The sequence below is a fragment of the Lepus europaeus genome, chromosome 17 (assembly GCF_033115175.1).
Source record: "Lepus europaeus isolate LE1 chromosome 17, mLepTim1.pri, whole genome shotgun sequence".
NCBI lineage: Eukaryota > Metazoa > Chordata > Mammalia > Lagomorpha > Leporidae > Lepus > Lepus europaeus.
In genome coordinates this window covers 29,008,704-29,138,877 of record NC_084843.1, presented here as the reverse complement: position 1 = coordinate 29,138,877, position 130,174 = coordinate 29,008,704, and the positions used below count along the sequence as shown (strand labels likewise).

At 47.5% G+C, this 130,174-nt stretch overlaps 3 protein-coding genes and 3 pseudogenes across 3 annotated transcripts; 2 read left to right on the top strand and 4 right to left on the bottom strand.

The window, feature by feature from the left end:
- The first annotated feature begins 292 nt into the window (after positions 1 to 292).
- LOC133776157 (stearoyl-CoA desaturase-like) lies at positions 293 to 13,927 on the top strand. The gene is made up of 6 exons (XM_062214886.1): positions 293 to 877; positions 1,334 to 1,616; positions 3,982 to 4,112; positions 5,877 to 6,082; positions 7,465 to 7,697; positions 9,955 to 13,927. Exons 1-6 carry the CDS (start codon positions 854 to 856, stop codon positions 10,152 to 10,154), a joined length of 1,077 nt encoding a protein of 358 aa, XP_062070870.1. The 5' UTR covers positions 293 to 853; the 3' UTR covers positions 10,155 to 13,927.
- A 21,391-nt stretch (positions 13,928 to 35,318) lies between these two features.
- Positions 35,319 to 35,933, bottom strand: LOC133775767 (cell division control protein 42 homolog; annotated as a pseudogene).
- Positions 35,934 to 76,873: 40,940 nt separating this feature from the next.
- LOC133775766 (phosphatidylinositol-glycan biosynthesis class X protein-like) lies at positions 76,874 to 87,205 on the top strand (annotated as a pseudogene).
- LOC133776281 (SS18-like protein 2) lies at positions 86,407 to 86,637 on the bottom strand. The gene is given in 1 exon segment (XM_062215139.1): positions 86,407 to 86,637. A coding segment is annotated over 1 exon segment (231 nt).
- Positions 87,206 to 89,679: 2,474 nt separating the features above from the next.
- Positions 89,680 to 102,743, bottom strand: LOC133775619 (stearoyl-CoA desaturase-like). The gene is made up of 6 exons (XM_062213980.1): positions 102,708 to 102,743; positions 101,601 to 101,883; positions 98,156 to 98,286; positions 96,537 to 96,742; positions 94,939 to 95,171; positions 89,680 to 89,971 (listed from the first exon to the last, which is right to left on the bottom strand). The coding sequence occupies exons 1-6, from the start codon at positions 102,729 to 102,731 to the stop codon at positions 89,772 to 89,774; spliced, it is 1,077 nt and encodes a 358-aa protein (XP_062069964.1). The 5' UTR covers positions 102,732 to 102,743; the 3' UTR covers positions 89,680 to 89,771.
- A 24,953-nt stretch (positions 102,744 to 127,696) lies between these two features.
- LOC133775859 (interferon-inducible double-stranded RNA-dependent protein kinase activator A-like) lies at positions 127,697 to 129,085 on the bottom strand (annotated as a pseudogene).
- Positions 129,086 to 130,174: the final 1,089 nt, after the last annotated feature.

Sequence of the window (130,174 nt, the reverse complement as noted above, 5' to 3'; positions counted from 1 at the left end):
GAAGGATCGGGGGCTCCAGTCTCCCGAGCTTCAGTCCCGGGAGTGGAAGTCAAGCTTCCCCTTCCTAGGGTCTGGGGAATGGAAAGACTGCAGGCAGGGCTGAGCGACGCGCGCCGCCGCAGCTTCCCGGGTATTTCCTGTGCAACCCACGCCCCGCTCCCCCATTCGCTCTGCACGTTGGCGCCACCCCTACTCCAGCACCTGGTCCTCTCCGCGTTGCAGAGAGAAGGCTCGGAGCACCTCCGAGGCCGCAGGGCGCCGGCAGGAGAGAAAGCGGGAGGGGGAGCGCGGCGCAGGCGGACGGAACAGCAGATTGCGCCGAGCCAATGGCAGTGGCAGCCGAGGTGGCACCAAATTCCTTTTGGCCAATGACGCGCCAGAGAGTACTGAAGCCTCATTAGCATTTCCCCGGGGGCAGAGGCTGGGCAGGGGCGGCGCGGCGCTGCTGTCCGCAGCATCTCTGCGTGGCTACAGTAGTCGCTGCCGCCCCACCTTTCCGTCCCCTCCCTTGTCCCGCCCTCACCTCCACGCGGGGCTCCTCGGTCACCCAGCCCTGCGCACTTTGCCCCTTGTTGGCCGCGGATGAGAGGGGTCTGAGGAAATCCGGGACGTGGGTATCAACTGCCAGCTCTTAGCCTTTAAATCCCCAGCCCCGAGGAGATCGCTGCACAGCTGGTTCCGACGCGGACACGATCGCGCGACTCGGCTGCGGGGAAGCCTTCCGACCCATCGCAGCGCCAAGATCGCCGCGCTCCAGCGGGCTCCGGATCCCAAGCCTACCTTCAGTCCCCCGTTCCCTAACTCCACTCCTCACTCTCAGCCTTGCGACAGGGATCAGCAACCGGGAGGCAAGATGCCGGCCCATTTGCTGCAGGAGGTGAGCTTCCCAGCGTCCGCCCGAACTCGGGAGTCGCTGGTGGGGCTGGGACTTGCAGGTGACTGGGGAGGGGGCCCAGCCCAGAGCCATCTGTCCTGAGGTGTACCGGCATCAGCTGCTTACAGATGTGGGTTCGACTCTGGGGGCTCGAATCCCCAACCTTTGATTCTTAAACTTTAAATCAAGAAAGACGCAGTCCTTCAGGTAACTGTGTACCTAAGACTTTTCCTCAGTGTGTCCTCGGGGGTGCGAGTGCTTCACTCCTCCTTCCTTCTTCCTTCACCTCCAGGTTTCACCCCAATTCCTCCGTACAGTTCTTGGGAACTTCTGCCTCCTGCACGCGCACAGCACCCACTTTCCCCTCCCCCCTCTCCCTTGCTGGATTAGAGAGTGAAGTGGCCTCTGCTGCCTCCACTGCTCCTGCTCTGACCCTCTTCCTCTTCCCCTCCTGGCCAGGTCTCTGGCTCCTACACCCCCACCACCACCGTCACCGCACCCCACTCCAGGCTCCTGCAGAGTGGAGAGGGCAAGTTGGAGAAGACGCCCCTGCCGGCGGAAGAAGACATCCGCCCTGAAATGAAAGACGACATCTACGACCCCAGCTACCAGGACGAGGAGGGCCCCAGGCCCAAGCTGGAGTTCGTCTGGAGGAACATCATCCTCATGGCTCTGCTGCACGTGGGAGCCCTGTACGGGATCACCCTGGTTCCCACCTGCAAGTTCCGCACCTGGCTCTGGGGTAAGCAGCATCCCTGCCCTCCTGAGCCCGCGTCCAGGCTTCTCACTGCCCTCAAGTGAGGCAGGATCCCTGGGTTTTCCCAACCAGTTCTCTGCAGTTGGCTGAGAGCCTGACCGGGCTGGGAACGGAATCCAGGAGGACCAATGGGATCCCTGCGGGTCAGTTCTGGGGGTCCTTTAGCTTGGGTTTTCAGGAGGGAGCCCTGAGACCATGTGCCATGTGACTGAAGAGTGGACCTGTGCCAGAGCCAGCTGTCCCTGAGAACTTCTCTGAGTCGTTTGCTTGGTTCCTGAGCCAGCCCTGCCAGCCACAAGACAATCAGGACCCCTACCTGGGAGGCCTGGGAGCCTGGTGGAGACCAGGGTCTGTATGGTGTATGAGGAGCTCGCTCAGGAGATGGAGCAGGGGGAAGCTGCTGAGGAAGAGTTCAGTGTAAAGGAGGCAAGGCGAGGCTGTTACCCAGGGAACTATTTCAGTCTTCTCTCCTGGCCAGACCAGGCTCCGTTTTTTATGGAGGAGGCTGAGGAAGGCTCCTGTGTCAGGCACGGTACATGGAACACAGACGTGGTGCTCTTTCGCTCATGTTGTCATGTTGCCGCACAGCCTAGCAAGTGTTCGGAAGCTGAAGAAGGCACGCGCTTCACGTTCCATCTCCTGTGCCGCCCATTCCGGGCCCTCTGTGCTCATGCTGTGAAGCTCCAAGGTCCCAGCTCTTCCCACTCTCCCCTAGTTCTGTGGCTCCCTCCCGTCTCATCAGGGACAGCCTGACCGGGTTAGAAAAGAAAGCCCTGTGCAACTGGAGCCTGGAGGCTGCTGGGGGCAGGAGCTGCCCACCAACTTGTCCCTGACCTTCCCTTAGCTCATCTTGTTCAGGGATGCACATGGCCGGTGGGGGTGGGGTAGTCCTCACAGCAGGGCTGTGTGTCTTCAGTCCACACACGTGCTCTCCAGACAGTTCCTCTGCCCCCAGAAACCTCAGTCTGGATAGGGCTCCAGGAACCTCTGCAGACCCAGGTTAGGAGCACTGAGCCAGGAGTCCCTCTTCAGAAGACAACGTGAGGTTTTCCTGAGCAGTCTCCTGCGGGCGTACTTTCTCGCAGCCCATTTTAGCGGGTGGATCTGTGGACGGGCAGGTCGGTCTAATGGAACCCAGCAGCTCATCCCGAAGCTGTAAGAACAAACTAGAAAAGTCCTCAGCCTTTCCATGGGAAAGACCACAAGTGCTGCCGTGAAATGCTGCTGCCAACATGTCCTTTCTCGGGATGTCTTTTCTGTTGCCCTGGTACCAACTGGGGGCAACAGCACTTCTTCCCGTAGGCACGTCCTACGTCTTAGGTGATGTGGGGCTCATCGCAGCTATTCTCATGACTGAGCTATGTGGAGAGGCTTCTACCTGCTTCCTTGTGGAGCCTCAGAAGAGCCCTTAGGGCAGGGCTGAAGAGACTCCTCTGGCAATGTTGAGGGCCACAGGAAAAACCACCGAGTCTTTCTTAGGACCAGAGTTACGAGGTGTTGCTCAACCACCTATGTGTGCATTAGTAATCTCTGCCAGGGAGAAGGCAAAGAACAGCGACTCCTGGGTTCTATTTGAAAATGCTGCCAGGAAGGCACCACAGTGCTGGGCTCTTTTCCCAATGGCCTGTTAATAGGGGCTGTTGCGTGCTTTTTCTGTCAACTCGCCAGGGTCGTCTGCAGCGTGAAGCAACTCTGGAATCTTCTGTGCTTCCCAGCAGGTTGTTCCTGCTCTTATGCCCAAAGCCATTTTCTTTCTCCTTGGTGAATGCAGGGCTGTGGCCCAACGGCGGTTTTTCCGGGTACAGGGGCAGTCAGGTTGTGTTTCTGGGAAGAAGTTATCAATCACCACTTGGTTTGAGGTCACCAAGTCCCCTGGGGCCTAACTTGCAGCTCAAGGGAATGCGACGAGAATTGCCACTGGGCCACTCTGCCTCCTGTGGGAGGGGGAGTTGGGTGGGGGAGGAGGAGGCTGTTTAGGAACTCCTCTCTCTGGCTGCCGAGGCACACAGGGCAGTTCCAGTGTGCTGTGACGTGTGGTATCGCTACCTGTACTAGTTCCGTAGTCACCCACCAGCTAGCTCTTCCTTAGGAAACAAACATAGTTCCCAGTTTCTACCAAGGCTCAGCCCCTGCCTCTCAGGCTACTGAACAGAGAGAGTGATGGGTACACCAGCAACCTACTTCCCAGTTGGCAATTACATCTGGTACCTCCTGAGACCGCAGGCCTGGACAGAAGCAGATGCTCACCTGAAGCCTAGAGAAGACACAGACTCAAGCATCAGAACAGCGTCCTTGACTTTCTCAGGCAGGACTGGCATCACTCGCTGACACCCACTGTCTTTCCCGGCAGGGCTATTCTATTATTTCGTCAGTGCCCTGGGCATCACAGCAGGAGCGCATCGCCTGTGGAGCCACCGAACTTACAAAGCTCGGCTGCCCCTGCGCTTCTTCCTGATCATTGCCAACACCATGGCCTTCCAGGTAAGAAGCTGGCACTGCTCAGCCCTTGCTTCTCCACCCTCTCGATGGCCTGGGAGCAGAATGGAGGGGTGGGCACCTGGAGAGGAGCTGCACCAACAGCTGTGGCACTTTTCTCTCCCCTGTGTCACATGTGCTGGCTCAGTCCTGAAGTCCACAAAGCATGCAGACTGCTCTGGGTCGCTGGGAAGGGCAATGGGGATCAGCAGGACACACTCTTGATGTGCAGGATTGGTTTTGAGCCTAAGGTCCCCACGTTATTCTGGCCATTGTGTCCCTTCATCCCAAGCAGCCACAGAGCAGTGACTGAGCCTGGCTTTCTGGGCAGATGTGGACTGGAAATGCATTCTGTAACTGGAACATTTTAGGACTCCATGGGATTAAAATCGGTTTCACAGAATCATGCAGTCTGTGGTTTTCAGATAGAAAACAGATTTATAGCAAGGATCATGTACTAGGCACTCGTCTAAGCTTTTATTGACAGATTAATTCATCAAATCCTCACAGCACTCTTATGATGTAGGTACTATTATAATCCCCAATTTAAACTGAGTCTTTGACAGGCTCATAGCCCAACATTGTAGTCCTGTGTTGAGCTGCCTTTATGGCTAAGTCAGGAATTGAAGATTCTCAGGCAAAGAGAACAGACAGAATGAAGGGAATTGTGGAAGAGAGACTCTGAAAGTTATTAAGCTATGGCAATGGGCAAAGGAGACAGCAATAGTGTGGGGCTTAGCTTGGAGCAAGAGAAAAAGAAAATCAACTTAGTTCTATTTATCATGGCAATATCCAGGCTACTTAGCACATTTATGTAATCGTCTCCACTATAACAACTCATACCTTGACAGTTCCTATCAAGAAAAAGATTTGAACCCCGGCACTCTGATCTGGATGCAGCCCTTTCAAGAGGCATTGTAATCACTGTGCCCTATGCCAGTTGCTGGTACCTTCTTTAAGGGAGGTGGGAAGAGTCCAGAGAAGCCCAGAGGTTCTTGGGCAATGTGGTCATGACCATGATTTACATGCCAGCCTTGGCACTGGGCAGTGTGAGCTGTCTCTTGCCACCAGAATGGAGCTCCCTGCAGGTTTTTTTAAAGATATATTTATTTATTTGAAAGTCAGAGTTACGCAGAGAAAGAGGGCTTCCACCCGCTGGTTCACTCCCAAACTGGCCGCAATGGCTGGAGCTGCACTGCTCCTAAGCCAGGAGCTTCTTCCAGGTGTCCCACATGGGTGCAGGGGCCCAAGGACTTGGGCCATCGTCTATGCTTTCCCAGGCCATAGCAGAGAGCTGGACTGGAAGTGGAGTGGCCAGGTCGCAAACCGTCACCCATATGGGATGTTGGCACTCTAGGCAGCAGCTGTAACATTACACCACAGCGCCGGCCCCTCCCTGTAGTTTTATCCCCTGACCAGGACGCTAGCACACAAAATGGCCTGCCTTGTATCCTCAAAGCCCAGGAATCAGGCTGTAAGCTTCCTTATTACAGAAGTGCAGTGTTCACTCCTAGTGAAACCATCCGGGCTCTGCGTGCTTCACCTCGATTCTACCCACCACGTCACCTGCAGGGGGCACAGGCACAGCCACGTGGTCGCGGGAGCATGAGTGGCCCTTCCCCTTCAGCCTCAGTGGCAGGGGTGGGCAGAGGGGAGGCAGCGCCAGGACTCCCCAGGGCCCAGACTCCTGGGTGTTGTGAGCTCTGCCTGGAAGACACCTCTGCTGAGAGGACGTCCCCTCAGGCTGAGTCCCTTCCTCTGTCTCTCCAGAATGATGTGTTTGAATGGGCCCGAGACCACCGTGCCCACCACAAGTTCTCAGAAACCGATGCGGATCCTCACAATTCCCGCCGTGGCTTTTTCTTCTCGCACGTGGGCTGGCTGCTTGTGCGCAAACACCCTGCGGTCAAGCAGAAGGGCGCTCTGCTGGACTTGTCAGACCTCAAAGCTGAGAAACTGGTGATGTTCCAGAGGCGGTGAGTGAGGGGGCGATGGAGCTGGGGATGTGCTCCCGGCACCTGGGGCATGGGGACCCCAGTTTTCCTCCAAGGGCTTGCAAGTTCAAAATCACCATTTTAAAACCCCAAACCTTAACATCCCACAGGCCCACCACCATAAACTATGGTACTGGTTCTTCTCTGAGCTAATTAAACCAACTGAGTACAAGAATTCATTGACGTGGACACATTAATGGCACAAAAATGCATGTAGCTGAGTCCTCACCTTCAAGGAGTTTGTAGTCTAGGAAGGCTGGAGCGGTAAGCCGAGGTCCAAATAGCCATGGCGCAAGGCAGAATAGTTTCTGAACCACCAGAGGCACAGAAGACAGAGAGGTGGCTTGGCGAGAACTCCAAGGGTTTATGAAGGAAGCAGGATGAGAATGCACTGGGGGACAGGGATGTTCACTAGCGTGTGTGCACAGGGACAGTGCACACAGAAAGAGGACAATGAGCTGCAGCACCCAGGTGTCCCAGCCATGGGTGCTCCTGCTTGGAGGACAGGGGGTGACAGAACCCACACTACAGACAGACTGTGTCCCTCTTACCGGGTCCTAAAGGCAGACCTGGGCTGTGACTCAGGGCGCAACAGGAAAGCACTGAGGGGTCTGAGCACAGAGTGGCAGCGTGAGGTCTGCTTCAGAAGGGCCACTCTCAGGACAGGGGCCAGAAACCAAGGACCAGAGAGGAGAGGCAGGGACAGCAGTTAGGGGATCAGGGGATCCATGCTGGGGAAGCAGGGGCAGGACTGGGGAAGGGTGTGATGCATCGAGGATGTGACTGCTGAAGGAGGCAGGGAATCACTCCACCGAGTGGCAGTGGCAGGGTCCCCAGGGAGAAGGAAGAGTGGGACAGGCATTCAGACGGACACACAGGTGATCAGGGCCACTCAGTGCCTCTCTGGAGGCAAAGAAGGGCAGAGAATTAGAGGGCGGTCACAGGAGATGGAGGCACAACACCAAGCAGGGACTTGTGCCAAAGAGCTCGATGGGCAAGAGCAAGGAGCCCAAAGGCAGATGGGCATGGGCTCAGGCTGGGGAACTCTGATCCAGAGTTGGGGTTTGGACCTCAGCTGTGAACTTTGCATCAGGGCCTTGTGTGCAGTGGAAAGGGGCTGTGGACCAGAGCCAGGAGGCAGGCATTCCAATCTGTGCTGCGCTGGTTCCCAGTGACCCCAGAGAAGTCCCGTACCCTCCTTATCTCTCTATCCACAAAGTGAGGGCCTATCACGGCATGCCCAACAGATGCCCACCCCTGTCTCACAGCCAGGGAGAAGAGGTGGCCCAGCCCAGGGGGCATGGACAGCAGGGGCAGGTCTGGATCCCCTGTGCCCTGGCTCAGCCTGTGATTTCTCCACGCAGGTACTACAAACCCGCCGTCCTGCTGATGTGCTTCATCCTGCCTACGCTCGTGCCCTGGTATTTCTGGGGTGAAACTTTGCGACACAGCTTGTATGTGGCCACTTTCCTGCGTTATGCCATAGTGCTCAATGCCACCTGGTTGGTGAACAGTGCTGCCCACATGTTTGGATATCGCCCATATGACAAGAACATTCAATCCCGAGAGAATATCCTGGTTTCTCTGGGAGCTGTGGGTAAGTCGGCAGTGCATAGCAAGACCATGTCCAGTGGTCTGCTGGTTAGGGTTAGCCTAGGAATTAGAAATCACAGATTAATCTGCTTTGTGGCCACTTTTTAATCTCACTTTTTCCACTAAAATAAAGTATGCAGTAATATGAATGGCAATAGGCATTGAGGCAATAGGTATTATATGAAAATTAAAGGGTAAAAAATAACTGGCTGTGATTCTAGGTTTCCAAGCCATCTCCAAATGCTGGATATTTTGAGTTCTCTTTTTCCCATTCTCTGTTTTACTGGCCTAAAGTCTTACATGGCCAAGGGGAAGCATAAGACAATGGGGTCATCACAGTGATCCATGAGACAAATGCTTTCTATTTAAACATGCCATATAAAATGTAGAAATAACTGATTTGATTAAGCCATGTCCCACTGAATGTATTTTTCATTTCCCTGTTATATTCATGCGCACCATATTTTCAAGTGGGAGACATGCCTTATTGTTTGGTGATTCCAGCATGAAGGGCATCAGACTCCCAACTTGTCCCTTCTTCTTTTTTCCCCTTCTTATCTTGTATTTTTCTCTTGTCTGCTTCTATTCTATCCTAGGAACACTGATTCTCCCAGCACGGCTTAGGGAATTCCTCCATAGAGAGCTAGTTTGATCTCAAATTCTTGCTTATTGATCTAATGTTGCCTGTTCCTGAATTTATTTCTCCCCATAACTCCAATCCTAATTGTCAGAGATGAAGGTGACAGGATTCTCTATCAACTGTCTCCATTATTTTTTCTATCTCTCTTTCTGTTGTGTATAGATTTGGACTAATGCCTCAAGTTAGTTTTTCCTAAGCAGACTCTGTGGCCTCCTTCAGCAATGATCATTGCTAATGATCATCCAATAAAACCTAGGCAAGTACACCACTCGCATTTATGCCCATCGTTGCCTAACACTCATCTTTTTCTTTAATATCTTCCTTTGTATTCACAACCTGCTCATATTTACCATTTTATTAAAAGCATGTTTTCTCCATCACTTTTGGCTTTCATTCAGCTTCCTTCTCCTTCGGGGCACCTTCTCTCATTCAGCGTGTTCTTACTTTGAAATAAATCACCTATGCTGTATATACCTCAGTTGCTTATAGCTATGGCATTTTCTGCACTGAGATGTGCCCTGTATTGTAAATGTGCCTATGGTGAGCGTCCTCCACTGCGGCCTGTTGAAGATACCAGTTAACGTGTGCTCATGCACTTCTCCATGCCTGCTGCTTTCCTCCCTATCTCTCATCCTCCGCTCTTCACTGCCCTGTTTTCTGCTTTTCTGTTTTGCTTCTGGACACACCTTCCTCAGGGTCATGTGCTTATCCTATCTACCACAGCTAGCCTTCTCCCTGAGCCTCCCTTGGGCTGTCTCTTGCTGCCCTGATCCTTACTCCACCCGTTGATCCTCCTCTGTTCTCTCTGCATCTGAGTCCCACTCCGTGTTAAGAGTGGTACGTGCTCACTGAGAGCCTTGCTGCAAACTCATGTCAGGGGCTCGGCAGTCCTCCGTCAGCACCCTTAGCCTTGGGCTTGCCCACCCTCCCCCCAGATCCCACTGGGGGTGAGCAGCATCACACAGGAAGCACACACCTTGAGATGCCCTGGATGGGGTCACTGCCTTTGCAGGACAGGCTGCCTTGCTGGCCATCGATGTCATTCCCTCTCTATCTGCACAAGGCCCAACAGCCGCTCTGTTGGCTTCCCTTTACCCTGGCCTGACAAGGGTCAGGGTGCCGTTGTTGGACGCAGCTCAGAAAGGGGGGTCCTGGGAGTCGGCAACCTCTCTCTGCAGAGACTCCACAGCTTTACCTACTACAGGAATTGTCCTCAGTCCAGAATTTCTCTTTCTCTGTCTGTCCATGTGAAACTCTTGTCCCAAAATTCTCAGCATCTCGGAGGTCAGAGGGAGTATTTCAGCAATTTGGGTCAATTTCAGGCCTTGGGTCAATGCTTCCTGAAGCTCTGGAGGTTGCCAGCCTACACTGCATTCTCAGCAGTAGTCCCTTCTCTATAGTCAACTCATGCATGCTCTGAGAAACCAAGTAGGGGTGACAATGGCCTCATCTATCATTTCTTAAGGTGCTTTGGGGGGGATCCACTTGCTATAGAGTAAGAGACCAGATCCATCCCTCTGTCCATCCTACAGCAGCATATTTCTGCGGGGTTCCAGGAACACTGCTAGGAAGACAGCAATCCACCCAAGCTCCATGACATTTCTCCTTGCTTTTGTTGCAGGTGAGGGCTTCCACAACTACCACCACTCCTTTCCCTACGACTACTCTGCCAGTGAGTATCGCTGGCACATCAACTTCACCACATTCTTCATCGACTGCATGGCTGTCCTGGGCCTGGCTTATGACCGGAAGAAAGTATCCAAGGCCGCCATTTTGGCCAGGATTAAAAGGACTGGAGATGGAAGCTACAAGAGTGGCTGAGTTCTGAGTTCCTCCACTTCTTTGCCAAAAGCTAGCCAGGCAGAGGTTCACTGTTCTGTTTATTAACTACTGAATAATGCTCCCAGGATGCTAAAGATATTGACCTTAACCCATTCCAGTATAGTATTCTTTAAAAAATGCAAAAATTTTGATAACTTGTTTAGGTAATGCATATGTTAATTAGCCAGGTTATAATCATTCATATATATGTATATACATATATATACTTCAAAATATCATGTTGTACATGAGAAACACATAAAATTTTATCTGTCAGTTTTTTAATCATGAGAATAAATTTGAGCATTCTTTAAAAAAGTATTGGAAACCAACAACTATACCTTATGATGCTAAGCTGATACGTATTTCTTGTCTTACTTCCTCTATTTTCTATTCCTATTCTCTTCTTTGCTTTGTTCCTATCACCTTCCTTTCAATTCTAATTGCCTCTTAGACAAGAAGCTGGTCAGTCCTTGGTTGGTGTCCACCTTCCAAAGCCTACACAGCCTTTTTAAGATTTCAAAACATAGGTTAACTGTTTTTTCCTTGTGCTGTCAGAACTTTAAGGTAGGTGGCTTGAGCCAGAGGACAACACAGTCTTCTGGGAAATCCCTTGTTAATTATTATCAGCCAGACTTTGCTAGATAGAATGGAAGAATAACTTTACTAGGCACAAAGCTTGTATAGTAGGTAAATTGCAGTTAAACTGTCAGGGACAGGTTAGCTAACATGGCATGACTGATAAGTGAGGGTGGGGTCGAGGTGGGAGATGAGCAGAGAGGAAGGTATTGCTGTGATGAGACATGCAGCTGTCTACCTAGCCAGGACTTTGAGCCCCTCCTCACATTTTCCTTTTTCTCCTGACTATGAGTAGGGTGTGGCCTGGAGCTTGGCACTGGTAGAATACAAAGGCAATTCTCGGTGCCCCTGCGGGCTTTCGGTAAAGAAACATTTAGTATGTAGTAAAAATGTTCATGGCTGGGGAAGGAGCTCTTTAATAAGAAGGAGATTTTTTATTTCATGGAATAAGAAGTTTTGAGGTTTGGTGTTGGTAGGAATGATGACTATGGCATTTCTAAATATCCAAAAATGGAAGAATTTCAAGAAGTAGAGTTTGGTCAAACAAAAATACATAGAGATATATATGTCCTTTGTTTGGAACATGAAAATATTTCCCCTGGAATATTTTTCTTTGAAAAAGGGATTTTTATGAAACCCCAAGGATAGGAGGAATTAGCTGATTTGTCTGATCCTCCCCCCTGTGACCACCTCCCTCTGTGGCTGGCAGAGAATGGAGAAGCTGACAACAGGGTCTGTAGGCAGCTTGTAAGTGATAACTTCCCACACTGCCATAGGTTCAGAAGAGAGTAGGTCATTGGGTGTCCTAATGAAACAAGTTCAATGTCAGGTTTATTCATTAGTTCCAGCTTCTCCTGGGAATCGGTAACATCGTGCAGTTGTCTGTCAACAACATGAGCCTCTTCATTCACTCTTTGCTCTTTTAAGGTCTAGCCTAGAGTATAGGAATGCCTGGGAAGCAAGGTAGTAATCTATTTGCCACAGTGATTCTTGATTTCTGGCCCTGCTCTATCTTATTCTTACTCTTCTCTGACATCGTTTCTGACTCTGGTCAGGCAGCCTTGCGTGTGTTCAGAGGCAGTGACAACTGCTGTCCAGGCAACTCCTCCTGCAGACACAACACTCTGGGCCCCAGACCTCTGTTTCTCTTTAGCAAGGACAGCTGCTCCACTTTTCTGTGCCTCTAGAGGCCTTGTACCTCCTCTCTCTGCCACACTGATGGCTCTGGACAAGGCTGGCAAAGCCTCCCAGAACTATCCTGGTTTCTATCTCATGACACACGGCCAAGCCAAATGCTCATGCTGTGCCAATGAGGCTGCCATGGAGCCAAGGAGGGTTTGTGTCTGGTCAGAGCAGAGAACACGCTGAGTGCCCCCTGTTTGCTCAGTCAGGTGGCCCCACTGAGCAGGGCTCCCAGCTGACAGAGCAATGCTTGTAGAAGGAGGAGGATGCCTAGTCCTTGCAAGGAAGCACAAGCAGCAAGGCCCAGTTCCCAAGTGCCTCACTTTCAAGGAAGACCCTGATCCTGGAGCAGGCTGTGCTGCAGCTTTGGTTGAGATGTGGTAACTGAGAAACCACACACCTTGCTGAACAGACTCTCTGTTCTGACTAACCAGCATTCCCTACCACACAGCCAAAGGCAGACAACAGGATAGAAGAATCTAGGAAACACAGAACCTCAGTGTTTTAGATCCTTGGACTCATGTCCCGGTCCCTCAGCCATTAGTGCAGAAGCCTGGCTTTGCTCTATCACCACTGGAAGTGCGCAGTGTCACACACTGTCCACTGCTGAGCCCTATGGTGGGAGGGAGAAGGGCCCTTCTTCCTGTGTTAATTGAATAGAGGCCACAGGGATCAAAGAGGATAAAAGGCATCTTTGTCTTTTGAGCTGTTCAACTCAATAGAAAGGAATCTGATGGCAGATCACTGTTTACATCTGCTGAGCTCTCTGCCTGTCGTCTGGAAGTGTTTGTAGGGCAGTTCCTTTGTACAGGTCATCAGAAGCCTGCTTTAGAATACATGAACAATGTGATCAACTTTCTCTTCTATTCCTGTCCCATGGATTTGATTTATGGTATGAATCCTCACAGGGCTGAATGGAGACCTCAGCCTGAGGGCCTCTGGGCGTGGAAGCCTGGGTGTGTCTGCTGATTTAGGAACAATATTTTCAAGCTTTTAAAGTTACACATTAATGAGTAACTCAGATGTAATCAACAGGAGAATTTCTAATAGTCCTGTGTTGTGGACGTGCTGACAACTTATTCTAGTGCCTTACATTTTTTCTAATCTGTGCTGCGCATGAGCCGGCCCTCACTCCCACAGCGGAATCTCTTTGCACCTGTGAGCCCACAGAAGTGGCAGGTAGACAAGGGAACCTGACTGGAGAGTGTCTGGTCTAACAATTTTCAGGAGTCCCTTGGCTTCATTTGGGAAATTTTCCTGAGGGCTGCTTCAGCTAAGTGCCCACATTTGATGGACTGTGGAAGTAATCTGAATGTATTCAATTCACAATTTGTCTTTAGATTTAAGGATGCCTGTAACATTTAAAAAGGGAAGTTTCTATTTGGTTTCCTAGGATGCTCATATATTCTCTGTAAGTGTACCTCAAAAGGGTCAGTGTGAAAGGAAAGCAAGGTGGCCAGATTACGCTGGTGGCTAAGGTCAGGCCTGCTACTGTGCCACTGACTTGCTCTGTTACCCTATTTAGGTCATTTTATTAGAATGTGCCTCAATTGTCCTTCTGTAAAAATGGGTATCATAATGCTGACTCACACCAAAAGGCAGTTTGATGCAGGACTAATAACTTTTTATAAAGAATTTTGGGATCCTTCAGTAGAAGAATTCTCCAAGTCCTGAGTATCTCTATGGTAGCAGTGTCCACCATGAACTTGTATGTTCTTGTGTCCCAGATGCTCACTTTAGTGTACAATGTTCTCTCCTGAGACTGAATTAATCTATTAGATGGGTAAGGGCAGTCAACTGCTCAGAGATGTGAGAACCATCTCAGTGCCATGAAAGCAAGTGCAGGACCCTTTTCCCTTGCTTGGGTAGATTTTCCCTTTTTATGTGGAACAGGAGTTATCTGTGACCTAAGAATAATTTTGCAAGAATTCTATTCATGTCAACTCTGAAGCTAGTTGTACTGATTGGACACTGTGTTGGTTCACAATAAAAGGGAAACGAATCTGATTGCACCATTGTCTGGGAGTTTTGTGGCTCTGATTCAGTCTCCTAGGACCTGCCCCTGTGGCCTAACACCCTGTCTCTGTGCTGTGCCTTTAAAATTAAAAAAGTTGAATCTGCCCCGCCCTTCCTAGAGGTAACTTTAGGTTAAACTCTAGGCAGAAGCAAACCTGAGGCTGCTGCCATTAGATCAAACACTAACACCTGCTGGCGCCTTAGCCTGGGGGTAGCCAGGTTGCTCCTGTGTTGTCAGATGGTCCCTTGGACCCAAGACAGAGACCATGAGGGAGTAGGGAAGCAACAGGAGACACAAGGCCTGGGAAATCCATTCCTGATCTTGCAACCTCCTCTGGGCAGTCCAGCTCATTTCTGTCTAAAATGTCATCCCCTCCAGGGAACAAATCAAGTCCCAAGCATTCTACGGCACCACAGCAAGCAGAAAGGAAATGGAGTCAGAGAAGGTTTGTCATTTCCAGGAGCAAGGAGGCTTCATGAGCACAAGGCTTCCTTTGACCTTTAGCTTTTGCTACTTGGACAGTCCTTGTGTGGACATTTTCCACTTTGAAGACGCTCCAAAACCCAGCAGGTGCCACCTCGACCAATTCGGAGGCACCTAAGAGCTCCTGGGAACTGTCAGAGCCAGAGTGCTTTCTAATCCAAGGCTGCCCTCACCTTAGGAAGAATGAGTCTCAGAGTAGTTATGAGTGAGACTCTGAAGTCCCAAGTATCCAAATCAAAAGTGCATATAAGGTGTTGCCAAACTTTAATAGCATCCATTTATGGCGACACATTCTTCACCAGTGAATATCTGGCTTGCCACCTTGGGTCCCTTTGTTTCTTCCACGTAAAATGTTCTGGCCAGGGTGTTTTTCAGATGTTCTGTGACTGCACTATTCCTGCAAGTCTCTGCTTCCTGTGAGCCGGCCTCCAGCACACAGCCTGTGGCCTCCCTGTGCTCTCAGCTTCCTCCTGTTCCGTACCTGCCTATCCTCCCTCTGATGCAACACACCTCCCGGGCATCTGTATTTTGTGTACTTGTTACTTCACCCTGGGTTGTTTTATTTCTTTCTCATCTTTTTATTTTTTCTTAAGATTTATTTATTTTTATTGGAAAGACACAGAGAGAGAAAGAGAGAGAGAGAAAGAGAGAGAGAGAGGTCTTTAATCTGCAGGTTCACTCCCCAAATGGCTGCAATGGCTGGAGCTTGGCCGATCCAAAGCCAGGAGCCAGGAGCTTCTTCCAGGTCTCCCACATGGGTGCAGGGGCCCAAGGACTTGGGCCATCTTCCCACTGCTTTCCCAGGCACATTAGCAGAGAGCTGGATGGGAAAGTGGAATAGCTGGGACTAGAACTGGCACCTACACAGGATGCAGGCATTGTAGGCCAGGGCTTTAACCCACTGTGCTAGAGTGCCAGCCCAGGATTGTTTTCTTATTCCTCTCTGCAAAATTTCTAAAAGATGAGTGGAAAAGGGAGAGAGAGATCTTAGTGCCAGAAAACAGCAGATTAGCATGGTGGGGTGAATCGAGGGAGGGAACAGTGATGAACTGCCGTGGAAGGGTGAGATGTAGAATAAGAGGTCATGGGAGGCAAAGAAAGGAACTGTTTTTCACATGCTTTGAATAGGAAGATATAAAGTGATCAAGGTCCTGTTAGAAATCAAGGTTGAATCCTGGGGCAAATGGACAGAAGTAGGTTCAGATACTAATGGAGAAGAACATAGAGGCAAAATTCCCAGTGTCCGATGGCAGAATAAGAAATGGGCATCCAGGGGCCGGTGCTGTGTGTGCATAGTGAACCAGCAGATGGATGATCTCTATCTCTCTCTGTCTCTGTCTCTCAAGTAAATAAATAAATATTAAAGAAAAAAGAAAGAAAGAAATGGGCATCCAGATGAGGAAGGAAGAAGTGAACCATGCCTGTTTCCAAATGATATGACTTTCCTTATACAAAATCCAAAAAAGTACATACACACAACTATTTGAGCTAATAAATGAGTTTAGTCAGGCTCCATATACTTTTTTTTTTTTTTTTTTTGACAGGCAGAGTTAGACAGTGAGAGAGAGAGACAGAGAGAAAGGTCTTCCTTTCTGTTTGTTCACCTCCCAAATGGCTGCTATGGCCGGCGCGCTGCGGCCAGTGCATCGCGCTGATCTGAAGCCAGGAGCCAGGTGCTTCTCCTGGTCTCCCATGCGGGTGCAGGGCCCAAGCACTTGGGCCATCCTCCACTGCCTTCCTGGGCCACAGCAGAGAGCTGGACTGAAAGAGGAGTAATCGGGACAGAATCTGGCACCCCAACTGGGACTAGAACCCAGGGTGCCGGCGCCGCAGGCGGAGGATTAACCAAGTGAGCCGCAGCGCCGGCCCATATACATTATTAATATACAAAAATTAATTGTATTTTTACAAACTAGCAATGAGTAATCTGAGAATGAAACTAATAATTCCATATTTATTCTAGGAATAAATTTCACAAAAAGTGCACAAGAACAGTACACTGAGAACTACACAATGCTATGGAAAGGTATTAAAGGAGGTCAAAATAAATGGAGAGAAATCCCATGTTCATAGACTTCCAATCCAGGAACATGGATATATAAGAGTTATTGCTTCAGAGAGAGAGAGAGAGAGAGAGACAAAAAAAATCCTCCATCCTCTGAGTCACTCCCCAGATGGCTGCAGTGGCCAGGGCTGGGCCAGGCCAAAGCTGGCAGCCAGGATGGCTGATCCTCTTCTGATCCAGCTCCCTGCTAATGCACCTGGGAAAGCAGTGGAAGATGGCCCAAGTGCTGGGGCCCCAGCACCCATGAGGGAGACCCAAAAGAAGTTCCTGGCTCTGGACGGCACTGCAGCTCAATAGGCTAATCCTCCGCCTGCGGTGCCGGCACACCAGGTTCTAGTCCTGGTTGCGGCGCTGGATTCTGTCCCAGTTGCCCCTCTTCCAGGCCAGCTCTCTGCTGTGGCCCGGGAGTGCAGTGGAGGATGGCCCAAGTCCTTGGGCCCTGCACCCGCATGGGAGACCAGGATAAGCACCTGGCTCCTGGCTTCGGATCAGTGCAATGCGCCGGCCACAGCGTGCCAGCTGCAGTGGCCATTGGAGGGTGAACCAACGGAAAAGGAAGACCTTTCTCTCTGTCTCTTTCTCTCACTGTCCACTCTGCCTGTCAAAAAAAAAAAAAAAAAAAAAAAAGTTCCTGGCTGCTAGCCCCTGGCTTTGGATTGGCCCAGCTCCTGCCATTGCAGCCATTTGGGGAGGGAACCAGTGAATGGAAGAGCTCTCTATCTCTCCCTCTCTCTATCTGTAACTCTGCCCTTCAAATAAAAAAATAAATCTTAAAAAACAAAAGATACTACAGTATCAAGAAAATAAAAAGGCAAGACCCAGAATGGGAGAAAATACTACTTGCAAATCATATATATGATATAGAGGATTAATAACTAAAGAATAAAAGGAACTCTTACAACTCAACAGAATGACAAGTAACCAATATAAAAATAGGCCGAGTGGAGGGCATATTTGGCCTAGTGGTTAAGAAGCTGGTTAGGACACTGGTGTCCTTCATCAGAGTGCCCGAGTTTCACTCACGGGCTCCAGCCCTCAATTCCGGCTGGGAGACAACACGGGTGGTTCACTTAGTCCTTAGCCTCATTTAGTCACTGGTCCACTCCCTAAATGGCAGCAATGGCCAGGACTGGGCCAGGCTGAGGCCAGGAGCTTCCTCTGGGTCTCCCACATGGGTGCAGGGGCCCAAGCTCCTAGGCCATCCTTTACTGCTTTCCAAGGTGCATTAGCAGGAGCTGGATTTGAAGCAGGGCAGCCAGGACTTGAACCAGTATCCCACGCAGCTATTTAACCTGCTACACCACAATGCCAGCCCCACACCTTTGCTTGTAATCCAGCTTCCTATTAATGTATCCTGGGAGGCAGCAGATGATGGCTCAAGTGCTTGGACCTCTGCCACCCATGAGGGAGACTCAGATGGCGTTCCAGCCTCCAGGCTTCAGCCTGACCCAGCCCTTGCTATCTGTGGGCATTTGAGTAGTGAATAAGTAGATGGAAGATCATTCTCTAACTCTTGTATTCTCTGTCACTCTGCCTTTCAAATGGATGAAAATCAATAAACATTAAAAAAAAAAAAGATAACAGATGATCTAGCGTTTCAGTTCCTAAATATATGGCCAAAAGAACATGTCTACACAGAAATTTATACATGAATATTCATAGAAGCATGATATAAAAACCAAAAAGTAGAATTAACTTAAACGTTCATTAACAGATGAATACATATATATGGTAAGCTTATGCAACAAGATATTGTTCAGTAATGAAAAACCATGAGGACTGATACATGATATAACTCAGATAGAGCTTGGAGTCACCACTCTAAAGCAAACCACATTCTCCCTGTGCCTCAGGGAGAAATCTGTGAGGGAGTGAGCCCGGTGCTCTGATCTGGCTCCAGAACCATGATCCTAACACCTGGCTCTCCTGGGCGTGGAGCAGATGACAAACTAGTGAAGCCTACATCTCTCACATCCAAGTACAGGCCCGGTGATAGTCACTAACACTCAGAGGCAAAGCCTGGCGTGGCCCCTCCTTGGGGAAGCAATGGCAGGGAGCTTCACTCATGCACACACTGGGAATGCCTCCTCTGCCAGGAAGACCCAACTCACTCCACCCAGGGACCCACCTTCCTCCTCAACCGTGTCTGAGTGCTAAGTGGTCCTGTCAAACCACAGCAACTTGCCTGACCTTTCCTCTCTCTTTCCCAGCACCCCCCACTCTCCTGCATGGTCTTTCTTATACTCTGCAAGGACAGCCTCCTCTTTCAGAAATGACTCCCTGCGCTAAATAGTCAAAGAGTTGGAAAGATTTCATGTCTTGTTTTAAATTCTGACTGCGTGATTCTGTGAAATGTCACAGGGAGTGGGAGTCCTATTCTGTGACTTGTACTTAACATTTTATGCCACCGGCAAAACACTGATTCTTACACATTAACTTTGGGGCAAATGCCACAAGCCCTAATCACAGGCTCCAAGGAATTCCATGGGGTTCCTGGAAGCACGAGCCTCCCCACTTTGGGGACCCAAGTTAGCCCCTCTCCCACGGAGTCCTACCCAGTCTGCCACACCCAAACCACAGAGGGCTCACAAGGGCTCAGTGTAGGCTCTGCTGACTCACAGGGTTCTCTCGCCAGGCCGGGACCTCCTCAATGCAGCCAAAAGGGCCTCTCCCTTGAGCCATTTCCCATAGGGAGCAGTGAGTAGTGAGGGCCAGATGAGGCTTTAAAAACCTTGGTGAGGGGCCAGCACTGTGGTGTAGTGGGTAAAGCTGTCACCCATTTGGTAAAGCTGCCAGCATCCTATTTGGGTACTGGTTAAAGTTCCAGCTGCTCCACTTTTTTTGACAGGCAGAGTGGATAGTGAGAGAGAGAGAGACAGAGAGAAAGGTCTTCCTTTTTGCCGTTGGTTCATCCTCCAATGGCCACTGCGGCCGGCGCATCGCACTGATCCGAAGCCAGGAGCCAGGTACTTCTCCTGGTCTCCCATGGGGTGCAGGGCCCAAGGACTTGGGCCAGCCTCACCTGCCTTCCCGGGCCATAGCAGAGAACTGGCTTGGAAGAGGGGCAACCGGGATAGAATTTGGCGCCCCAACCGGGACTAGAACCCGGTGTGCCGGCGCCATAAGGCGGAGGATTAGCCTGTTAAGCCACGGCACCGGCTGGGCTGCTCCACTTTTAATCTGGCTCTTTTCTATGGCTTGGGAAACAGGTGAAAGATGGCCCAAGTGCTTGGGCCTCTACACCCACATGGGAGGTCAAGAGGAGGCTCCTGGTTCCTGACTTTGGATCAGCCCAGCTCCAGCCCTGTAGCCATTTGAGGAAATCTCGCTCTCACTCTCTCTCTTTCTCTCTGCCTCTGCCTCTCTGTAACTCTGCTTTTCAAATAAATAATTAAATCTTTTAAAAAAGTATCTTTAAAAAATAAAATAAAAACCTTGGTGAACAAAGAGAGGAAATGAGCAAAGAAGAAAGTGAACACTTGGGCCGTGAAGGGCCCAGCATGATCCACGGCTGTTTTCTCATTCCTTAGATAATTCTGGACAGTAGAAAATCATCTTTCAGTGAGTTTATTTATTTCTTTCAGATATATATACATGCATAAACATTTTAACTATAATGGAATTTACATAACACAAAACCATGTTAAAGTGTATAGTTTTGTGGTATTTAGCACATTCACTACATTGTGCAACCATCACCTCTACTTTCAAAACCTTTTCACCACCCCAAAGAAAACTCTGTCTATTCAACAGTGACTCCTCATCTTCTTCCCACCCCCACGCCCATTGCACCCCCCCAATCCCTGGCAAACACTAATCCGCTCTCTGTTTTATCTAAGAAGTTATCAGTTCTGGATATTTCATAGCAATGGAATGTGACATCATATGCTGGGTTCCTTCTTTAAAATAATGTGACTGATGGTCACCCGTGTTGTGGGTAAGGATTGGTACTGCATGCCTTTCATTGCCTCCTGCCCCAAGTGTGTGCTGGTACCTCGGATGGTGGTTTACCAGTTCATCCGCTGATGACCGTGTGAGCTGTCACCCTTTTTTGCTACTGTGAACAGTGCTGCTATGGACACCTGTCTGCAACTCACTTGGGTTTCTACCTAGGCGTGGAAGGCTGGGACACAGGATTATTCTGTGTTTAATGTCTCCACAGGGGCTGACCCCACTGTCACAACACCAGCAACGCACCAGGTCACCCCTGTTCCTTCATGTGGACACATCTGTCCCTTTCTCCTCCCTAGCTCCAAGAAAGCTGGTCCCCAGAATGCCCTTCTCCCTGGGGTAGAGGGTGGCCACAGTAGCACCTCTGCCAGAAAGGTTCCCCGGGGGCCAAAGCGTCCACTCTCGCCTTGTCCACCCTAGGGCCCAAGGAGCCTGAGCAGGTCAGGCCACAGGCCCCCTCCCTGTGGTCACTGGGGCACAGTCATGACAGCCACCCACGTGGCCATAACACCATGCCCCAGCCACCTCCAACACATCTGTCCACACACAGATCCACACCAAACTCTCCCAAACACGCAAGGCCCAGTGCACCAAGTCAGCGGCTCTGCGTGGAAGTCCTGCGGGAAGGCACGCAGCACTCAGCTCCAGCTGAACATCCCCAAGCCACCGCCTGCCCGGCTCTCGCCCAGCCCCCTCTGCTGAGGGCGGGCCTGTCTGAGCCTGGCTGGCGGCCAGCAGGAGCCTGAGGACAGGCGCGCGCCCCGCCCCTCCCACCGGGGTTACTGTCGGTCACAGACCCAGGTCCTGCAAGCTACTGACACACAAGCCAGCCAACAGCGCCTGACCCGGCGGAGCCAATCAGCAGCCGCCAAGCTTGTCTGATTCCGTCTGCTCCAATCAGGAGGCGCGATCGTTCCAGCCTCCCGCTCCTGTGAAGCCCCGGGCCCTGGTGGCAGTTTTCCTTCCAGGGCGTCTGCCTCAGGCGCTCCTCTCCCAGCCCTCAGTCTGCCCTCCCCGGGAATGGGGAAGTGCGGGCGCACTAGTGGGTCGGGGTTTCACGTGCACCGCAGTGGAGAGCAGGTTCCTTCCCCGCAGAGGGCCCCGGCTTCTCTGCGGGGCAGCCGCAGACAGGGCTGTGGCCTCGCTCTCTGCCCGGCCTCCCCCTGCGGTTCCCTCCCCTGCGCCTCTGGTTCCACAGCGGCCTTGGAGGCCCTGTGGCCCTGGCTGACCGGGACAGGCCACCAGGCAGAGCTCACTGCAAACAGCCGCCGGGGAGCAGGGAGAGGGGCCGAGAGTCAGCGGAACAGACAGCGGGGTGGGCACGCGGAGAGCACAAGTCACCTTAGTGTAATCTGAAAGGCAATGAGAGAGGAAGAGGGAGATGGAGACATCTTCCATTCGCTGCTTCACCCCCCAAATGCCAGCAACAGCCAGGGCTGGCCAGGAGAAAGCCAGGAGGCTGGGACGCAATCCCAGTCTCCTGGGGCCTCCCACGTGGATGGCAGGAGGGACTCGGCAGCTGTCATCTGCTGCCTCCAAGGCTGCACGTTAGCAGGAAGCTGGGTCTGAACTGGAGGAGCTGGGACTCCAACCCATGACTCTGATGTGGACTGCAAGCATCCCCAAAGGAGTCTGAAGGGCTGCAGACTGTGACAAACCCTGCCCTAAGGAGAGGGGGAGCGAAGGCACAGAAATCCCAAAGTGTTCAGGATCTGCCTGGCTGCAGGGCTGGAGCAGGAAGTGTGTGAGGTGGGGAGGCAGGGAATGTGGCAAGGCGGCTGTGGGACCGCGTGGAGGGTGCAGCCCAGCTTCTGCAGGTGATAAGGAGTCACCAGACGTTCCAAGCAGGAAAGAACATGATTGGCCCTGGTTTCAGAGAGGCAGCTGTGGTGGGCAAATGGAGAGCAGAGAGGGGCCAGGTGGGGGCTGGGGCACCAGTTCTCAGGTTACTGTCAGACTCAGATGAGGGATCCTGTGGTCTCAACCTAGAGTGATTGTTATGGGGAAATGGTTATGAAGAAAGGTGACCTGGTTCAGGTAGAAGAATTTCAATGCAGACAGGACAATGAGAAAAGCAAGCAAAGCAGCAGCCAGGAAGGAGGCTCGGAGAGAGGGAGACCCCAGCTATCATGTCCAAGTGCTGTCTTTCAAGCAAGCATTAAGTGGGTGGGACAAAGCCCATCAGAAGACTGGCATTGTAATCCTATCTAGCCAGGTCAAGATGAAGCAAAAAAGCCATCAGAGGGATCATCCTATTCTCATGATAAAACTAGAAATTCACAGGGCCAGCACTGTGGCCCAGTGGGTTAAAGCCCTGGCCAGAGCACCGGTATCCCATATGGGCGCTCGTTCAAGTCCCAGCTGCTCCTCTTCTAATCCAGCTCTCTGCTGTGGCCGGGGAAGGCAGTGGAAGATGGCCCAGGTCCTTGGGTTCCTGCACCTATGTGGGAGACCCGGAAGAAGCTCTTGGCTCCTGGCTTTGGATCAGCGCAGCTCCAGCTGTTGCGGGCATCTGGGGAGTGAATCAGTGGGCGGAAGACCTCTCTCTCTGTCTCTGCCTCTCTCTGTAACTCTGTCTTTCAAAAAAATAGATGTTTTAATAAAATAAAATAAAATCTAAAATAGTGGAAGTGAAAAAAAGGAAGAGGAAGCAGGAAATTAAAAAGAAAAGAAAAAACTCCTGTATCTGTGTTGGTTAAATAATTCATCAAGAGGCTGAAGCTGTCGCTCAGTGGGTGAAAGCCCTGTCCTGAAGCACCGGCATCCCATATGGGTGCCGGTTCTAGTCCCGGCTGCTCCTCTTCCGATCCAGCTCTCTGCTATTGTATGGGATAGCAGAAGATGGCCCAGATCCTTGGGCCCCTGCACCCATGTAGGAGACCTGGAAGAAGCTCCTGGCTCCTGGCTTTGGATTGGCCTAGCTCCGGCTATTGCGACCATCTGGGGAGTGAACCAGCAGATGGAAGACTTTTCTCTCTGTCTCTATTTCTGTTACTCTGTCTTTCAAATAAATAAAATAAATCTTTAAAAATACTAATAATTCATTAAAGCATCCATTTGATGAAATCTGATTTGGCCGTGAAAATTATGTTATAAAAATACATTGATTGTGGGGCCAGTGCTGTGGTGCAGCAGGTTAACGCCCTGGCCTGAAGCACTGGCATCCCATAAGGGCGCAGGTTCAAGACCCAGCTGCTCCACTTCCAATCCAGCTCTCTGCTATGGCCTGGGAAAGCAGTAGAAGATGGCCCACATCCTTGGGCTCCTGCACCCATGTGGGAGACCCAGAAGAAGCTTCTGGCTCCTGGCTTTGGTTTGGCACAGCTCTGACCATTACAGACAATTGGGGAGTGAACCATTGGATGGAAGACCTCTATCTCTCTGCCTCTCCTCTGTCTGCATAACTCTGACTTTCAAATAAATAAATGAATCTTTAAAAAATATAGTCATTGCTATCAAAAGATGTTCAATGTATCTTAAGAGAAACACTGAAATTAAAAAGTAGTGTGTGAGGGTTTTAGGTTGTTGCAACTGTCATATTTTGAATGAGGTGATGGGTACATAGGACCAAATATTCTTAAACTGTAGTGCTTTTATTTAAAAGGGGTAGAGAAGGGGTAAAGAGGTTTTCTTTTCTTTTCTTTTCTTTTCTTTTCTTTTTTTTTTTTTTGACAGGCAGAGTTAGACAGTGAGAGAGACAGAAACATCTTCCTTCCATTGGTTCACTCCCCCAAATGGCCACCATGGCCGGCGCACTGCGCCAATCCGAAGCCAGGAGCCAGGTGCTTCCTCCTGGTCTCCCACACAGGTGCAGGGCCCAAGCACTTGGGCCATCCTCCACTGCCTTCCTGGGCCACAGCAGAGGGCTAGACTGGAAGAGGAGCAACCAGGACAGAATCCAGCACCCCAACCGGGACTAGAACCCGGGGTACCGGTGTCACAGGCGGAGGGTTAGCCAAGTGAGCTGCGGTGCTGGCCAAGTTTTGTTTTGTTTTGTTTTGTTTTTTTTGTTGTTGTTTTGTTTTTTGACAGGCAGAGTGGACAGTGAGAGAGAGAGACAGAGAGAAAGGTCTTCCTTTGCCGTTGGTTCACCCTCCAATGGCCGCCGCGGCTGGCGCGCTATGGCCGGCGCACCGCGCTGATCCGATGGCAGGAGCCAGGTGCTTCTCCTGGTCTCCCATGGGGTGCAGGGCCCAAGCACTTGGGCCATCCTCCACTGCACTCCCTGGCCACAGCAGAGAGCTGGCCTGGAAGAGGGGCAGCCGGGACAGAACCGGCACCCTGACCGGGATTAGAACCTGGTGTGCCGGCGCCGCAAGGCGGAGGATTATCCTAGTGAGCCGCGGCGCCGGCCTTTTTTTTTTTTTTTTTTTTTTAAGAATTATTTATTTATTTGAAAGGCAGAGTAAATAGAGAGGGAGAGATTTTCCACATTCTGGTTCACTCCCCAAGTGGCTGCAATGGCCAGGGCTGGGCCAAGCTGAAGCCAGGAACCAGGAACTCCATCTAGGTCTCCCCCATGGATGGCAGGAACCCAAGCACTTCGGCCATCACCCACCGCTTTTCAGATACATTAGCAGGGAGCTGGATGGAAAGTGAAGCATCAGAGACTTGAACCAGCTCCCACATGGGATGCAGACATCGCAGGTGGCAGCTTAATCCACCATGCCACAACCTAGGAGTAGGGAGTTTTAAAGCAGCTACATGCATATCAGAGTGCCTGGGTTTGAGTCCCTGCTCTGGCTCCTGACTTCCGCTTCAGTGATGGCTCAAGTGGTTGTTTCCTGCCACCCATGTGGGAGACTTTGGTTAATCCCCACCTCTTGGCTGTTGCCAGGAATTTGAAAGCAGAGCTACTAGATGGGAACACTTTGTCTGACTGTTGAGCATCCCTAATCCACAGGGGTTGTGCTGAGGATTCAGCGGCAGAAGAGAGCACAAGGCCTGGAACACAAGGGCTCCATCAGTGGAGAAGGGAAAGTTCACTGAGGACAAGTGCAGGGAGGAGACAGGGCTGGGAGCAAGGCCTGGAGGAACCACACACAAGCTACAGAGAAGCAAAAGACAATGAAATGGGTTGGACAGAAAGTAAAGTTGAAAAACTTGAGTACCTTTAGACTAAAAAAGGAAAAGTGTACGAGGAGACTTAGCTTTCGACTTATACCACAGAAGAGGAAGTAGACCTATTTCTTATTGCTCCAGAGGACTGAATAAAGCAGTTAAACTATGAGGGTATTACAGTGTGGTTGTGGAGAGGAAGGGAGAAGGGTCAGTGTTAGGTCTAAATAACGTGAGCTGTTCTAAGATGTCTTGGGATGGGTAAGCCCCTCCTCTCCAGATCTGTTCCACCTGTGCCGAATGCTGTGTGAAGGGTCCTGCACGGGATGAGGTAATGGACTAGATTTTCTCTTAGATTTCACCTACTTTTGAGACCCTGTGATTTCAAATTCATGAAACTCCTTCAACCAAACATAATGCAGTAGGTCTTAGGTATCATTATTTTCGGTCTGTGCAATGGATGTCAACTTTGTCTCCTTTAATCTCTAGCTATTTACCATTCCTTCATGGTTTCAGCAAATCTGTTCAAGCTGTCTTTAATGATCCAGACTAGATGAGCTTACTGTTATCAGACCTAATTGATAAACCACTAATTGCTTTTCAAAATAGGCCTGTGGTAGAAACTTAACAATTTGGCTTGAAGATGAGTTCTCACTACACTTCATAAATGTGTCATTCATTTTGCAAAGTAGAAGAATCTTTAGACCAAAAGTCATTATGATTTAGTTTTAAATGTTCTTCCCATTGCTTACTAAGTCCATAACTTCGGCATTTAATGCAGACATTTTCTTTTCAAGATTCATTTATTCGAAAGGCAGAGTCTCACACAAACACACACACACACACACACACGAAAGATCTTCCATCTGCTACTTCATTCCCCAAATGGTTCCAAGAGCCAGGAATTTCATCCTAATCTCCCACATGGATGGTAGGGCTCAAGTACATGAGCTATCTTCAACTGCTTACCCAGAAGCACTAGCAAGAAGCTGGATCAGAAGTGGAAAAGCTGGGCCTTGAACCAGCACTTTGATATGGGATGCTGGCATCACAGGTGGTAGCTTAACCCACTGCACCACAATGCTGGCCCCCAAGCAGAAGTTTTCTATGTGAGGTCTGTGGACCCCTGAATTCACCCCAGTGACTTTTCAGGGGATCTGCGAGGCCACAGTGATACACATAATAATATTTGGCTTTTATTTGTCATTTTCCACCATCATGTTGACATTTGTATGGGGAGTACCAAGCAGTGGTGGGTCGGCCCCTGTCCCCTAACAAGAATTAAGGCAATAGCACCAAGCTGTAGCAGTGGTCGTTTTCCTTTTCACTGCCATGCATTCAAAGATGAATTCACTTCCATTTAAGATGTTCTTGATAAAGAAGGAAGAATTATTGGTTATATTAAATATTGATCTTTGAGAATACATCCTTTTAAAATTCTGTGACTTGAGGCAGGAAGTACACCTAAAGCAACTTTGATACCTGCCAAAGAACCACGGTTTTAGTTGCAAGATAAATTAACCACTTTTTCCTGTCTCATCACTTTTTCTTGAAAGAATGAACAAACTATGGTTAGACACAGGTATTTGGGAGATATTTCTCAAATATTAGTAAGGTAGAATCATTATGTCTAAGAAACAATATGCAATATCTATTCCAATGATAAAATTTGAGCCTCTGATAAAGATTAGAATTTTAAAGTCTTTTATGTGGCATTGTTCACAGATTCCTAATGCTTAAAGACTCATCTGATAAAATATTAACAGATGTGACTTTTGATATTGAAAATTAAATGTGTTGGCTGGCGCTGCGACTCACTAGGCTAATCCTCCACCTGCGGTGCCAGCACCCCGGGTTCTAGTCCCGGCTGGGGCACCGGTTCTGTCCCGGTTGCTCCTCTTCCAGTCCAGCTCTCTGCTGTGGCCCGAGAGTGCAGTGGAGGATGGCCCAAGTGCTTGGGCCCTGCACCTGTGTGGGAGACCAGGAGAAGCACCTGGCTCCTGGCTTCGGATCGGCACAGCGTGCTGGCCGTAGCCGCCATTCGGGGGGGGGGGGGGTGTGAACCAACGGAAGGAAGACTTTTCTCTCTGTCTCTGTCTCTCACTGTCTAACTCTGCCTGTCAAAAAAAATTAAATGTGTTGATATTTCAGATTTTCCTTATTTATTGAATTAATATTTTCCAAATGGACAATATGACAAATCACACATGGATAAATGATGAGTTCAAAAAGAAAGCAAAGAAGCCGGTGCTATGGTGGAGCAGGTAAAGCTGCTGCCTGCAGTGCCGGTATCCCATACAGGCACCGATTCGAGTGTTGGCTGCTCCGCTTCCCATCCAGCTCTCTGCTATGGCCTGGAAAGCAGTAGAAGATGGCCCAAGTCCTTGGGCCCCTACACCCATGTGGGAGACCAAGAGAAGCTCCTGGCTCCTGGCTCCAGATGGGCCCAGCTCTGGCTGTTGCAGCCATCTGGGGAGTGAACCAGAGGATGGAAGACTCTCTCTCTCTCTCTCTCCCTCTCTGTCTCTGCCTTTCTGTAACTCTGCCTTTCAAATAAATAAATAAATCTTAAACAAAAAAAAGCAAGACCAATGGACTCTGATGGAACAGAATAGGAAAAGTTTAATGATATAATTTGAGATTCCACATTGCAACAAACCTTAACAAACCTTAAGTAATGACCCTTTTTTGGAGTTTGAGTATTACATCAAAGGCTAGCCACAATTCTCTCTCTCTCTCTCTCTCTCTCTCTCTCTCTCTCTCTCTCTTTCTCTCTTTTAAAGATTTATGTATTTTACTTGAAAGTTAGAGTTACACACAGAGAGGAGAGGCAGAGAGAGAGGTCTTTTGTTAGGGGGCTGGCGCTATGACATAGTGGGTGGGGCTGCCACCTGCAGTGCTGGCATCCCATGTGGGTGCCGGTTCGAGTCCCAGCTGCTCCAGTATGGCCTGGGAAAGCAGTACAAGATGGCCCAGGTCCTTGGGCCCCTGCACCCACGTAGGAAGACCTGGAGGAAGCTCCTGGCTCCTAGCTTCAGATCGGCGCAGCTCCGGCCATTGTGGCCAGCTGGGGAGTGAGCCAGCGGATGGAAGACCTCTCTCTCTCTCTCGCTTTCTCCCTCTCTGCCTTTCCTTCTCTCTCTGTGTAACTCTGACTTTTAAATAAATAAATAAATCTTAAAAAAAAAGAATCCAATAGAATATTTTGCTCTTTGCCAATAACCTGTGTGGGATTAGTTTTTCTTCATAAACACCCCTCTCAGTGAATATTTTGGAAAATATAGCTATTTCCATAAAATTTTGTGATTTATGTTTATATTTTCTGTTTGTTATTAAAATAGATTAATATTTAGAAGATATTTATATTTTCTTTTTAAAAAAGATTTATTTATTTATTTATTTGAAAGGCAGAGTTACAGAGAGGCAGAGGCAGTGAGAGAGAGAGAGAGGTCTTCCATCTGCTGGTTCACTTCCCAAATGGCTGCAATGGCTGGAGCTGGGCCGATCTGAAGCTAGGAGCTGGGAGCTTCTTCCAGGTCTCCCTCACAGGTGCAGGAGCTCGATGACTTAGGACATCTGCTGCTGCTTTCTAGGCCATAGCAGAGAGCTGGATCAGAAATGGAGCAGCCAGCACTTGAATCGGCACCCATATGGGATGACAACACTGCAGGCAGTGGCTTTACCCACTATACCACAGTGCCAGTCCCTCTATTTTAATTTCTAATTGGTGAATTTTTAAAAAAGATTTGTTTATTTTGAAAGTCAGAGTTACAGAGAGAGTGGGAGAATCAGAGAGAGAGAGAGACAGAGAGAGAGACAGAGAGACAGAGAGAGAGACAGAGAGAGCGAGCTTCCATTTGCTGGTTCACTACCCAAATGGCAGCAAAGGCCCACACTAGAGCTTCATCCAGGTCTCCCACATGGGTGGCAGGGGCCCAAACACTTGGGCCCTTTTCTGCTGCTGTATCCAGGCCATTAGCAGGGAGCAGGGAAGCTGGGACATGAATTAGTGCCCATTTGGATTCCAGCAGCTTTTTGTTTGTTTGTTTGTTATTTGTTTATTTGACAGATAGAGTCAGACAGTGAGAGAGACTGACAGAGAGAAAGGTCTTCCTTCTGTTGGTTCACCCCCCAAACGGCCCCCATGGTCGGAGGTACGCTGATCCGAAGCCAGGAGCCAGGTACTTCCTCCTGTTCTACCATGCGGGTGCAGGGCCCAAGGACTTGAGCCATCCTCCACTAACCTCCCGGGCCACAGCAGAGAGCTGGACTGGAAGAGGAGCAATTGGGACTAGAACCCGGCGCCCATATGGGGTGCCAGCGCCGCAGGTGGAGGATTAACCAAGTGAGCCATGGCACCAGCCCCAGGCAGCAGCTTAACCCTCTATGCCACAATACCAACTCTTAATTGGTGAATATTAATAGATATAACCCACATAAAAACTATTCAGGGTCTTCTACAGTCTTTTAGAACAGCTTAATGAGCTATAGTTTGCATACCTTAAAATCTTGAAGTTTAAAGTTCAATGGTTTTTGGTACATTCAGAGTTGAGCAACCATCATCACAATGAACTTTCACATGTTTCAGTTACCCCCAGAAGAACACAGTACCCATGAGTGCTCACTCCTCGCTTCCCCTCAGTGATCTTCTATCCTCAGTCCAACCCTACTTTCTGCCCTGTAGATTTGCCCATTCTGGGCATTTCACATAAGTGGGATCACATGATATGTGTTCCTTTGTGTCTGGCTTCTTTCACTTAGTTCAGTGTTTTCACACTTCATCCACTCTGTAGCTTGTGTCAGCATTTTTTAAAGTTTTATTTTATTATTTGAAAGGTGGAGTGAGGGGCTGGCGCCATGGTGCACTAGGTTAATCCTCAACCTGTGGCACTGGCATCCCATATGGGTGCCATTTCTAGTCCCAGTTTCTCGTCTTCCAGTCCAGCTCTATGCTGTGGCCTGAGAAAGCAGTGGAGGATGGCCCAAGTGCTCGGGCCCTGCTCCTGCATGGGAGACCAGGAAGAAGCACCTGGCTCCTGGCTTCGGATTGGTGCAGCGCCGGCTCTGGCGGACATTTGGGGAGTGAACCAACAGAAGGAAGACCTTTCTCTCTGTCTCTCTCTCTCTCTCACTGTCTATAACTCTACCTGTCAAAGAAAGGTGGCGGGAGAGAGAGGGAGAGACAGGGAGAGAACGAGATTTGTCTCCTAGTTCATTTTGCAAATGGCCATAACAGCTGGGACTGGGCCAGGCTGAGACCAGGAGTCAGGAACTCCACCCAGACCTCCCACGTGGATGACAGGGGAACAAGCTCTTGGACTGTCTTCCACTGTTTTCCCAGGAACACTAGCAGGGAATTGGATCAGAAGTGGAGCAGCTGGGATTCAAACTGGTGCACCCATATGGGATGCTGGCATTGCAAGCAGCAGCTTAATCCACTGCACCACTATGCCAGACCCATGTTGCTCTTTTTTTAATTGTTGACTGATATTCCATTATATGGATATATCTCTTTTCATTTATCAACTTGTCAGTTAACAGACATTTGCATTGTTTCAACTTTATAGTTATAATGAAAATTGCTACTATTTCAAGTATTCATGGGCAATTTTTTTGTGTAGACAAATATTTTCAGTTCTCCAGGAGAATCACTGGGTCACAGGGTATCTCTATGCTAAACTACTGAGGAATTGCCCAACTCTTTTCCAAAGCAGCTGTACCAACCTCCATCCCTAGCACTGGCATACAAGTGTTCCAAACTTTTCAAATCCTACCCAACACTTATTAACTCTGTTTTTTCATTATACTAATCCAGGTGAATGTGAAGAGGTGTCTCATCAAGGTTTTGGTGGACATTTTCCCAATGACTAATGATACTGAGCATCTTTTCGTGTGCTTATTGGTCACCTATATATCTTTGGAGAAATTTCTAGTCAAATCCATTCAAAAATTGGACTTTCTGTTTCTTTAAGGTTTAATTGTAAGGATTCATTATCTATTTCAGATAATCATCCTTTACCTGATGCTATGATTTGAATGTGATTTGTCTCTTCCAAAATTCATGTTGAAATTTATTCCCAATATGGCAGTGCTGAGAAGCAGTGGGACAATTAGGAGATGGTCAGGTTATTAAGACAGATTAAAGCACTGTGGCATAGCCGGTAAAGTCATGGCCTGCAGCGCCAGCATCCCATATGGGCACCAGTTTGAGTTTCAGCTGCTCTACTTCCCATCCACCTTCTTGTTAATGCACCTGAGAAAGCAGTGGAAGATGGCCCAAGTGCCCCTGAAACCACATGGGACACCCAGAAGATGATCTTGGCTCCTGGCTTCAGCCTGGCCCAGTCCTGACCATTGAGATCATTTTGGGAGTGAACCAGCAAATGGAAGATCCCTGCCTCTCCTTCTCTGTAACTCTGACTTGCAAATAAATATTAAAAAGGAAGAAGAGATTAAAGCAGTTCTTGGAGGACTGTGAGAATAGGTTGTTATATGGTGCAGCAGCCTTGAGTCTGTCCTTCTCCACTCAGCAGGTGCCCTCTGCCCTTTCCCACGGCTGCCGTGTCACAGTGGGACGTGCCTGCCCAATATTGGACCTCCAGCCTCTAGAACCAAGTAAGCTTCTTTCTTCTCTAAATTACCCCATTTCAGATATCCTCTTACAGCCACAGAAAACAGACATCAGGTGTGTAATTTGCAAGTATTTTTCTCCCATTCTATGGGTTGTCTATTCACCTTTTTTCCCCTTCCCTCCCTCCCTCCCTCCCTCCCTCCCTCCCTCCCTCCCTCCCTTCCTTCCTTCCTTCCTTCCTTCCTTCCTTCCTTCCTTCCTTCCTTCCTTCTCTCTTAGGCAGATTTACAGAGAGGCAGAGGCAGAGAGAGAGAGAGAGAGAGAGAGAGAGAGAGAGAGAGGTCTTCCATCTGCTCGTTCACTCCCCAGATGTCCTCAATCACCAGAGCTGTGCCCATCTGGAGCCAGGAGGTTCTTCTGGGTCTCCTACATGGGTGCAGGGGCCCAATGACAAAGGCCATCTTCTACTGCTTTCCCAGGAGCTGGATCAGAAAGTGGAGCAACCGGGACTTGAACCGGTACCCATATGGGATGCCAGCACCGCAGGCGGTGGCTTTACCCACAGCATCGGCCCCATCACCTTTTTCATAGTGTCTTCTGAAGCACAAATGTTTTTAATTTTCAGGTAGTCCAAATTATCTATGTTTTCTTTTGTCGCTTATGCGTTTGGGGTCATATCTAAATTATTGCCTGATTCCAGGTTAAAAAATTCATACCCAATCTTCTTTTAAGACTTTTGTAGCTCTTATATTTATATATTGATTTTTATTTCATGTATGTATATATTGTGAGCTAACTCAATGATTTTAATGGTGCAAAGGGGTTCTGAGAGCTATTTGTTTGCAAATCACTGGTTTAACTTCTTTGAGCCTCAGTTTTCCCATCTTTAAAATGGTTACTGTATTTGATTTATCAACTCATAGAGCAGCTATGAAATCAGAAGGGGTAACATAAATGATTAGACAGGATAAACTGAAGCACTTAAATGTAAGTTTCCATTACTGCCATCAATTTTTATATATGTGCTGTCTGTTCAGCTGTTGAAAGATCCTTAAGTTCTTCCTTTTTGTTTTGACCTGACACAGCAGCTTCCTGGAACAAGACACACAGCAGCTCTTTAGTAAATATTTACTGGTAAACTGGTTGATATGGCATCAACAATCTTCCCTATGTTCTCAGGAAAGTACAAAGAGAAGACCTTTGTTGTTGCAATCACTCCCTAGATGCTTGATGCTGTGAACTTGTTAGGCTTCCAGTTAGCCAAGATCCATAGCCTTTTTCACATGAACTGATATGTTTTCCCCATTATGTGCTTAGGAAATGAATATTTTGATCATAAATATGAAACTTCAAATGTAAGTTTGGTAAATTCCATTGGTGAAGCCTAACTTTGAAACCTATTGAGAGTTTTTTGAATCCAAATTCATTCCTCCAAGCTATTAAGTATCCCAGAGGGCTTTGTTTAATTGACAATAGAAAAAACATACCTTCTCGATAGTAGCTAAGAGGGCTGTCTAGGTCAGAGGTGAGGGTAGAATGGAATGTTTTGTTTTGATCTCATCTAAAACAAGATGCTTTGCTCCCTTGAGCACTGTGCAGTAAATGGAGGAGCCACCTGGTCTACCAGGGTCATCCTGACTTTGTCCTCCCAAGAGTCCCCCTATTAACATCATGGACCAGCCTTAGAATCAGCAGAAAAGGCAGTGAATAAAAATGGAAATATTCTAGAACTTCGTACAGAAAAGTCTTTAAAAAAATCACAGCCAATAACCCTTCTGCCCTTTATGCCCAAAGAAAGCAACAAAATGAGGTGAAAGGTCACAATAGAGGCTGTAACCCAAGTGTTAAAGTCTCCACAAGTGTGAGTTCCCCCAAGGGCAGCCATTCCAGCCTCTAAAGGAGGAAACAGGGGCCAGCACTGTAGCACAGTGGGTTAACGCCCTGGCCTGAAGCACCGGCATCCCATATGGGCGCCAGTTCAAGACCTGGCTTTGGCTGGCACTGCGGCTCAATAGGCTAATCCTTTGCCTGCGGCGCCGGCACACCGGGTTCTAGTCCCAGTCAGGGCACTGGATTCTGTCCCGGTTGCCCCTCTTCCAGGCCAGCTCTCTGCTATGGCCCGGGAAGGCAGTGGAGGATGGCCCAAGTCCTTGGGCCCTGCACCTGCATGGGAGAGACCAGGAGAGAAACCTGGCTCCTGGTTTCAGATCAGCGCGGTGCGCCAGCCGCAGCAGCCAGTGGAGGGTGGACCAACAGTAAAGGAAGACCTTCCTCTCTATCTCCCTCTCTCACTGTCCACTGCCTGCTCAAAAAAAAAAAAAAAAAAAAAAAAAAAAAAAAAAAAGAAAAGAAAAAAAAGACCTGGCGGCTCCACTTCCAATCCAGCTCTCTGCTATGGCCTGGGAAAACAGTAAAAGATGGCCCATGTTCTTGGGCCCCTGTACCCACAAGGGAGACCAGGAAGAAGCTCCTGGTTCCTGGCTTCGGATCAGCACAGCTCTGGCTGTTGAGGCCAATTGGGGAATGAACCATCGGATGGAAGACCTCTCTCTCTCTCTCTCTCTCTCTCTCTCTCTCTCTGCCTCTCCTCTCTCTGTGTAACTCTGCCTGCCAAATAAATAAATAAATCTTAAAAAATAAATAAAAAAAGAAGGAAACAGTAAGAAAGGAGTAGAAGGTGCTTTTATAATCAAAGGTTTTAGAACGTATGGGAGAGCAAACACACTAGAATAAATCAAGCTGGTTTTCATATTTGTACTAAAATTGGAACCTCAGTAGAAAAACTTTCAATTGCTCAGGGAGAAATCATCTAATGGCCCTGGCAGAGCAGATCTCACACTCATCCCACGGTTCCCTTTATCTCTCTTATTTTTTTTCCATTATTGCAATGGTGAATTTTAATTTTTTAATTTTTTTTGGACAGGCAGAGTGGACAGTGAGAGAGAGACAGAGAGAGAAAGGTCTTCCTTTTCTGTTGGTTCACCCCACAGTGGCCGCTGTAGCTGGCACGCTGTGGCCGGCTCACCGCGCTGATCCGAAGCCAGGAGCCAGGTGCTGATCCTGGTCTCCCATGCGGGTGCAGGGCCCAAGCACTTGGGCCATTCTCCACTGCACTCCAGGCCACAGCAGAGAGCTGGACTGGAAGAGGGGCAACTGGGACAGAATCCGGCACCCTGACTGGGACTAGAACCCGGTGTGCCAGTGCCGCAGGCAAAGGATTAGCCTATTGAGCTGTGAGCTGGCTGTGAATTTTAATTTTTAATCTTTAGAGTTAAACATTGCTTGCAGTATGATGCCGACCGCAAGTGTGCAGAAAGGGCTCTGGACAGTGTTTGTAGCAGCACACCTGCAGCTCTTCAGTTCTGGTGGCTCCAGGGCAGCCAATTTAGCTTCATCACATGCGTTCTTCAGGCTTGTCTGTGTGCTCACAGAATGCTCCTCACACCTCTGGCTTCGGAGCCCGGGCCAGCTTTTTAGCAGTCTCTGGAGTGCCAGCCTTCTGTTTGTTCCTGGCAAGTTTCTCAATAGTAGAGGGGTCCTCTCTGAGATCCTGGCAAACAAGACAAGAGTCTTTGGACAACGAGTTATCTCAGGCACCCACTTTTCTTTCACACTTTCAAATGAGGATGGAGAATCCACTGAAAAACCGACTAGAAATGCATCTGTTTGCAGCAGCTGACATCTATCCTAATCCTCTTTCCCTGCAGTATCAGAAAGTTCGAGAGTATATGGCTCTCCACGTCTCATAACTGTGACTGCATAGTTGTCAAAAACAATCGGCACATACAAAGATAGAAGTTTGTTGTGTAGGAATCAGGAGACACGTGTTGCCAACTGCACCATTGCCACAACACCACACTCAATTGTCTGCATTGCTGAAATAGTTTTGTATCAACTTTAAATATTTCAAATTTGATGTTGACCTCAGCTTCTCCCAGTTGTTGGCAGCACTGCCTCCCTTTCCTCTCTTATCAGTCCCCTCCAGCACTGTGGTCGGGTAGGGACAGGTGGGCGGGGAAGGCTGGTGAGATATGAAGACAGTGCTGTCCCCACCTACAGACTGGGGGAGGGCTCTGTTCACTTGAACACCTTTGTGGCTTCCGTGTATTTGTTTTTATTCTGTGCCTAAATTATACTTGTACAGTTTAGAGTTAAGTAGTTTTATAAAGCATGTTTTGAGAACAGCAGTGCCCCATCCTCCTCACCCTTTTCTGCCCCTCAGAGGTAACCACTTCCCTCTGTTTTTAGCTGACTCTGGCATTTCTCTCTGTATCTCTAAATGACAGGATTGTATGCCTACTTACTGATTTCAGTTTTTTTTTTTTTTTTAAGATTTATTTATTTATTTGAAAGGCAGAGAAACAGAGAAAGTGAAGGAGGTGGGGAGAGACAGAGAGAGAGAATTCCAGGCATGGAAAGCCAAGACACTATTGCAAAAAATGACCTAAGTGAAAGATCTCTGTGAGTGAGGTCCTGGTGGAAAGAAGAGGCCATCAAAGAAGGAGGTACCTTTCTCTGAAGGGAGGAGAGAACTTCCACTTTGAGTATGGCCTTGTCTAAATAAGTTCGGAGTTTGTGAACTCAAGAGGCTTCCATAGCCTTGGAAGCTCATGACAAGAGCCTCGGGTGATCACTGATGTCATAAATAAGAGTGTCAATTGTTAAATCAACAACAGGAGTCACTATGCACTTGCTCCCCATGTAGGACCTCTGTCCTTTATGTGTTGTGCCATGAGAGTTAATGGCAAAACTAATCTTCCAACAGTACTTTATACTTTGTGTGTCTGTGTGGGTGCAAACTGTTGAAATCTTTACTCAGTGTAGAGTTGATCTTCTGTATATAAAGATAAATAAAAATGAATTCTAATGAAGAATGGGGTGTCCTGCGCCACGGCTCAATAGGCTAATCCTCTGCCTGTGGCGCCGGCACACCAGGTTCTAGTCCTGGTTGGGGCGCCAGATTCTGTCCCGGTTGCTCCTCTTCCAGGCCAGCTCTCTGCTGTGGCCCAGGAAGGCAGTGGAGGATGGCCCAAGTCCTTGGGCCCTGCACCCGCATGGGAGACCAGGAGGAAGCACCTGGCTCCTGGCTTCGGATCGGCGCAATGTGCCTGCTGCAGCAGCCATTGGGGGGTGCACCAACGGAAAAGGAAGACCTTTCTCTCTATCTCTCTCTCTCTCTCACTGTCCACTCTGCCTGTCAATAAATAAATAAATAAAATAAAATAAAATGAAGAATGGGATGAGAGAGGGAGTAGGAGATGGGATGGTTTGCAGGTGGGACGGCAGGTATGGGGGAAAGAACCACTATAATCCAAAAGTTGTACTTACAAAATTTATATTTATTAAATAAAATCTTTCTATTAAAGAAAGAGAGAGAGGTCTTTCATCTGATGGTTCACTCCCCAAATGGCCATAATGGCCGGGGCTGGGCCAAGCCAAGCCAGGAGCTTCTTCCGGGTCTCCTACGTGGGTGCAGGGGCCCAAACACTTGGGCCATCTACTGCTCCTTTCCCAAGCACATTAGCAGGTAGCTGGATTGGAAATAGAGCAGCCGGGATTCAAACTGGCACCCATACAGGGTGCGGGCACTGTAGGCAGAAGCTTAACCTTCTGCACCATGGTGCAGGCCCCTGATTTCAGTTCTTTAATATGTATTTATTTCTTCCCACCATGAAAAGTGATAATTTCATCTTTTTCCTCCTGATACAGCTGTGTTGCAATCTTGGTTTTATCACTAGTCATTGTTTATATTATGGTGACTGTAAATATTGCTCACACAGGAGCTATGTCACGTACCCATAATTTCTCTTGCACTTTTTTTATTTTTGGCTCCAGATTCAATAATGGTCTTTTATTTTCAATTTTCTAATGTGCTTATCATTAATTCAGCCCAGCCTCTCCACCAGTGGTCTCCATCTTTTCTCAGTATATTTGGTCCCATCGGGTATGTGCATTTCCACACATCACGGAAATTTGGTGGCCATTTCCAGATTCCTTTGGGTATGACACCATCTTTCCTAAATCTCTCTTACAAGGAGAACAAGGGTAAGCTGCTGGATCCCATTCTCTTCCTAGAAGCTAGTTCCTGTGAGCTTCTACCATGAGGGAAAGAACAGCACAAGGAGAATCATGGAATTAATTATAATGCATTTTAATACAAATGAGATATTGCTTCTCGGCCTCTTGGCTAAGATCAAGTGTGATACAAATGAGTGACACAAGCTATGTATTTTTGCAGGGAAAAATATTCAGTTTATCCTGGACTTGATGTTTCCTTTGGTGTATATTAAGCAAGCTGGTTTGATCTTATGATTCCTATTCACCCATCTCTTAAGCCCCAATCCACATTCTTGCAGGCTTGTGCTCTGTTCAGGGTCATAACCAAAGGCAGTAAATTTAAGTGAGTACTTATGTACCCAGGATTATGTCTTCTACAAATATTGAAACTCACAACAACCTGGCGAGACTTAAATCACTAACCTTATCTTCAAATGAGGAAACAGAGTCTTCAGAAACTCAGTGACCTGAAGTCCTCCTGCTGATGGGTGGCGTGGCCCAAATTCAGCCTATGACAGCACAATGGCTACTGCCCGGCTTTCCTGGGACTTTCCCCCAAAGTTGCCTTGGGAAAGTTTTGTGATTCATGGATAGATACAAAATTGAAGTTTTTGAAATGAGAATAAATGATATTGAAGAAAGCAAAGTGCAATCCTGTTTTATGTGTTAGGTATATTAGTCTGGGTTGGAGAGAGAAAAAGAGGCGCTGTAAGGAACTGGCTCATGTGATTGTGGAGGTTGAGAAGCTAGATCTACAGCTACCAACTAGCAGATCCAGGAGACACAACGGTGTGAGCTGCTTCAGGTCCAAGGGTTCGAAAACCCAGAGAGCCAAGTGTAAGTTCTAACAGGAGTTCGAGTCTGAAGGCAGAAAACTGATGTTCCAGCTCAGAGACAGGCAGAAAGAATTCCTTCTTCTTCTTTGGTTTCTAAAGATTTATTTATTTATTTTGAAAGTCAGAGTTAGAGAGAGAGAGAGAGAGAGAGAGAGAGAGAGAGATCTTCCATCCTCTGGTTTATTCCCCAAATGGCTGCAACAGCCAGGGCTGGGCCAGGGTGAAGCTAGGAGCTAGGAGCTTCATCCAGGTCTCCACGTGGGTAGCAGGGGCTCAAACATTTGGACCATCTTCTGCTGCTTTTCCCAAGCCATTATCAGGGAGTTGCTTTGGGAGTGGAATAGCTGGGACATGAATTGGTGCCAATATGGGATGCCAGTGTTGCAGGCAGCAATAGCTTTACCTGCTATGTCACAGTGCTGGCCACAAGATTTCCTTTTTTTTTTTCTTTAAGATTTACTTATTTGTTTGAAAGGCAGAATTACGGAGAGAGAGAGGGGAGAGAGAGAGAGAGAGAGAGAGAGAGATCTTCCATCTGCTGGTTCACTCCCCAAATGGCCACAATGGCCAGGCCAAAACCAGGAGCCAGGAGCTTCTTCTGGGTCCCCACATGGGTGCAGCGGCCCAAGCACTTGGGCCATCTTCCACTGCTTTCCCAGGTCATAGCAGAGAGCTGGATCAGAAGTGGAGCAGCTGGGACTTGAACTGGCGCCCATATGGGATGCTGGCACTGTAGGTAGAAGCATAACATTTTACACCACAATGGCAGCACCAAATAAATCTTAAGAAAATGAAACAGGGCCAGTATTTTGGAGCAGTGAGTTAAGCCACTGCCTGCAATGCCATCATCCCATATGGGTATGGGTTTGAGCCCTGGCTGCTCTACTTCTGATGTGCCTAGGAAAGCTGCAGAAGGTGGTATGAGTGCTTGAGTCTCTGCCACCCGTGGGGAAACCACAATGGAATTCTAAGCTTCTGGCTCTGACCTTGCCCAGCCCTAGTGATTGTGGCTATTTGGGGAGTGAACCAGTGGATGGAAGATCTCTCTCTTTGTCTTTCTTTCTTTCTGGAACTTTGACTTTCAAATAAATAAATAAATCTTTAAAAAATAAATAAAAAGAAAAGAAAATAAAAAACATACAAGAATTCTAGCACAAAACCTTCAAATCTAGGAGCTGGCATTGCCAGGTAGTGGGCTAAGCCTCTGCCTGTGGTGCCAGAATCCCATACAGGCGGCAGTTCATGTCCTGGCTGCTCCACTTCCCATCCAGCTTTCTGCTATGGCCAGGGAAAGCAATAGAAGATGGCCCAAGTGCCAGTGTGGGAGATCTGGAAGAAGCTGTTGGCTCCTGGCTTCAGATTGGCTCAGATCTGGCTTCAGGTCAGCTCAGCTCCTCCCGATGCGGCCATCTAGGGAATGAACCAGCGAAAGAAGACCTTTCTCTCTGTCTCTCCCTCTCTCTGTAACTTTACCCTTCAAATAAATAAATAAAATCTTAAAAAAAACTTTAAGTCTAAATTTTTTTCTAAAAGATTTATTTATTTATTTGAAAGGCAGAGTTACAGAGAGGCAGAGGCAGAAAGAGAAAGAGATAGAGAGAAAATTCTTCCATCTGCTGGTTTATTCCCCAAATGGCCGCAACAGCCAGAGCTGGGCCTATCCAAAGCCAGGAGCCAGGAGTTTCTTCCTGGTCTCCCATACGGGTGTTGGGCCATCTTCTACTGCTTTCCCAGGCCATAGCAGAGATCTGGGTTGGAAGTGGAACAGCTGGATCTCAAACCAGCATCCATATGGGATGCTGGCACTGCAGGCAGTGGCTTTACCTGCTATGCCACAGCGCTGACCCCAAGTCTAAATATCTTACATTTACTGTTTATTCCCAGGCTTCAAATAAATTTAATTAATTTTGTCTTTTCCACTGGTCTAACATGTATTACACGGATTAGGAATATATAGAATCTGTCCTATCCAATTTGGCAGTGGATAGATTCAGATCAAGGGGTTCCTGCCCTTTCATTGCCTGATCATCAGCTTCCAGCGTAGCTGAGGGGTCAGGGGAAAGTGCAAGCCAGGACCTTCCCTGTCAATGACTCTTTTTTGTCTGTTTTATATACAATACAGAAAAGAAATCCTTTAAATGGAAATATCTTAGGAGTATTTAAGCTTTTGTATAACATATATACTTATTTTCATGACATATATCCTGTTTATAATACAGTCCATCTTCTTCTGAAAAGAATTTTTTTAAGGATATATTTATTGGAAATTCAGAGTTACACAGAGAGAAGCAGAGGCAAAGAGAGAGGGGGGGAGGTCTTCCATCTGCTGGTTCACTCCCCAGCTGGTCGCAATGGCTGGAGCTGGGCCGATCCAAAGCCAGGAGCCAGGAGCTTCTTCCGGGTCTCCTATTCAGGTGCAGGGGCCCAATGACTTGGGCCATCTTCTACTGCTTTCCCAGGCCATAGCAGAGCTAGATCGGAAGTGCAGCAGCCGGGACGTGAACCAGTACGCATATGGGATGCCAGCACTGGAGGCGGATACTTTACCTACTATGCCACAGCGCTGGCCTCCTGAAAAGAACATTGCCTATACTTAGCCAATGTCTGACAGGTAGATAGGGTGAACACAAAGATAAAGACTGAAAGCTAGGAGCTGGTGCTGTGCTGTAGTGGAGCCTGGCTGCTCCACTTCTGATCCAGCTCCTGGGAAAGCAGTTGGAGATGGCCCCTTGGACCCCTGCACCCACCTGGGAGATCTAAAAGAAGCTCCTGGTTCATGTCTTTGGATTGGCCCAGCTCCAGCCATTGTGGCCAGCTGGGGAGTGAACCAGAGGATAGAAGATCTCTCTCTGCCTCTGCCTCTCTGTAACTTTGCCTTTCAAATAAAAAAAATTTTTTTTTTTAAAAGAAGACCAAAAACTAATGCAGTGAAAGAGTTAATCATTCTGTCAGAAATTTTGGCTTGGAATTTTAAATATCATAAAATAAAAACAAAGAAAATACAATTCAAGTTACATATGATGTTTCCCAAAATGTATCTATTGCTAAAAAAGAAGTATACCTTCTACATTTGTAATTGTTAGTTGATCATGATAATGATAGGATTAAAGGATCTTCAAGTAAATAAAATTTTTTAAAGAACAGAATCACAGCTATTACATAAATTTAGCTGCTTTGAATTGGTCTATTGATTTACTTCTTGAGATTTATTTATTTATTTGAAAGACAGAGTTACAGAGAGAAAAGAGAGAGAGGAAGAGAAAGAGATTTTTCATTTGTTGGTTCACTTTTTAAATGGCCACAATGGCCAGGGCTGGGCCAAGCCATAGCCTGGGCCCGGAGCTGCTTCTAGGTCTTCCACATGGGTGCAGGGGCCCCCAAAACTTGGACCATTCTCTGCTGCTTTCCCAGGCATATTAGCAGGATGCAGAAGTGGAAGTGGAGCAGCCAGGACTCGAACCAGCATCCATATGGGATGCCAGTGTTGCAGGCAGTGGCTTAACCTGCTATGCCACAATGTCAGCCCCTTGAATTGGTTTAATTGATCCACACTTAGAAAACACCTCCTATGGGCCTAGTATTGTCCCAGGCACTGGAAATACAAAGATAAGCAACACAAAGACCTTGTTCTTCTTCTTCTTTTTTTTTTTTTTTTTTAAACAGGCAGAGTTAGACAGTGAGAGAGACAGAGAGACAGAGAGAAAGGTCTGCCTTCCATTGGTTAACCCCCACATGCCCGTTACGGCCAGCGCGCTGTGGCCGGTGTGCCACGCCAATCCGAAGCCAGGAGCCAGGTGCTTCCTCCTGGTCTCCCATGCGGATGCAGGGCCCAAGCACTTGGGCCATCCTCCACTGCCTTCCCGGGGCCACAGCAGAGAGCTGGACTGGAAGAGGAACAACCAGGACAGAATCCGGCATCCCAACTGGGACTAGAACCCGGGGTGCCGGCACTGCAGGTGGAGGATTAGCCTAGTGAGCCATGGCGCCGGCCAAAGACCTTGTTTTTTAAACACAAAAGTCTAGTAGGATGGTCAAAGAAATTTAAGTAGGCAAAAGAAGAATCTCTGCTTTCCTACAGTTACTGCCTTTTTAATGAAACCAGAGCTCCCAATGAGACAGCCTGCATTAATGACACGGTAGGGTACCTTGATGAATGGGTTCTGGAGCCAGGTAGCCTGATTTGACTTCAAACACTAGGATTTCCTTCTAGCACAGGGTTCTGGAGCAAGTCATTCAAGTTCTCTTGGCTTCTGTTTCGTTGTAAAATAGAGATGATATCAGCACATATTTCATATGTCTGTGACGAAGATGGAATGAGATAAAACACATGCCAGGTGTTTCGAATAATGCCTGGCACATGAGACAACTGGCAAGCATTCGCTAGCATTTAGCTAGTATTGCAGAATACATGTTCTTTGTTTTTGACTATGTTGCAAACATATTTATCTTGGAAGCGCTTAACAGAAGGTAAAACTAGGAAAGATGGCAAAGTGAAATGGGGGTACTTTATGAAAACAGATGCAATAAGAAAGGAATAGCAAGAGAGGACAGAAGAACCTGGAATCAATTGATAACAAAAGACTTGGACTTGGAAAAAACCATCCCAAGCTTTCTGCAAAGGAAGCTACCGGCCTTGGATGGTTTTGAAGGAAGAGTGTCAAGGGTCAGAGACAGAGGGGATAAGAGGAACCCATCTCATCCCAGTGGCTGAGCGTCACCTCCTCAGTGCCTTCTCCCAGGGCCTCACCCAGCACTGCTCAACCTTTAATGCCCTTTTATTCAATAGTTAAGACCTGCACCATGTATTAAAATAATACCACAAAATACACTTATATCCTGCACCAAGTTTAGAAGAGTTGAGGGTCTTATACTTAAATTCTCTGATCACATCTCTAGTCTCGAATGTAAGGTTCATCCTGCCAGGTATGTGTATGTGTGTAGGCTTCAAAAAGTTCATGGAAAATGGAATTAAACTAGATTATAAAATTTCCAAGAACTTTTGACCCCCGCCCCCCCCCCCCCCCCCCCCGGAAGAAGCTCCTGGCTCCTGGCTTCAGCCTGACACAGCTCACACTGTTATGGCTATCTGAAGAAAGAACCAGTGTCTCTGTGTCTCTCTTTCTCTGTAACTCTGACTTTCAAGTAAATAAATAAATCTTTAAAATTTTTTTAAACTGGCTGGCACCTCGGTTTACTTGGCTAATCCTCCACTTGCGGCACCGGCACCCCGGGTTCTAGTCCCGGTTGGGGCGCCGGATTCTGTCCCGGTTGCTCCTCTTCCAGGCCAGCTCTCTGCTGTGGCCCGGGAAGGCAGTGGAGGATGGCCCAAGTGCTTGGGCCCTGCACCCACATGGGAGACCAGGAAGAAGCACCTGGTTCCTGGCTTCGGATCGGCGCAGCGCGCTGGCCATGGTGGCCATTTGGGGGAGTGAACCAATGGAAAAAGGAAGACCTTTCTCTCTGTCTCTTTGTCTCTCTCACTGTCCAACTATGCCTGTCAAAAAAAATTTTTTTTAAACTATAAAACTCCTAGAAGATAACAGGGGAAATCTACATAACTTTGAGTTTGGTGATGGTGTTTTGATATGATTCCAAAGGCATGATTCATAAGGAAAGCACGCAGAGGCTGGACTTCATTAAAAATAAAAATTCTGCTTTTGTAATTGTTGAAAAAATGAAAAGACAAGTCACAGACTGGGAGTAAATATTTGCAAAAGATATATAGTATAAAGAAATGTTATCCAAAATATACAAAGAACAACTTCATTAAAAATTGGGCAAAAGACCAAATAGACACCTCATCAAAAAGAGATATACGGGGGCAGGGTTATGGCATAGCATGTAAAACCACTACATTCAAGCCAGCATCTTGTATGGGCACCAGTTCATGTGCCGGCTGTTCTATTTCAGATCTAGATCCCTGTCAATGGCCTGGAAAAAACAGAAGAGGATGGCCCATGTGTTTGGGCCCCTGCTACCCATGTGGGAGACTGGATGAAGCTCCTGGCTTCTGGCTTTGGATTGGCTGAGCTCTGGCCATTATAGCCATTTGGAGAATGATCCAGTGGATGGAAGACTTTCTCTTTCTCTCTTTCTCTCTTTCTCTCTCTCTCTCTCTCTCCCTCTCCCCCCCAACTCTGCCTCTGCCTCTCTATAATTTTGCCTTTCAGATAAATAAATAAATAAATCTTTGAAAAAATTCATGAGAAGTACAATTAAGATAAGCTTACTTTGCCATAAAAAAGTTTGAAATCTAGGCATGCTTGTTAACAATCTGTGTTCTTTTTTAAATTATTGGTCACAGTTCTTTCATCCATTTATTTTTTATTTTATTTGAAAGAGAAAAACAGACAGATTGACCTTTCATCTGCTGATTCACTCCCCAAATGCCTGAAACAGCTGGGACAAGGCCAGGTGAAAGCCATGAGCCCAAAACTCAATCACATGCACCCTGGGGGAAGCAGCAGCGGATGGCTTAAGTAACCGGGTTTCTGCCAACCATATGGAAGACTGGAAATGAGTCCTGGCTCCTGGCTTGAGCCTGGCCCAGTCTTGACTGTGGCAGGAATTTGGGAAGTAATTTGGTGAGAGATCTTTCTCTCACTCCGCCTTTCAAATGAATAAAATTTTAAAGAATTAAATATGAGGTTTTAGTAACAACAGCATTTACTTAGATTTATAGGACAGTGTCAGTGCCTTTGCTCTCACGTTGCTCCCAAGCCCGTGTAAGGCAGCCACAGCTACACATGGCAGAGACTATTGGCATTCAGCACTGATACAAAGTGAGTGCTCATTGCCTATTGAACTGGGGAGTTTGCTTCTGCCCTGGGGTTTTGTGAGAAGTGTATATTAGCTTTTAATTACTGACCTGTATGGAATAGGGGATATTTTCCCTTAGCTTTTTTATACTTATCTATTGAATTACATGATATAGATCAAATCAGAAAGCTATACCAACTTAGGTAAAAATATTTCATATTGGTTTTTTGAGTTAGAAACTGATCTGCTTTTTAACCATTTCAATTAAAATCTTGACATTAATCCAGGTATAGGCTTAAATCATATGTAGGACATAGACAAACTACATTTTCATCATTAACCCAGGTGCAGCCTATCTGCTCCCAAGCTTGAGTAATCATGCTAGGGGGTTTCTATGTTCTGCCAAGTGTGAGGCAGGTTGCCAAGTGTGATGTAGGGGACTGCTATTGTCCGAGTGCTTTAGATCATAGTTTCAGACCATAGTCTCACGGTGGGGGGGAGGGCTGCTGTCTCAAGATGGAGTCTCAGGTGCTCCAAAATGGAGTCCCTACTGTCAAGATGTTACTTCAAAACAGAACAAGCTTGTGAACTTCCAGGACAAAAATGATACCGAATAACTCTCTTTTCCTGGGAACAAATGCCTATGTGCCATGTCAAGAAAAATAAAGAGAAGGAGACAAGGAAGGGAAGGTGAGAGAGAAGTTTTAGAACCAGAGGAAGGACCAGAAAGGCTGCTGTCACAGAGCAAAGTTCAGTTCAGTGTGGAGGAATGCGACAGCAACGCGCCCACCCTGAGAGGCAGGAGGGAGTCAGGGCTGGTCCTTCCTGGGTCAGACCACCTGCAGGCACTGGCCTTTGGCCCTGAGTGACTGCTTGGCATGTGCTGACGTTCCCGTGCCAACTTGGCCCAGGAAAGCTGCACCAGTAGTTTAAGATATTGTGACAGGCAGATAGGCCCAGCGGGCTTCTTAATCCACAATTTCCCAACTTCCCCTTTTAGGATGACGGAGAGGAAAACAAAGGACCCAGGAGCATTACCCCAAATCTGTCCCAACACTGGCAAGGCCACAGGAAGAGAAGACAGAGGCCCACAAGCACAGGTTTAGATGTTTGCAATTATAAACCAAGTAATGGGGGCCAGTGCTGTAGCACAGCAGGTAAAGCCACTGCCTGCAGTGTCGGCATCCCATATGGGCACTGGTTCAAGTCCCAGCTGCTTCACTTCCGATCCAACTCTCTGCTATAGCCTTGGAAAGTAGTGGAAGATGGTCCAAGCCTCTGCACTCATATGGGAGACCTGGAAGAAGCTCCTGGCCCTTGGCTTCAGATTGGCCTAACTCTGGTCATTGCAGCCATTTGGGGAGTGAACCAGCAGATGGAAGACCTCTCTCTTTTTGCCTCTCTGTAACTTGCCTTTGAAATAAGTAAGTAAATCTTAAAAAAAAAAAAAAAAAAAAAAGAAATTAAAAAAAGTAAGCAAAGAAATGTTCATTAAAAGAAGACAAAGATTATCCTTTCTTGATACCTTGACACGGGAGCCTACATGGCCTTGAAGCTAGATTTAGGGTGGGAATTCTCTCTCTCTCACTCTCTCTCACTCTCTCTCTCTCTCTTTTTTTTTTTTTTTTTTTTTTAAAGATTTACTTATTTATTTGAAAGGCAGAGTTACAGAGAGGCAGAGGCAGAGGCAGAGGCAGAGAGAGAGAGAGAGGTCTTCCATCTGCTGGTTCACTCCTTAGATGGCTGCAACGGCCGGAGCTGTGCCGATCCAAAGCCAGGAGCTTCTTTAGGATCTCCCATATAGGTGCAGGGAACAAGGACTTGAGCCATCCTCTACTGCGTTCCAAGGCCATAGCAGAGAGCTGGATCAGAAGTGGAGCAGCTGGGACTCTAATTGGTGCCCATATGGGATGCCAGCACTGCAGGCGGTGGCTTTACCCCTACGCCACAGTGCCGGCCCAGGAATTCTCAAACTGCTCAGAGATGCACACCAGAAGGTGGTGGCATGGGTGGAGCCAGCCCCAGCCCTGGAGCCAGTCCCTTCCCCACCCCGGCCATGCACAAGGGGAGGGTCCCCAACTCTTTCCTGGGATCCCTGTAGCTCACATGGCTCAGTCCAGCCACAGCCCCTGCACACAGCCACTCGCTAGGCCTGGCCAGATATGCACGGGCAGTGCAGTCCCCGGAGAAGGACTGAGGCGAGGGAGAGGCCCACGCAGGCTCTGGAAATGGCACTGGGGACATCTTACTTTCTTCTTTGTTGAGAAGATGAGCCCACACTGGGTTATTCACTGACCGTGGTAACTGAGAACGCAATCTCTCTAGGTCACGTGGCAATGACTTGCTGGGCTGGGATGAAACACTGGCAGTCAAGGCCACTGCCACCTCCGCTCCGTTACCTTGGCCTGGCTGGCTCCTGCCTCGCGTTTAGAAGACATGGACAGTGCTGTACAGTGTGGCTGAGGGCTACTCTGAGCCCCAAATACTGACTGGCAACAAAGTCCCACTGGCCTGTCACATCTGCACCGCCCCTCTGCAGGCTGTGAAACGCACGTGACTCGTCGCCCAGTGTGGGAAGGAAACCGAGAGCGGCAGCACGGCCCTGGCGTTCAGCTGCAGGGAGCCTGTGTTGACGCACGTGCTCACCGCCCCAAGACGGCGGCCACTGAGGCCAGAGAACCTCAAACGCCCGTCTCTGATTCATGACACAGGTTTAATGAGCAAACAGCTGCCGCCAAGGCCCCTCGGGCCAGGGCTGAGGGGAGGTGGCCGTGAGCCTGGAGAGCAGCTTCCTGTCCTCATGGGCCTTGCCAGTAGAGTATAACGGGTGCCCAACGCCCGAGACCACAGGGGCCGTGGACGGCTGCGGTAGAGAGAGCTGCCTGGTAGCTCCTGGAGCACTGAGGGAGCAGGAATCAGTGCAAGGGGCAGGGGGGCGAGTGCGCGCCACAGAGGGTCAGAGCCCCCGGCCCTTCAGGAACCCCGGGAGGAGAGGGACAGGGAGCAGGGGTGGCCAGAGATGAGGCACAGCCACCAGCAGGGGCTGGACGGGCCGGGGCCGGGCCCACAGGGCCTTGTGGCCAAGGGAAGACGCGCCAACGGGCCCCACCAAGGGCGACAGAAACCAATGCAGTGACTTCAGTTGGAGGTGCGGCATGGGTTTGCCTATTTAGAAGTTCACGAAATCAACCTAAATGCCCGTCAACTGAAGACTGGGCATTTAGGTGAGATATGTACACTACTACTATGAATACTACACAGCAGTAAAAAAGGATAAAATCTGGTCATTTGCAACAAAATGGAGCAAGCTGGAAAACTTCACACTTAGTAAAATAACCCAGTCCCAAAGAGACAAATACAATATGTTCTTCCTGATTTGGGAGAATTAATAGCGCTCCTAAAATGGAAGCTACAGAAGCAAAACTGACACTTTTAGAATCAATGACTTGAATAGTCCTTGATCTGACTATCGAGGGACAGTTTATTATTGTTACTTTTTATTTTGAATTTCCTTTTTTTCTCTTTTATTTTTTTCCTTCTTCATACTATATGTTGAACTCTTTATGTAACAGAGTTAATCATACGTATATTAAGTCAATTGAAAAAAGATCCCAGTAAAAAATAAGAGGGTGAATGAGAGGGAGGAGGTAGTCTATAACTGCAAAGCAGTATAGTTCTGCATACAGCCATACAGACTTACTTCTAAGGGTACAGCCTAGGCCGGCGCCGTGGCTTAACAGGCTAATCCTCCGCCTTGCGGCGTTGGCACACCAGGTTCTAGTCCCGGTTGGGGTGCCAGATTCTATCCCGGTTGCCTCTCTTCCAGGCCAGCTCTCTGCTATGGCCGGGGAAGGCAGTGGAGGATGGCCCAAGTGCTTGGGCCCTGCACCCCATGGGAGACCAGGAGAAGCACCTGGCTCCTGGCTTCGGATCAGCACCATGCGCCGGCCGCAGCGGCCATTGGAGGGTGAACCAACGGCAAAAAGGAAGACCTTTCTCTCTGTCTTTCTCTCTCTCACTATCCACTCTGCCTGTCAAAAAATACAAAAAAATAAAATAAAATAAGGGTACAGCCTAAAAACTTGTCATGGGACTCCAAACCCATTAAAATCGGTGGTGTAAATGCCACCTTAACTGTCAAAATGATTGTATTAAATGTTAAAGTCAACATATAGATAGGTTTAAGTGTAAAAGTGATCATATAAATAACATTAAGTGCCTGGTAATAATAGAATTAAAAAGGAAGGAAAGTCCAATATGGGAAGCAGTCCACACAGCAGACTCCTAGAATGCCATTCGCTGTAAATAGTACTCTGACCTCAGAATCAACCCTTAGGCTTCCTGGTCTGGCTGAGAGGCCTGTGAAAGCATTTCAGGCATGGAAAGCCAAGACTCTGTGGCAAAAAATATTCTACACGGAGGATCTCTGTGAGACCTCAGTGGAAAGAAAGGGCCATCAAAGAAGGATACACTTTTTTTTTTTCTTTTTTGACAGGCAGAGTGGATAGTGAGAGAGAGAGACAGAAAGGTCTTCCTTTTTGCCGTTGGTTCATCCTCCAACGGCCGCTGCAGCCGGCGCATCTTGCTGATCCGAAGCCAGGAGCCAGGTGCTTCTCCTGGTCTCCCATGTGGGTGCAGGGCCCAAGTACTTGGGCCATCCTCCATTGCACTCCCGGGCCATAGCAGAGAGCTGGCCTGGAAGAGGAGCAACTGGGATAGAATCTGGCGCCCCAACTGGGACTAGAACCCGGTGTGCCGGCACCGCAAGGTAGAGGATTAGCCTGTTAAGCCACAGTGCCGGCCTAGAAGGATACACTCTTCTCTGAAGGGAAAAGAGAACTTCCACTTTGCTTACGGCCGTGTCCAAACACTGATGGAGTCTATGGTCACAAAAGGCTTCCATAGCCTTGGCAGTCCATGGCAAGAGCCTTGGGTGATCACTGACATCATAAATAAGAGTGTTCATTGTCAAAAGAACTACAGAAGTCACTGTGCACTTACTCCCCATATAGGATGTCTGTCCTTAATGAGTTGTACTATGAGAATCGACTGCAAATCTTGCTCTCAAACTGTGTTCTATATGTTGTGTGTGTGCATGGTTGCAGACTGTTGAAGTCTGTGCTTAACACAGAGTTGGTCCTCTGTATATAAAATCAAACTAAAAATGAACCATAATGAAGAAGGAGATGGGAGAGAGAGGGAGGTGGGAGGGTGGGTATGGGGGAAAGAATCACTATATTCCTAAAGCTGTATCTATGAGAAAACACATTCATTAAATAAAAAAAAAAAGTTCACATGGACTCTGCAGAGGCAAGGGCGCTATCGCAGGGGTGCTGGTGAGAGCCGCGGAGGGCAGTGGTGGAGAGAAGAGGACGATGAGATGTGGGGAGGCAGCGTGGCCGGGACAGGCGATTGAGCAGGGGGAGAGAGACGAGTCCCGGCTGGTTCCCTGTCTTTCCCTTGGTAGCACCTCCAGCGGTGGAGCACGCAGTTGGCTGGGCCAGTCTCAGCTCCGTCAGCTCTGCCTCCCCTCAGGTTCTATGCAGCCCCAGGACAGGGACCCACTTCAGTACAGTGTCCCTGGGGCATGCGCCCCAGAAAGGGAGGCCATGCACTGTCCCCTGAGCCTTTGTTGGCTAAGTTCTGTTTTGGTGATGAGCCCCTGAGCTTATGGTGTGCCCTTGACCGAGCAGGGACCTGGAGGAGGAAGGAGAAGAGTGAGGGGTGAGCGTGGTGGGGACCACGCAGAGCGCAAGGAGCTGGGAGACACCCAAGCTCTGAAGTCCTGCAGCCGCTGGGGAGGGGACCCTGGCCTCAGGTGGTGGCAGCGGTCAGGAGCATGGACAGCACATCTGAGTGGCCGGGTTCGAGTAGAGCAGGAGAGGAGAGGCGGGGCCAGCGCTCTGGGAAGACAGCAGTGAGGACTCCTTGGGGGACGGAGTCCTGAGCACCACGGTGGAGTCCGTGTGTCCTCGCATCTGAGAATGCGTACAGCACAGGTGAGCCCGCCGGTCTCGGCACAGGGGTGGGCTCCAGCAGGCTGGGGGATGGGGGTGAAGTCAAAGTGCAAAGGGAAGAAGTGGAAGCCCCTCGTTCTTCATGCCAGATTTGCCAACCATCAACCTTAAAGGCCTTAAGGGAAGAAGTTGGATTTCTAATACGGAAAAGCGTAGTGCGAGACACTACTGGAGGCTGGTGAGGAGGCAAGGCCAGGTTCAGAGCAAGGGGAGGTTTGCAGGGAAGCCCCTGGCTTGGCCTGGCCCAGTCCTCCTGTTGCAGCCTTTGGGGAGTGAAGCAGCAGATGGCAGATCTGTGTGTGCATGTGTACATGTGTGCGTGTTAGTGTGTGTGCACCTGCATGTCTAGCTCTCTGCCTTTCATGTAAACAGATCTTTCAAAAGAAGTAGGAGGGGCGCAGGAGAGAGAGCCTCATGCTGTCATCATTGTCCCGACACCGGCCCTAATGCCCTCCTTCAGAACAGGGAAATGGGTCACTGGCAGGAGTGAGCGAACCAATGAAAGCTCACCTTGCAGAAGGAGCTGCCACAGGTACCCACCCAGCAGCCACTCCCTGATCGGCTCGTGCTCTCTCTGCCAAGAGGCTGCCCAGTGGGGCGAGCGAGGCGGATTCAGACCAGCAGGGCTGCCCATCTTTCCGGGGAAGTGGGGTGCTGAGGTCACAGCGTTTCCCAGTCCAGGGAGGCGACTCGCTGTGCAAATTCACCCCTTGTCTGGCTGCAGGGGTGTGGGAAGATCCATGGAACCGTTTCTGTGGAACGCATTAAACCTCCAAGGCAGGGATGAAAGTTCCAGGCGATGCTTCCTTTCCTTGGGGTTAATAAATTAAACATTAACCTCAAGGGCCAGTTACCACTGCGGGCTTATATGCTCAGCTTGTTGCTAACTCGACACTCCTTAGCAAAGGGAATGATAAATTCAGGATCCTGTCCCTGTTCCCAAAGTCTCTGAAACTGTACCATCAGGACACACGCATGTGGAAAGGCCTCTCCAAGCCTTGAGAACAGAAAACCAGAGGCTCAGTACAAGCTGAGTGCCCAGGTCTCACTGACCTCCAAGCGACCTTGGACCCCAGTGCTCTGCAGGCAGGAGCTGGGCCCTCTCCTTCCTGTGCGCTCAGCTCCTCTGCTTCCTGGGCACAGCATCCTCCTGGTCTAGGAGAGAGGCTGGGCTCCTCTCCCTGCACTCTCTCTGTGGACCACTCTCACCCCCGCAGGCCTCACTCCTGCCTGTACTTGTGGCTGAGCCAGCAGGAGAGCAGATTCCAGCTGAAACCTGCGCCCCAGCGTGCAGGCAGCCACATCTCCACCCAGAGAAGACTCTTACTGTCAGAGGGTTTGCTCAGGGACCAGGCAAAGTCAAGCACCGACGGAAGCAGAGGAAACTGCATACCTGCCCCGTGCTGTGCCCCTCACAGAGCCCTGCTCCCAGGGCACGCTGCAGGCCGGCAGACTAGAAGGACTGGGAGGCAGGCTCAGACCCACCTACGGAGGACCCTCCTAAGCTTGGGCTTGTCTCCCAGAAACTTCTGCCACCTTTCCCTCCCCAGTGTTTCCCGGACACAATAAACTCCCTGCCGTTGACATTTCCTTGATTACAGCCTGAAAGAGGGCCCTCAGGTCTGGTCCTAGAATTCTTTCACTCAACATTGACCTCTGCAGTTCCTGTATGTTCAACATGGTGCCACGCACAGCAAACACAGGTGTGAATGACACACGGCCTCCAATTCAAAGCACCCTGGTCAGTGGCAATTCAGGAAAAGAAGTGAGAAGAATTCGGGAGACCCAAAGCCCTGGCCTGCCTTTGAAGATGAGCGCCAGCTCCTGCCTGTGGATGAGTTTCCGTGACTCTTATGCCCTGTGTGGGCACAGCACTGAGGCCTGTCTACCCCATTAAATTTTAAACTGATCCTTATATGGAGGCTTTGGCAGCAGGTCCGTTCTTAGCCTTGTCTCTCAAGTGTTTCTAGACACTGAAGGACTTATCCGATGCCCAGGTGCTCGCCGGTTCTGAGCCAAAGGGCGTGTGTGACAGTAAGGACAGGGCACAGTGGCCAGAGTGGCTGATCCCAGGCTGGATAGCTTCGTCTGCCAGGCTTAAAAGGCATGTGCTTGACTGTAACGCAGAAGGCATAGTTAAAGCAGCTTTGCAAAGCAGGATTTTGACATGTTCTAGTTTGTGGATTCCTTGAGCTCTCTGAAAAGGTTTTACAATTTAGCCTCCAGGCTCCTAATGTCAAAACGCTTGGTGTGTGGAACTGACAAACACAGCCAAAATGGGAGCCAAGTTCCCAGGGCTTGACCACAGCAGTTATTTAATATTAGCCTTTTTTGTCCTCGTTTCTGGCTACGCACTCAGTGTTGGTGGCAATGATTCTGCCGGGGAAGGTGCATGCTCTCCGTCATGAGCTGCAGGGATGATGGGGGCTTGTGGTCACCCCTTAATTCCAAATCAAGAGGCCTGCATGCAATCAACACTGCACCTTGCTTTCAGTTCTTCATCAGCACACACTTACCGGGGCCTTCTCAGGGCAGGTGCTGGGTTTCAGTGCTGGGAACCTGCCGGTGAACACCACAGACAAGAGCCTGCCCTGTGCCGCTGACATTTTGTGAAGTTTCTGTGAATTTAATCAAGAAACCCAAATACCCCATTTTGAAGGTGAGGTTCACCTCCATAGAGCAAGGGACACGAATGACAAACATCCAAACCACTGGGAAGCTGAAGCAGCCACACACAGCACAAGGGCCACTGGCATTGCCATGGGGAGACCCTGGTTGGCTGTCTCCCAGCCGGGCTGATCCTCCTTGCCATCCCTGGTTCTTACTCATCTCCTCTGTTCAAGAAGACACAGTTTCATCATCTCCCCAGTCCCTTACGGGCTGAATGTTTGAACAGTCCATATGCAGTAGACATTCCTTTACTTAGTTAAGACAAATGTGCCTACCATGCAAGACTGTCCACGGGAACTTGTTTTTAAGTATAGAAGCACCTGGGATTTGTGCTCCACTCCCAGCCTCTGCTGCCACAGCCGGCCCAGAATCATAGACTGCACTCCCAGTGGTGATCCCAAGCCCTGACTGGCACTGAATCAGGACTTAATTATGTGTATTAGCCCACTTATTAAAGCAGAGAAACAGGGAATTGAGGAAGATTTCCACCCCATAGTTAATCAGAAACCCAAGTAACCAATATACCTTCTTCCAAGCTTTTACTGGCTTTAGTCCTATTTATTCTTCTTTACAACCACGACCAAATTGCTGATCAGACTCCAGTCACCCGAGGTTTATAGGAGCAAAGTCAAGGGATTCCTCCTCCCTGCAACAATATGGAATGCTTCCCGCCTGAGCAGTCACTTCAGAGACAGGAAAGCCATCATGTGAATAAGCAATGGACAGTAGAGAACTGATAGTTTTGTTTTGAAACCTTCCAGCTGTATTCTGCTGAGTGTAGCTGCAATTAAAAAGCAAGTGAAAAGGGGCTGGTATGGAGGCACAGGAGGTAAAGCAACACTTACAAGCCACGTCAGAGCACCGGTTCAAGTCCAGGCTGCTCTGCTTCTGATCCAGCTCCCTGCTAATGTGCCTGTGAGCAGCAGATGAAGCCCAAGCACTTGGGTCTCTGCCACCAACATGGGAGACCCAGATGGCCTTCCAGACTCCTAGCTAATGGCTGGCCGGGGTCCGTCTACCATGACCCTTTGGGAGTAAACCAGTGGGTGTCTCTTGTGTGTGTCACTTGGCCTTTAAATATGTTTTTTTTAAAGATTTATTTATTGAAAGTCAGAGTTACACAGAGAGAGAAGGAGAAGCAGAGAGAGAGAGAGAGAGAGAGAGAGATATCTTCCATCCACTGGTTCATTCCCCACTTGGCCACAATGGCTGGAGAGCTGTGCGAATCTGAAGCCAGGAGCCAAGAGCTTCCTCTGGGTCTCCCATGTGGATGCAAGGGCTCAAGGACTTCAGCCATTTTCTACTGCTTTCCCAGGCCACAGCAGTGAGCTGATCGGAAGTTGAACAGCTGGGACTTGAACTGGCCCTCCCATGGGAATCCGGCACCACAAACCCGCTAGGCCACAGTGCTAGCCCCTTACATATTTTTTAAAAAAAGACTATAAAATTTCTATTTTATAAAAGCAACTTAAAAACAAGAAATAAAATACCTGTCTTCCAAGCATCCTTAATTTCAAGGTTTGAGTGGTCACTTACACAGCTCTAATTCTACAGCACCACAATGCATGATTTCAACATGGCTTCGTATTCGATATTCAGGGAGAATTTGACGCTGGGCCTGTGGTATTAAATCTGCGTTCATCCATCCAGCGGAACTCTTTCCAAAACGGCAGCCCTCTCTCCCCGCACACCCTCAGGCCATTCACAAGGAAGTCTCATTTCTCTGCCCCTGAATATGTCCTCAGTATTCTTACTGTCCCAGGAGCATTTCCCCTTGGGGAACAAGGAGCCCCCCAGCACCCTCCCTGCAGGTGGCCGCCCGGTTAGACCTCCTCTGCCCGTCTCCTGTCAGCAATGGCTGCCTTCCTCGGCCAGGTCAGGAAGCGCCCTGTTTAACTCCTTTCTCTCGCCTGCTTAGCCCAGACCTCCTCGCCGCTGCAGCTCTCAGCCTAGACCCTTGTACGGAGCACGCGGTGTCGGTGCAACGGTGTGGGAGGGGAGGGTTCCCGGGACACGGGGGTCTGGGCCCGGGGCCTCCAGGCTCAGTGCAGTGGGGACAGCAGACAGGTGGTGGTGGTGGTGGGGGGGGGGGCACGCGATCCTGGCAGCCCTGGGGCGCGCGCCATGAACAGGCGAAGCAGAGCAACACAGCCAAGGCGGCCCTCGGCCAGGAGACGGGCAAATCTGCATGGGCACACAGCCTGCTCCGCACCCGCCGCGGGGCCACGTGCAGCTCCAAGTCAGCAAGAGGCCGAGGGCAAGGCCGCCTGGCGCGGTCCCGCACACTTCCTAACCTCGGAACCGATCTGCCGTCCACAGCACGGAGCGCAACGGGACAGTGCTCAGCCATGCGCAGAAGGAACCCCGGGGCCACGCGGATGGACCTGGGGCGGACACGGAGGGAACGCTGCACGGCCCCTCATCCGCGGGAGCCACGCGGTTCTCACGCAGGGAGGGCGCGCAGCCCCGGGGTGGGAGCCAGGAGGGCTCCGCTGAAGGGCGCCACGCAGCAGGGCAACTACAGCACGGGACAACTTTCGACAGATTCTGAAGGATGGAGAAGATTCTAAAGGTTCCCAGTGCATAGAAAAGGTGAACGCGCAGCAGACGGGAAGGCGTTGCCCGGATGTGACCACCGCATTGCCCGGATGTGACCGCCGCATTGCCCGGATGTGACCACTGCATTACCTGGATGTGACCACCACACGCGGTACGCGGGTATTGAATTCCTACTGGGTAAAGGAAGTTTTGGAGAAAGAGGCCTGTCCGATACAAACATCAGCACAGTCTGTGAGTGGAAGGGACGGGGACAGACGGACACGGAGACCTCGCTGCGCGGCCTCCTCAGAGACACGGCCAGCACGGCCGCCCGCCCGCTCCTCCACCGCCACTGCCCGCGGCCCGCGCCTCCTCAGACACAGAGCCGGGCCTGCCCCTCAGCTCCTCGCGCACGAAAGGAACTCCAGCTCGGTGGCAGCCACACTGGCCGCGGGGCCACCCCGTCAATGTCACGGGCGCTAGGGGACCGCCAGCTTCAGCCCAGCCAGTGCCACAGAGGCTGGCTTCCCCTCGGCACAGCGTGCTGCGCCCCGCGCTTCACTCTTCCTCTGTTCACTCACCTCGCGTCGCGTGGAGGTGTGGATTCCAGATCCGGCCGGGCTGCACCCCATGCCCGTCCGGGGGATGCTCACAGTCACCCGTGTGGTGAGGGCAAGGCGGATCCGCACGGAAACGTAGGCACGTGCTGCCCCCTGCAGGCCAGGATGGTAACTGCAGCCCCAGTGACCTACTGGGACAGCGTCCTGCGCCGCCCTAGCGCGGTACTGCTCCTGTCCACGATGTGGCGCTGCTGCTCCAAGTGCCACTTTACAGGCGTTTTAGCGTGGTGGAGACTTGGTGACAGAGTGAAGGACAAGGTAGGAGAGGGGTCAGGAAGTAGGAGGGCTCTTCCTGCCAGATGGGGCTTCCCTGGCACCCCAAGTCTGACCCACTGGTTTAGGCAAGGTACCCCCTTCTCCAAGGGCTGGTGTCAGCCATTAGGTGTTGTCCCCGAACTTCCTGACCAGGAGAACCTCCTGGCCAGCTCTGCAATACACGCAGATTCCCAGATTTTATCCCAAGAAGCCGTGACCCGTACATGCTGGGAAAGTCATGGGCCTTAAGTTGGGGGCTGGTCCAGAGCAGTGGGGTTGCAGCCACTCCCTCAGGGTACAGACTGTGTTCCTTCTCCATCCCACTGCCTAACTTCACCAGCCTTAGTGGGGGGAGAAAGGGGAACAAAAGCAACCCTGCCTGGAGCATCACTGGTTTATTCAAGATTTGGAGGGGAACAATATTTTTTTAAAAAGATGTATTTAAAGATATATTTTAAAAGATGTATTTTTAAAAAGATGTATTATTTGAAAGGCAGAATTACCAACAGAGAGAGAGGGGGTTGGAGATAGAGATATCTTCATCCCCTGGTTCACTCTCTAAATGGCTGCCAACGATTGTGGCTGGGCCAGCCTGAAATCAGGAGCCAGGGGCTTCATCCAGGTCTCCCATGTGGGCGCAGGGCCCCAAGTACAGGGCCATCCTCAGTAGCCTTCCCAGGCAACATTAGCTGGGTGCTGGATTGGGAGTGGAGCAGCCAGGACACCAACTGGCATCCATATGTGATGCCAGTGTAGCGGGCAGCAGCTTAACCCATGGTGCCACAACACAGGGTCCTAGGGGAAAAATAATTTCAAGGGGAATCAGGCCTCCCAGGCCTCATAGGCACAGCTTCCATTTCTCAATTCAGCAGCCACAATAGACAGACTTACAGAGGCCCTGTTGCGTACCAGTGAGTTCAGGACAGAAGCACACAGCGTGATGGGCAAGTGTGTCACGGACAGCCTTTAGCACCTGCCTCCTCCCCGGGCCTCTGTCCAGGGCTTCCTCCAGCCTGCTGTGGGCAAAATGTCTGGCCCAGCACATTAGGATCCCTGCATGCCAGCCCCACTCTCCCACCCAGGGACTGGTGAGGGGAACAGGGCGTCTGCTGTGTTCAGCATCCTTTGGAACTGGGTTTGACTCCTCACTCAACAACACACTTGCTGTGCAACAATGAAAACGTCACCTGACCTTTCTGAACTCTTATTTGTAACAGGAGGTGACCATTGATTGCTGCTGCTGAAGGCTGTTAGAGACTCAGATGAGCCGCGACAAGGTCCTTAGTGTCCTGCCCTGCGTGTGGTGCCGGGTAAGTGTGAGTTGTGAACAGAGCAGTGTCCACCCCAGCGGTCCCCCTTGTGCCTGGGTCTCCAGACCTCCCACTCCCACCTGGCTCATCTGAGCCCCACGTGCCTGCTCTGCTCTTGTCCTAATGCCCGTGTTGAGGGCTCTGCTTGGCCTCGCCTCTCAGAAGCTGCAGAGAAGGCAAAGTGAAGAAAGTGCTGGTCCCTCCCCGGAATCCCTGCAGGTGGAGGCCACAGAGGTGTGTCTCAGTCCTCCATCCCCTGGCCGTCAGGATGGGGTGCTGGAACTCACTTAGCAGGAGTTTGCCAGCATCAGTGAGGGGAGTCACCAGGGGCGTGAGTGGAGGTGCAGGTTCCTGGCGACTCCCTGTCCTGGTGACATAAATGTGGCATGGAGCCCGGGAACTGCACTTGAATAGCTGACACTTGAGAGACTGGCCTGTGAAATACCCAGCCCCAGGGCATCACACCCTGCATGCCCCGGGGCCGGGGCCGGGGCCAGCGCCAACGCACTCAGGGGCAGGTGCAGTGCAGGAGAGCCTCGGGGCTGAGTGAGTGTGGAGGCCAAGTGCCTGCTCTAATCTTCCTCGCTTTTCTGAAAGCACACTTCCGGGCACCTGGAACAGAGTTCTCCACGGAGAACATTTGTCTTTGACCCTCAGGCCTGAAGCGATGGCTCAGTGTGGTTCGGCCATTGTCTCTCCAGAGCCTCCAACAAGTATTCTCAGAACCTAATGCAATCCTCTGGTGCCTCTCACTCTGCTCTACTTCCAGCCCAACTTCTTTGCCCTGTGCTATAATTTGGAAGTAGGAGGAGATATCATTTCTCACCCTTGCATTTCCTGCCTAGCTGGGTGACCTGCATAGATCATTCACTACATATGACTGGTTTCATGTGAGATTCTCAGTGGACCTCATTTTTGTATCAAAAGCAAGAGTTTTCTGGGAAAGGAAATAAGCCTCTATTCTTGACAGGCTATAAAACTAGCAGGTCTGGGTGGAAAAGATAAACTTGCATATGGTTCAGCAGAATGTACTGAATTTGTTTTTTAAAAACCCAGTGGTATTCAATGTGGAGAGTGTAGTATCTTCAACAAATGATGCTGGAACTACTGGATGTGCACAAGCAAGAGAATGCTCACCAACAAACATCACATGCCTCATTTAATTCAGAATGGATCACAGACCTGGATACCAAACCTCAAACTGTGAAATTTCCAGAAGTGTATATCGAAAAGTATCTTTGTGAGTTTGAGTATGGCAAAACATTATGGAATGTCCAAAGCATGTTCCATATAAGAAAAAAATAATAACTTGAATTTCTTCAAATTGAGAATTGCTGTTCTTTAAAAGAAACCAAGGAAAAAATAAGTAAGAGAATGAGAGAAAACATTTTCAACTCACATATCGGAAAAAGGGCTTGTATCCCAAATAGAGAACTCACAAAAGTTGTAAAAGGAAACAAAGAACTCAGTTTTCAGATGGGGAAAAGAAGACACATGGATAGCAAGGAGTCACCCAGAATGTCGCTCTACATCATTAACCAGCAGAGAAACACAAATGAAAACCCTAGTGAAATAGCACTGCAGGGGCCGGTGCTGTGGCACAGTGGGTTAACGCCCTGGCCTGAAGTGCTGGCATCCTGTATGGGCGAGGTTCAAGACCTGGCTGCGCCACTTCCGATCTGGCTCTCTGCTATGGCCTGGGAAAGCAGAGGAAGATGGCCAAGTCCTTGGGCCCCTGCACCTGCGTGGGAGACCTGGAAGAAACTCCTGGCTCCTGGCTTCAGATCAGCCAACTGAGGAGTGAACCACTGGATGGAGACCTCTGTCTCTCTCTCTCTCTGCCTGCCTCTCCTCTCTCTGTGTAACTCTGACTTTCAAATAAATAAATAAATCTTTTTAAAAAATAGCACTGCACACTTACTTAGAAAGCCAACCATAGGACACCGAGCCACTGGACGTTACATCACAGCTGGTAGCTGTGTAAAATGGCAAAACCACTTTGGAAAGAAAAGCTTAACAGTTTCTGAAAATATGTAGCACACACCTACCTTGTGACTCAACTGTTCCATCATTTCTAGGTATTTACCCAAAATAAATGAAAGCCTATGTCTATACAGGACTTGTTCCTAATGGCTAAAAGCAAACAAACCTGGAAACAATCCAGTGACCATCAACAGGTGGATAGGACAGAACGTGGTGCAGTCATACAATGGAATAGTACAATGAAGTATGAACCACTGACCCAGGCAACAACCTGCAAGAATCTCAATACATTGTACTAAGGAAGCCAGACGACAAGAGAACACACTGCATGATTCCATTTATCTAACATTGTAGAAAATGCAAACCTACCTGGAGTGCCAGATCAGTGGTTGCCTGGGGATGGGATGCGGGAAGGGAGGGAGGACTTGCGGAGATGAATGAGGAAGCCGAGGCTTGATGGATGTCCTTGACCTCTTCATTGTGGTGATGGAGTCACAGGTGCACACCTGTGTGAAAACTTACAAATTGGACACTTTACCAACTGTGCCTACCTTAAAGCTATTACATTTTTTTTTTGAAAAAATAATAAAATGTCATAATTCCAACTGCGTAGTTGTAGGTGATGTGTGTGAGAACAGCCATGCATGTCCACTTAAGGGACCGCGACTCAGGAAAGGCAGAGAAAGGAAGACTTACTAGCGATCTTCCGAGATAGGGTGCCTGGTGGGCTGTTTATTTCCTAGCACGCAGGTCCCTCCCCCAGTTCCTCACTGGCTGGGTAACTGTGGGCTTACAGTCTTCCCAGCGTTTGCTTCATCTGTTTTGGCCATTCCCAGCATCCTGTTTATCTCAGAACTTTCCAGGTGCATGTAACCTAAATGTGCTATCTAGGTCTGTGTAACGTTCCAGGCATCTGCAGGTTGTTACGCTAGCTAGTTGTCGACTCAGCCAAACACTTTCCTTTGGAAATGACCCAGACGTTTACTTCACACGATACGCTGCTTCATGGGAGTTCTCATCTTCTCAGAGTTTTAGATGGTTACTTACTAGAAATGAACTAACATGGCTCTCCTTAGAAAGCTAATGCCTACGGAACAATGGTCATTTACTTTGTTGACGCTCAATAAACAGGTGATTTTGGAAGGCAACATTGATGGGAGTAGAGCCTCTCACCCAGTTCCCAGCTCTCTCCATCTGGGGATTGCAGTGTTCTCAGAGTGAGGGCCTGGGGAGCGTCTGATGAGAAGGAATAGCCGTGGCTGATGGGAACTCCAGCATTGAAACGCGCTCACTGGGAGCCGTCCAGGCTGGGGCTCAGGAGGATCTAGGTTGCTAAACGATAAAGACAGTGGCCAGGCAAGGAACCACTGACGTGCACAGGTGAGGTGACTGCTTCACTCCTTCCTCGCTCACTAGCAGAGGTCCTAGCAGTAGCAGGTGGGGGCAGCTTTGGGTATTACTTGGTGCTCGTCTTTTTGAAAATGCGGAGCATACTTCTTCAGAAGCCCAGAGTGAAATAAAATCCCAAAGGGTTTCTACAAGAGCTGGCTTTTGGACAGGCTCGCGGGGCCACCAGACCTCCTGTGTACTCAGCAGCATCGGAGCTGAGTGGTTGGCATGTGTCTGTCTCCTTGACCTGTCTGCGATTCACCAAACTCAGGCCTCCCCCTCCTCTTTCTCTGCAGCCTGGCCTTTAGCAGTTGCTGTTGCTGGCAACGAGAATTTGCCTTTATTATTCTTTCCTTCTATTGTGGTTAAACATTTTTAAAAAGCACATCAAACTTAGCATTTTAGCCATTTTTCAGTGTATAGCTCAGTAGTGTTAAGGAAATCCACATGGTTGTGAAACAGATCTGTCCTCTGCCCTCCTTCCCCAAACTATCTTGTTCCTGATACCCCCATTTTCTCCTAGTAGGCAGAGCAGTCATCCAGATTCAAAATCTCAGCACCAACCCTCAACTACTTGTACCCCACTTATGAACTCCTATCAGTTCCAACTGCAAATTCTGTTCTTTGAATCAGCCTCCAAATGTCTTTCATCTCATCCTTCCCTTCCTTCCCAGTCCCTGTATCTCTGTCCTTGTTTAATGCTATTGCTTCTTGCATGGACAGTTTCAACAGTTTCATAAGCAATTTTCCTGTCTCTAAAATGTCTCCCCATTGACCCATTCTTTACCAAATTCACTGTCTTTATAATTTTTTTGGTCATGTTATCTCTGTTCAGACAAACTTTCAATGTCTCCCCCTATGAAATAAAATGAAGTGTCCCCGCCCAGCATCCCAGCTCCTGTGCAGTCTGCCCTGACTTATCTATCTAGCCTTGCAGCCATGTGCATGGTGTGACTTCAGGGAATTGCCTAGAAGAAAGGGCCATTGTCGATGTACAAAGCAGGGAATGTGTCTCCAGCAAGCCCCTGCCATAACACCAGTGTGACACTGATTGGATTGGTGCTTATTTCAAATGCCTTTCCTATCCCCAAACAATGCCAGTGTGCACACCATTGTGAAATCACTGAGAGTCAAGTGTTCATGTTTCTTGCTTGTCTACATTAATTTTCTTTTGAAAATAATAGAAATACAATTCCTTTGAAAAGTCATACAACCAAACTACTAGAAGAATCTTGTGACCTCTTCACTTCCCTCTATGCCCTTCCTGAGCCAAAATACCATCATCTCTCACTTGGCCTACTGACTGCTCCTCTTCCACCCCCTGCAATCCCTTCCTCAAGCACAAGCAGATGACATTTTTCTGAGAAATCCACAGTGACATGATCCTTCCCTGCTTAAGCCCTCCGACAGCTTCCAGTTGCTCTTAGAGTTACCCGCAGGCTGTCCCTGGGCGCTGCAGTCTGCCTCATTGACCTTATCTCTAGCTCCTCTCCCTCGGTGGCATCTCCTGCTGCAAGCATGCAGCTCTTCTTAGTGCTGGGCACCTGCCTGATCTCGTGAAGCCTCTTCACCTCACGTCTAGCGTCCAGCGTCTAGTGATCCTTCTTTTGGGAATGCTCTTCCCTAGCTCCGCGCCGAAAGCTCCTTGCTATCTTTCAGCTCTCATTGCCCTGTAAATTACTTCCATGGCCACATCTAAAGAAGGCCTCGGTTCACTCTCTGTTAAGTCTGTTGTTTCATAGCATGTATTACTTGAAATTATTTTGCCATTTGTTCACCACCACCACCTCCCCTTCCTCCTTCACAGCTCGGCTGCATCTGCAGTGCATGGGGCAGGGCCTCACACACCACAGGCGCTGGGAAACTGCATGCTGAATGGAGGAGCCGCCTCCAGGCAGCCTCCTAGAGCTGGCTTGTTCTCTCCTTCAGTGTCTCCGGAGAAGACTCCACCACTTTCCTTACGATGAAGTGCGGCCGCCAGTAGCTTTGTCGTCAGAAATTTCCTCCGAACAGCCCACCTGACTCCTTCCTCCTCGGTGGTCTGGTCCTTGAGGGGTTTGCTGAAGGGATTTTTATGATCCTAACACATTTTCCACTTGGCGCTCTTAATACTAGTTCTCTTTCCCACGATTTCCCACGTTGTTCTCCGCTGGTCCTTGTTGAAGTTCCCTTTCTCAGGCTTCACTCGTGAAACCTGATGTTCAGTACAAATATCACTGCTTGTAATCATGCTCACGAAAAAAATTCCATTTCTAAGAACCTGCCTGAAGAAAGCAGGCCTCACATGACCCCCTCTTCTTTTTCTTTCTTCTTCTTCTTCTTCTCCTCCTCTTTTTTTTTTTTTTTTAAGATTTATTTGTTTGAAAGGCAGAACAGGAGAGAGAGAGAGAGAAAGAGAGTGAGCTTCCGTCTTCTGGTTTCACTACCTAAATGGCCACAACAGCCAGGTGTGTGCCAGGCTGAGACCAGGAGCCAGGAACTTTATCCTGATCTCCCATGTGAGTGGCAGGGACCCAGCTACTTGATCCATCTGCTGCTGCCTTCCTGGGTGCATGCAGATGAAGCTGGATCGGAAAAGGAGTAGCAGAGACTCAAACTGGTACACCCATAGAGGCTGCAAGTAGCTGGCTGCCTATGCCACAAGAATGCCCTCTCCCCACATCTGTCTTAATCTCTCTTTTTCTCTGTATTTCATGTGTTTTTATAATAAATTTTTGTGAAAATGCTTGAATTTTCTGAAGAATTATAATTTAAAATTGGAAGAAGTTTTGAAATAGCTGTGTTTGAGGGCCAGTGTTGTAGCATAGAAGGTAAAGCCACCACCTGTGATGCCAGCATCCCATTATGGGCTCTGGTTTAAGTCCTGGCTGCTCAATTTCCTTCAATTTTGCTTCAGTTTGCTTCAATTTCCCTGCTAATGGCCTGGGAAATCAGCAGAAGATGGCCTAAATGCTTGGGCCCCTGCACCCATGTGGGAGACTTGGAAGAAGCTTCGGGCTCCTGGCTTCAGGTTGGCCCAGCCCTGGCCATTGCAGCCATCTTGGGAGTGAACAGTGGATGGAAGATCTGTCTGTCTCTCCCTCTCTCTCAGCTCTGCCTTTCAAATAAATAAATAATAGATAAATAAATTTTAAAATAGCTGGGTTTGGGCTATAATCTCAAATGTTGAACTCTTGAAAGATTAGTTTCAAAAATATCAATTCTGGAAAATAATAATTAAAATTATTTTCTTGACATTTACTTACATTTTGAAAGGGGATTTGTTTTGGAAACATAAAAACACAATTAAATAGTCAATAATAACATACATATTTTACAAACACAGACACTCAGATATCCTAACAACAGTCCAATGGATTATAACAGTTATGAGCAGATGAACCCTTCTTCTCCTTCTCTCTCTCTCTCTCTCTCTTTTTCACGTTACACAAATGGAGAGTTCCTAACTGCTGGTTTACTCTCCAAATGCCTGGTGTCCAAGAATTCAATCCACATCTCCCACATGGATGGCAGGGACCCAAACACTTGAACCATCACCTGCTGCCTCCCACAGTGCTTCTTTATCAGGAAGCTGGAATCTAAAGCAGAGCCAGGACAGGAACCCAGGCATTCCAATATGGAATGCAGGTGCCTTAACTGCTAAACCCAATGCCTACCGCTCACCTAGGCCTTTTGACAAACTGGTTCAAACCTCAGTCCACCATAGGCAGTTGCCCAAGAATTGAGATCTTGAGAAAGTCTAGCTTTCACAAATGCAGATACACAAGAGGATATCTCTTCATTTTGGGGGGAAGTTTCAACATTTTGTGTATAGGCACAGTGCTTACACTCAAGGTTGCAGTAATGTACTTTCACAGATTTGAATTTGCAAACAAATGCATAAAAGGCGAGAACCCTCTCTAAAAGTCCACAATTTGTATCTGCATCATTTGGAAACAATGCAAAGGTGAAATACACAGCATAGTGAACTGCGCACAGAAAAAAATACACAGTGAACAGAAAAAAAATTTTTTAAGACAAAGATTTAACATATGAAAAGTAGATTATGGGGGTGCATTTTGGGCAGGTGCACAGAGGGAATCTCTAAGAGCTGGTCAGCTTTCGTGCTCATTATCTTCATTCTCAAAGTGTTGCATCTCAGTGAATAGCTGCTCCTTTTCTCTCCTTGGAGACCATGTGCACATTCATCTCATTGGCACTGCTCTCTTTGATATTTTCCTAGGATTCAGCATTCTCTGTTAAACATTCCTCTTTTGTGCCATGCCTCTATGTTGTTCTGAGTATGAGTAAGTTTATTTTGTGGCACTGAAATGCAGACCACAGCTTTGGCCAAAACAACAGTGGTGTTTGATCTGCAACACTGTTGTGTTAGTGTCTTCTTACCCTATAGGGTGCATAAGGATTTCCAAAAGTCAGTAACCTTGGTAGCTTCTTCAGGCAAATGCAGTATTAATTCATTAAAAGCTCTTAGTATTTCATTAGCTAGAAGGAATGTCAATACAGACAAATGATGCTTTCATTTGAAAGAGAGACAGAGAGGAAGAGGGTTATTTTCCATTTGCTGGTTCACTCCCCTAGTGAATTCAACAGTCAGGGCAGAACCAGGCCAAAGCCAGAAGCCAACCATGTCTCTCCTGTGGGTGGCAGGGAACTAAGTACTTGAACCATCATCTGCTGCCTCTCAGGGTACACATTAACAGGAAGCTGGAATAAGAAACAGAGTCAGGTTTTGGATCTATGTGCTCTGATATGGGATGCGGGCATCCCAAGCAGCATCTTAACAGCTATGCCCAATGCTCACCCCTAAAGTACACTGTGAAAACCTGGGCATCTCACCTTGTCTCTCTAAGCCTCAGGTGCTGCACCCATAAAGGAGGCCAATACTGCTTCTGCATACCTCATAGAGTTGTGGGAATGAAATGGCCTAATTCATGTACACCCCTTTATAGGGTTAAAGGAACTGCTCAGGAACTGTTTAGTACATTTTAGTCACTAGTAGGAGTTCTGTGTTCTTTAAATTTATTCCTTTCTATGGTTTCAATTTTTATTCTTTAACTTCTCAAACATTTATTTTATTTTACTACTGAAGGACTTGGGGCCAAACTGAAGGAAGAAAAGTCTTTTTCAGACTTGAGTCAGGGTAGGTCCCAAGAACACCATGTTTGTACAGTCCTCCAAGACAATGGAATCTTACAGTTGGGAAAAGGCAACTAAAATTGTTCAGTACAACAGGTCCTCATAAGTTCTTGTGTGATGGCAGATATGTATGTAAAGATCAGTTACAGAGTATGGTCCATGAGGAACAGGATTAATGATGAGCAATAAATCATTATTACCTCATGGTCTGTGTTCATCAGTTTTATCACAGTATAAAAGTGACTGACAGTCCTACTGGGAAATAAGAGGAAGATAAACAAGTGAACCTCCTCACCTAGGGACTAAGAACATACAAAAAATTGGACATACGCTTTTTTTTTTTTAACTTGAAAGGTAGAGAGAGAGAGAGAAAGTTCCTATCTACTGGTTCTCACTCCTCAAATGACCACAGTAGTCTAAACTAAGCAAGGTCAAAGCCAAGATGTTGGAACTCAATCCAGGTCTTCCACATGGGTGACAGGAGCCCAATTAACTGAGCCAACTCTGCCACCTCCTGATGTCTGCAGTATCAGGAGGCTGGATCCAGGAATTGAAGTTCTTCATCAAACCAGGTACTCTGATATGGGATGTAGGCATATTAATGGCTAGACCAAATGCCCACCCCTTGGACACAGCTTTTTATTATTGAGTGATAACAATACTTTTCTAAAGCTATATGCTTTATTCCACAAGAATTAAAGCTGACACTTGTAAATGCGTATGAAGTGCTGGGTGGTGGGGAGAGAGAATGAAGCCTGATCAACAGGAAGAAAGTGTCACCAGAACTGCTAGATGATTTGCAAAGACAAAAAGCTGTCAAGATGGTCACATGGGGAAGACTGAGATAGGGAAAAAATAAAGCACACTAAGGTTACCATCTTGTTCAGGAAAAGGATACAGACATGGATTAACCTTCTGTGTCAACAGAAAACTATAAAGGAAATCTATAGTTTAAAATTTAAGGGTAACTGCTAAAGAATAGGATTAAGATGATATAACTTTTAAATAGCTAGAGAAGAAACATGGAGCCAACTCACGAGACAAGTGATGAGAACGGTGATGAAGAAGCAGCAACAATAAGAATGCATGAGAAACAGACAAAATAAGGCAGGTGGGTACATCCCAAAGTCAATAATCACATTTGAAACAATTCAACTCCCATATTAAAGTGTAGGCCCCCAGATTGGTTGAAAAATAGAAACTCTGATTCACAGCCATACGCTGTTTACAAGAGACAGACCTAAAGAAAAATCGAAGGGGAGAAGAGGGAAAACAGGGAAATCCTGGGAAAACATCCTGTTTCCCTACACTCTTAGATAACAGTGTGATACCAGGTGGATGGGTTCTTCCACATCACACAATTCTCCAACTCTGTGCACTCCATCTGGGTCTAATTCAATCTACAGTTTAATTCAGTAATGACACTGTTTGCCAGAGTTAGCTTCGGATCCCACAAATTGAGGGCTCAGTCCCCTAGGACGGTCCCAACACCAGACGCAAAGTAGAGTCTAAACTTCCAGTCCTGACCATGCAGAAACCAGGGGTTCCTCTTCTCTCCTCCACAGGCTTGATAATTTGTTAGAATGACTCCCAGAACTCAGGGAAAGGCGTTCTATACCTTGCTGATTTACTTTGAGAGATACAATGCAGGAACAGGTAGATGAAAGAGATGCTTAGGGCAAAAAGTGTGTGTGGGAGTAGGAGGGGTTGGTGCTGCCACGCCCTCTCAGAGTACCATCTGCCCAGCTTCTTGCATTTAGAAACTTAGAAGCTCAAAACATCATGTTGCTCAAGACTTTTTATAGAGTTCAGACTCCAGGCCTCCCTTTCCAGAAGTCAGTTCCCTGGGTGAAAAGTTCTAACTCTCTAATCACTTGGTCTTTCTGGTGACTGACTTCCAGAATTTATAAAGGAAAAGCAAAGGTAGAAATACAAGAAGAAATTTTTTTGTTGTTGTTAACTGTACAACTATCATGGAACCTTAGCATACTTTTCTGAGAAACAAATAAGCTACATACAGTCATGCATCAATTATCAACTGAGTATACAGTGAGAAATGTGCTGTCAGGCAATTTCCTCATTGTATAAACATCACGGAGTGGACTCACACAGACCTAGGTGGGATAGTCTACTACACACCAAGCTCTATGGGCTAGCCTATTGCTCCTGGATTGCAAACCTGTACAGCATGTTACAGTACTCAATATTGTATATGATTGTAACACAATGATGTTTGTGTATTTAAATTTAAATAGAGGAAAAGTACAGTCAAAATATGGTATAAAAGATCAATCCGGGAATGGTGTTGTAGCCAGCTGGGTTAAGCCGCCACTTACGATGCCAGCATTCCATACAGGTGCTGGTTCAAGTCCCAGGTGTGCTGCTTCTGATCCAGCTCCTTGCTAAAGCAGCTGGAAAAGTAGTGGAAAATGGCCCAAGTGCATGGGCCCCTGCACCCTCGTGGGAGACTTGGAGGAACTGCAGGTTCCTGGCTTCATTCTGGCCCAGCCCTGGCCATTGCAGTCATTTGGTGAGTGAACCAGCAGATGAAAGAGCTCTATCTCTCCCTCTTTCTCTGTAATCCTGCCTTCCAAAAACTTTAATTAATTCATTTCTTAAAAAAGATCAAGCTGTATAGGCCATGAATAGAACTTGCAGGACTGGAAATTGCTCTGTGTGAATCAATTAGTGAATGGTGAGTGATGTGCAGGTGTAAGACAGTACTGTCCACACTGCAAACTTTATAAACACTGTACACTTAGGCTGCATTCAAGTTATAAAACACTGTTCCTTCTTCCATAATATATTAAAGTTGGCTTGCTGTAATTTTTTTACTTTATAAACTTTTTAAAGATTTTCTTAACTTTTTGACTCATCTCAGTTTAAAACACAAACACCTGTACATCTGTACAAAAACATTCATTTCCTTTACATCCTTACTTTATAAGCTTTTTCTTGTTTTAACAATGTTTAATGCCTTTTTAATTTTTTTTTTGTTAAAAACTAATACACACACAGGTTAGCTGGGGCCAACACAGTGTCAGGATCATGGATATCCCTGCCTTCTGCCTCCACATCTTGTCCCACAGGAAGGTTGCCAGGTGAAACAGCAGGCATGGAGCTGTCATCTCCTGTGATAACAGTGCTGCTTTCTGCAACAGGAATTCGCACCCCTGAAGTTAACTGTCTAACATCTGACATTTTCCTTTTATAAGTAGAAAAAGCATACGCTAAAATAATGATGGAAAGTATAATACCTACATAGACAAGTGACATAGTCACTTATTATCATTATCAACATGTTCCTAACTGCGCATGCTATACTCGTGCAGGCCTGGCAGCCCCACCATCCCCACAAACAAGTAATACGTTGCCCTGTGACCTTGCGGCGCCTATGACGTCATCACGCAATAGACGCATTGCGGCTCCGTTATAATCTGACAGGGCAGAGCAAGATGGTGTCTGAGAGAGATGCTCCAGCGACTTCCCAGAGACAAATTTGAACGACTCTTCACGCTCCAGTTTGTCTCCAGGAGAGCTACAGTAGCCAGATGAGAGACCACGGGACCTGGCGTGAGTATGAAAGTAAGAAAAGTCACGCTAAGGAAGGCAAGAAGGAAAGAGTCGCTGGAGGTGCCCCTTCCCCAGCTCCAAGTGGTTGCAGCTGTGGAAACGTCTCACCTCCTGCTATAGTGGGAGAGGGAATTGAGTGCAGACCGTAGATTTGAAAAGCAGGGCCAAGCCTGTCATGAGAAAAACCGGAGCCAAATGAGGCCCCACTCTCCCAAAAGTGTACCTGTAGGCTGAGTCTTTAGGCCCTCCTTAGCTAGGCACCCAAGGAACACATCCTACCACAAACACTCCTGACAGACAGTGGAGCAAAGCCTGCAGCTGCTGGGAAGTAGGCCAGGACAGGGAACTCAGGATTTTGCCTCAGAGCTAGTGTTGGGCCACAGAAACAGCACTTGTAAGAGTCCGAAGCTCCTCTTCTCTGGGCCCAGTGCTGGCACACAGAGCTCCAGACTTGCCCCAGCATCAGATAGAGACCTGCACCCCAGTGAAGGGGACTCATTTGGCCTGTATCACCTCCAGTTGCACGTGGGCCTGGTGACTGAACGACACAGGTGTGACATGGCATAGTGCTGGCCTGGGCAGCCAAAGGGCTGCCTTTATTACCCCTCCCCCAGCTTTGGGCAGAAAGTGAGAAACTGCAGGATTGTGTCTTTGACTCAGTGCTGGGATGGAAAAACCCAACATTAGGCAGATCCTAGCGGTCCCCATTCCCCAAACCAGTGCATTATGGAATGGTGCCAGCTGGAGTGCCATAGGCCTAGTTAATTGGCTTATAACCCTGCCAGCATAGCCTGCAGCCAGTTGGAGTGGCCTCAGGCTGTGAGTCTGCCTCAGCAGCAAATAGTTCTGACTGCAGACTTCTCAGCAGAAACCTTATAGGCCAGGAGACCTTCACAGCACTGAAAGAAAGAAATGCTAACCAAAAACACTGTTTCCAGCAAAGCTATCCTTTAGATACGAAAGAGAGATTAACACATTCCCAGATGAACAAAAGCTGAGAGAATTTATTACTACCAGACCTGTCTTACCAGAATTGCTAAAGGAAGAGATGTGAATGAGTAAGATGGTAGAAGGTTCACTGGTAAGAGTGGCTATAGACAAATTCAGAATGCTCTAATATCATAAACAAGGTTTGTAAACCATATCTTTAGTATTAGAGCTAAAAAACACTACAAGTGAGAATAGCTATATAATTATTAATACAATTAGAGACAGGCAATATACAAAGATGTAAAATGGGACATCACAAATTCAAAATGTGGGGAGGAATGGAGCGCAAATGTATAGGTCTTTATTAATATTATCCATTAACTCTTGCTTTTTGAGTTTCTTTTCCTCTTTATAATCAATGTCCAGTTGCTATCATTTCAAAATAGCTTGTTGTAATCAAAAAATGTTTTCTGTAAACCTCATGGTAACCACAAAGTAAAATCTATAATAGAGGAGGAAGTTCTTCAAATTCTCTAGGAGACCAAGCATTACTTTGATACCAAAATCAGACAAGGACATAACAGAAGAAAACTATAGGCCAGTGTCCTTGGTGAATGCAGATGCAGAGATCCTTGACAAAATAATAGCAAATTGAACCCAACAACATGTTAAAAAGATTATTCATCATGATCAAGTGATTCATCCCCCGGATGCAAGGATGGTTCAACATATACAAATCAATAAATATGACACCCCACATCAACAGAATGAAGGACAGAAATCCTCTGATCATTTCAGTACTTGCAGAAAGGGCATTTGATAAAATCCAACATTCCTTCAAGAAAATAACATGGAAAAAATTACATGAAGAAGGAACACACTCTAACATAACTGAGGCCATATGTAACAAGCAAGTGGGTAACATCTGTCTTTCATTTGTACAAAATCAATTCAAAATGGATTAAAGACCTAAATGCAAGACCTGAAACTGTGAAACTACTAGAAGAAAACATAAGGGAAATGCTTCAGAACATTGCAATGGTCAAGGATTTTTTGGATAAGGACCCAAAAGCACAGGAAACAAAAGCAAAAATAGACAAAGGGGATTTCATCAAACTAAAGAGCTTCTGCACAGCAAAGGGAACCATCAACAGAGTGAAGAGAGAGCCTGCAGAAAGGGAGAAAACATTTGCAAGCTGAACATCTGACAAGGAGTTGATAACCAGAATATAAAAGGAATTCAAACAACACAACAACAAAACCCCACCATCACAAAAATACTCCAATTTAATGCAGTAAAGACATTTTTTTTTTTTTAATTTTTGACAGGCAGAGTGGACAGTGAGGGAGAGAGAGACAGAGAGAAAGGTCTTCCTTTGCCGTTGGTTCACCCTCTAATGGCCGCCGCGGTAGCGCGCTGCGGCCGGCGCACCGCGCTGTTCCGATGGCAGGAGCCAGGTGCTTATCCTGGTCTCCCATGGGGTGCAGAGCCCAAACACTTGGGCCATCCTCCACTGCACTCCCTGGCCACAGCAGAGAGCTGGCCTGGAAGAGGAGCAACCGGGACAGGATCGGTGCCCCGACCGGGACTAGAACCCGGTGTGCCGGCGCCGCAAGGCGGAGGATTAGCCTGTTGAGCCACGGCGCCGGCCAGTAAAGACATTTTTGAAAAAGATAATTTGAGAAGCAAAGTTACAGAGAGCGGGAAAGAGAGAGAGAGAGCTTCCATTCGCTGGTTCACTCCTCAGATGGTTGCAATGGCCAGAGCTGGGCGCAAGCCAGGAGCTTCTGGAACCAGGAGAATGGAATGGCAGGAGCCCTAGCACTTGGGCCATCTTCCACTGCTTTCCCGGGCCATTAGCAAATAGCTGGATCAGAACTGGAGCAACCAGGACTTGAACCAGCATCTGTATGGGATGCTGGCATTGTGGGCAGAGGCTTAACCTACTATGCCACAGCACTGGCCCCAGACATTTTTCAAAGAAAGATATACAGAAGGCCAACAGATACATGAAAAAATAATACTCAACATCACTAATCAGGGAAATACAATTCAAAACCACAGACAGGTATTATTTCAATTGTATTGGCTATTATCAAAAAGACAAAAGATACCATGTGCTGATGAGGCTATAGAGAAATGGCAACTCTTGTAACTGTCGCTGAGAATGTAAATTAACTCTTGTGGAAAATACTATGAGTTCTCAAAAAACTAAGAATAGGACTCCCATATTATCCAGCAATCCCACTCCTGTATATACATCCAAGGGAAATGAAATCACTCTGTTGAAGAGACACCTACACTCCCATGTTTATTATAGCACTATTCACAATAGCAAAAAACGGAAAGAATTTAAATGTTATATATACATAAACACAATGGAATACTGTTCAGCTGCAAAAAATAATGAAGTCTTGTCACTTGGAAGTACCTGAATGGAAATGAAGGTCATTAGATTGAGTGAAAAAAAAAAAAAAAAGCCACGCACAGAAAAGACTATCCCACAGCCTCGTCAAGATGTGGATTGTAGGAAGGAAAGTTGCTCTTATGGAAGTTGAGTGAGTATAATGGTGATAAACAGAGGCTCAGGAGAGTGAGGAGAAGGGAGGGATGGGGAAAATTTGCATAATTGGTACTGAGTTACAGTTAAAGAAGTTCTAGTGTTCTGCTTAGTAGGATGATTGGAAGTGAGGATAATTTGGGGCAGGTGTTTGGCATAGGGATTAAGAAGTCACTTGGGATGTCCACATCCCATATCTGAGTGCCTGGGATCCAATCCTGGGGTCTATCTGATTCCAGCTTCCTCTTATGGGCACCCAAGGCAACACATGATGGCTCAAGTAGTTGGACCAGGGAGACCTAGATTGAGTTCTGGGCTCCTGGCTTCCCTGTACCCAAGCCCTGGCTATAGCAGGTATTTGGTGAGTAAACCAGCAGATCTGTCTCTAGTCTCTGCTTTTCAAATAAACAAAAACTTAATGATTGTGTTTTTTTTTTTTAAGATTTATTTGAAAGGCAGAGTTACAAAGGCAGAGGCTAGTTCACTCCTCATATGGCTGCAATAGCTAGAGCTGAGCCTATCAGGAGCCAGGAGCTTCTTCCGGGTTTCCCACGTCAGTGCAGGGGCCCAAGCACTTGGGCCATCTTCCACTGCTTGCCCAGACCATGGCAAGGAGCTGCATCGGAAGTGGAGTAGCAGGGACTTGAAACAGTGCCCATATGGGATGCAGGCACTGCAGATGGTGGCTTTACCTGCTATGCCACAGAGCTGGCCCAAGTGTGTGTGTGTGTTTTTTTTAAAGGATTTTGAATGTTTTTGACATAATGAAATTTTTTTAAAGGATTTTGAATGTTTTTGACATAATGAAATATAAGTGTTTGAGGAGATAAGTGTGTTTACCCTAACTGGCCATTAACATGTCTGCATGTGATCACTGATGTCATAAATAAGAGTGTCAGTTGTTAAATCAACAACAGGAGTCACTGTGCACTTGCTCCCCATGCTGGACCTCTGTTCTTAATGAGTTGTACTATGAGAATTAATGGTAAAACTAGCCTTCAAACTGTACTTTATACTTTGTGTGTCTGCAAATAGTTGAAATCTCTCCTTAGTAAAGAGTTGGTCTTTGTATATAAAGTCAATGAAAAACGAATCTTAATGGAAAATGGAATGGGAGAGTGAGTGGGAGGTGGGATGGGAGTGCGGGTGGGAGGGCGGGAATGGGGGGAAGAAACACTATATCTCTAAAAGCTATACATATGAAAATTTGTATTCATTAAATAAAACTTTCAAAAAAAGCCCGTGTGTGTGTATGAAAACATCACGTGGTATTTCATAAATATCTACAAGTTTTGCAAGTCAGTTCTTAAAACATTTAAAATAAGCAACAGCAGCTCTGGCACGGGCCTGTCCTGGCTAGCAAGGGCTGCACTACCTCAAGGGCAGCTGTAGGACAAGGCCCATTAAGGAGGTAATTTCAGGCAGGGGCGGCCAGTCAGAAAGGCTAAAGCTCTCTCCATTTCCTCCCACAGAGAAACCACGGCTGTCTGCTGGCAAGGAGCCCCTTCTCCATTCCGATGCACCTGAAACTTCGCTTGTGGACTGCAGGCGGCCCCCCAACTGAGCGGTAGGTAACGCTGGGCTGGGAGAGGAGCGCCTGAGGCAGACGCCCTGGAAGGAAAACTGCCACCAGGGCCCGGGGCTTCACAGGAGCGGGAGGCTGGAACGATCGCGCCTCCTGATTGGAGCAGACGGAATCAGACAAGCTTGGCGGCTGCTGATTGGCTCCGCCGGGTCAGGCGCTGTTGGCTGGCTTGTGTGTCAGTAGCTTGCAGGACCTGGGTCTGTGACCCACAGTAACCCCGGTGGGAGGGGCGGGGCGCGCGCCTGTCCTCAGGCTCCTGCTGGCCGCCAGCCAGGCTCAGACAGGCCCGCCCTCAGCAGAGGGGGCTGGGCGAGAGCCGGGCAGGCGGTGGCTTGGGGATGTTCAGCTGGAGCTGAGTGCTGCGTGCCCACTCGCCTGGCTGCCGCTGGCCCATGGCTTCCACGCAGAGTCGCTGGCTTTGTGCTCTGAGCCTTGCATGTTTGGGAGAGTTTGGTGTGGATCTGCGTGAGGACAGAGGTGTTGGAGGTGGCTGGGGGCGTGGTGTTATGGCCACGTGGGTGGCTGTAGTGGCTGTGCCCCAGTGACCACAGGAAGCGGGCTCATGGCCTGGCCTGCCCCGGCTCCCTAGGCCCTATGGTGAAAAAGGCGAAAGTGGACGTTTTGGCCCTGGGAGACCCTTTCTGGCAGAGGTGGCATGTGGCCACCCTCTACCCCAGGGAGAAGGGCATTCTGGGGACCAGCGTTCGTGGACGTAGGGAGGAGAAAGGGACAGATGTATCCACATGAAGGAGCAGAGGTGACCTGGTGTGTTGCTGGTGTGGTGCCAGTGGGGTCAGCCCCTGTGGAAACATTAAACACAGAATAACCCTGTGTCCCAGCCCTCCACACCTAGGGAGATACCTGAGTGAGGTTCAGACAGGTGTCCATAGCAGCACTGTTCACAGTAGCAAAAAGGTGTTGATAACTTAAATGGTCAGTGGATGAACTTGTAAACCACCAGTGGTACCAGCACAGTGGGGTAGCAGTAGGCAGTGAAAGGCATGCAGTACTGATCCCTGCACATTGAAAGCTTTATGCTAAAGGAAACTGGAAAAAAGTCACTTATTGTGTTATGTGTCTCAGTGAAATATACAGGATAGGGAAAGACAGTGATAGCAGATATTGGTGTCCAGGGGCAAGGGGAAGGGGACAAGATGTGGAGCCACTGTTGAATGTCCATGGGGTTTTCTTTGGGTCTTTGGGGTAATGAAAACATTTTGGAGCTAGAGTTGGTGATTTCACAGTATAGCAAATGCCATAGAATTGTTTGCTTTAAAACAGTTGCTTTTATATTGTATTAGTTACAGTTCAATTAAAAAATATAAATGTGTTTATATCAGGGTGTGTGTGTATAAAATCTGAAACAGACTAGTCTATCATGCTGCCCAGAATTATCTAAGAAAGAATAAAAATACAGCCATGAACAAAGAATAAAAATACCCTCATGGTCATTCATGTTCTTTTTCCTTGTTTGCACATTTCCTCTTTTGGTTTACAAACTTTTAAAAATCTGACCGCACCCTGGCTGCTCACTGGTTCCTTTGGGAAATGGTTTAAAGGGAGAGGTCCCTGTGGCCCCTCTGAGAAGGTCCTGTGAGTCAAGAGAGCATATCCTGAGCCCCTGGGATCCCTCTATGGCCTGGGTATGGGGCGAGAGGCAGAACCTGGTGGGCGAGGAGCGACTGGAGTTTACAAAGAGGAAAGGCTTGTGCTTCCAGCAACCCCAGTATAGAATGTGAGCTTTCTGGAGCCTGGGATTAGGCACTGTGGCGCTTGCCCCAGGGTCTGTTTACAATGGTCAGCATTTTGCCTGTAGCATACAGAGTTAACTTTAGGCCACAGAATAGAGCTCCCACTCTGAGTGACACTTCACAAAGAGTCGCACAGACAGAATGTGAACAAGACATGAGATCTTTCCAGCTCTTCATTGAGTGTTAACAATTGAGGCACAGGGAATCATTTCTAAAATAGGATGATGCTATTAAGGTTCCTGCGTGCAAGACTGACAGGAGGGTGGGGTATGATTTGGGAATTAGGAAATGTCAAGGTAGGTGTGGTTTGACAGGACAGCTTAACACTCAGGTGTGGTTGAGGATGAAGATGGGTCACCAGGTGGAGTGAGTTGGGTCTTCCTGGCAGAGGAGGCATCTGCAGTTCATGCATGAGTTAAGCTCTTTGCCCTTGCTATTCAAGGAGGGGTCACACCACCAGGAGTTGTCCCTAAGCGTTACTGAGTGTCACTGGGCATATACTTGGACATATGAGAGATGGAGGTGGCTTAACTAGTTTGTCACCTTCTCCACACCCAGGAGAGCCAGGTGTTAGGACCACAGTTCTGGAGCCAGATCACAGAATGGCTCGCTCCTCACAGCTTTCTCACTGAGAGAATTCAGGTACCTCAGCAGTAAAAGGAGGCACTAATAGCTCCTGCTCTGATCCAGTGAGATACTGCGCACATGGCGCAGTGCCTGGATGCAGTAACTCTTGTTATTATTATTGGCACCCACAGGTCTGGTGGGCACAGGACATGGGTTTCTTGCTCAAAAGGAAGTGTGACTTGTGTTTATGCAATGCTGTAACCACTTTAATGTAGAGCATGCTATTTGGATTTTTCTGTGATGTGGTAGAGCCAGATTATCATTTTAGACTCTAGTTTATAGCAGTTGCCTTTTCTCATGTGGCTCGTCTTGGTCCCCTGGATTTCTGAGACTAGAGACTACATCAATGTATAATTAAGAAAATGAAGTGCTTCCTTTAATCAGTGCCTCCTTAATATATTCAGGTTTAAGTCTCAGCTACAACTAATAGTGAAAACATTACCGTTTTTAAATTGAGATATATTCCCTGTGCCATGGAATCACTCTTTTAAGGTATATGATTCAGTTACCTTTAGTATATTCACAATGTAGTACAACCTCACTAGAATTAACTTCAGTGCCTTTTCCTCACTCCTGGCAAAGCCATGTGCCTTAGTGGTCACACTCCATTCCCCTCCCTCTAACCTTTGCCAGTTACCAATCTGCCCTTTTTTTCTAGGTTTGCTTATTTTGGACATTCCATATAAATTTAATCACACAATCAATATATGGTCTTTTCTGTCTGACTGCTTTGCCTTAGAGTAACATTTTCAAGATTCATTCATATTATAGTATATCAGGATTTTATCCTTTTTTATTCCTGAAGAATTCTGTACACACACACACACACACACACCACATTGCGCTTATTCACCTGTTGATGGACCCTGAGCTTGTTGCTACTTTTTGGCTGTTACATAATGCAACTATAAACATCTGTGTACAAGTTATGCATACATATATTTTTAGTTCTAGAAGTAGAATTGCTAAAGTCATATGGTACCTCTATGTTTTTAACCTTTTGAGGAATTGCAAATGTCCTTTAAAACTGTAACATTTAGTGTCCTACCAAGAATATATGAGGATTCTAATTCCTCCATGTCCTTACGAGCACTTATTATTAGCTATTTACAAAAATAGCATCTCATTTTGGTACTTCCTTGATAGTTAATACTGTTGTTAATAATGTTATCTCTTCATATGTTTATTGGATACTTGTCTTCTTTGGAAACATGTCTATTCAAATATTTCTTTTTTTTTTTTTTTTTGACAGGCAGAGTGGATAGTGAGAGAGAGAGACAGAGAGAAAGGTCTTCCTTTTTGCCATTGGTTCACCCTCCAATGGCCGCTGCGGCCGGTGCATCTCGCTGATCCGAAGCCAGGAGCCAGGTGCTTCTCCCATGCGGGTGCAGGGCCCAAGCACTTGGGCCATCCTCCACTGCCTTCCTGGGCCATAGCAGAGAGCTGGCCTGGAAGAGGGGCAACTGGGATAGAATCCGGTGCCCCAACCGGGACTAGAACCCGGTGTGCCGACGCCACAAGGCGGAGGATTAGCCTGTTAAGCCACAGCGCCGGCCTCATTTATTTTTAAATTGGTTGAATTGCAAACATTCCTTTGATGTTTTTGGTGTTAGTCCTTTACAGATATGTTATTTGGAACATTTTCTCCCATTATGGATTCCTTTTTCACTTTCTTGATGGTATATATATATATATATATATATATTTTTTTTTTTTTTTTTTGAAGCATGGAAGTTCTCATTTGGGAAGGCAGGAGATAATGGTCCAAATACTTAGGTCCCTGCCACACATGTGGGAGATCTGAATGGTTTCTCCGATTCCTGGTTCTGGCCTGACCCAGCCCTGGCTCTTGCAAGCATTTGGAATCTCTCTGTGTCACTCTGCCTTTCAAATAAATATATCAATCAATCAGTAAATGAAAATCTATCCTTTTTAAAAAGATTTATTTTATTTATTTGAAAGACAGAGGGACAGAGAGAGGTAGAGCCAGAGAGAGGTCTTCCATCTGCTGGTTCACTCCCCAGATAGCTGTAACTGCCAGAGCTGAGCTGATCCAAGCCAGGAGCTAGGAGCTTCTTCTGGATCTCCTATGTGGATATAGGGGCTCTAGCACTTGGGCTATCTTTTACTGCTTTCCCAGGCCATAGCAAAGCACTGGATCGAAAGTGGAGCATCCTGGATTTGAACCAGCACCCATACGGGATACTGGCACTGCAGGCTGGGGCTTTAACCCACTGCACCATAGTACTGGCCCAGAAAATCTGCCAGCAGGTGTTATGTTTGATCTAATGGCAGCAGACTCTGGTTTTCTGCTGCTTAAGATTTTAACCTAAAGTTACCCCTAAAAACAGCAGGGCAGGGCAGATTCCTAGGTATGAGTCAAGCCTTAGGTTCCACTTCTTTTTTACTTTTAAAGGCACAGCACATAGGCAGGATGATAGGCCATAGAGGCAGGTCCCAGGAGCCTGAATCAGAGCCACAAAACTCACAGACATGGCGCAATTGTATTCATTTCCCTTTTATTGTGAACCAGCACAGTGCCAGATCAGTACAACTAGCCTCAGAGTTGCCAGGAATAGAAGTTATTGCAAAATTATACTTAGGTCACAGATAACTCCTGTCCCACATAAAGAAGGGGAAATCCACCAAGCAAAGAAAAGGTGTCCTGCACTTGTTCTCATGGCACTGAGGATGCATTCTCATGTCTTTAATTATCCATCACTTATCCAGTGGATACATTCGATCTCTTATAGCATTTGGATTTTGTGGTGGTTACAGCTACTGTGGGAATACTTAGGACTCGTGAATTCCCCTGCTGAAGGATACCAAATGCTTTACTAAAAAATCAGTTATGCCTCAGAAATTGCCCTTTTAGTGTGAGTCAGCATTATTATGCCCATTTTAACAAAAGGAAAAGTGAGGCACATTATACTTTTTGTTAAGTCGCTTGTTCAGTGCTATGGTTTGAAGGCTTCTGTCAGTGTTCATGTATTAGAAACCGCATCCCCCGTGAACAGTGAGAGGTAGGACCCTGACAATGTGATTAGATCGGGAAGGCTCTGCCTTCAGGAATGAATGGATTGCCTTCTAGTGAGAGTAGGTTCATTGCCACAAGAGTGGTTTTTTTGTAAAAGAACATGTCAGTGGCACAGTGGTAGGAGAGGCCCTGGCCTTAATCACATTGGCCATGTTGCTTTCCTACCTTTTACATTGACACATGAGGTACACTTAATGCAGAATACACTGAAGATCCTTGCAGTCCAAGAAGAAACTTTTTCTTATTAAATGCTACAGGCATCCCTTAATCCCAAGACAAATTATAAATATAATGCATTCAAATTTCTTCTAGTGTCCATCATGTGCACTTAATGAAAAGAGCTATAAAAAAAGCTTACAAAATAAATCCCAGAGGGAACCATATGATTCATTCCAGTGATCGTTCTCCACCAGGCCCCTTTCTCTTCCTGCCACCCCTACAGCCTCGAAAGTACCAAGGGACTGCCCAGGAGTGAGGGCAGGCTCATAGGGGACTCAGATTAGAAGAGATATAGGGCATTCAAAGAAGTTGTAAACATATCCACAAAGTAAGAACTGGCCAAAATTTAGACTGTTGATCACATGTGAGATTATTAATGTGTCTCTTGAATTGAGCTGTAGAATCTTGAAATAGTATTCCTTATGCAGCAGACACACCCTGGTCTGCACATCAGCTTTACACTGGAACCCTCGGCCTTGGGTCTCCACCTAGCCTTGTGTAGGATCATTGTGTGGGTCTATATGTGGAACATTATTAGAATAGAAGAAGAGAATGTTGTTCCTCTTCTCTGTATATTATAAAGCAGCCATCTGATGACCTGTAGAACTTGACTACCCCACAGATATTTCTAACCAGTAGGCACACAAGTCAGCAGATGCAAATGACAGTGATCTTTTATTGGATTCTCTTCTACTGAGTGAACACCTCAAAAGACCATGTTGCCTTTACTCCAGCGTGTTCCCTGTAGCCTGTATTCCATTAACTCAGAAGAAAGACTATCCTCCCTCCCACCCTGGAGCTCAACAGTGGACAGTGTGTGGCACTGCACACTTCCAATCGTAATGGAGCAAAGCCAGGCTTCTGCACTGATGACTGAGGGACAGGGACACGAGTCCAAGGATTTGAAAACACTGAGGATCTGTGTTTTCTGCCCTAGGCTTGGTGGTAGGGAATGCTGGTTATTTGCTGAACAGGAAGTCTATTCAGCAAAGGTCATGGCATCTCTGCTCCTACATTTCAGCCAAAGCTTTGCAGCATAGCCTGCTGCAGATTCAGGACCTGTTACAAAGTGAGGCGCTCAGGAACTTGGCCTTACTTCTTGTGCTTCCCACTGAGGACAAGGTATCCTCCTCCTGCAAGCATTACTCTGGCATCCAGGAACACTGATCAGGTGGGGCCACCTGACTGAGCAAGCAGAGGGCACTCAGCATGCTCTCTGCTCTGGCCCAGATGCAGGAGGTGGACAACGAACCCCCTTGGCTCCAGGGCAGGCGGCAGGCTCAGTGGCACAAAGGGAGCATTTGTATCATGAGAAAGAGCCTCTTGGAACCAGGAGTGGTTCTGGGTGAGGGGGGGGGGAGTTGCCAGCCATGTATGGAGCTATCCATGTGGCCAAGGGGCATAGGAAAGTGGATCAGCTGTCCTTGCTAAAGAGAAACAGTTGTCCGGAGTCCCGGAGCATGGTGTCTGCAGGAAGAGCTGCCTGGACAGCAGTTGTCACTGCCTCTGAACACACGCAAGGAAGCTGCCTGGCCAGAGATAGAGATGACGTCAGGGAGGAGACAGAACCAATAGAAAAGGGACAGAGGGCAGAGCCAGGAATCAAGAGTCAAGCTAGGGGCCAGCACAGTAGTGTAGTGGGTAAAGTCGCCATCTGCAGTGCCGGCATCCCATATGGGTGCCGGTTTGAGTCTCTACTGCTCTACTTCTGTTCCAGCTCTCTACTATGGCCTGGGAAAGCAGTAGAAGATGATGGCCCAAGGCCTTGGGCCCCTGTACCCATGTGGGAGACCTGGAAGAAGCTCCTGACTCCTGGCTTCAGATTGGCCCAGCTCCGGCTGTTGCTGCCATTTGGGAAGTGAACCAGCAGATGGAAGACTTTCCTTCTCTCTGCCTCTGCCTCTGCCTTTCAAATAAATCTTTAAAAAGAAAAAGAAAAAAGAGTCAAGCTAGTTGGTTAGTATATTCCTCCCTCCTACCCAGGCAGTTGTATACTTTAAGCTAAATCTCTCTCTCTCTCTTTTTTTAGATATTTTGTTTGTTATTTAAAAGGCAGTTCAGTAGAGCAAGGGACACACATACATATACACACACATATGCACACACATCTTCCATTTGGTGGCTCATGCCCCAAATACCCACAACAGCCAGGGCTTGGCCAGGCTGAAGCCAGGAGCCAGGAACTTCATCCTCATCTCCCATGTTGTTGTCAGGGGTCCAAGTACTTGGGCCCTTATCCATTACCTTCCCAGGAACATTAGCAGGAAGTTGGATCAGGAGCAGAGCAGCCAGGACTCTGACCAGCATTGTGATATGGGATGCCAGCATTGAAAGCGACTTAACCTTCTGTGTCACAACACTTGCCCCAGGTTAAGTCGTAGCAGAGCAAAACGAGTGAATGTATATAACACAGTAAAGAGAAGCCTTCTGGTTTTTACTCATTTCCAGGAGTGATTGGTACTAATGAATGGATCTAAGATTGAACTTGTTTCATAAGGAAACTCAGTAACTTAATAACCTTCTGGTACCCTGGCAATGTGCCTGCAGAACCCTTTATTTAAAAAGTTGTCTCCAGGGTCCTGCTGCCACACTCCAGGCCAGAACTTTTGAGGGCCCAGGCATGCATGCGCATACTGAGTCACTCAATCCAGTCCCTAGAGGACTCCTTTCGGGCATCTGCCCTGCCCTCTGGTGTTCTGCCTGCGTGGCGGCGACCTCCAGCATTGCCGCTTTAGGTGCAGGCTGGGCAGAGTGGCTGATTCCTATCTTAGGGCCCAAGTTCGTGGTCCTAAATGCCATGTGTTCTGTGCTGAGTCAAACCCACCTGGAGCTGTGGAGCTTGCTGCATAAAAAGATAGACAAACACTTGCCAGAGTGATTATGATAAGGTAAAATTATTTTGAAGCAAGAAATTTTGAAAGATAGTTTTCACAGAGACCTGTCAGTAAAAGCAAAATATGGAGAAAGTTTTGAGTACAGACTTTTTTTTTTCTTTTGTGGAAAAGCAAGTTTTCTTTCAAAGCAACTAGAAAACAGCAGTCAGAGGGAGGACGTTTACAAACTGGTAGGAAGGAACACACAATCACATGTCCATTTGGCAAGGTCAGAGTTAAGTCTCCCCAGGCCAGCGCCGCGGCTCACTAGGCTAATCCTCTGCCTTGCGGTGCCGGCACACCGGGTTCTAGTCCCGGTCGGGGTGCCAGATTCTGTCCGGTTGCCCCTCTTCCAGTCCAGCTCTCTGCTGTGGCCAGGGAGTGCAGTGGAGGATGGCCCAAGTGCTTGGGCCCTGCACCCGCATGGGAGACCAGGAGAAGCACCTGGCTCCTGCCATCGGATCAGCGCGGTGCGCCGGCCGCAGTGCACCTACCGCGGCGGCCATTGGAGGCTGAAACAATGGCAAAAGGAAGACCTTTCTCTCTGTCTCTCTCTCACTGTCCACTCTGCCTGTCAAAAAAAAAAAAAAAAAAAAAAAAGAGTCTCCCCGATTCCTGCTGATCACCCAACACTCAGTTGAAACTTCTTAGGCTGGAACAAAAATGTAGCCTTGAAGATGTCCACTGTGTCTGTTATCCAACCATGCTCTCATTTCTTCTTCTTCTTTTTTTAAAATTTTTTGCCAGGCAGAGTTGGACAGTGAGAGAGAGGGAGACAGAGAGAGAGTTATAGACAGTGAGACTGTCTGTAGACTCCCCTAGTGGCCACTATGGCTGGTGCTGCGCTGATCCGAAGCCTGGAGCCAGGTACTTCCTCCTGGTCTCCCATGTGGGTATAGGGACCCAAGCACTTGGGTCATCCTCCACTGCCCTCCCGGGCCACAGCAGAGAGCTGGACTGAAAGAGGAGCAACCGGGACTAGAACCCGGGGTGCCGGCACTGCAGGCGGAGGATTAGCCAAGTGAGTCATGGCGCCGGCTTTTTTTTTTTTTTTTTTTTTAAGATTTACTTTATTTATTTGAAAGACAGAATTACAGAGAGAAGTAGAGACACAGAGAGAGGTCTTCCATCCTCTGGTTCACTCCCCAGATGACCGCAAACAGCCAGAGCTGCACCGATCAGAAGCTAGGAGCCAGGAGCTTCTTCCAGGTCTCCCACGTCAGTGTAGGGGCCCAAGGACTTGGGCCATCTTCTACTGCTTTCCCAGGCCATAGCAGAGAGCTGGATTGGAAGAGGAGCAGCCGGGACTAGAACCGGTGCCCATATGGGATGCCAGCACTTCAGGCCAGAGTGTTAACCCACTGTGCCACAGTACCAGCCCCTAAACATGCTATCATTTCAGGAAAGGATGTCTGAGCCAGTCTATTGAGAGATCTGCTTAATTATTAAAATAAATATTTACACTGAGGACACTGTTACATTAGTAGCCTTCTTCACATTTTTAAAAGAGCCACAGAGGTTTCCTTCACATTTTGGGCAGTTGAGTTGGGAAAGATCCTGTCTCCATTTTGTAGAAAGTGGATTATGTTCAAGTTCTCTTCATAACAGCCAACTGGAACATTATTCTGCTTTTGAAGTACTGGCTGGGCTGGCATCTGCAATGGTAGCTAGATAAATGAGATTTCTATGTGACACATGCTGGTACTGGACACACTCATTCGCCTGGCCCTTGTTCTGATACCCCATGATACAGCGGATGAGCTGGTCATTCTCTTCCAGGAGCCGCTGGATGGTCTCTCAATTGACTTCCGCACTGCCCCTCAGTCAGTCGGGTACAAAGGCCACAGACATCCTGGGGAGCCTGGGCCCAGACTCTTAATTAAACAGGAAATCCCAACAGGACTTTTTTGTAAATTCATATGAATTGGCTTCATTACGAGAGAGAAGCATAACAGAAGTAGTGATGCTTTCAGAAAATTTTAATGTAGACGCTCCTAACTATCTGTCCAAGGCATCCTGAAGTTCTCATTTATGTGCCAGACAAGATTCACAATATGTTGACTGTTTCCCAGCTTTTTTGCCTGTGTACTACTGCTATCATCGGCCACATAGTAAAGATGGAGAAACCTTTATTGTGGTCAGTAACCCAGATTTGCTGATGGATTGTGACCAAGAGTTTCCAATTTTGAAATGCCAGGCTCAGTCAGAAGTGGCAGCTCTTTGTGCTGTGGAGAATGAGGATATCTGCCAGTGGCACAATATGAAGTACAAATCAGTATATGAGAATGTGACTCTGCATGTTCCAGCAGGACTGACAGTTCATGCCTCTTTACCATGTTTTGTGACTCTGTTAATTACAATCTTGTGCTCTGTGCTGATCCTTGTAGCTGTTTTCAAATATGGCCATTTTCCCCTCTAAGTTTTATGTACTAAATGCTTTCTTTAAAACTAAGGCCTATTCATTTGTCACTAGAGGTGTTGTTCTAGAATTAACTCATTACTTTTTCTTTTGTTTTTGTGACTAAAATTATGTTTACTAGAGGAAATCTTGGATCATTTTCAGCTAGTCCCAAAATTTAGTGCCCTATTGTATAGAACCTTGATAAACCTCAAACATCAAGTACCAAAAAAGGAAACTTCATTTTGTTAAATTAATATTTCCATTTGTGGCTTTATCTAGAGTAAAGATAAGAAAATGAATTATTTATGCATTAGAGACAAATTAGCCTCATTTGTGAGTATAAACCTTTGAATTTAACCTAAAAATTGTAAAAATCATTATAAGAACAAAACAATTTGAGTGAAAGTCAAGTTTATTTAAATACTAATTTCATGAGAATATTAAACTATCTAGAGTTTCAAAACAATTTTAGTAGGACACTAAGAAATAATAATATCAAAATGGATTATCTGTTAAAGAATCTTCATTCTTTTATTTTTTCTAAGATTTTATTTGAAATGTAAAGAGAGAGAAAGAGAAGACAGAGAAAGAGAGAGAGGTCTTCCATCTGTTGGTTAACTCTCCAAATGGCTGCAACAGCTGGGGTTATGCCAGGCCGAAGCCAGAAGCCAGGAGCTTTTTCCAGGTCTCCCACGTGGGTGCAAGGGCCCAAACACTTGGGCCATCTTCCACTGCTTTTCCAGGCACATTAGCAGGGAACTGGATCAGAATTGAAACAGCCAGGACTCAAACAGGTGCCCATGTGGGATGCTGGTGGTATAGACAGCAACTTAACCCACTATGCCATAGCACTGGCCCCATCTTCATTCTTTTAAATTTCATTTCTTTTTAGTGTATGAATTAGCAAAGGGTTTGATGAAACTCAGTATTAAGATTTAGTTCTGATTTAGTACACATAACTGATTTTGTCAGGAAGAATATTAAAATTATCTTTTTAAAGAGAAAAAAAAAAAGTTGTCTTCTAGGAGCCACCTAGAGATCTGCCTTCACCGTCTCCTGCTTAGCAGTAGGAGAAGGGAGAGGGTGAGAGAACAGTATAGACCACCAGCTAATTCCTCCTTTCAGTGTTCCTCCTCTTAGATAGGAAAGCATAGGTGTCTACATATTTTGTTTAACCACATTCCAGCTCCCAATAGCCTTCCACTTTGAGATGTTTGGAAATGCCACAGCCACCTTATTACTATGAGGGGAGCAACCAATATCCCAAAGGTAGCAGAGCAGAAACCAAAAATAATTTTGATGAGCAGCTCAGGGAATCCTCAGAACTCTATGAGGTGTGATATTCACCAAATCTAGACACACCAAACCTCAAGACTTCTTGTTCCATGAAATAAGAAATCTCCTTGTTATTAAAGATAAGAATCCCTTCCCCAGCCATGAGCACTTTTACTACACACTAAATGCTGCTTTATTTATTTATTTATTTATTTATTTATTTGACAGGTAGAGTTACAGACAGAGAGGTCTTCCTTCTGTTGGTTCACCCCCCAAATGGCCGCTATGGCCAGTGCTGCGCCGATCTGAAGCCAGGAGCCAGGTGCTTCTCCTGGTCTTCCATGCGGGTGCAGGGGCCCAAGCACTTGCGCCATCCTCCACTGCCTTCCCGGGCCACAGCAGAGAGCTGGACTGGAAGAGGAGCAACCGGGACTAGAACCCGGCGCCTATATGGGATGCTGGCACCTCAGGCGGAGGATTAACCAAGTGAGCCATGGCGCTGCCCCTAAATGCTGCTTCTTTAACCTCTGCCCAGAGTCTGCTGAGGCACTGAGATTTGCTTGTTTGTGCTACCAATGCCGAGCTCCAGGCCACTCGTACTCATAGTCATGAGAGAAAGGTAATGTACTGTGTGGAGGAAGAGAGCTGTGTATCTTATCAGAGCAAGACCTTCCCCTCTGCTCATCTCCTACCTTGATCCCACCCTCACTTACCTACCAGTCATACCATGGCAGCTAACCTCTCCCCTGAGAGTTCACCTTTTATACCAGTTGTGTGCCTAATAAAGTTTTTTTTTTTTTCATTCCATCTAGCAGTGCCTGGGCTAAGCATAATTAATTGGGGACTATCTAGAAATTTTGTTCTGTCTCTAGCTTGAGTCACTTACCTTCAAGCTCCAGACAGTGGGGCAACACAAAGACAGAGTTATCTGGAATAAGACCATAATTTTTAGATTCCAGGGGGCTGCTCAGTCATCAGTTGGTATCCACCTTCAAAGCCCTAGACAACATTTCTGGAATCTAGGGGGCAGTGAGGTATAAGAGAAAGGAAGGAGATGAGACCAAAGAAAGAAAAGAACAACAAGACTAGAAGAAGAAGATGACAACAGACACAATAAGATTATCAGCTTAGAATCAGAAGCCTGAGGTTGTTGGCTTTTAGCACTTTTACATTTTTGAAAGACTATTGTACTAGAATGGGTTATAGTCATCATCTTTAGCATCTTGGGAGCATTATTCAGTAGTTAATAAACAGAACAGTGAACCTCTGCCTGGCTAGCTTTTGGCAAAGAAGTTGAGGAACTCAGAACTCAGTCACTCTTGTAGCTTCCATCTCCAGTCCTTTTAATCCTGGCCAAAATGGCGGCCTTGGATACTTTCTTCCGGTCATAAGCCAGGCCCAGGACAGCCATGCAGTCGATGAAGAATGTGGTGAAGTTGATGTGCCAGCGATACTCACTGGCGGAGTAGTCGTAGGGAAAGGAGTGGTGGTAGTTGTGGAAGCCCTCACCTGCAACAAAAGCAAGGAGAAATGTCATGGAGCTTGGGTGGATTGCTGTCTTCCTAGCAGTGTTCCTGGAACCCAGCAGAAATATGCTGCTGTAGGATGGACAGAGGGATGGATCTGGTCTCTTACTCTATAGCAAGTGGATCCCCCCCAAAGTACCTTAAGAAATGATAGATGAGGCCATTGTCACCCCTACTTGTTTCTCAGAGCATGCATGAGTTGACTATAGAGAAGGGGCTACTGCTGAGAATGCAGTGTAGGCTGGCAACCTCCAGAGCTTCAGCAAGCATTGACCCAAGGCCTGAAAGGCTGTGTGTGTACGTGTGCTGGGGTGGGGAGGGGAGAGTCCAGAATGAGGAACTTGGGCTGTGCTGTTACAAGTGAGCAGAGGACCCGCCTTCCCCACGGCAGCGGCACCACCATAAGGGTGGGAGCTTCCAATGGAACAGGAGGCAGTGGCCAAACATAGAGGACCGGAGGCCCAGCCCAGGGCTTCGGTTTACTCAGCCTCTGCTGGTGCAGGGTGGGCCGCTCTGCCTTCTCATTCTTCGAGCTGGGGGTGGTGCTGATATAATAAACTCCTTGATGAGGGAAGATAAAATTGCTTAGATACTCCCTCTAATCTCTGAAAGTCTGAAAACTTTTGAGAATAGCATTTCACTTGAATGGATAGAGGGAAATAAGCAGATTCCAGATTGAGAACATTTATCTAGTAGTAAAGCTTTGAAACCTCTGTTGTAGAGAGAGTTGGCCATCTCTTGACAGGACTCTTCTTTCTGAGTCCCATCCAGCTATAAATAGTAACCCTTGTCAAGCCAGCATAAAGAATACTAACAAAAATCCAATGCCCAGCATATACATGAAAAATGCTCAGGATCAGGGAAATGCAAATCAAAAGCACAATGAGGTTTCACCTTACCCCCTTTAGAATGGCTTTCATATAGAAATCAACAAACAACAATGGTAGCAAGGATGTGGGTAAAAAGGCACCCTAATCCACTGTTGGTGGGAATGTAAACTGGTAAAAGCACTATGGAAGACAGTATGAAGATACTTCAGAAATCTGAATATAGATTTACCATATGACCCAGCCATCCCACCCCTGGGAGTTTACCCAAGGGAAATGAAATCAGCATATGAAAGACTTATCTGTACCCCTGTATTTATTTTAGCTCAGTTCACAATGGCTAAGATATGGAATCTACCCAAATGCCTGTCAACTGAAGACTGGATAAAGAATTTATGGGATATGTACACCATGGAATACTACACAATGGTTAAAAAAATTGGTCATTTGTAACAAAATGGATGAAATTGGAAAACATCATACATAGTGAAATAAGCAGTCCAGGGGCTGGCGCTGTGGTGTAGTGGGCAAAGCCGCTGCCTGCAGTGCCGGCATCCCATACAGGCACTGGTTCAAGTCCCGGCTGCTCCACTTCTGATCCAACTCTCTGCTATGGCCTGGGAGAGTAGCAGAAGATGGCCAAAGTCCTTGGGCTCCTGCACCCGCATGGGAGACCTGGAAGAAGCTCCTGGCTCCTGGCTTCAGATCAGCTCAGCTCCAGCCATTGTGGCCAGTTATGGAGTGAGCCAGCAGATGGAAGACCTCTCTCTCTCTCTGCCTCTCCTTGTTTCTCTCTGTTTGTGACTCTGATTTTCAAATAAATAAATAAATATTTTTTTTTTAAAAAAAGCCAGTCCAAAAGGACAAATACCATATGTTCTCCCTGACTTGCAAGAACTAACAGAGCACCTAAAAGGCAATCTATAGAAGTGAAATTGATACTTGACAGTAATGACTTTTTTTTTTTTTTTTTTTTTGACAGGCAGAGTGGTTAGTGAGAGAGAGAGACAGAGAGAAAGGTCTTCCTTTTTGCCATTGGTTCACCCTCCAATGGCCGCTGCGGTCGGCGTATCGCGCTGATCCGAAGGCAGGAGCCAGGTGCTTCTCCTGGTCTCCCATGCGGGTGCAGGGCCCAAGGACTTGGGCCAGCCTCCACTGCCTTCCCGGGACATAGCAGAGAGCTGGCCTAGAAGAGGGGCAACCAGAATAGAATCCGGCACCCCAACCGGGACTAGAACCCGGTGTGCTGGCGCCGCAAGGCAGAGGATTAGCCTGTTAAGCCACGGCGCCGGCCGACAGCAATGACTTTGAACAGCCCTTGTCTCAACTGTTGAGGAACAGTTTTCTTTTTTATACTATTTGTTGAATTCTTAACATAGAGTTAATCATGTGTATAAAGTTAATTGAAAATAGATCTTAGTAAAAAATAAGAATGGGAATAGGACAGGGAGGAGGAAGAGGGGTGGGAGTGTGGGTGGGAGGGCAGGTACAGTGGGAAGAATCACCATGTTCCTAAAGTTGTACTTAGGAAATATATGAAGTTTGTATTCCTTAAGTAAGAAGTTTCTGGAGGGCCGGCGCCGTGGCTCAACAGGCTAATCCTCTGCCTTGCGGCACTGGCACACCGGGTTCTAGTCCCGGTCGAGGCGCTGGATTCTGTCCCAGTTGCCCCTCTTCCAGGCCAGCTCTCTGCTGTGGCCAGGGAGTGCAGTGGAGGATGGTCCAGGTCCAGGTCCTTGGGCCCTGCACCCCATGGGAGACCAAGATAGGCACCTGGCTCCTGCCATCAGATCGGCGCGGTGTGCTGGCCGTAGCGCGCCAGCCGCGGCGGCCATTGGAGGGTGAACCAACGGCAAAGGAAGACCTTTCTCTCTGTCTCTCTCTCTCACTGTCCACTCTGCCTGTCAAAAATTAAAAAAAAAAGTTTCTGGGAAGAAAAAAAGAAAAGAATTCTAACAAAGAGGTTGTTGGGCTCTTTGTAGATATAGGTGTCCAAATAGAGTACTTAGAACACCCATCAGAAGCCAGGGATGGCATCCTACAAAGTAGGTGACCCCATCCACGACATCTCAAGGTGTGTTCTTCCTCCATGACATCTGATTATACATGGTGGGAACTGAGTAGGAGGTCAATTTCTCATGACTGTAATGAAAGACATGATGCTAGATTACTTTATAAAGAAAAGTGGTTTATGTTGCTTAAAGTTAGGGCAATTAAAGGGCAAGTTGCCAGCACTGGCTCAGCTCTGGTGAGGATATCATGGTGGATTGCATTGCAGTAGCAGGAGCAGGTGTGGGAGGGAGATGTCAAATTGTGTAGCAGGTGCCTGGAGAGACTGGGTGGGCCTCTCATGAAGACTAACCAGGGTCCCACAAGAAATACCTGACTGCTTCCAAAGGCAGCAATCCCAGTGACCCAAGAACTTTGCACTAGGTCTGCCTCCTCCCACTGTACACTGAGGAATTTTCCTGCAACCTTTGAGGAATAAACTCAACTCATATGCATACCGCAGCAGTGAGATAATGCTAAGCTAGGGAGCTGACAGTGGGTTCTAAATGTCCTCATATGGTTTTGAAACAAGGCTCTGTGTGAGTACTTGCCAAGTCTATAGATCCCAGATTTAAAGTGAAATCAGACAGATACATGGAGAAGGGAAAGAATAAAGAGGTGAGGGGTCAGTGTGTGGAATGAAAACAAGCCATTGCAACAAGACAGTAAGAAACAGACAGGGGAAGGCTCAAGGTAGTCAGCTTTGGCAAAGAGATGAACATGTGGCGGAGGTGATTTAAGAAGCAAAAAGGTTGTAATGACAAGAAACAGGGCTAGAGAAGAACGAAGAGTGAGGAGAGATGGGGAGGAGGGCAGTGGATGTAGAGAAGTGAGTGATACTGAGACAGGGTAGGATGTTTGGCAGCCACTTTGAGCATCACAACCCTGCAGGAATGGAGGAATCTTGATTTGCAATTCAGGACACATCTTAGTCTAGAAAATTCTGTATTTATCGATGTCTTAGATTATGGTCTAGGTGATTTATTTCAAACATAGATCAAAGTAATATACTCAGTGGTGAAAGGTGCCTGAAAGGAGAGTGTAGATTTACAAAAGTGAAAGGTGATGGGAAGAATGCTTATAATAAAACTGGTAGATATGGCCAGGGTTGGAAACCTAAGCTATGTTGGGAGAAGGGGAGTTCCTACCACACAATAGGAGTAGAAGAGAGAAAAAATAAAGGACAAGAGGGGACAAGGTATGAGGTGGTAGGAAAGAAATACCAAGTGTTGCTCTGATGCCCTTCTTGTTGGAATCAGCAAGCAGCAGAGCATGGAACTTGGAAGCATGGCACATGTGAATACAGTGGGGAGATGATAAATACTTTGTGGCATACCTGACATTTTTTGAGCTAAACTATAATTATTCTATATTTCACACAGCATGTTTAAACGTAAAACACTAGGCTAACAGGCCACCCACATGATTCTAATATTCTATTTGTGTATCTTGTGACCCTGCAAGACTGTAGCCTCATCCAGAGGTGATGTGAAAAATGAAAACTCTAAGGGGCTCATGATGCTTAGCAGTTGGATATTGTTTTAGAAACAAAACTAGAGGGATATTTTTTGTTACGCTTCCATTTTTATATAGCACTTCTAGTACTATTCCCTAAGTTTTCAAACATTTACTTATTTATTTACTTATTTTTTGAAAGATAGAGTAACATAGAGAGGCTGAGATGGTGAGAGATTCTCCATTTGTTGGTTTGCCCCTACCCCCCTCCCTCCAACTCCAATTGGCTGCACCAGCCAGGTCGGGCCCAGGCTGAAACCAGGAGCTAAGAACTCCATCCTCATCACTCACGTGGGTGTCAGGGACCCAAGAACTGAATTTCTAGGTGTATTAACAGGGAACAAGATCAGAAGCAGAGTGGCTGGGACTAAAATCAGCCCTCCAATATGGGGTGCTGAGGTCACTGCATTATAACCCTGGTCCCCTTCTGGCTTTGTAGTAGAAAAACTAAGCTAAAAAGTACGCAGAAAAGCAGATTGATCTATTATATCTGACTTGGAACCTAACAGCCTCAGAGGTAGATCACTAGATGGGATCATGCTGTGGTCTGCTCACTTACCCAGGGCTGCAAGAGAAGCCAGTACATTCTCTCGGGGGTCAATGTTCTTGTCATACGGGCGATATCCATACAAGTGGGCAGCACTGTTCACCAACCAGGTGGCATTGAGCACTACAGCATAACGCAGGAAAGTGGCCACATACAAGCTGTGTTGCAGAGTTTCACCCCAGAAATACCAGGGCACGAGCGTGGGCAGGATGAAGCACATCAGCAGGACGGCGGGTTTGTAGTACCTGCGTGGAGAGATCACAGGCTGAGCCAGGGCACAGGGGATCCAGACCTGCCCCTGCTGTCCATGCCCCCTGGGCTGGGCCACCTCTTCTCCCTGGCTGTGAGACAGGGTGGGCATCTGTTGGGCATGCCGTGACAGGCCCTCACTTTATAGATGGGGAGATGAGGAGGGTACAGGACTTCTCTGAGGACACAGCACTGGGAACCAGCATGGCACAGATTGGAATGCCTGCCTCCTGGCTCCAGTCCACAGCCCATTTCCACTGTGCACAAGGCCCTGGTGGTAGGTTCACAGCTGAGGTCCAAACCCCAACTCTGGATCAGAGTTCCCCAGCCTGGGCCCATGCCCATCTGCCTTTGGGCTCCTTGCTCTTGCCCATCGAGCTCTTTGGCACACGTCCCTGCTTGGTGTCGTGCCTCCATCTCCTGTGACCGCCCTCTAATTCTCTGCCCTTCTTTGCCCCCAGAGAGGCACTGAGTGGCCCTGATCACCTGTGTGTCCGTCTGGATGCCTGTCCCACTCTTCCTTCTCCCTGGGGACCCTGCCACTGCCACTCGGTGGAGTGATTCCCTGCCTCCTTCAGCAGTCACATCCTCGATGCATCACACCCTTCCCCAGTCCTGCCCCTGCTTCCCCAGCATGGATCCCCTGACCCCCTAACTGCTGTCCCTGCCTCTCCTCTCTGGTCCTTAGTTTCTGGCCCCTGTCCTGAGAGTGGCCCTTCTGAAGCAGACCTCACGCTGCCGCTCTGTGCTCAGACCCCTCAGTGCTTTCCTGTTGCGCCCTGAGTCACAGCCCAGGTCTGCCTTTAGGACCCAGTAAGAGGGACACAGTCTGTCTGCAGTGTGGGTTCTGTCACCCCCTGTCCTCGGGACACCTGGGTGCTGCAGCTCATTGTCCTCTTTCTGTGTGCACTGTCCCTGTGCACACACGCTAGTGAACATCCCTGTCCCCCAGTGCATTCTCATCCTGCTTCCTTCATAAACCCTTGGAGTTCTCGCCAAGCCACCTCTCTGTCTTCTGTGCCTCTGGTGGTTCAGAAACTATTCTGCCTTGCGCCATGGCTATTTGGACCTCGGCTTACCGCTCCAGCCTTCCTAGACTACAAACTCCTTGAAGGTGAGGACTCAGCTACATGCATTTTTGTGCCATTAATGTGTCCACGTCAATGAATTCTTGTACTCAGTTGGTTTAATTAGCTCAGAGAAGAACCAGTACCATAGTTTATGGTGGTGGGCCTGTGGGATGTTAAGGTTTGGGGTTTTAAAATGGTGATTTTGAACTTGCAAGCCCTTGGAGAAAAACTGGGGTCCCCACACTCCAGGGGCCGGGAGCACATCCCCAGCTCCATTGCCCCCTCACTCACCGCCTCTGGAACATCACCAGTTTCTCAGCTTTGAGGTCTGACAAGTCCAGCAGAGCGCCCTTCTGCTTGACCGCAGGGTGTTTGCGCACAAGCAGCCAGCCCACGTGCGAGAAGAAAAAGCCACGGCGGGAATTGTGAGGATCCGCATCGGTTTCTGAGAACTTGTGGTGGGCACGGTGGTCTCGGGCCCATTCAAACACATCATTCTGGAGAGACAGAGGAAGGGATGCAGCCTGAGGGGACGTCCTCTCAGGAGAACTCTCAGCAGAGGTGTCTTCCAGGCACAGCTCACAACACCCAGGAGTCTGGGCCCCTGGGGAGTCCTGGCGCTGCCTCCCCTCTTCCCACCCCTGCCACTGAGGCTGAAGGGGAAGGGCCACTCACGCTCCCGGGACCACGTGGCTGTGCCTGTGCCCCCTGCAGGTGACGTGGTGGGTAGAATCAAGGTGAAGCACGCAGAGCCCGGATGGTTTCACTAGGAGTGAACACTGCACTTCCGCAAGCAGGGAAGGTTGGAAGAGGTCCTCAGGGACCACCCGATCCCGAGGCCTGGAGGATACGAGGCAGGCCGCCTTGTGGTGCTAGGGTCCTGGTCAGGGGATAGAACTGCAGGGAGCTCCATTCTGGCGGCAAGAGACAGCTCACACAGCCCAGTGCCAAGGCTGGCATGTAAATCATGGTCATGACCACATTGCCCAAGAACCTCTGGGCTTCTCTGGGACTCTTCCCATATCCCTTAAAGAAGGTACCAGTCTCTCTCTTCCTTTCCTTTGCTCCCAAGGACAACATCAGGATCCTTCCAGTTCTGGGACAGGGACAGTTATGCAGGTGTGGAAAACACCTGAGATATTGCTTGAACTAAGGAGACTAATTTGGTTTCCATTTTCTTCTTGCTCCAAGCGGGCCCTATACCACATCATATGCTCACTTCTATGGCTTAACAGTTACGGGACTTTCATTTTGTCACTGCCTTAAAACATTTTTACACAAGAAACCTCAACATTTTACTTATCAAACCTGGCAAGCCCAGATAGAATTATGACTTTTTTTTTCTAACTCTTCAGTGACTCAGTTTCCTTGTTTGTAAATGGGGTTAATTGTATACCTACCTCCTAGGATTGTTCTGAGGATTTAGCAAGTTATTCTATGTCAGGTGCTCAACATAGTGCTAGGTACATAGTGCTATAAAACTGTTGGCTTTACTTGTTTACTTTGTTCATGAGCTTATTAAACATTGGCTTCAAGCTCATGATGGTGGAGTCCTAATGTTAAAAAGTAAATTTGTTGTAATGTGTCTGTCCAGGACACCAGAGCAAGCCACTGGCTAATGCTCCTTAGTTCCTTATGATAAAGGACCAAAACCAGCAGATTGCCTGATCACATGGGAACCTGAAGACCAGAACCAATCCAGCTGTCTCCCTTCTTTCATTTTGCATCCCAGCAACTCAGAGCAGTTTGCGTGTCTTGTGGACTTCAGGACTGAGCCTGCGTGTGTGACACAGGGGAGAGCAAAGTGCCACAGCTGTCGGTGCAGCTCCTCCAGGTGCCCACCCCTCCATTCTGCTCCCAGGCCATCAAGAGGGTGGAGAAGCAAGGGCTGAGCAGTGCCAGCTTCTTACCTGGAAGGCCATGGTGTTGGCAATGATCAGGAAGAAGCGCAGGGGCAGCCGAGCTTTGTAAGTTCGGTGGCTCCACAGGCGATGTGCTCCTGCTGTGATGCCCAGGCCACTGACCAATCTGTAGAAATACACTGCGAGGAGAACAGAGTGGGGCGTCACCAAAACCCTCTGAGTTCCCTTTGGGAAAGCATGTCTAGGACACACTCCTTATTTTTTTAAAATTTTTTAAAAAGATTTTATTTATTTGAGTTAGAGTTACACACACAGAGAGAGAGGTCTTCCATCCATTGGTTCATTCCCCAATGGCCAGAGCTGCACCGATTCAAAGCCAGGAGCCAGGGGCTTCTTCCAGGTCTCCCATGCTGGTGCAGGGGCCCAAGGACTTGGGCCATCTTCTCCTGCTTTCCCAGGCCATAGCAGAGAGCTGGATCAGAAGTAGAGCAGCCGGGACTGGAACTGGCACCCATATGGGATGCTAACGCTTCAGGCCAGGGCATTAACCAGTGCCAGCCCCAGGACATGCTCTTTATGCCAGACTGTGTTCATGTCAGGCTTCGGGTCATGATGTGTTTTTTCCTGAATTCGAGGAGTATTTAGTCTCTGAAAACCTACCAGTTGAAAAGTACCATCACGGGGCTGGTGCTGTGGCATAGTAGGCTAAGCCTCCAAGGCCTGTGGTGCCAGCATCCCATATGGGCACTTGTTCATGTCTCCGCTCTTCTCTTCCAATCTAGCTCTCTGCTTATGGCCTGGGGAAGCAGTGGAAGATGGCCCAAGTGCTTGGGCCTCAGTACCTGTGTGGGAGATCTGAAAGAAGCTCCTGGTTACTGGCTTCAGATAGGCCTAGCTCTAGCCATTGCAGCCATTTGGGTAGCTCTGATAGCTGCAGCATTTAGGGGAGTGAACCAGTGGGTGGAAGACCTTTCTCTGTGTCTCTCCCTCTCTCTCTATAACTCTGCCTCTCAAATAAATAAAAAAAAAATCTTACAAAAAAGAAAAGAACCATCACCCTCCAGCTTCTCTACCTCTGGAGACAAGGTAAGGAATCCCAGAGAACAAGGAGACAGGAAAGAGAGAGAATAAGGCTCTCACCATTCATTACCACGTTACCCCAGGTTCCCTTGACACTGACTTTCAGCTAATGTATAAGGTATTCAGACCACACACTATTCCCATGGAGCTTAGACCATAAGCAATAGTATTAACATATTAGCCAGAACACACCAAGCTCTGAAAAACTGAAGAAGCTGTGAGTTGTAGGGGACACCGAGGAGTTAAAACTATTGTTGTTTTCCAGAAGGTGCTATGCACTGCAGCTGAGTGTGCTATATTCCTCCGGAGCTATGGAGAGGAGTTACCTAGAGAACCTCTGCCTTCCCCCATCCTGCTTCTTGCACCCTGTCCTCTGCCTTCCCCTGCCCTGCTTCCCACACCCTGTCCTCTTCCTCCGACCGGACCTCCAGGAGAGCCAGAAGCAGAAATCTGTGACAGTTCTCACTGCATTCCCTCAGAGCTGGAAGCTAGGCAAATCCCTCCTCACCCCCCAACCCCCAGACTTGTCAACTTCAAGCCATGTGGTGACTGATTGATATCTGTATCCCAGAGACAAACCCTGACCACATTTGCACCTGGAAAAGTAACACTGACTCAGAGGAGCAAAGTGGCATTGGGCACAAAAGCAGAAACACTCAGAAACAAGGAAGAGTGGTATTGTTTTTTTTCACAGATGGAAGGTAGACTCCAAAAGCATACAAGAGCCTGTATTAACAGAGGAATTGGAAAAAGACCCCAGGCACTCTGGTGCATTTTCTATCCACTCCTCTAAGTCTGTCAAGAGTCAGTTTGAGATTGATTTAGTCTCTTCCTCAGGGCAGAGATTATTGTACAATTTGATGATTGAACCACATCCTACAGCATTAGCCCTAAGAAAAGGAGCAGCAGGATTTTTCCCTTATGGCCCTCAGAGTTGCCAGAGAGATTTCTTCAGTCCTACCCTAAGGACACTTCTAAGAAGTTCCGCAATGAAGGAGATGGAAGCCTCTCGAAATACTTCAGTCATAAGAACTGGCTGTGATGACATCGGACAACCCCAGGAACATGACCTTCCTAGTTGGAAAAAAGTGTTGTTGTCCCAGTTAGTACCTGGAGAAACAGCAGTCCTGAGAAAGAGATCTCAGGTGCATTTCACTGGAACTGGGAGGACTTCCCAAGACAGCCCTTGAGGGCCCACTCTTCACCACCTTTAGGGGACCTGAGAGTTCCTTGTCTACCTGCCCTTCTGTGGAGCTACCCTCTATGATGAGCTGACAGAACTCACCCCCACCTGAAACCATACAGGGCAACTACAACTTGGCCTCTGGAGGTGAATTCCTACTCAACTCCTGCTCAGTGTAGCAACCGAGTCCCCAGGGATAGAGAGCTCTCTACTCCCTTTCTCTACCCTGGCTTCTAGGAGCTAGATGAGCAACTGTGAGACATGAACAAGTGCCCATATGGGATGCTGGCACCACAGGCCTTGGAGGCTTAGCCTACTATGCCATGAGTGTGTGGATCCAGTGCACAGGGCCCTGCTGTGCATTTCTGAAAAAGCTAAAGTAACAGGAGGTCATGGACAAACTGACAGTACCCTCCCTCGCTATGGCAACATCAAGGACAGAGCCACCAGAGCTTTCTTTCCAGGCCTAACCTGGCTGTCCCTGTTGAGAAGGGAAGGGGAGGGACTGAGGAGTTCTGATGGAAGGAGGTGCTGAGTGCTGGGCATTTACAACATCAAGACAGAGGTGCTGATGTGGGCCTGATGGGAAACAGGACATGAAATAGGTTCTCTTTTCAGTCTCAGCATTTTGTTGAATGATACACAGTACACTAGAACCTGGCATGGAGCAACAGTGCAACACATCTGTGTACTTTGTCTTATACAAAAACCTTCTTCATCCTTCATAGCAGCCTGGTCTGGCCAGGAGAAAAGACTGAAATAGTTCCCTGGGTAACAACCTCGCCTTGCCTCCTTTACACTGAACTCTTCCTCAGCAGCTTCCCCCTGCTCCATCTCCTGAGCGAGCTCCTCATACACCATACAGACCCTGGTCTCCACCAGGCTCCCAGGCCTCCCAGGTAGGGGTCCTGATTGTCTTGTGGCTGGCAGGGCTGGCTCAGGAACCAAGCAAACGACTCAGAGAAGTTCTCAGGGACAGCTGGCTCTGGCACAGGTCCACTCTTCAGTCACATGGCACATGGTCTCAGGGCTCCCTCCTGAAAACCCAAGCTAAAGGACCCCCAGAACTGACCCCCAGGGATCCCATTGGTCCTCCTGGATTCCGTTCCCAGCCCGGTCAGGCTCTCAGCCAACTGCAGAGAACTGGTTGGGAAAACCCAGGGATCCTGCCTCACTTGAGGGCAGTGAGAAGCCTGGACGCGAGCTCAGGAGGGCAGGGATGCTGCTTACCCCAGAGCCAGGTGCGGAACTTGCAGGTGGGAACCAGGGTGATCCCGTACAGGGCTCCCACGTGCAGCAGAGCCATGAGGATGATGTTCCTCCAGACGAACTCCAGCTTGGGCCTGGGGCCCTCCTCGTCCTGGTAGCTGGGGTCGTAGATGTCATCTTTCATTTCAGGGCGGATGTCTTCTTCCGCCGGCAGGGGCATCTTCTCCAACTTGCCCTCTCCACTCTGCAGGAGCCTGGAGTGGGGTGCGGTGACGGTGGTGGTGGGGGTGTAGGAGCCAGAGACCTGGCCAGGAGGAGAAGAGGAAGAGGGTCAGAGCAGGAGCAGTGGAGGCAGCAGAGGCCACTTCACTCTCTAATCCAGCAAGGGAGAGGGGGGAGGGGAAAGTGGGTGCTGTGCGCGTGCAGGAGGCAGAAGTTCCCAAGAACTGTACGGAGGAATTGGGGTGAAACCTGGAGGTGAAGGAAGAAGGAAGGAGGAGTGAAGCACTTGCACCCCCGAGGACACACTGAGGAAAAGTCTTAGGTACACAGTTACCTGAAGGACTGCGTCTTTCTTGATTTAAAGTTTAAGAATCGGCCGGCGCCGTGGCTCAACAGGCTAATCCTCCGCCTTGCGGCGCCGGCACACCGGGTTCTAGTCCCGGTCGGGGCACCGATCCTGTCCCGGTTGCCCCTCTTCCAGGCCAGCTCTCTGCTGTGGCCAGGGAGTGCAGTGGAGGATGGCCCAAGTGCTTGGGCTCTGCACCCCATGGGAGACCAGGAGAAGCACCTGGCTCCTGCCATCGGATCAGCGCGGTGCGCCGGCCGCAGCGCGCTACCGCGGCGGCCATTGGAGGGTGAACCAACGGCAAAAGGAAGACCTTTCTCTCTGTCTCTCTCTCACTGTCCACTCTGCCTGTCAAAAAATAAAAAAAATTAAAAAAAAAAAAAGTTTACGAATCAAAGGTTGGGGATTCGAGCCCCCAGAGTCGAACCCACATCTGCAAGCAGCTGATGCCGGTACACCTTGGGACAGATGGCTCTGGGCTGTGCCCCCCACCCCGGTTACCTGCAAGTCCCAGACCCACCAGTTACCTCCAAATTTGGGATGGGTGCTGGGAAGCTCACCTCCTGCAGCAAGTGGGTTGGCATCTTGCCTCCTGGTTGCTGGATCGCTGTCGCGAGGCTGAGAGTAGGGAGTGGAGTTTAGGAGCAGGGGACAGAAGGTAGGCGTGGGACCCGGAGCCCTCTGGAATGCAGCGTACTCAGTGCTGCAGTGGATCAGAAGCCTTCCCTACAGCTGGGATGTATGATCCTGTCTGTGTCTGAACTCGCTGTGCGCCAATTTCTCTGGGCTGGAGATTTAAAGGCTAGAGATGGCAGTTGGTACATGTGTCCCATATTTCCTCATACACTTTTTATCCACCTCCAAAAAGGGACAAGGTGCACAGAGCTGGGTGACCATGGAGCCCCACGTGGAGGTGAGGGTGGGACAGGGGAGGGGACAGAAAGGCAGGGCAGGCAGCAACTACCATAGCCATTCAGAGATGCTGTGGCCATCAAGATCGCAGTGACTCTGCACCCCTGCTCTTATCCCAGCCTCTGCCTCTGGGGAAATGCTAATGAGGCTTCTGTCAACTCTGGTTTTTGGCCACAGGGAATTTGGTGCCATCTCCACTGCTGTCGCCATTGGCTTGGCTTGATCTGCTGTTTGCTGCAAGTCTGCTCCTTGCTCCCACTCCCCTTTTCTCTTCCACCCACCACTGGTCTCTGTCTGCATTCTGCAGCTTTGGAGGTACTTACAGCCTTCTCTCTGCCCACACAGAGGTCCAGGTGCTCTTGTGGAATACAATTCAAGGTGCACTGCAAAAAGCAGGGTGTAGGTTGCCCAGAACAAAAACACGGGAAAACAAGGTGATGCCACTGCTTACCACTCTAAGCCAATCTTCTCATTCCCCAGGTAGGCTGTAGGGATCACTAGGCTTCCACTCTCAGGACTGGAGCTATCTTGTCTCCTTCCCCAGAGAGCCCAGCGATTCCAGCCACTGGGAAACAGAGGCTTGGCTGAGCCCACAAACACTGCCATGTTCACCCCAGAGCCCACTAAGCAAAGACCACACCTCCAGAGTTCCAGAGTCCAACACATAGGCACATCCGTGCAATGCTCAGGTGTTGACATACTCTAAACATGATGTCCACCACTGGGCACTGTGGGTAGGTGCATCCCTGAGCCATGCAACAACTGTGTGGGACCTATTGGAACACTTTCAGGTTGTTCGGGGAATGTTGGGCACCTCTTCCTGGAAACAGGCAGGACGCCCAGTCGTGGGCCTACTAGGCAGTTGGAGAGAGGACTGTATGTGCAAAGAGGGGAGACTGCAGGTCTTGGGAGATTTTGTTGCATCCTCCGGTGACTCCTTGAGATGGGCTCTCTGTGAACCCACTGGAAAGAGAAGCTGTGGGCAGATCCCAGAAGCTGCCCATGGTCACAGCAGCCAGGCAGTGGTAGGGAAACGTGATGCTGGAGGCCCAGCTCTTAACCCTGCCCAGGCCCTTAGTGCACAGGTGCCCTAGGAGATCTCACCCACGGACCTTCTGCCTCATCTTGTCTGTGCCTCGGGGAGCCCCGCCAGCAGAGCTGGGAACCAGGCAGGCCATGCATTCAGCCTGTCTGCTTCCATGCCCGGTGTTCGCCAAACTCTGCCCAGGACCTCCTCAGTAGGGAGAGGAGAAGGAAAGGAGTTCTGTGCAAAGGAGGGTTGGCTTCAGAAGGGGAGGCCCCCGGGACTGCCTGGAGGAGGACAAGGCAGCTCCCTGTGAGCCCTGGTCCTGGGGGGAGGCCAACTCGCTGGCCAGGGAGCAGGCAGCCCCTGCAGCCCCGTGTGAGAGCAGTGCTTTCAGAGGGACAGCGGGTCTGGTCATGGCAGGGAGGAGTTCAGTGTGTGGACCAGGAGCCCTCCCTGGGCTGCTGCTCAGGGTCTCTGCAGTGGTGCATCTGTCACTCTGTCACCAATGGTGGCCCTTCCTCTTTGCCTCAGTCTGTTTCCTCTGCTAGCACAAACTGCCATGGGCGGTGTGGCTTTGCAACAGCAGCGTATCTCTCACAGGTCTGGAGGCTGGCAAGTGCTGGGTCATAGCTCAGGGTGACCTGGGGTCTGCTGAAGGCCCCTTTCCTGCTGCATGGATGGCCATCTTCACTGAGCGTTCACGTGGGGAAGGCCTGAGATCTTTCTCAGGTCTTTTACTGGTGACGCACATGTCATTCTTGAGGACTCATCCATCATGGCTGACTTGCAGATACCACTTGCTAAAGCGCCAACTTGCAGATACATCCCAGGAGGCATTGGTTTCCGGTGAACGTGGGGGTTGGCGGGTACACATTCATACTGCTGCATTCATCAGGGAGGAGGGCTCAGGATTTCTGCTGGGGGTCTGCCTTCCACTGTGACTCAAGGTGGCCATGCTGTGGATGCAGCGTCTCTCATCTGTAACTGCCCAGGCACACTCGCCTTGTGTGCTCCAGAACCATCTGACACACCGGGTTTCCCAGAATCTGCTCCTACTTTCTTAGACTCTGGTTGACACCTGTGCTGTTGTTCTTACTTGGTGCCGCTGGCATTAACTCGGCTAGGTGCCCCTGAAAGAAAGGGGAGGCCCGCCTAGGAGGCAGTGTGGGGCAGGGGTATTGTCTTCCTCCCTAAAGACAGGCTGCTCCCTGCCAGAGGGCAGGAAAATCTGGATTAGGGAGAGGGAGTTTCAGAGAGAGGAGGGCAGCGCCCCTGTCGGTGTTGGGAACCAGGCAGAGTGGTGACTGGATCCTCCGTGCACATCCCACTGCTGTGGTTGTGTCACCAAATATTCAGACTCCTGGGAGATCGTGACTGCACACATGCCGGGAATAATGTTAGGGGGAGCATGGGCCTTGGTATCAAGCAGTGTTAGGTCAGCAAGCAATTAGAACTTATAAATAAGGACACGATCAATATTTGTGTACAATGGAATTGGTAATGACCTAGCACATAAATATTTTATCATAGTTGAGGGAAGTAAAAAGTATGCTTGAGAGATGGAGGTGGGAGCTACAGACTGTTCTTTATGGAAAGGGGCACAAGATTCCCTTGCCGTTGGTAAATTTCATTTTGCTTCTTCAACACTAGGGAGCAAGAAAAACAAGTCTCATCGAGCCACCTTAAGTAAAGAGTATATAAAGAGTAAGATGTTTTTATTGCTGTTTGTATAAAATCCACACTTCTTATCGTGGCTCCAAGGCCCTGTAGGACCAGGCCCCTCCTTGCTTGTGTCCTTGTTTCATCTCTGGCTAGCCCTCCTGCTTGTTTGCTCTCCTCCCATGGTACTTTTAGAGTCTGGGTACATTCCTTTCCCTCTGCCTGGAGCACTGTGCTGCCCATCCCCCTTCTCCCACAGACTGTCACTGAGGGGGCCCTGTTTCCTACAGTTCTTCAGGAACTTTCCCAGGCTGACTGCTGTTTGATGAATTCTGTCAGTGGTCCTGGTGTCATGACACTCATCATGTTCTCCTGAGATGCCCCATGGGGATAGGGACACTGTCTGCCTGGCTCAGCACCATCTCTTGCGCAGTACATGGCCCAAGGTGGGTTTTAATAAGGTGGGGCTTAGCAAGGTGTTGCAAACCTCATAAACAGGAGATGTTTGAAAATCTCTCTCTTTCAAGCCTGCTGTTCTCCAGGCTATAGATGTGCATGCAAATGCAGACTTACTGCAGGCTGCATCCCAGGGGTGTGTGTGTGTGTGTGTGTGTGTGTTTACTTTCCCAGAGGAGCCACAGCCATGTGTGTTTTACAGCCTCTAGAGGGAGGGAGCTCAGAGGGGACAGCTCAAAGGGAACCTTTCTTGCCAGTAAATGACACTGTCTAGGCACTGGCTATACAACTTCTAAACACAAGGCAGGAGCTGGCCAGGCTGTGCTATTGAGGCAAGATGGCAATAGACTGGAGGTGTTTTATCCTGGCTCTGCAAGTCATTTTGACACATGACCTAGAGAAATCTCTCTCGGTTTTTCCTCATAGTTTGTGCATATGACAGTATGAATTTACCTTAGCAACAAGGTCAAATAATAACAATTTAGAGTAAGAGTAAGAAGTAAAGCCTCTTTCGTTTTCAGGTGCAGAATTAGAGTGTTCTGTGTGAGATTAGCATTAATGTAGACAATTTGATTCCTATGTTCTCCATAATGTAAGGAAATCAGTGTAGCTCTTTCTGAAGCCACCTACCTTTTTCAGATCCCCCTCCTTCCTCCTCTTTTTTCCCTTCCCTTCCCTCCCCTCCCCTCCCTCTCCTCCCCTCCCCTCCCCTCTCCTCCCCTTCCCTTCCCCTCCCCTCCCTCCTCTCCCCTGCCCTTCCCTTCCCCTCCCCTCCCCTTCCCTTCCCTTCCCCTCCCCTTCCCCTCCCCTTCCCTTCCCTTCCCTTCCCTTCCCTTCCCTTCCCTTCCCTTCCCCTCCCCTCCCCTTCCCCTCCCCTCCCCTCCCCTCTTCTCCACTCCCCTCCCTCCCCTCCCCTTCCCTTCCCTTCCCCTCCCCTCCCCTTCCCTTCCCCTCCCCTCCCCTCTTCTCCACTCCCCTCCCTCCCCTCCCCTTCCCTTCCCTTCCCTTCCCTTCCCCTCCCCTCCCCTCCCCTCCCCTCTTCTCCCCTCCCTTCCCCTGTCCTCCCCTCCCCTCCCTTCCCTTGTCCTCCCCTCCCCTGTCCTCTCTTTCCCTCTCTTTCATAAGCAGTTTCAATGAAAGGCCATGAGGAGGTATTGTAGCTGTCCTCATGGTGGTGTGGTTGGTTAGGGAGCAGTAGTGCCTAGACTGGGGTGTTGCTGTCTAGGGGCATCCATGCATGTAGTTACTGGCACTGGGTGCAGATCCTGAGTAGAGTAAGAGGGTGTCTGCCCAGACTGCTCAGCTATGGACTGTGGGTGGCTAGTGCAAGGTTTGACTGAAGCTGCCAGTTGGAGGTATTTGCACTGAGATGTAGAACCTAGTATCTCCTGGGGCTGTTTGCACCATCCCATCTGTACCTGCAGTGTCCACACCCCTCTTCCTCTGCTACAGCCTCTGGAGATGTGCAGGGGCAGGAGCTCCTGACTCTGTCTGTGCTGGCTGTGGCACTGCCCTCCAGGACAGAAGTAGGCACTGGGAGAAAGTTTGTTCCTGCTCATCCAGTGAATGCAATACCCCTGTGGGTAAGATTCCTGGACAGCAGCTCAGTCCATATTCCTGAGTCCCCCAGATCTCTGCACTGCAAGGAGATGAAGCCGTGGCCCTTCTCCAGGCTCCCCGGGCCAAGAAAGAAGCTGCCCTGAAGGAGGGCCCTGTTGCTTCTGTACCTTCCTGACCTTCAGAAGCCGCATTGCCCCTCATGGAACTCAGCTGATGCCTGCCAGCCTCCTAGCTGGTCCTGTGTACCTCCCCACCAAGTTCCACACACTGCCGTGGAGTGAAGCGTTGGCGTTTTCTGTGATGCCAGTACCTTCTCCTGGTTTTGCCTCGACCCAGATTGTGTTAACTATATTTTTCTGTTAGGGATTTTGATTATCACTCCCCTGTAGGAAACTGAACCCACATCTAGTCTTTCTCAATACTGATAAATCTCAATTAAAAAAAGATAGTGTTTGTTTTGACAGGCAGCCTCCTGTGTGGTGTTAGATCTCAAGTGCAGGGATGAAGGTGTCCATCTGCTGAAGCCTGGGGTATTTCAGTGGTCTCAGAGTCATTCCCTCCTCAGGGGCTGGGCCAGAGGCTAGCTCTGCCTGCACCACCACTTTCTGGTGAAGGAGTCTGAGCACTTTGTGAATTATGAATCCAAGTCTAGCCTTCAGGGTTGTGAAGGCCCATGCATTGTTGAGGAGAAAGGAAAGGGAAAAGACAAATCAGGAATTTCATTTGCTATTTTAGAAGCCTGCTTTGTAATTTTAAACATTTAAATGCAGATCTAGGCCTTTCCAACTTCTCCTGCTGTGGCCGTGCAGGTCTGTTGAAAATCCTTCTGGTAACCTCTCTTGTGTGCCTTCTTCTCAGGGATTGGGCTCCTCTGTGCCTTTCATCACAGTGCTGCTAATGTCTGGTGAACGTTCCTTAAGCCAAGATGGCACAGGAATGGTTCAGCTGTGGGAACAACCAGCACGTGCCTAACAGTCACGTAGAGAGCCAAAGGTCAGCAGCTGGAGGCAGCCTGACCTGATTAGACCTGCCCTGACTCCCTTTCATGCTCAAGCCCAGACATGATGCTTGGAATCTTACTCATAAATACTGGTCCTCATCCCAAGAGTGAAGCAAATACATTCCCACATCTCCTCCTGATTCTTGTGGTCATTAAGCCATTGCTAAAAGAGTTTTTCTGTAAAGTACGTCAGGAAAATAAAAAGTATGGCAACTGTTACTGCAAATGTCATCATGAGTAGAATCTTTTTTCTCTAATATTTTCCATTTTGATCCTAAGATTAGATAGAGGTGAATGTAACTCCCTTTGTGAGGAAGTCTGAAGATTTTTACTCGGATATGCAAATACGGCCATGCGTTGTTTAACCTCAGCAACTCATTGGAGAAATATTTTGTAAGACCATTTTGCCCTTTCTAGTACTTACCCAAGCCTACTACACCCCCAAGATCTATTCTCCAGCCTTTTGCTCCTGGGTTAGAAAACCTTACCGCATGTTACTGTCTGGACATTGTAGGTGCTGTAGCTTCATATCTAAATAGAACTAAGTATAGTAAAAGTACTATAGAATTACAGCATAAAGATAAAAATGGTAACCTGTATGTGAATGGAGCTTACAGGACTAGAGCTTTCTGTGCGTGAATCAGTGAATGAGTGGCGAGTGAGTGTGCGGGCCCAGGATGTTACTCTCCATCACTGTAGACTTTGTAAACACTGTACAGTTAGGTCGCACTAAATTTATTTAAAGTTTTGTAATTTGCTTTGCTTTTTTAAATTTTATAACTGTTTAATTTTTTTATTCTTTTCTTATAACACTTAAAACACAGACCCACGGGAGTGGTTATTTAACCTAGAGCTTAAGACACCCACATCCCACATTATAATACCTGGCTTTGATCCTGACTCCAGTGGCCTGCTGACAAAGACCTAGGGAGGCAGCAGTGAAGACTCAAGTAATTAGGTCCCTGCCATGCACGTGGAAGACCTGGATTGAATTCCTGGCTTGTAGTTTAGGCCTGAGTGGCCTGGCCTAACCCCACAGCCCAAGCCATTGTAGGTGTTTAGGGAGTAAGCCAGTAGATGGCAGCTTGCTTTCTTTCTCTTTCCCTCTCTGCTTAGCTCCTCAAATTAATTGAGTTTTCTTAAACACACACACACACACATTGTAGGACATAGGAATTTTTTAGTTCCATCATAATCTTATGGGCCCGCCATTATATGTATGGTCCATCACAGAGCCAGATATTGATTGTGGTGTGACATGTAACCATATCTTCCTCTTTTCTTCCATAATAAAAGATTCCTACTTCCCATTGCAGTTCTTTGATAGGATTCCTGTGGTGGACCTGTGAGTAGAGTTTGATTCCAACTCAGTTTCTGCAGGTTTGTGACTCAGGGCAGCAAAGATTCCCAGGGGTGTCTTGGGTATCTGCTGCACTCTGCCAGCTGTAAATCTGGGAAGATTACAGGTTAGTTTCTAATACAGAGACTTTATAAAACAGTATGGAAATTTTTTACCCAAGTTTTATAGCTGATTTTATCTCTTGATATTTTAAGTAGATATGCATAAAAAGCTATTTTTGAAAAATACTGTCCCAGGGCCAGCACTGTGGCGTAGTGGATAAAGCTGCTGCCTGCAGTGCCAGCATCCCACATGGGTGCCAGTTCCAGTCCAGCTGCTCCACTTCTGATCCAGCTGTCTGCTATAGCCTGAAAAAAGAAACAGTAGAAAATGGCCCAAGGCCTTGGACTCCTGCACCCACATGGGAGACCTAGAAGAAGCTCCTGGCTTCAGATCAGCTCAGCTCTGGCTATTGCAGCCAATTGGGGAGTGAACCAGCGGATGGAAGACATCTCCCTCTCTCTCTCTGCCTCCTTCTCTCTCTGTGTAACTCTGTGTAAATAAATAAATCTTAAAAAAAAAAAAAAACCCACTATCCATACAGGTCTGTGAGAATTAGTATATACTTCATACAGATCCCCAGAGCAGAATCCAACTCCCTGTTTCCATATGGTATGAGCACATAGTCTGGAAAATTGTCTGACATGTAGGAGGCATTAATAATTACCCACTGAGTATTAAGTGAATCGTCTCTGCCTTATTCCGCCACTAATTCCCGGTACAAGTTTTCTGTGCTCTCAGTGGCATGCCCAGTGTCTATGTAAAGACTGACTTTTTCCTGTAATTCTGATTATAAGTAACTTGATTTCTATTGCTAAAACCTAAGATTTTAACTTACTAATTGCATGTTAAAAATCTCAAAAGCAAGTATCAGTTTATTACCCTCTACTATTGAAAAGAGGAAGATTCATTATATAGAGAACATGGAAGTCAGCAGCTGAATTGCTTCCTACCTTATTTCCTTATCAATATTTTTTCCTTATCACCTATGCAGTATTTTTCATTCTACTAATGAATATAGTGATCATGAATTAATTTTGGCAAGATATTTTAAATTGAAAATATACTTATTGGGCCAGCGCTGTGGCACAGCAGGCCTGAAGCACCGGCATCCCATATGGGCGCCAGTTCGAGACCCAGCTGCTTCACTTCCTATCCAGCTCTCGGCTATGCCTGGGAAAGCAGTAGAGGATGGCCCAAGTCCTTGGGCCCCTGCATGCGCGTGGGAAACCTGGAAGGAGCTCCTGGCTTCGGATCAGCGCAGCTCTGGCCGTTGTAGCCAACTGGGGAGTGAACCAACGGATGGAGGACCTCTCTCTGCCTCTCTCTTTGTGTAACTCTGACTTTCAAATAAATAAATAAATAATTTTTTTAAAAAAAGAAAATATATGTATTGGAGGCCAGCGTTGTGGCATAGCAGGTAGAGCCGCTGCTTAACATTCCAGCATTCCTTATGGGTGCTGGTTTGAGTTCTAGTTGTTCTACTTCCAATCCAGGTAATGTGATCCAATCCTGCTAATGTGCGTGGGAAAGCAGTGGAAGATGGCCCAAGTGCTTGGGCCTTTTTACCCATGTGGGAGACCCTGAAAAAGCTCCTGGCTCCTGGTTCCATCCTGGTCCAGTCCTGGCCGTTGTGGCCTTTTGGGGAGTGAACCAGCAGATAGAAGATCTTTCTCCCTGTCTTCCCCCCACCACCCCTGTAATTCTGCCTTTCGAATAAATAAGTCTTTTTTGAAAAGTGAAAATATACTTATTGATTTATAACATACCAGGAAACCTCAAGAAGTTTGTAAAAAATAGAATTAAAGTATAAATTTATTTTGGTTCAAAAACTTGAAATGCAAGCAGTTTTTTTTTCTAATATGCATTATCCATGAACTTTTTAAAAATGCTTTGTGTCCTACACATATAGTATACTGCATAAATCTTCAGTGTACACCTAAGAAATCAGTATGCAGATCAAAATCTATTGTTATCTCCATGTCAGATTTTTTAGTATTACTACTATGATTAAAAAGGCAGGGTTGAGTCGGTGCTGCAGCTCACTTGGCTAATCCTGCGCCTGCGGCGCCAGCACCCCAGGTTCTAGTCCCGGTCGGGGCGCCGGTTCTGTCCTGGTTGCTCCTCTCCCAGTCCAGTTCTCTGCTGTGGCCCGGGAGTGCAGTGGAGGATAGCCCAAGTGCTTGGGCCCTGCACCTGCATGGGAGATCAGGAGGAAGCACCTAGCTCCTGGCTTCGGATCGGCGCAGCACGCCAGCCATAGCGGCCATATGGGGGGTGAACCAATGTAAGGAAGACCTTTCTCTGCCTCTCTCTCTCTCTCTCTCTCTCTCTCTCTCTCTCTCTCTCTGTCTAACTTTGCCTGTCAAAAAAAAAAAAGGGGGAGTGGGGGCAGAGTTGTTACCAGTCACAGAGGGGAAGGTGGTTGCTGGAGCGAGTCTTATGGGTTCTTTTCCTCAGTTAAGTATAGAAATAAAAAATAAAAAGCGGGGAAACAATTTGCAAAGAGGCAGAAACTTTTATTTGATTGGCAAGTGATAGAGAAGGCGTCTGGTCAGAGAGGAGACCACGCAGAGTGCCTGAGTGGGACACTGGCTTTGAGGAAGTCTCCCGGGATTTTAAGGCATTACTATTTTTTTCATTGGTTCATTTTGTGGGGTCACCTATTGGACAGGGGTTTCACATAGATATGTTGATTGGCTTGGGGCTCAAGGAGATGGGGTGGGGCGGTCTCCTGGAGACTGTCTCCTTAAGGGCCCAGCCCCCTCCTCTGCTAGCTCTGGGTAGAAGATTGCAATTAACTTGAAGGTGTGATTTAAGGCAGCACACAGTCACACATGCAGCACAAGAAGCTAGTGGTGGGGGAGATGCCAGTTGGCCTGGAGACAGGCTTTCCAGCCACAGCTGGCAGCCTGCTTGTGAAGGACATTCTACCTACATCTGAAGGGGCCCACAGACTCCCAGCCCCACTGGCCCGGCCTCAGTTGGGGGAGGGAGATGGGAGAGATCTATCTACTAGTTCACTCCCTAAATGCCTGTCAAAGCCAGGGCCAGATCAGGCCAAAGCCAGGAGCCAGGTAGGGTAGCAGGAACGCAAGTACTTGGGCCATTACCTGTTGCCTCCTGTGCATTAGCAGGAAGCTGGGTTGGAAACAGGCAGACTCCAACAGAGGTGTGGCTTAACCCACTGCACCATAGCATGTGTCAGTTTTTATTGACACTTAATAATTGTACATATTTATTGACTATAGCATGATATTTCATTAAATGTATATAATCTGTACTAATCAAGTAGGGTAATGAATGTTTCCATCTTATTACTTTATGTTTGGAGCCCTTGAACTCCTCTCATATTTACTCATAAAGTAGGTAATAGGTTTTTGTGAAAGATAATAACTTATCTGCTGTAGAATGCTAGAACTCATTCCTTCTTTCTGTGTTTTGGTACCCATTTTCCAACCTCCTTCTGTTTGCATCCCACTCCCACTGTTCTCAGTCAGTATTAATCACTATTCTACATTCAGAATGAGTTTTCTACATATCAGAGAGAGAACATGTGGTATTTGTCTTTCTGTGTCTGACATATTATTTGTTTTTGAGTCTCCCATTGACCTCTTGTTCATTCCCCAATACTCACAACAGCCTGGGGGGAAGCGGGGAGCCAAGAACACAATCCAAACCATTCATGTGGGTGGCAGGGACCTAACTGCTGAGATCATCACTGCTGCCTCCCAGGGGAGGCAGGAACTATCAGGAAGCTGGAGTTAGGAGCCAGAGCCAGGTGCTGACCCCAGTTATTCCAGTGTGGGACATGAGGACCTCAGCCTGTGTCTAGGCCACTCACTCTTGGGTCTGACTTATGTCACTTAACATGATGTCCTCATGTTAAAAACATAAAGATATATAGTTAATGATAGATATCCAAGTAATTCAATTTTAAAATGGGCAAATTATGTAAATAGATACTTCTCAACAAAAGAAATCAAATAGCCAACAAATTGATGAAAAATGCTTAGTATCACTAGTCATTGGAGAAATGCAAATCAAAACCACAGTAGTATATCATTTCATCCCAGTTAGAATGGTTATTATCAAAAAGAAAGAAAGTGGGGCCGGCGCTGTGGCTCACTTGGTTAATCCTCCGCCTGTGGCGCCAGCATCCCATATAGGCGCCGGGTTCTAGTCCCAGTTGCTCCTCTTCCAGCCCAGCTCTCTGCTGTGGCCCGGGAAGGCAGTGGAGGATGGCCCAAGTGCTTGGGCCCCTGCACCCGCATGGGAGACCAGGAGGAAACACCTGGCTCCTGGCTTCGGATCAGCGTACTTCCAGCTATAGCAGCCATTTGGGGGGTGAACCAACGGAAAAGGAAGACCTTTCTCTCTGTCTCTCTCTCTCTCACTGTCGAACTCTGTCAAAAAAAAAAAAAAAAAAAAAAAGAAGGAAGGAAGGTAGTAGGGAAGGAAGGAAGAAAGAAAGAAATCCTGGCAAGGATAGGGAAAAGGGAAATTCTTATGCACTGTTGGTAGGAAGAAATTTTGAAATAAGAGAATAGAATTTATTAAAAATAGAGACTACTAGAATGAACTTTCTAGATTGGCCAGATTTAAAAAATGTTACATATCATGTTGTCTCAAGAGAACAGGGGAGATGATTTTAAAGAGGCTTTTAATTCTTCCTGTTAGTAAGCAGGTGCCCAATTTAGCAATTATTTAAAATATTTGGGACATCTTGCAAGGCCATAGTGGCCATCACTGCACTCTGAGCTTCACAATGCCACCCAAGGATAACAAGGAGCAAGTCACTGAGAAGTTGCCAAGGAAGATAAAGACCCTGTGAACAAATCTGGAGGCAAGGCCAAAAAGAACAAGTAGTCTAAAGGGAAAGGCTGCTACAAGGTCAATTAGCTTCATTTTGTTTGACAAAGCTACTTATGACAAACTCTATAAGGAAGTTCCTGACTCTAACCTTATAACTCTGCTGTAGTCTGAGAGTTTGAATATTCCTGGCTCCCTGGCTAGGGCAGCCCTTCAGAAGCTTCTGAACAGAGGACTTTCCAAACTGGTTCCAAAACACGGAGCTCAAGTAATTTATGCCAGAAATACCATGGGTGGAGCTGCCTCAGCTACTGGTGAGGATTCATGAACAGGTCCAGCAAATTGTACATTTGAAAAAATAAACCTTTATTAAATAAAAAAAAAGTTTGAAGGGTCAAGCACCTAGCCAGTGAGGCAGCCCCCACTTCTTTGTTTTAGTCTTTCATTCAGATTAGAGTGAACGCTGGGTATACTCTGGGTGTGGGCAGTATTCAGGGTATGTGGAGATACAAAGATATACATACAAGGATAGCACCATCCATTAATGAGTTTATAATTTAGTGTGGGAAGTAAGATGCACAAATATTTACAGTTGGAGACAATTAATTTCAGTCTGTGAGAAAAAGCACAAAGTACTTTCTGGAGTGATTTGGGCATTATGTGGGGTGCTAGCTTTAGAGCTGGCCATGAATGAACAGGATGAGAGGAAAGGATCTTGGAGGCAGAGCTAACTGCATGGGTGGGACCATTGGCCAGCTTCCTCCTCTGTGAAATCTTCCCTGACCCTCTCCTCTCCACCCCGTCCCTGTGCTCCAAATGGAGGTAGTGTGCCCTGCTTTTACATATGCTCATGGTAACACTTACATTGTGAGTTGTCATGTCCTTTCCTCTTTATTTTCCTAACATTGAGCAGGATTTTTTTTTAATTTTAAGATTTATTTATTTATTTGAAAGGCAGAGTTACAGAGAGGCAGAGGCAGAGAGAGAGAGAGGTCTTCCATCTATTGGTTCACACCCTAGATGGCTGCAACAGCTGGAGCTGAGCTAATCTGAAGCCAGGAGCCAGGAACTTCTGGGTCTTCCATGCAGTGCAGGAGCCCAAGCACGTGGGCCATCTTCTACTGCTTTCCCAGGCCACAGTAAGAGAGCTGGATCTGAAGTGGAGCAGCAGAGACTTGAACCGGCGCCCATATGGAATGCCGGCACTGCAGGCAGCAGCCTTACCCACTATGCCACAGCGCCAGCCTCAGTTGTATTATTTTTAATATATTGTACATATATTACATACATATATATAATACATATATTTTAATATATTGTACATATCTTAAATAGCACATAAAACATTTTTTAAAGGAGACCTTGTTATAACACAGTAGCAATGACATGCTAAAAAGTAGAGATAATGTTTGAGAATTAAAGAAATCTTGCAGACTGTTAAACAGAAGAGATAAACACAAACATCAAGTGAGCTGGAAATGGCGCCATACAAGCAATGGGGCACAACCACACAGGTGTTAGTGCTATCACTAGATGTGAAGTGGGATCCTTTTATCCCCTATACTTCTCTGATACATTCTTCCTTTATATCCTTAATAACCTGATAGGTTTCTTGTCAGAAAGTTTAGGTTCTTTTCTAAAAGTGTCAGTTCTTTTTTTTATCAGTCATCTCTTAATAACCCTTTTCTCTTTCATCTGTTCTTATAAAATCCTCTCATCAGTCACTTTGTCCAGTTTTCCTGCTGGCCACTTGTTATGTTATTCCTTATTGTGGGATATCTTATTTCCAGCCTTTAAATTTTTCTCAAATGTACTTCCTCTATAAAACATTCTTGATTAAAAAAAAAAACCTTCTATTTAACATTCCTAAGAGAAATACGCTTGTAACACAGTATAAAATAAATAACATGATTCTGCAGTTGCAACTCAATAATTCCTTATACTCATTGAGTGCTTAGTTTGTGCCAGGCACTGTTCTGTACTTTCTGCACATGTCTTGTTTCACCTAATCTTTAACACAAACCTATGAGGAATGTGCCAGTTCTCTTCATTTCATAGATAAGAAAATGAATCAAAGAGAAGGCAAAGAATGTTTTAGCATACTCTGCCAGAAAGAAATGCTAGAGCGTGGAGTTAACCCGGGCCCACACACTTAATCCCACCTCTCCAAGGTCCCTCTTGTATCACTAAGGACCCCCAAAGAGAGAAGTCAGAATAGGCTGTCCTGTGAGATCTTCATTAGAAGCTCTGGGCAATAAATACAGGGAAGAAGAGATTTTTCCCTTTGTGCCTGACAGTTCTCTGACCATCCTACAAGACATTTGTTGTTTAAGGGCAAGGACTATGTCTTATATATCTTTGGAGACATTTTATAAATGTAGATCAAATAAATCAATTAAGTGCAATTAAGCTACTATAAATTATAGTTGTGATTCTGTCTTTCAGAAAGCTCTATTTGGTGATGGCATGTGGCATAGTGAGTAAAGCCGCTGCCTGTGATGCTGGCATCCCATATGGGTGCCAATTCATGTCCTGACTGCTCCACTTCCAATACAGGTTCCTACTAATAGCCTGGGAAAGGTAGCAGAGGATGGCCCAAGTACTTGGGCTCCTGCCCCCGACATGGGAGACCCGGATGAAACGCCCAGCTCCAGGCTTCAGTCTGGTTCAGTCCTGGCCGTTGTGGCCACTTGGGAAGTGAACCAGTGGATGGAAGATCTCTTTCTCTCTCTGTCTCTACCTGTCTCTCTGTAACTCTGAGTTTCAAATAAATAAATCTTTTCTTTAAAGGGCTGTTTAACTGATGAAAGCATACTTTTTTTTTTTTTTTTGACAGGCAGAGTGGGCAGTGAGAGAGAGAGACAGAGAGAAAGGTCTTCCTTTTCCATTGGTTCACCCCCCAAATGGCTGCTGTGGCCGGCACACTGCCGCTGATCTGAAGCCAGGAGCCAGGTGCTTCTCCTGGTCTCCCATGTGGGTGCAGGGCCCAAGCACTTGGGCCATCCTCCACTGCACTCCCGAGCCACAGCAGAGAGCTGGACAGGAAGAGGAGTGACCGGGACAGAATCTGGTGCCGGCGCTGCAAGCGGAGGATTAGCCTATTGAGCCGCGGCACTGGCCGAAAGCATACCTTTTTTAAAGATTTATTTATTTGAAAGATTTATTTATTTGAAAGAGTTACAGAGAGAGGTAGAGACACAGAGAGAGGTCTTCTGTCTACTGGTTCACTCCCCAGATGGTCGCAACGGCCAGAGCTGCACCAATCCGAAGCCAGGAGCCATGTGCTTCTTCCGGGTCTCCCATGTGGGTGCAGGGGCCCAAGGATTTGGGCCATCTTCCACTGCTATCCCAGGCCATAGCAGAGAGCTCGATTGGAAGAGGAGTAGCTGGGACTAGAACCAGCACCCATATGGGATGCCGGTGCTTCAGATCAGGGCTTTAACCCACTGCGCCACAGCGCCGGCCCCAGAAAGCATATGTTTTTAGCACTAGATCTGTGCTAAAATATATAATCTGGAAAATATATAAACTTATAGCTTACATTATTGTATTTGAGGTTCTAGGTCAAAATTTCTGGTTAAAAAACTGTTAAAATAACTACTGAAACTCAAACCACATTATTGTTATATCTTCATGTTTCTGTTCACTCATCCACCTGTCTTAATCTGGCTAATAAAATGTCTAAGAAAATTCAAGTTCGCTTTAGGAAAAAAATGAAATATAGAGTTCATGCATATAGATATGTATAATATGTGTATATATAAAATATAAATGTCCCAGAGATTTCTGTTTAAAGGACTTTTTTTGTATTATTTACAAATTACACAAAAATAAGATCAGAAACATGGAAGGTCCCAGGATTACACTTTCCTCTGATCCCCTGACCCATATCAGAATGGTGGTGATGAGGCAAAGTGGGCAAGAACCCCTTGGTCTGAATCTCTCAAGCTACTGAACTGAATGGTAGTTAGAGTCTGTCTATTCATCACCCATGTATACTCACACATTAGACCAGTGGGAAAGACAAATTGAACTTAATATATTTCAAGTCTAGGAATAAGAAGTAAAGGTAAGGCAGTTCAACTTGGAGGTTTTAAATTAGAATACTAGCATACTGTGTGTTTTAACATGTCTTTGTAATTTGTATCAGTCAGGAAAATGAAAGTTCTTGGAGTTTAAACTACTACTTGTCAGTTGTTAGAATGACAGGAAGGGATCAGCCTTGCTAGCATTATCCCAGAGACTTTTAGTAGGTATTTATACTCTAGCTAATGGATTTTTCCAGCTGTTTTTTTAAAACATTGATAAAGGCCTGCAAGATTGAAGCCAAGTATTTATGCCAGAAAGAAAGAGACAAAGAAACAAAGGAGAGTGAAGAAATTATTTAATTACTCAAAGTTCTCTGCACTGCAGAGCAAACATTTCTAGATTGGAAGGGTATACCAAATGTCCTTGATAATTCAAGGAAATATTGCCATACCAGGGTACCACCAAATTGGATCATGAAACTTTGGAAAGCTGAGGACAAAGAAAATATCTTAAATATATTCTTTATTCAGGAAACAAATAGTGAATGAGATTCTCCAGAACAAGGGAGTAAACCACAAGGTACACAGATGATCCAGAAATAAGGAGTCCATCAAAGGGTAGATGAAAGTAAAACCTGTAGAATGATGCTGAAGAGAATCCCCAGGCCACGAGCCTCGCAAGCAGGTTTACAAAGTCCAGGTCAAGAAAAAGAAGTTGTTACACTACCGGATGAGACCAAATATATTGAGAAAAGATGGAAACCACTGTTGGTGAGGTTCAGCTGAATTAATGATAAGTATATAGAAAATGTGAAGAAAATAAAAGACCATTATTGAATCCAGAATGAGGGGGAAAGATATGCAAGAGAGAAATCGTGGATATGTGACATGGCTCATGTGTGCACAGTATTTACAGAGTCACTGTAATGTAAACAGTGACTACTGATACAATCAAGACTACAACACAGCTGTACTGAGAGGACACACAGGTGCCCATGTGTATGAATGAGGATGCAGTGGCAGCAGAGGTGGTGGTAGTCATGAAAAAGATGAAATTCTTACCTTCCATGATGGGAAGAAATAAATACATATTAAAGAACTGAAATCAGTAAGTAGGCATACAGTCATGTTGTTTAGAGATACAGAGAGAAATGCCAGAGTCACCTAAAAACAGAAGGAAGTGGTTACCTCTGAGGGGCAGAAAAGGGTGAGGAGGATGGGGCACTGCTGTTCTCAAAACATGCCTTATAAAACTACTTAACTATAAATTGTGTACAAGTATAACTTAGGCACAGAATAAAAATAAAATACACAGAAGCCATGAAGATATTCAAGTGAACAGAGCCTACTGGGACCCTCCCCAACCCCCATCTTTAGGTGGGGACAGCACTGTCTTCATATCTCACCAGCCTTCCCCGCCCACCTGTCCCTACCCACCACAGTGCTGGAGGGGACTGATAAGTGAGGAAAGGGAGCTGCTGGATGAGTGTGAGATCTGCTCTGCCAGGACTGTAGATGATTTCTTCCTGGGCAATTGAAAGTTTTTCTACTAAGGTTCCAAATATGAAAACTGGGCTGATTTATTTTAATATATTTCCTCTCCCAAACATTCCAAAACTCTTGATTTTAAAAACACTTTCTACTCCTTCTTCTTGTTTCCTCCCTTAGAGGCCTTGGGGTCCAACTGCCCTTGGAGGAGTTCACACTTTAACATTTAGTTTACAGAAATCTTCTGTGAACCTTTCACCTCTCTTTGTTGCCTTCACTGGGAAAAGGCCATGGGTTGGTTTTTCCTTTTGTTTGTTTTTTTGACAGAGCATTCTGTCTTTCCCTACAAAATTCTACAGTATTTCCATTTTTCTTCTCTGCTTATTCTACTGGCTGATTCTAAGGCCGATCTATGACATAAATAAGGACAAAGTTGAGATGACCCTGGTAGACCAGGTGGGCTCCTCCACTCACAGCTCAGTATTCGAGGGAGCACGGTGTCTTATTTTAGATGAGATCAAAACAAAACATTTCACTCTGGCCTTGCCTCTGACTTAGTCATACTCCTTATCTGTAGTGGAAAAGGCATGTTTATTCAATTTTGAATCAAACAAAACTAGAAGAGATATTTAATTACTTGGAAGAAATAATTGGGATTCAAAAGACTCTTAAACAGGTTCCAGAGGTAGGCTTAATAAATAAGTGAAATTGAGGCAGGCTTTGATAACAGCAATTAATACCTCAATAGGGACACCCACATGCCACATGGTAGTGCCTGAGTTCCAGTCCTGGCTCTGCTTCCAATTCCAGCTTCATGCTGATGCGTACACTGGCCAGCCCTGGCTGTTGTGGGCACTGGAAAATCCCTCTCTGTCTCTCTCAGGCTTTTAAGTAAATATAAATAAATACATAAATGAAACTTACCAGTGGTTTTAATTGTTATTTGATAGGGAAAGAGACAGACAGATCTTATATCTGCTGGATCATTCCCCAAATGCCCCACTATGGCTAAGATTGAGCCAGACGGAAGATGGTAGCTGGGAAATCAATTTAAGTCTCCATGTGGGTGGCAGGGACCCAACTACTTGAGCCACTACCTGCTGCCTTCCAGGGTCTGCATTGGCAGGAAGCTGTAATCAGGAGTTAGAGATGGAAATCAAACCCACGTATTCTGATACAGGACGCAGATGTCTTAACAAGTCTTAACCACTAAGCCAAATGCCCACACCCAGGGATAGCTTTACAAAATTCATGTTCATGGTCAAATTGTTTTACAAGCATAGAATAGGGAAGACATTTTAATACTTGAAGTGAAAAAGGCTAAGAATATTGCTTAACTCCAAGCTTAAAATTAATTGACAAGAGGAAGTGGCTAGGCAGTGACTGCCAAAAATGTAAATTCTACCTTGCTGAGAACATAGGCAAGATTATTCATGCTGTATAAACCTGTTCACCATTACATGTTTAGGAGGATCTGCTATGTAATCAATCATGACAAAGTTTCTGTGACAGTAAGAGAACAAGAGGAACTCACAGATCTTACATTCGATTAACAGACAAAGTGTAGGCAGGAGATGATTTTGGCAGTAAAGATAACTTACATTTGAGTGGTACTTTAATTTATCCTGTCCAATCATTTATATCACCTCTTTTGACTTCGTAGCTGCCTTCTGAGGTGGTAAGTCAAATGTAGTCACAATTTTAACGATGGGGAAACTGAGATTCAGAGAGGTTAAATCAGTGATTCTCAAACATTTAGCTCCCTTTTATATGCTTAAAATTATTGAGTTACTTGATGTCCTATGAAAAATGAAATAAAAATGAATCAAAGACCTAAATGTATGAGTTACAACTATAAAAGTCTTAGAAGAATAAGTGTAAATATTTGTGACTGGGGCTGGCACTGTGGTGTGGCGGGTAAAGCTGCCACCTGCAGTGCTGGCATCCCATTTGGGCGCCGGTTCATGTCTTGGCTATTCCACTTCTGATCCAGCTCTCTGCTATGGCCTGGGAGGGCAGTAGAAGATGCCCAAGTCCTTGGGTCCCTGCACCCACATGGGAGACCCAGAAGAAGTTCCTGGCTTCTGGCTGCGGATCAGCACAGCTCTGGCTGTTGAGGCCAACTGGGGAATGAACCAGTGGATGGGAGGCCTCTCTCTCCCTGCCTCTTCTCTCTCTCTCTCTGTGTAATTCTGACTTTCAAATAAATAGAAAAATCTTTAAAAAAACATTTTTGACTGAACCATGTAATGGTTTCTTAGATATAACCCAAAAGCACAAGTGGTAAAAGAAAAATGAGTGGGCCAGCACTGTGGCATAGCAGGTAAAGCCTTTGCCTGCAGTGCAGGCATCCCATAAGGGCACTGGTTCAAGCTGGGCTGCTCAGCTTCCAATCCAGCTCTCTGCTATGGCCTGGGAAAGCAGTAGAAGATGGCCCAAGTCCTTGGGCCCTTGCACCTGTGTAGGAGACCAGGAAGAAGTTCCTGGCTTCAGATCAGCCTAGCTCTGGTGGTTGAGGCCATTTGCTGAGTGACCCAGCAGATAGAAGAACTTTTCCCTCCCCTCCCCTCCCCTCCCCTCCCCTCCCCTCCCCTCCCCTCCCCTTTACTTCTCTTCCCCTCCCCTGCCCTCCCCTCCCCTCCCCTCCCCTCCCCTCCCCTCCCCTTCCCTTCCCTTCCATTGATTCACCTCCAAAAATGGCCGCTATGGCCGGCATGCTGCACCAATCTGAAGCCAGGAGCCAGGTGCTTCCTCCTGGTCTCCCATGCGGGTGCAGGACCCAAGCACCCACTGCCTTCCCGGGCCACAGCAGAGAGCAGGACTGGAAGAGGAGCAACCGGGACAGAATCCGGCGCCCCAACCAGGACTAGAATCCCGGGTGCCGGTGCTGCAGGCAGAGGATTAGCCTAGTGAGCCGTGGCGCCGGCCCAACTCTATGATCCACTTTAAATGGATGAATTTTATGATATGTGAAATATAGTTCAATAAAGTTGTTATAAAAACATCGAAGACTCTGAATAATTTTTGTTTCCATGGGTTATATCTATTACTATTCACTATATTAGACGTTGACCTGAGTCATTTATTTTAAAATACCAATAATTCTATTACATATTAAAATGAATAGTCAATTTTTATGGAAATTACCTATTTACCAAGTAAATATTTAGAGGGGTATTAACATTTATATGTATATTAAAGTTTATTTTATTTACTTGAAAGGCAGAGTTATGGAAAGGAGAGAGAGAGAGATATCTTCCATTCATTGGTTCACTTCCCAAATGACAACAATGGCTGGGGCTGGGCCGGACAGAAGCCAGGAGCTTCATCTGGGTCTTCCATGTTGGTTCAGGGGCCCAAGCACTTGGGCCATGTTATGCTGCTTTCCTGGGCACATCAGCAAGTAGCTGAATGGGGAGCAGAGCAGCCAGGACTTGAATCAGTGCCCATATGGGATGCTGGTATTGCAGGTGGCAGCTTTACCTGCCACACCACAGTGCAGGCCCCGATATTTTATAGTTTTACTAATCTCTTTAATACCTAATAATAGAATACAGTTCAATTCTTACATCTATTGCATTGTGTTTGGTTGAAGTCTATGAAGAAATCTCATCTCACAGATAGTTGAAAAAATAAATATTTTCCTTCCTTCCTTCCTTCCTTCCTTCCTTCCTTCCTTCCTTCCTTCTTCCCCTCCCCTCCCCTCCCCTCCCCTCCCCTCTCCTCTCCTCTCCTCTCTCACCTTTTTTTTTTTCTTTCTTTCACAGAGAGACAGAAATAGATATCAATAGAAAGAATTCCCATCCACTAATTCCCTCCCTCACTGGCCAGGGTTGAGCTGGTGCCAAAGCCTGGAACCAGGAATACAGGAAGGCAAGAGCCCATTTACTTTCACTATCACTACTGCCTCCTGTGGTCTGCATTACTGGTAAACTGGAGTCAGGAGCCTGAGCCAGGACTTGATCCCAGTCACTTTGATGTGGGATGCTGGCGCCTTAACTGCTAGACTAAACACCTGCTCTGGGAGAAGTTATTTTAATAATAAGATTTTAAGAAAAGTTTACTTATTTATTTGAAAGAGTGAAAGAAAGAGATCATTCCCTAAATGCCTGCAATAGCCTGGGCTAGGCCAGACAGAAGCCAGGAATCTGGGACTCCATCTGGGTCTCCCACATGGGTGGCAAGAAATCAAGTATTTGAAGCATCATCCCCTGTCTCCCAGGCTGCACATTAGCAGGAAGCTGGATTGGAAGCAGAGTAGGCTGGGATTAGAATCAGGCACTCCAATATGGGATGTAGGTGTCCAGTGACTTAACCTGCTGTGCCACAACTCCCACCTCTAGTAATCTTTTTAAAGATAACTGCAGATGGCCGGTGCTGTGGCTCAACAGGCTAATCCTCCGCCTGCGGCGCCGGCACACCGGGTTCTAGTCCTGGTCGGGGCGCCGGAGTCTGTCCCGGTTGCCCCTCTTCCAGTCCAGCTCTCTGCTATGGCCCGGGAGTGCAGTGGAGGATGGCCCAAGTGCTTGGGCCCTGCACCCGCATGGGAGACCAGGAGAAGCACCTGGCTCCTGGCTTCGGATCAGCACGATGCGCTGGCCACAGCTCGCTGGCCGCGGTGGCCATTGGAGGGTGAACCAACGGCAAAAGGAAGACCTTTCTCTCTGTCTCTCTCTCTCTCTCACTGCCCACTCTGCCTGTCAAAAATAAAAATAAAAAAAATAATTGCAGATGTTCTTCTTTGATACTACACTAAAACTCAGTAAATGGTAGTTTCTTCAGGTTAGTTACAATTTGAAATCCTATCAATGAGCTCGTTGTATGTTGGATTCATTGATCTTGCATTTTGAGGGTGCCTTTTGTCTATGCATGACTTTGTCATATTATGCTTTGGTTATTTGTAAAATATTAGTTCATTGATTTATGCAAATCTTTAGAATGTTGACATTTGTTCTATAATATTGGAAAATGGCATTAATATCAACACTGGTTTCATCATGAGTCATATTCTATTTTTTAAAAGATCTTATTTATTTTGAAGGCAAAATTACAGAGAGGCAGAGGCACAGAGGCAGAAGCAGAGACAGAGAATCTTCCATTCACTGGTTCACTCCCCAGATGGCTGCAACGGCCTGAGTTGGGCCAATCTGAAGCCAGGAGCTAGGAGCCAGGAGCTTCTTCAGGGTCTCCCACATGGGTACAGGGGCCCAAGTACTCAGGCCATCTTCTACTGCTTTCCCAGGCTATAGCAGAGAGCTGGATCAGAAGTGGAGCAGCCAGGTCTTGAAACAGCACCCATATAGGATGCTGACACTGCAGGCAGTGGCTTTAACTGCTACACCACAACACTGGCCCCAGAGTCTTAGATTATTCAAAAGCTATCAAACAAATACATGGATTTTCCCCAATCCTAATTTTTGTTTGAAAGCTCAAATTTTATCATTGGAACAAATAATATGAGTTATATTCTTAAACTAACAGTTGTTATTAATGTTTAAGAAAATGCCAAATACTCATCTGATTAACCAGTCTTTCTGTCAGCCACTCTTTCAAGTAAAAATTATATTCCTTGGCCAAAGTGGTTAATTTAGCTCACAACTAAAATGATCACACTAAGGCTTTCCCTCAGGATAGTCATCATTGTTTGGTAGGTTGCAGAAATGTTTTATGCCTGTGTCTCATTTCATGACACAGAATTTCAAAGACATGTTCTCAAAGATCAAGATTGGCCACAATTGATAATTTTTTCTTTTTCCTTGTGTTAGTTTATTTTCTGTTGCTTTCACAAAATACCTGGGGTTGGGTACTTTCCCAAGAAAAGAGGTTGATTTAGCTCATAATTTTGGAAGTTGAAAGTTCAAGATCAGGCAGCCCCCCATAGATTCAGCCTCTGATGAGAGCCTAACGGGAGGTGGCATCATGGTGGGGAGCACATGTCAGACAAGAAGTGAGAGGGGAGAGGAGGGACCAGCCTCCCTGTTTTATACTGACATCTCTCAGCACAGACCCATGACCACTATCTAAACACCTCTGGGATCTATGTCCCCAATGACTTAATAACCATTCACTAAGCCCCATATATTATGGATCCCACCACCTCTCCCTTTAAAAAATAGTTATTTATTTTCATTTATTTGAAAAGCAGAGAGATAGAGAGATCTTCTGTCTACTTACTCATGTCCCTGAGTGCTTGCAAAAGCAGAGGCTGAATCAAGCCAAAGCCAGAGGTCCAGAACTCAATCTAGGTCTTCGACATTGATGGCTGGAACACAAGTATTTGAGCCATCATCTAATGCCTCCCAGGTGTGCATTAGCAAGAAGCTGGATACAGAAGTGGAACCAAGATTCCCATCCAGTCATCCAGTATGGGATGTGGGCATCCCAAGCTGGGTCTTAACATCTATGCCAAACAACCACTGTGCACCACCTCTTCATGTTATCACACTGGGGATTTAGATTCCAACCCAAGAAACTTGGGGGATACTCAACCATATCCAAATCATAGCATTTACCAGGAACATCTTAACTGAAATTGAGTTATTTTCTGAGTGAATGACACTGAGGAATATCATGACTACTGGTATAGTTTGGTACTTACAGCTTGATTCCTTTACAAAGCCAGTGCCCAACACTGCTTTGCTACCATCAGAACAAATGCCTATATGGTGGTGAAAAAATGCAAATGACAACTTAATGTTATTATGAGTTTTATTTAGGATTTGTGGAACTCCTGAAGTTCTTGGGGTGACTTAGGTCTCCATGGGCCACACAAAGAAAACTTATGCATCAAATGCCTCTGTCAATCAAAGTCAAGCATCTAGTATGTAACAGGATAAATACTTGAAACAAATTGACTTCTAGTTTAAGGATCTCTTCACTGTAGGAAGCAAAATGAATGGTATAGATATAAAGTGTAATGAGAATACATCTTAAATCATTACTTTTCTAACACAGGCCTATTTAGAAAAGCAATTAGTGGTTATCAGTCAGGTCTGATCACTTTAAGCTCATCTGGTTCATGTCATAAAAACAGCTTAAACAGATTTGCTGAAAATCATGAAGGAATGCTAAATAACTGGAAGTGAAAAAAGATAAAGTGGACATCCATTGCAGACTGGAGATAACAAACTGGGACTTGTTGCATTATGTTTAATTGAAGGAGTTTCATGAAGTTGAAATCATAGGATTTTTTTTTTTAACAACAGCTCTTTATTACATAGGTCCAAATACACAGCAGACTAATGTTCCCTGAATTTCAACAATCACATCCAATAAAGACTTTGTGCAGTTCCTTGACACTCTTATTCCAAAGGGATTCCTTACAATCCGCTTTCTGAAGCCCTAGGCAAAGAAGAGCTGAAGCACCAGTAAGAAAGATGGTCACTAGCACTGTTGTACTTCATCATCATCATCATCACTGTCATCATCATCATCGTCAAACATGCAGTTTCTTCCTCCTATGTGCATGGCACTGTAAAATGGGTGCTACACTCTGCCTTATGGTACAAAGTTTATAAATACAATATACCAATACAAAGTTGAAGCCATTAAAAAGACCTGAATAATGACTACCAGGAGATAATTAAATCTGGAGTGTTGATGGAACCTATGAAGAGATTTAGAAACAGCACAAAAACTCAAACATTACAATAAATGTTTTACTTGGGGAGGGGTGAGGGAGGAACTTTCTGTGTACTGCTGAAGGATTTCCCAAGTTGCCCCAGGTTTACTTTCTTTCTGCTATTATTTTTAAATACTGCAAAGCGTTGTGAGCTGCATCACTTTGTGCATTGCCACAGGAGATGCCCGAGCCATGGCAGACTGTGATGGGACTGGTAGACAGTTCAGCCAGACATTGATAGTGTCCATTGGCACTCAGTTCTTCTATGTCCAAATATGTGATATTAAAACCTTGTTCTTTGCAATGTCACTGAGCAGCTGGATGTAATCTGTATTTGGGAGACTCAGGAGGCTTCTCTTCAGTAAGTTGATCTTTTCACCAGGGGAATTCCTCAAGGAGTGCCAAGTACATCCTAAAGAATGTCCTACTACATTGGTTAAAGAAATGTGGTTCTCTGGAGAAATATTACTAAATTTGGCAAGAAATTTCTCAGCAGCATTTCTCTTGGCTTGTTTTTTTTTGATGTCCCCTTTCCAGTTTCCATAAATGACTCTAGCCTGCAAATTGTGGTGTATTCCCTCTTATGGGCAGGTCCTCCCTCCTGGGAAAGGGTGTATTCAGGAAGTCTCCAACCATGATGAATAGCCAATTCCTGTAATGAGCCAATTGGATTAAGCTGGTTCTTTGGTTGCTTGGAAGGGTCAGGCATTAAAGGATCAGGAACTGCAAAGCAAATACTTGCATTGGCTTTCAAAATGTTTATGGCAGCTTCTGCAGCCTTATGTTTTGCCAGCTTCTTACTTGTACCTTCACCTGTGCAGGTTATGTCACCCACGGTTACTCTGAAGGTGAAAGTGGGCACGCATATTTGCACACCGGATCGTTCGCATTCATAAACCGGGATGTTCTTGGTCTTCATGCCGTATTCGTGTAATACCTGGATCGTTTTCCCTGGCTTAGCTGTTATCATTTTCCCCAAACTGTGCCGCGGCCCACTGCGTCAGTCACCGGCGGCGGAGACCTGGAGGAGGCCGGGTGGGAACCCGCGCCGCATCCTCTCAGGACCAAGCCCACCCCGCGCGCGCTGCCTCGGCGCACCGAGGGTCCCTGCTGCAGACCCCGGCCCGGCACCGCTGAGATGGTGGGGGGAAATCATAGGATCTTAAAAGTAGGTAAAATCTAAGAGAAAATCTAGTCCATTAGCTCATTTCATGCAAGACCCTTCACACACATCTGGCACAGGTGGAACAGATCTGGAGAGGAGGGGCTTACCCCTCCCAAGACATCTTAGAACAGCTCACGATATTTGGACCTAACATTGGCCTTTCTCCCTTGCCCACCACACCACACTCATTTCCACATACTTTGACGGCTTTATTCAATCCTCTGGAGCAATAAGAAATAGGTCTACTTCTTTTTTGTGGCATGTTGTAAGTCAGCTGTCAAGTTTCCTCATAAACTTTCTCTTTTTCTATCTAAAAGTACTCAGTTTTTTCAACTTACCTTTTTGTCTGACCTACCACATGGTCTTTTGTTGATCTGTTTTTGGTGTGGGCTTCACTCATTCTTCCAGGCCTTGCTCCCAGTCTTGCCTCCTCATGCAGTGCTCCAGGTCACCCTTCCCTTCTTCACTGAGGGAGCCCTTATTCTGTCCCAGGACCTGTGCTCTCTTCTGCCACTAAATCCCCAGCACAACGCTATGAGGTAGGGATCCTTAACAGTCCCTCCTCTTTTTAATAAAGGCATTGCAGTTTGAGAGTATTTGATCCTTGAATACAGCTGTGTAACCATTATCTCAATCAGACCAGTGTTCCCTCACCCTAAAAATGCCCTCATGACCATTTGCAGTCATAGATGTAATTATAAAAAGTACGATAATTGTATACATTTGTTTAAGCCTGAATATTTCCTAGAGATACATTTAGCATCTTTTGAAAAACATAGTTTTGCAGCATAATTTTGAAGACTTAAGTAGTTGAATTGCATCAAATCAGTGTTTCATAATTTAATGTCTTGGGTAAGATATATGTCTGTGATAGTTTTTCCATAAGTGAATGGAAAGATG

Excerpts from the sequence above, each read along its gene's own strand:
- LOC133775619 (XM_062213980.1), bottom strand. The coding sequence starts at position 102,731 with ATGCCAACCCACTTGCTGCAGGAG. Across the intron at positions 98,287-101,600 it reads GTTCCGCACCTGGCTCTGGG|TGTATTTCTACAGATTGGTC; the intron begins GTAAGCAGCATC and ends TTCTCCTCGCAG. Across the intron at positions 96,743-98,155 it reads CCAACACCATGGCCTTCCAG|AATGATGTGTTTGAATGGGC; the intron begins GTAAGAAGCTGG and ends CTGTCTCTCCAG.
- LOC133776157 (XM_062214886.1), top strand. The coding sequence starts at position 854 with ATGCCGGCCCATTTGCTGCAGGAG. Across the intron at positions 1,617-3,981 it reads GTTCCGCACCTGGCTCTGGG|GGCTATTCTATTATTTCGTC; the intron begins GTAAGCAGCATC and ends CTTTCCCGGCAG. Across the intron at positions 7,698-9,954 it reads GGTTTCTCTGGGAGCTGTGG|GTGAGGGCTTCCACAACTAC; the intron begins GTAAGTCGGCAG and ends CTTTTGTTGCAG.